This window comes from Amblyomma mixtum, chromosome 7 (genome assembly GCF_055824585.1).
Source record: "Amblyomma mixtum isolate Tamu chromosome 7, ASM5582458v1, whole genome shotgun sequence".
NCBI lineage: Eukaryota > Metazoa > Arthropoda > Arachnida > Ixodida > Ixodidae > Amblyomma > Amblyomma mixtum.
The window spans coordinates 24,538,630-24,681,756 of record NC_143018.1 but is presented as its reverse complement, the minus strand read 5'-3'; the positions used below and the strand labels follow the sequence as shown (position 1 = coordinate 24,681,756).

At 47.4% G+C, this 143,127-nt stretch overlaps 7 protein-coding genes across 11 annotated transcripts; 2 read left to right on the top strand and 5 right to left on the bottom strand.

Moving 5' to 3' along the window:
* The first annotated feature begins 30,213 nt into the window (after positions 1-30,213).
* LOC149335341 (uncharacterized) lies at positions 30,214-62,191 on the top strand. 2 transcript variants are annotated; one of them, XM_089552025.1, is made up of 7 exons: positions 30,214-30,413; positions 33,870-34,026; positions 35,142-35,248; positions 37,727-37,865; positions 46,146-46,313; positions 54,865-54,987; positions 61,902-62,191. In XM_089552025.1, exons 1-7 carry the CDS (start codon positions 30,214-30,216, stop codon positions 62,088-62,090), a joined length of 1,083 nt encoding a protein of 360 aa, XP_089408151.1. In that variant the 3' UTR covers positions 62,091-62,191. The 2 variants fall into 2 exon arrangements, 1 of the variants encoding a protein (XP_089408151.1); XR_016284056.1 differs by lacking the exons at positions 30,214-30,413; positions 33,870-34,026; positions 35,142-35,248; ... (1 more) ...; positions 46,146-46,313; positions 54,865-54,987 and adding an exon at positions 61,248-61,317 and having other exon boundaries at positions 61,902-62,038.
* Positions 62,192-81,646: 19,455 nt separating this feature from the next.
* On the top strand, positions 81,647-83,307 carry LOC149335340 (sentrin-specific protease 1-like). Its single transcript, XM_089552024.1, has one exon. It carries the CDS (start codon positions 81,773-81,775, stop codon positions 83,150-83,152), a length of 1,380 nt encoding a protein of 459 aa, XP_089408150.1. The 5' UTR covers positions 81,647-81,772; the 3' UTR covers positions 83,153-83,307.
* Positions 83,308-86,332: 3,025 nt separating this feature from the next.
* Positions 86,333-126,410, bottom strand: LOC149335337 (uncharacterized). Of its 4 annotated transcripts, none has more exons than XR_016284053.1 (4): positions 126,182-126,410; positions 97,651-97,871; positions 88,768-88,914; positions 86,333-86,581 (listed from the first exon to the last, which is right to left on the bottom strand). XR_016284053.1 is itself a non-coding variant. In XM_089552021.1 (2 exons), exon 2 carries the CDS (start codon positions 123,054-123,056, stop codon positions 121,581-121,583), a length of 1,476 nt encoding a protein of 491 aa, XP_089408147.1. In that variant the 5' UTR covers positions 123,057-123,376; positions 126,182-126,410; the 3' UTR covers positions 121,487-121,580. The 4 variants fall into 4 exon arrangements, 1 of the variants encoding a protein (XP_089408147.1); XR_016284054.1 differs by lacking the exon at positions 126,182-126,410 and adding an exon at positions 105,892-107,445; XR_016284055.1 differs by lacking the exons at positions 97,651-97,871; positions 126,182-126,410 and adding an exon at positions 105,892-107,445.
* On the bottom strand, positions 107,470-114,477 carry LOC149335339 (uncharacterized). Its single transcript, XM_089552023.1, has 2 exons — positions 111,417-114,477; positions 107,470-110,259 (listed from the first exon to the last, which is right to left on the bottom strand). Exon 2 carries the CDS (start codon positions 109,957-109,959, stop codon positions 108,493-108,495), a length of 1,467 nt encoding a protein of 488 aa, XP_089408149.1. The 5' UTR covers positions 109,960-110,259; positions 111,417-114,477; the 3' UTR covers positions 107,470-108,492.
* LOC149335338 (uncharacterized) lies at positions 114,944-121,001 on the bottom strand. The gene is made up of 2 exons (XM_089552022.1): positions 117,968-121,001; positions 114,944-116,813 (listed from the first exon to the last, which is right to left on the bottom strand). The coding sequence occupies exon 2, from the start codon at positions 116,516-116,518 to the stop codon at positions 115,049-115,051; it is 1,470 nt and encodes a 489-aa protein (XP_089408148.1). The 5' UTR covers positions 116,519-116,813; positions 117,968-121,001; the 3' UTR covers positions 114,944-115,048.
* A 2,391-nt stretch (positions 126,411-128,801) lies between the features above and the next one.
* On the bottom strand, positions 128,802-134,172 carry LOC149335336 (uncharacterized). The gene is made up of 2 exons (XM_089552020.1): positions 133,908-134,172; positions 128,802-131,576 (listed from the first exon to the last, which is right to left on the bottom strand). The coding sequence occupies exon 2, from the start codon at positions 131,503-131,505 to the stop codon at positions 130,036-130,038; it is 1,470 nt and encodes a 489-aa protein (XP_089408146.1). The 5' UTR covers positions 131,506-131,576; positions 133,908-134,172; the 3' UTR covers positions 128,802-130,035.
* Positions 134,173-135,850: 1,678 nt separating this feature from the next.
* LOC149335335 (uncharacterized) lies at positions 135,851-140,404 on the bottom strand. Its single transcript, XM_089553787.1, has 2 exons — positions 140,243-140,404; positions 135,851-138,060 (listed from the first exon to the last, which is right to left on the bottom strand). The coding sequence occupies exon 2, from the start codon at positions 137,735-137,737 to the stop codon at positions 136,232-136,234; it is 1,506 nt and encodes a 501-aa protein (XP_089409913.1). The 5' UTR covers positions 137,738-138,060; positions 140,243-140,404; the 3' UTR covers positions 135,851-136,231.
* Positions 140,405-143,127: the final 2,723 nt, after the last annotated feature.

Sequence of the window (143,127 nt, the reverse complement as noted above, 5' to 3'; positions counted from 1 at the left end):
ACGCAAAAAAAAATTCTCTGTTATGGAGGAATTCATGCATGCTCGCCACCACGTTTCTCGCTCTTCATCTTCACACCCTCTCTCCACTCGGCTGCAGCTGGCGCGAGCCCTTCTCCCATTGGCTGCAGCTGGCGCGACGCTCCTTCGAGTTTACCCGAGTTGCTCAGAGGCTTCATCATGATTACTCATGGCCTTTTTCGCTAGTGACCCATCTACTCCTATAGCTCACTAAACTGGCAGCAGCCATTCGGTGCGCACTGTGATAAGCTGGAAGCGAGGCTTCAAGTCCGATATGCCGGGTTCCAGAAAGAAGATTACATTTTGCAAGTGATTTTGGCAAACTAAAGCAAAACCGTAAAACGCGCCTCTCAAAATCAACATAGATAATGATGATGATGATGATGAGGTCCTCAGGTTTACAGTTTGAACCTTGTATCTAGGACAACAGCTTTATCGTCTTCTCTTTTCGCTGCCGCATTCAGTTCGGAGATCTTGAATTTTCGGAGACACATTTCACTTAAAGCAGTATATTTTAGGCGTTTCAAGCAAGCTGCACGAAAAAAAGCTGACCATTTTTAAATGACGTCTTGCTCCCCTCATTTTGCAATACATATTGCAGTGAAATGCTCACCAGGAAAGAGCGACCATTAGCGGAGTCGCGATAACCATCAATCTCAGTGCTTGCTAGTTGCGCGGTTCTTCCTGGTTCCGGTAAGCGCCTGTTTTGACCCTTGCATCGCCTTCCACGGAGCAGCAGCGGTGATGGGTAAGCAAGATTTCGCTGCTTTCTTGCAGAGAGTGCTTAGAGTTGTCAGGTGGCCAGACCAGGCACCGCGCATTGACTGTCATCTAAAGGCAACGCATGCGCGGAAGTAGCGCCACACAGACGTGCAATCAAAGTGGGCACATGCACTTTGCCTGGAAACCGTGGGCTGCTCTCTAATTTCAGTTTTAGTGCGTTAGCAGTAAGACACCCACGCAGCGATTTCGCCTCTGTCTATCTGACGACGCGGGTTGCTCTTCCCGAGTAACCCGGGTCTCATCGCTTAACCGCTGCACCACTGCGCCAGGAGTGACATGAGGACTCCCAGGAATCTACGAATGTAAAGTAGAGAATGTTCACTTCTGCACATGTGGACATTAACCCATTAACATTGTCGCGCCATAAATTAAAGGCGGAGTTGAGGTATTCCCTCCAGTTCCGTGCGTTAGCACAAAGGCCTTTACTCACCGATTTCCCCGATCTTAGTTAAAGCCTCCTTGCCGTTGCAACCAGAGCCTCCAATCAAAACCGAAGTGAAAACTGATGTGCTAATGCCTGTAATTAGCATTTGGCCTAAGCACGCTAATTCGTCATTTTTTTAGCGCAGTACACAACAGTGACGCATTCTGTACATTCTTCACCTTGGAAACTTCGCGTGCTTGGTCACAGCGGCTTAGGAGGGCACTGACTCGACTGGCCTCGTTTAACGTTGAACTGTGTAGTCATATTGACGCTACCGCTACTGCTACTAAAGACGACGACGTGAGGACATTAAGCGAAAAGGACGAAGTTTGCCACCGTCGGACTCGGCCCCGGACGTTCTTGGGAGCCTTCCAAACCGCCTAGAGCGTTAGCGCGTCTTTGCACCGACGTGACAATATCACATCGGGGCGGTCCTTGGCGCAGAAACAACCGTTAAAGGCTTACTAGGGATTCTCACTACCCAACAGCCAATGCGGTTAAGCTGCACCTCATGCTTGAATGGATATCATTCCATGCTTGAGCGTCTCCACAGTGTACGCGTTTGGTTTTTTTGCGAAGGCAGAGACGAAGCTCGTGTGCCACCTGAAGTAGTCCATAGCAAATGTGGTGCCTGGATTGGCCATACCTTCTAGAGAGCTCTGATTCATCGGGGTTAACTCGGTCTTAATACCTCTTCCGTTCAGAGAAGCGGGAACGCCTGCTAGCGCCACGTGGAACTTGTATCTGAAGCAGCTGTGTTAACACCTGACACAGGACTGTTATCCAAGAATAGAACGTTGAATACTGCGAATCTAAAGATGTCCATCCCATTCAACCCCAGTTCTACTGTACTACTGTTCGGTGGGTCAGAGCACGAACTGGACACGGGGCTGTCTACATAACGACACTCCAGTGGGCCAGTGCCTAAGACACGGGCGGCTAAAGCCCCAGCATTTATCTGCGCTTGCTGGTAATAGTGGGTCAGCCTTCACGACTTTCGGGCCTTTTGCGTACATTCTTAAATCCGGGGAAAAAAACTAACGTGTCCTCACTCTAAGATTTAGAGAGAGCTGCTGCCGCTATATCATAATCCAATCGTAGTTCAATCTATACGCTGAATACCGTGTTTAGTTGTCGCACTTCTGCGACGAAGTATTGTGAATTCTTATTACTGATGTCTTGCACCTTTTTTCCTCTAGCGGAAGATCTTGAAGATGACGAAGGTAAGAGATCCTTGATTTGGTCAGAGCGGTCACAGTTGGATCCAGTCGTCTAACGCTATCCTGAAAAAAGAGAAGGACTTTCAGCACAGTCTTTTGGGCTGAATCATAGCTTGGCCTAGTTCCTAATGTTTACAAAGACTAGGCCAAGTGTGGTGGCAGCAGTGCTGTGACGGAGCCTCCCTACTTTTTATTTACATTTAGGGTTACATAAAATGGGCACCCCTTGAAACCAAAAACTATTGTATCAGAGCAATGCTCACAAGCAGTGTTCGATGGCAAAAAAGAAGTGCTCAAAGATTTAAAAACATTGCATGGACGTCAGTTGAAGGGGTCGTTCTTAGAGGCTTGCATTGACAGGCTAGAATAGAAATAAGGATTGAAATAAATTGAAGTTGAGAGCTAGAAAACTTATCAAAGCGTTACAGGCGATAAGACAGATAACTGAAGAAGCTATTATTTACACTGAGCGCTAAACGATGTTAGTGCGGAACTGTTGGTAATCGGTCTCCCTGCAAGAGCACTTAAAATGTGCTTTTGTTTGAACATCTCTCCTCAAACGGCCGTGTTTATCTATAAATTGCGACACGCTGGCATTACTTCTAGATGAACCGAAAACGTTGCACTTACTGTAGTTTGCCTCATTCTGTTCATCTATCTGTACACATCATCGTCGCTTCCCTCCGTTGTCTTCGGGGCATGGCTACTCTTCGAGTTATAATAAATGGTCGACTGAGAGCTACTTCCCAACATGCACAGTGCGTCACCTAATGCAAGGTGACTTACGAAAAACGCGAATTTCTTTCACAAAGGTGACATCTAGGATGCATTCCTTAAACTTACCTTGTGCCGCTTAATTTGTTTTAATTGTACTGCTTTTTAACTATTTTACACCTTTTTTCTTTAATTACTTCCATAGAACACCCGCCCGCTGTATTAAAAGTCATGGTCGGAATTGCTTTTTTTTTTGTACTGGCTTCACCTTTTTTCTGTAATTGCTTCCATCAAACACTCTCCCACATCTAGAAGCCATGGTCCGACTTGCTTTTTTTTTTTTTGTAGCGGGTCCATCAGGCCTAAGGCGTCTTTTCACGGATGAGCTTATTTGTGAAACCGACTTGGTTAACATATAAAGAGTGCTGTCAGCTGCATTACTTATCCAAACAGCTTGGATCTTTTGTTGAGAGTTACCACTGCTGGTTCAGAGTTTGCCCCGAATTGCTGGATACGAGTTGCGTATTGCATCCTCGCATCCTTGTGAGGCTGACTAGGCCTACACCTTTGCCCCGGTAAATACCTGTACTTTCTCCTCCATGCAGATTACGAAGAGCCTTCCAGTACAGGTAAGATTTTATCTGCTTCCTCAATAGTAAATGTTACTTCTCTGCGGCAGAAATGAAAAACAAAACATTTTTTATTTTTTTGCAGAAGCTTCGGGAGCCGAGTAAGTTAAGTACCACAGAACTGTATGTAGGCTCTGTGTGCAAAAATAAGAAACAACGCAGGAAATAGAGTTCATGGATGTTCCTAAGAATTCGCTGAGTATTATTAGCATGCGAAAAACTGATAAACACAAACAAATTCCTCAGGTTTATTTATTTTGTTACACAAACGAAGTTCGTGGACGTTTTTATTTATTCGCTTCGTACTGTTCGCTTCCGAAATACAGCTAAACAAACATCAAAAATTCGTCAGGTTGATTTATTCTGTCCCAGACGATTTTCAGTTCTAAGCAAATTTTAGAGCCTCCACATGTGCGGACACTAAGCCTGGTACATGAGGAATCTGAGCATGTTCAGGTCGTGTACGCAGCGTCTGAAGGCGATATAGGCATGCACAGGATGGCAAGAACGATTCGAGCCAAATAAGAAAAAGTGCAAATAAATTTTCTGACGTTACAACTTCTCGGAGATAACGGATGCCTGCTATCAGGGAGGCGTCAGAGATAAATAGAGCACGCCAATAAGCCACGGTGATTCTGAATGACTGCTGCTAACGTTGTCCAATCACCGTCGAGTTCCGCCGATTTATTTGCGTTCGCTTTTGAGTGCGGCCCGGAGCCTGCTAGCCAGGTTGACGTCACCAATGTCGCCCTACCGTGCCCACCACGCAGGACGGCGTCCGCCTCGGGGATGGGCTCGGCCCTGCCGATGGCGGGAGCGGCTCTCGTCGGCGTCGCAATCATCGGGGCCGTCTTACTGCTCGCGTTACCCGGTAAGCGTCTTCTCGGTAGCCGCCGCAGTGGCTCAGTGGTTATGGTGCTCGGCTGCTGACCCGAAAGACGCGGGTTCGATCCCGGCCGCGGCGGTTGAATTTCTTTTGAGGAGAAATTCTAGAGGCCCGTGTACTGTGCGATGTCAGTGCACGTTAAAGAAGCCCAGGTGGTCGAAATTTCCGGAGCCCCCCACTACGGCGTCTCTCATAGCCTTAGTCATAGCCCTCCACTACGGCGTCTCTCATAGCCTTAGTCATAGCCATAGTGGAGCTGAAACGGTTGATCCAGCTCAACGTTCTCAGAACCCGCATAAGAGTACGCCGGCCCGCGGGAGTCCTGGGTGGTGCACAAGTACTGGTCCCGGAGCTTGTGTGCCAATTGATTTGTGTTGCCCTGAAAGCTGTGTATTGCTCTTTGAAGGTGTTTTTGAGTTTCCGTGCGTGTTTGCGTTGGGTCAATTAGGGCGCGAAAGAGTCGCCACGTGTTCCGGCTGGAACACGCGGCGACACGGTAGGGCACGGTAGGGCCGCGGCGGTCGAATTTCGATGGAGGCGAAATTCTAGAGGCCCGTGTACTGCGCGATGTCAGTGCACGTTAAAGAACCCCAGGTGGTAGAAATTTCCGGAGCCCTCCACTACGGCGTCTCTCATAGCCTTAGTCGCTTTGGGACGTTAAGCCCCATAAACCAACCAACCAGATCTCGTCCGGCCAGTTCCCAATATATGTCGAAACTCCAGTAAACTAAAAAAGATTGAAATATTATTTCATCTAAAATGTTTCCGCGATAACGTGAGTGGTCTCGTTCAGCGTAAAACCCGGCGTCGTGGTCGTCGGCGGCGGCGACGGTGGCGTGAGCGAAACGTCCCCAGAGAAATCCCTAGACGAGTTCTTGTGACGTCACCCCAACCTGCTTACCGGATTTTGCGCAAACTGCCTATTGTGGCATGTGGCAGTGGTCCGAGAGGATGCTGGGGAGAAGTAACTTGGCTGTCACAAGGTAGAGAGAGGGTGTGGTAGGTGGTCCTTGGCGATCACAAAATGAACAAGGGAGGGGAAAACCTCAGGTTGCTTGAGCCAACGTTTCGACAAGAGGACTTGTCTTCGTCTGAACGCTTTGCCCAGACGAAGACAAGTCCCCTTGTCGAAACGTTGGCTCAAGCAACCTGAGGTTTTCCCCTCCCTTGTTCATTTTGGCTGTCACAAGTCGCTCCGGCGGCTGTGTTTGCAACCGCCAAATGCCGGGCAGTGTTAACCGCTACACCACTGTACCAGGAATAGTATTAAGTCTCCCAGCGATATACCAATATAAAGAATGAGGCTAATTCCGCATATAGGGGCATTAACCCAATAAAGCTATCTTGTAAGACCCTTAACGTGGAGATTAAGTAGCCCTCCAGGTTTTGATTTAACAGTTCAGAATGATCTTTTTTGCTATGAAAATATGTTTTTGAACACCAAATTTTGAGCATTCCTACTTTGTAGGACACTAGCACAATGCATGGCTTATTGCACGTCCTAATGCTTTAAATATTTGTCGTCTAAAGTCACAGTTCTCATTGCACGTGGTGGTTTCTTCACAACGATTTGCAAATATTTTTTGCTTTTCTTGCGCAATCACTGTGGTCGATGCGGTGAAAGATGCTCACTGCTTCCCGAAAAAACTGATGTGTTTGTTTGAAAGAACGCTACGCGATGCTTGCACAGAAAAAGATGATGAGCTTTATGAACCTACGCATCTGGCTCAAGCTTTTATAGAGAGAATTACCGAACAGTTTGCACAAAAAATGGTGACCTATGTCAGTGCACGTTAAAGAACCCCAGGTGGTCGAAATTTCCGGAGCCCTTCACTACGGCGTCGCTCATAGCCTGAGTCACTTTGGGACGTTAAACCCCACAAAAACCAAAAACCAAACATCTAGAGTACTACGCATGTATCGGTTATAAGCAAGTGGTTGTAAACATTTCCCATTTGTAGAACTAACCTTCGGTTAGCACCTTTCAGGGGATGTGTAGTGCAGCGAACAAAGAAAAAGAAAAAAAAACAAATGTGCACAGAGAAAAATTTCATCCCAGCGGGGAATCTAATCGCATCAATCCTGGTTGAGATAGGGACGCGTTACCTTTCGTCTACAGCTGAACTAGGCCTATGATGACAGCAATAACGCTGTATCTCCCAACTGCGGCGCTGTGCACCTGGGCGTAGTGCACTCCGAGCAGTGGTGTGTAGCAGTTCCCTTCCTTGAGTTACCTGCAAAGGTGGACCTCCTGCGTGCTGTGCATGTGCTGGGTATTCGGAACACTTTTTGAAGATACTAAAGGGACAGCCGATGTTTTCAAATGCGCCTAGTAATCTTAAGTATCCAACAAAGTGGAGCGAGTGGTGACGTTCCGAATCCATCGCAACACAGGGTGAAAACAGCGAGGGTCTGTAGCACCATGAGAAAGACGCCGTCGCTTGAACGGTTGCAATCGCAAGGCTACTGTTACCTAGTGTTCCGGGGTAGTGGAAAGGCAGCAGGTCTGGCTACCCACCAGAAGCTCGGCGGTTAACGCTTTGACCCGCAAATGCTACGAATCTCAGACGCATTCAAACAGAACCGCATAAGCAAATACAACTATTTCGGCTTACAGGGCTTAATCAATAATCCACGTAGAAACGCGTCTCGGACAGCGTGACTGGCAGTGGGCTAATTGTTAATGCCATCTTTTTCGTCTCGCATTGCAGGTTCCTCCAAGTCCGCCGAAAGGTTAAAGGCTGATGAGGGTGGCGGCGACGGCGGAGGAGGAGCTGCTCCAGAGGAAACCACGACAGCAGCGACCCCTGTCGCGCTACCCCTACCAATGACAGGTGAGCCTTGTAGGGGTTACAGCGTGCGGCTACAAGTAGCGGCTGCGTCTCTGGTGGCCAGTCATACTTCCGGTAAGGGGACGCTGGGGACAAACATCATCATCATCGTCATCAGCCTGACTACGCCCCCTGCAGAGTAAAGGCCTCTCCCATGTCTCTCCAATTAACCCTCTCCTTTGCCAGTTGTGGCCACCGTATCCCCGCAAACTTCTTGATCTCATCCGCCCACCTAATTTTCTGCCGCCCCCTGCTACGCTTGCCTTCTCTTGGAACCCACTCCGTTACCCTTAAGGACCAACGGTTATCTGCCTTCGTATTACATATGCCCTGCCCAAGCCCATTTCTTCCTCTCGATTTCGACTAGGATGTCATCAACCCGCGTTTGTTCCCTCCCCCACTCTGTCCTCTTCCAATCTCTTAGCGTTCGCCAATCATTTTGCTTTCCATAGCTCGCCGCGTTGTCCTTAACTTAAGCTGAGCCCTTTTCGTTAGCCTCCACGTTTCTGTCCCGTAGGTGAATACCGGCAAGATACACCTATTATATACTTTTCTCTTGACAAACATAAGTTCACTAAAATCGATACGTGCCAATTCCTAAGGACGGAGGGGCTACTTTCATAACAAAAAAACGCAGCTTTACTAGGTAAGAAAAATAGATGACCACTATCACGCGCCCTCGAAAGTAATATGTGCCACTAGTTCTTAACCAATCACCTAAACAAGTGTTTTTTCTTCACACTACAAATAAACTGAAATCGTTCCTTGATAATTAAGCTACGCTGTTGATCTTAGCGTTCTGTTTGATAGCCTGCATTTTTTCTTTTCGTTTTTCACGGAGTAACTTCTTTTTTTTTTCTTGAACATTTCTGTTGCGATGTATGTTTTTAATAAGGGAGTAATTACTCATTGGCATCCACCCAAGCGCAGCCAAACGGCTACAAAGGAAAGCTATACAGCTTTCTCAGAAACTTCGTAGTTAAAGAAAAATTTGTCCTGGTCCGGGGTTCGAACCCGGGACCACCGCTTCACCGGAGCAGTCGCTCTACCAACTGAGCTAACCGGGACGGCAAGCTTACGGCAGGGCGAGAGCGAATTGATCAATAACTCGAACTGGGAACAGTGTTGGTCAAATGCCATTTGACCAACACTGTTCCCACTTGGAGTAGCCCACTTTGTAGCCGTTTGGCTGCGCTTGGGTGGATGCCAATGAGTAATTACTCCCTTATTAAAAATTTACTCCACCTTGGGGGAGTCCCCTAAACATATGACTAATGTCTGTTTTTGTGGCAGTATATGCTCTACCGGACGCTGCCACTCAAGGTTTCTGAGGCTTCGGCAGGCGCGTATTTGTATTTCTGTACGGGAAACGAACAATACTGTTAATATTACCGGGCTGTGCTCACAAACAGACAACGGACGACATGAACAGTGTGTTATCTCGCCTATGTTTGCGTGTGTGTATCTGTGTGTGCCTGTGCACCAGTAGGCGCACCATACAAGTACGTATGACACTTTCGCACCGCAGCTTTTTACTTTTGCTCCTCCATGTCCAGCATTTTCGGACAGAAGTCAGAATATATTGTAGGCTACTGTTATCGAAATATTGAAGGTAATGGCCTTTTTTGCGACGCGTAGAAAAATCTTTCTTTCAAGTTAATCCTTTGTAGAACAATGGGACACATGCGTCCCACATTCTTTTCCTTACTAAAGGGCTCATAAGAGGCAGTGGGACGCAGGAGTCCCACTTATGCTGTACTGCCACCTATCTTAAGGTCTCAATGCTTAGTTTAAAAATGGTTTCAGCCGCCTCCACTAAATGAGGTAGCGAGTCGAGACCTTGAAACTTTGCTCTTTTTTCTGCGAGCGAGTTGCAAGCTACCGGCTATACTCGATCTGGAAAAAAACAAAATCAAATTTCCCGGTAAGTGATTCTTTTTTTTTTTTTTTGCATAGAAAGGAAAAACTCTAGATCACAACTTGTACTTGTTCTGAAGATTTGAGATGACAAGTAATGAGAGAAAAGAAGTTTTTTTTTACCATGGTGAAAGCAGCCGAATGTCTGTATTTTGAGTCCTTTTCGATGTAGACTTCACAATTTTGAACGGAGTGGCGGGAAAAAAAGTTTGATTTTTAAAACTGATTTTCGTCAGCAGTTATTTGCTTTGGGACGAATAGGCACATCAACCGAGCCTGAAGGAGTTACTTAAATCGATTTTTTATTGACCACAAAAGTTGTATGAGGTTTTGCTTAGTTTTCACCGGAACAGCGCGCACTAAGACACGGACAAGAAGGGAGACACGACACACACGAGCGCTGACTTTCAACTGGTGTTTATTGTTTGGAACGAGGCATATATACACAGTTCCAACAACACAAGGAAAACAACCATCCATTCATAGATTCATAGTCAATTCATGCATGTCACACTGAACAAGGACGATAACAACATTATCATTTTCCCTTCACTAAAAATGCCAATTCTTTTGGGCTGATCGATAAAGAGGGGCTACTGACGCATGCGTCTTTAGACCAGGCGATGTGCGCTGCTTCGATTATTTCGCGTGTTAATTGGTCACTGTGTTTACTTAAAATTCGTGTGCTAGTGAAGTCAGGGTGGCAAGTTTTGTTTTCACAGTCTCTACAATGAATCCCGAGATGCCCTTTTACTGTGTTATGCACGTTATTATTGTGCTCCTTCAGGCGTTCATTGAGGCATCTCCCCGTCTGACCCACATACAGCTTGCCGCATGACAAGGGAATGGCATACACTACACCTTCTTCACATGACACGAATCGATTTTCATGCTTGATGTTGCAATCTCTGGGAACGAAATCAGTATTAACCTTTTTGCACATCTTCCCAAGCTTATCTGGAGCCGAAAATATAACCTTAACTCGTGCTCTATTAGCTATCTTTTTTAGTCTGTGGGAGAAATGATGAATGTAAGGTACAACAGTAAATTTTTCTTTTTCCTTCCGCGTCTCTGAATCTGCCTGCTTCCCTTTTCCATTTTTGCTCAAGCTACTGAGAATAGATTCGGACACTGATACTAGTAGCTGCTTGGGATAACCAGCCTTAACGAGCCGATCGGTTTGGAGAAGGAAACTATCTTGCATGGAGTGCATGCAGGATTTGTTAAGCGCGTTGTGATAGCATGACTTCACCACGGCACGTTTCACCAGCTTAGAATGAGATGACGTAAAAGAGAGCAATGGCTTTCTGCTTCGTGGCTGCTTAGCATCCACTTGAGGGTGGCCGTATTCGGTAGCCAAGATGTCTTTTTCAGGTTTTCCTGTTCCGTGCGCTTGCGAAAACCCTGTTCTGTCGTGTTCGGCAAGAAAACTGTCCTCTGTATCCTCTTGTCCTTCACGACGAAACAGACTCCTCTTTGAATGCAATCACAAACCAAAACTTTTTTTTCCTTCCCGTTTTCAGCTCCTCCGCTTCCTGCAAACAGTAAGTATAAAAGGAAGCACGTTTTCAGATTAGATTGGCGAAGATTTTAAGTGCATGCTGCTCCCTAAGATACCAAAAAAAAGGAGAGTCCTATCGATGCGAATTGTATGGACTAGTACAAATAATTAATAGAGCTGAAATTATATTGTGGAAAAGGGCAGCGATGACCAGGGCCTAGCGGCTCTGACTCAACTGTCACAGCTGGTTCAAACGCGGCCTGTTCCACCTTGTGGAAAGAAATGCAGAAGCTAAACATGTCGCTTGTGCAGCGGAGTTATGTATTTATTACCAGTGGGACAACTAAAAAGAAAGATATGACATCAAAAAACATCTATTGCTTGTGTGTGCGCGCGCATGTGTGGGAGTTCAGAATCATTATAGGTACATCGTCCTGACGTCTGTCGAATAAACCAACAACCTCATAATGCATAAAGCTGGGAATATCTTGTGCTGGTATAATAAATCCTGGAACACAACTCCGACAAGGATGTTACAGAAGTACCCATCAGCAGATGGGCCTGTGTACCGGGGAGAAATAACTGCTTCCGCCATTTTGTCTTCTTCGCCTGGCTAGCGGAGTGATAGTTATAGAGTTTGGCCACTCCTTCTTGGGTGCAACTACCTCAAGGCCAGCATCGGTCGAAGCCATTTATTCAGTTAGTTAGGCAAACCTATTCTTAAGAGCACCCTCTCCTTGCACCGTGTGCATAACATATTTTTATCGGTCGACTGTCGAACGCAAGAAGTTGTTGCGATGTCGATGCCAAAGCTAACGGCTATATAGCGATGTCCTCAACGCCGGAAAAATGTCCAATTCATTGAATTCAGTTTTTTGTTTGTTTGTTTGTGTTTGTTTGTTTGTTTGTTTGTTTGTTTGTTTGTTTGTTTGTTTGTTTGTTTGTTTGTTTGTTTGTTTGTTTGTTTGTTTGTTTGTTTGTTTGTTTGTTTGTTTGTTTGTTTGTTTGTTTGTTTGTTTGTTTGTCCTAGACGGCTACAGCATTCAGGAATGGTTACCTGTCTAAAACTCTGTTTACCTGCAGCATTACTTACCCCAGGCACTCTTGTTGCAGCACCAGTCTGCACGCGCAGTTTCGATAGCACAAAATAAAAGAAGCTCGTCAGCCTTGAAGCTCGCCCTGTCTGCCCACTGACGTCATCGGGGTAGGGAACGCGCGGTGTGGTGTGTCGCCCTAATCGGTTGCGAGCCACTGCGAGCAGAGATTTTTAAAAATGATTTCTAAATTTTTGGGACTGTCCAAAATATTTCAGGGTCTCTTTAAGTGCATTCCCGCCTACTGCCCATAGAAACATATGCATTCTGTTATTCTGTTGAGGATATCTTCATTTTTTCAAGTACGTCTTCTTCTTCTTGACATTGGTTGCTTAAGTAACCCATTGCCCTACTTACGTAGACTTATATGAATTGTACTCTATATCGTGGCCATGCATTCTGCATGTGCTTTTAAACACATGGCTACTGCGTATTGTCATCCAGGTTAGTTTGTACCTGGATGATTCATTCAGGTCAGCCTTGGCAGTACGGACGCAAGAACATTGCCGCGAATGGGGAGGACATAGAGGTGATGAAAATGTTGCATCCAAGACAAGAGATAACTAAATTGCTTTTCTGATGCTATTTCAGCCCAACGGCAAACAAAAAAGAAAGGTAAGGACATAGCACATCCCTGCACACGAACCAGAAGCCAACTTATTTCGCCTTTGCTAAAAAGTAGCTACGTAGCAGGGTTTACTTGTCTGCAGTATATTGGGGCCCTTTTAGAGCACGTAAAGACCAAGAGGTGTCTAATGGAGAAGGAAAGGGTTCTTCCTGCCTTAAAAAGATTAAGGTCTTAAGGGGCACCATACGTTTTCCCCGGCATGGCTAAGAAACGACCCCTGTTTCGTGGTTACACCTGGCAGATGCGCTACTTTGTCGTTTTGATCAAAAAGTGGACACGGCTTGAGGATTGGTCTTATAGTTGAGTGAGAATATTTAGAAGTGGGTAAAATATGTCCAGATACAGAGGTTTCCAAAATATTTTCAATGGCTAACTTTTAGCTTCATACTACTTTGTTGGATATTCCGCCCCGACGGACGCTAACAATAGGAACGTATTGGGAAACTGGTTCGATATAACTGTAATGCGCAGCGGCGACAGGGCCAAAATAAGTACCAACGCGACGCATATATTTTCACTTCTGTTGCACTGTCTCCGGTGCGGTGCACTCAACAGTCGCGGAGCAAGTTAATAACGCGGCCAATCTAAGAGGCCAGTTTTCTTAACACATCAGTTACATCTTCGTAATAGTATGTTTTCTCATTCGCTTACATAATGGCTCATTCCTTCACTCCTTCACTTATTCACATCTTGAGACGAAACGTCCGAACCCGAGCTAACACTACCGTAGCTGATATCAGGAAGAAGTAACGGCCAAAGCCAGAGCATGAAATGCAAAGAGCATATAAACGATGGTGGCTCACGGTTGTGGAGTCGATTCCAACGTAAGGCAAACGTAGCATCTGGTCGGCCTGTAATCAAATGGGCGCAGGAGTCCCGGAATTCTCCGGGGTTAGAGTGGCCGTGGCTTGAGCAGGACGGTTTTGATTAAAAATCATATTGAGAAAAGCTGAAATTTGGGCGAGTAAGTATGCACTGATTGTAGGGGAAGAGCGCAACCGCAACGGGACACGTATATACAAGGCAAGAGCTACAATGCTAGAGACAAATAGGAGAAAGGTCCTCGTTCTGCAGTGAGCGCAGATTGGATCGATGATAATGAAGTCTGATCGATTATCTCGACACGGGGTGAGTCCGCGGCATGAGGAAACGTGCGAAAGGCCGTATCTACCACGGATATGCTGTGTTAGTTTTCTCATGCAGATTATAGCAAACGGAAGCTAGGCTCGGGATTTTATGTGCTTTAGTCTATCAAATAAAAGATAACAAGGGAGTAATTACTCATTCACATCCATCCAAGCGCAGCCTTACGGCTGAGCCGTAAGGAATGATGCTATTGGCACAACGTAAAGAATATTCTATAAGCACTGATCGTTCCCTGCAGCCCTTAGCCCTGTGCTTAAATTGTTTAGCTTTCCGAGTGATAGACGCGTCGGCCTTCGCCCTTCATTAAACGTAATCTTGCTGATCATGACAATGACCAAACGAATTTTATATTTTACGAAATCTAGGGAAGGGAACTTAAACCTCGCGTGCCCAGTTCCTGATAACTTTAGAGACAGATTGTGGACCAGCGCAAAACGGACAAAGGACCAAAGAAAGAGAAGAAGCGCCCGTGTCGTCTTCTCTTTCCTTGGTCCTTTGTCCGTTTTGCGCTGGTCCACAATCTGAATTACTTCCAACTTGCCCAGCAAAACATATTGTTAAACTTTAGAGAGCCGCCCTTCTTCGTTTCATGAGACGCGGCATTAGAGAAAAGCTATTCAGCTAGCGGCACAGCTCCTGCATTTAGTCTGATGGTGTCAGAAGCACGCAGAGTGACCAAATAATGCGCCCAAGCTGTTCTTTGGCGCAAAACTGAAGCTCTTTGTTGGGGCTCCTGGGAACACACAGTAACCACCTAGTTTCTTGTGTATTCCTTAGCTAGATTTCTTCTTACCTAATGCTCTCTTCAAAGCTAGATTTATGTACCTCACTTTTTCAGACACCAGGAAAAAGACCACGACATCAAGTGAGTTTTTCTGCACGCCATCCTAGCCTGTCTGCTTTTTGCTGCTTGCTTTTGGCTGGAAGCTCTAATTAGCATGGGTCAGTTAGAGCTTCCAGCAACCTTGGAACTGAGGTAGCGCCCTCTATATAGCAAGAAAATAAGGGAGTAGCAGGAAAAAGCGGCATGATTTGAGCGTCTGAAATGGACGAACAAAATATGAACTTACAGTCTTCTGCAAGATCACGAGCTGATGGGACCGTTATTTCAGTGCGGTAGACGCCGTTAAGAACGTTATGGCAGTAACGTAAAGTCGTGTATGATGTGGTACAGTTGAGGAGTACGGCCGCGAAGTTCCTTAAACCGTGCGGGGCAAGCCAGATGCGCATACTGTGGACGTGTCACCAGGGGTGTCCAGCGTTCATTTCGTGGTTAAACTCAACAACTTCTGTTCGCAATCAAGTCCATAGTTAGTCCTGCGTATTAAAACGGTTTCATGCGGTTATTTATATCAAGGTCCATTTTTTCGTCGGAGTTGGTATTCTTTGGATTTATTCTCTGCCACAGCTCTCAAAAGTTCTCGACAGGTGCCGTCGCAAGTTGCCTGTCGCCCTTGCGGTCGATGCCAGCTCCGACCGCGATGAGCGTGGCAGCTTCAACTGTGATTTTTTTTTTGCGTGCGTAGACGCCACAATTTCATTGAACATCGGCCCACCCTCCTCCCTCTTCCCAAAAAGAGTAAAACGCTCCAATATTTATTTCTCCTCTCCTCTTTGCTATAAAATTGACAAAAAGAACAGCTAGCTGGTATCGCTTGAAGATTACGTGTGTTAGCAGCACTGCAAAGTTACTCAGTACGGCAGCATATAACTACGTTTCCACATCTCCTTAACACTCTCTACCCGTCCAGTAATGCCTTCGCTGGCTAGCAGCAAGCAGCATTTCGTGTTCACTTTTATCACGACTCCACCCTGGGCTGGAAGTCGCCACAGAATTAATCGTTAATGTTCTCACATTAAAAAAGAAGAGGCAACCAACCCATTACAATGATCACTTTGTGCCAGGACGGAAGAGTTTGTTTTCAGGCTCAAATTGGCATGTTCAACTAGTCATGACGCAGTGGCGAAATTTGGGTTTACGTAGTGTTATTGTACTTGCCGGCGGTATCGTAACGCTGAGGCGTAAATGGGAGTGAAATTGCAGGGGTAGGTTTTATTAAATCTCTAATATACTGCTATAAAATCTCTTACTCTTACCTTCTAATCCCAGGCGGAGGAAAGCGATAACAACAGTTGCAGCGTACCAGTCTGTTATTAACTATAAGTGCTCCTTGCCTGCTTGGACCATGTGAGCGTCGACAAAACGTTCTTCGGATCTCCAGCTTGCGGTTCTCCCTACGCATCTGCCTTATTCATATTAGTATTAATATGTTTGGTTAGGAAAACGACGCTTATGTTTCCTGTTACGACATGCGACTTCGACGCAAGATTCCATTACGCACGATCCCATCAGCAGCGGGAATACATGCTAATTTTGAGTTAAGCACGCAGAACAAGCTCAACAACGATCGCGAAGATTAAACACAACGGGACCTTGACCCTGGGCATCATCTCTATGGGAACGCAAGTAACTGAAGAGATCTTTCTTCTACTTCAGCTGAGGAACCTACAACTGAAGCGGAAACTAGCGAGGAAGGTAAAAATTCTTTTCTTTTCTCGGTTTGCCTGCCAATTACAAAAAAAGAAAAAGAAAAACTGCGACGAGAATTTCCCTTTTCTTAGGATGTAGATCAAGGTTTTGTTGAGAAGAAAATGGGGAAAAGTTTACAGGGCGCCGAATTCATTCATCGCATTCGAGGACATTAAGGATAAAATAGGCGGCCAGTGACATTAGTTCGCTGGCTAGCGAAAGAGGCGGCAAAGCCCGATTAATGATGTCTTGAAGTTGTCACAAGCTGTGGCTGCAATGCCGGTATTCTAATTCAAGTTTAAAACTCCAGAACCGCATTCCAATTTTATTCGCGCTCTTAACGGGCTGGAAAGGCTTTCGCCTTAAAAAATCGCGCACTTTATACTTCTAATAGGTTCAGGGTTGTAGGCAGTTGTCCTGAGCGGGTCGAGAGATTCGTCTTGGCCAGGTTGGAGTTTTATAATTAAAAAGATAAATTAGAAGAAGGAAGGGAAGCTAAGCAAGTTGGCAGCAGTTTATGGTGGATGGAAGAACGTGACAAAAGAACGCTGCCTCCGTCCCTTTTCTTTTGTCTCGTTTCGCGCTGTTTCATCCGAAATGGGACGAATTAGCTGAACTATTGTGATTATTTTTCGCGGGGAATTTTGCATGTAAAACTCGTGGAGGTTGTTGTGAAATGTACATTAAAGGTTTGGATTTATTTTGCATGCTAACTTTAGTATAGCTCCATTTTTAATCTTTGAGCTCGCAGTAAAGTCGCGAAGTTTCAAAGCTGTGTCGCCCGTTCGTGCTAGCGCATCCCGAATAGTCCTTTCAAACGCATCCCGACTGAAGAAGGTGGGTTACAAAACCGCAACATACTACCGTTCACAAGAATGCGGTTCTGTGATGAGCGCTGGCTCGCGTTCTTAGAATCGTGATGCTGCAACAGGAACGCGACCACGCCTCTGTCTTCTACCGCAAAGGGCACCCAACTTCTTGCATTGCAACATGGTCATGCCTGTGCTAGCCCAACTGACAGCTACGATCCCCTGGTGCCACAGCTAACGATGTAGATCCTAAATAACGTCTGAGTAGGACATCAATACCATGCGACAATATCTGAGCATAATAGGTCCACATTGACTCGTATGTGCGCTTCTTTCAGCGAAAACAACTGTGCCGACGACAGTGAATCAGCTGGGTAAGACTGCTTCAGTTTCATCTTGAGTTTTCATACGCGCGGTTAAAGAGAAAAATGGCAGCAGCGGGCATTCACCACATCAAGAGTGACCCTGAAGTTATTCATGCTGAATGAAAGGAACTTGAGATGTGGGAAAAAGCCTTTGAGACACTAAGTTCGTTAACCGGATGAGCGCCGCCGCAGTGGCTCAGCGGTTATGGCGCTCAGCTGCTGACCCGAAAGACGCGGGTTCAATCCCGGCCGTGGCGGCCGAATTTCGATGGAGGCGAAATTCTAGAGGCCCCGTGTACTGCGCGATGTCAGGGCACGTTAAAGAACCCCAGGTGGTTGAAATTTCCGGAGCCCTTCACTACGGCGTCCCTCATAGCCCGAGTCGCTTTGGAACGTTAAACCCCCGTAAGCCATAAACCAATTGTTAACCGCAACAAACTAAATAGGAAGGCTGGACACTGGCCAAGATGAGGAAAGTGCTTAAGAGACGCTAGCGAGATAATGAATGAATGAATGAATGAATGAATGAATGAATGAATGAATGAATGAATGAATGAATGAATGAATGAATGAATGAATGAATGAATGAATGAATGAATGAATGAATGAATGAATGAATGAAAAAATTTATTGGGAGATTTGTGAGGGGAATGTGTTGGTGAGGTCCCTAGTCGGGGACTCTAGCAGCTGCCGCTGCTGTCCATGCTCGTGCTACGAAGACCCTTTGGGGCCTCGAGTGCAGAGGTAGACAAGGGAGCCTCCCACTCCATGAATAAGACTGAAAGCTTCTACGGTATTCTTGTATCTTGACGATGAGCAACCGCTTTGTGGTACACGTAAAAGCGGAACACCTTGTGCGCTTTGCTCAACGCTGGATTCATGGCCTTTTCACAACGGCGCTGTCAAACATGACACCTATGTTCGACGTTATTTACAGAGGGCTTTGTTCAGACGCACGACCTACTACTATACCAACAGCAAGCGAAATGAAACATGATTTACTGAATATGATTACTGAGCTCGGAGAGATTAGTAGAAGTTTTTCCGTGTTAGTACTGCTGTTGTTGTATGCTCTTCCAGGGGAGAAATATCACTGTTCTAACTAGCTTGTATTGTTTATGTGATTCGAAGGTTTGTAAGAAAATATATTCTACCGCGTTGATTTTTTGTTATATTCCCGGGCTGCAACTCGCCCTTTGGAGGAGCTCTTATTCCTCAATGTTTCCAGCTAGTCCTCTTACGCCGGCTACTATAGACCGATAACATACAGCATCAACTGTAATTGTTAGCGCGTTTCAAACCCTCAGAACCCGCTTTTACCACTATCTGAAGTGTAGGACCCTGCGAGGGTGTGTGAAGGACCTCATGAAATTTCTCCGTATAGTGTAAGAAGCACAAATATACACTTCACTGCGATGAAAGCACGCAATATCAGAGGCGTTAAAAGCATGCTATTGACGCTGCAAGCGAAAGTACTTTGCCTCAAAATTTTCACTACGCCACGCGTATGAGCAGAATTTTAAAACTTGGAATTGAAGTGAAAGGTTTTACTGAGGCCTGTCAGTTTGCATGAAACATCAAAACCTTCTTAGCAGTGTCCACGTCAGGGCAAGCAAGCACCCACTCTCCTGTCCATTTTCGCCCTCCTTCAGAGTGCATAAGCGACGGCTGTAGCTTCGCCATCCCCCCCCCCCCCCCCCCCCCCCCCCCCCCGACCCTTCCCTCTTCCTTATTGCGTTATTGAGCACTGGTTTCGTAACTAGGTACCTTTGCTGACCGCACATAGTGGATAGAGGCCAGTTCGGGGTCGGGGCGGTCGGGGTTGACCGAGGCATTTGAGCCTAGTTCCCGCCTGCGATCTTTAAATTTTTTTTCCGTCTCGCGGGGGTTGAGTTGAGAGAAAAAGATAAAGGGATAGTTTTTAATCGCCGGTACCTGTCGTGCTACTTCAGCTAGATCAAAACGGTTTGCGGGAGCATGACGGCTGAGTAATTATCTACCAGTATTTCGCTTTTCATGCCCTCGGTGCAAACCGCGTCAGGGGAGATTTAACGATGAAGGAAACGCCTATACACGCGGAAACAAGAGTAAATACAAAAAACCCATGGACTCCTAATTGTATGCGTCATGCGCCATGAAATATTAATTTTTGTCAACGGTTAGACTGCCACTTTCTGAGGGCTCTTCTTACTGAACTGCAAATGTCCCACTAGCATCGAAGTTATATCGGTCAATTTCGATTCTCGACGTTTCTAATAAGGCAGTGAAGAAACATCTCGATTAAACATTCCCTGCCTTAGTTCAGGCAGTAAAGACATATGCATTCTTACGAGAGAGATTAAAGAAACTGCGCTCTTTGTGTTTTCAGAAACGACTACAACAAGACCAAGTAAGTCTTTATGGATGATATTATCAAAAGGGTTGCTCTGCGCTATTCGACGTCCACAACCTCGTCTGTTTAAGGCTTAAGATGGCTCCGTTATTTTGACGCACCGTCAAGCTGCAGGGAAGTTTCCATAAATTCAAGCCTCTAGCTTTGTCTAGCACGGTACATGTAGAAGCGTACACGTTTGTTGTGTGCGTTATATTGTAACGTAACGTTCTAGATACTCGATGAGCGGCGCCAGCTCCTGGTCCTTGCGTTGAAGGTCAGCCATATGAGATTGAGTAATGGCCCCAATGAAGGGAAAATCGTCGGCGTTTTCCACTGCAGCGGAGTCTAAGGGCGCGCGTGATAAGCAATCTGCGTCTTGGTGTTTAAGTCCCGACTTATAAACAACGGTAACATCATACTCTTGAAGACGAAGGCTCCATCGAGCCAAGCGTCCAGACGGGTCTTTGAGGCTGGCCAGCCAGCACAGCGAATGATGGTCGCTGACAATACGGAAGGGTCGTCCATACAGGTATGGTCGAAACTTGCTTATGGCCCAGATTACCGCAAGACACTCCTTCTCGGTCGTTGAATAGTTAGCCTCCGATCGGGATAGTGTTCGACTCGCGTAAGCTATAACTCGTCGTGCTTAGTGTACTTAGATGATGTCGTCGTTTTCTCGCCTACTTTCGAGCAACACCTGGACCGGTTGCGCATTGTGCTTCAAGCACTCAAAGGCGCACAATTAACGATCAAGCCGGAGAAATGCCATTTCGCTTTCAAAGAACTTCGCTTTCTCGGCCATGTTGTCAGTGCACAGGGCGTTCTCCCTGATCCGGACAAGACTACCGCAGTGTCAAGTTTTCCACGTCCCAGCGATAAAAAGGCACTTCGGCGATTTCTGGGCCTTTGCTCTTACTACCGACGCTTCGTCCAAGATTTCTCCAAGATAGCTGAACCATTGACAGCACTAACCAGAGAAGACATACCCTTCCTGTGGGGAGGCGATCAAGAACAAGCTTTCCAGGAGCTCCGAAGCCGCCTCCACAGGCCCCCCATACTCGCCCATTTCGATGAAAACGCAGCAACTGACGTCCACACTGATGCCAGCAACGTTGGCCTTGGGGCTGTACTTATCCAGTGGCAAGATGGCGTAGAACGAGTTATAGCTTACGCGAGTCGAACACTATCCCGATCGGAGGCGAACTATTCAACGACCGAGAAGGAGTGTCTTGCGGTAATCTTGGCCATAAGCAAGTTTCGACCATACCTGTATGGACGACCCTTCCGTATTGTCAGCGACCATCATTCGCTGTGCTGGCTGGCCAGCCTCAAAGACCCGTCTGGACGCTTGGCTCGATGGAGACTTCGTCTTCAAGAGTATGATGTTACCGTTGTTTATAAGTCGGGACTTAAACACCAAGACGCAGATTGCTTATCACGCGCGCCCTTAGACTCCGCTGCAGTGGAAAACGACGACATCATCTAAGTACACTAAGCACGACTGCCACTTCAGACCTGATAAAACCGTGTCCATCATACGTTGGAACGTGGCCGGCGCAGAGCAAAGACCAAACGGAAGCACCTTAAACTCGTATAGGCCGTCGGGCGTCACAAATGCAGTCTTCTCTCGGTCTCTCTGATCCACCTCGATTTGCCAGTATCCGCTTTTGAGGTCTAATGAGGAGAAGTACCTGGCATCGCGTAGACGGTCGAGGGCATCATCAATCCTGGGGAGCGGATAGACGTCCTTTTTGGTCACGTTGTTTAGTTTCCGGTAATCGACACAGAATCTCAGGGTGCCATCTTTCTTCTTGACGAGGACTACTGGCGACGCCCATGGGCTTGTCGAAGGCTGGATTACGTCGTCCGCAAGCATCTCATTCACTTGCGTTTGAATGGCTTCACGTTCCTTAGGAGAAACCCGGTACGGGCGTTGGCATACCGGTAACGTGGCCTCATCGGTTATGATGCGGTGCTTGGCGACAGGAGTACGACCGACCTTGGAGCCAGTGGCGAAGCAGTCTGCGAAATCAGTCAGAAGAGCCGAAAGAAGATTCCTTTGATCGGGCGTCAAGTCCGGGCTAATTTTAACGGTTTGAAGGAGACGGCAAGATGTAGCCTCCTCTTGAGGGTTGGCCCCGGCGGTGCATAAACGAGGCGAGGCAGTAACGTCGTGAAGGAAGGCAACAGCCGTTTCCTTGGCGAGGTGCCGCATCTCCTTAGCAAAATTCGTCAGGAGGACAGTAGCACAACCGTTATGGAGTTGAACGAGTCCTCGAGCAACGGCTATCTCCTTCTCGAGAAGTAGCGGGAGGTGCCCATCCGCGATGCCCTCGTAGTCGTGAAACAAGTCATGACGCACAAGAACAAGCACACTAGACCGTGCTGGCACCCTCATGTCATCGTGGACAATACGCAGAACGCTGAGTTCCGGATCCTCGATTTCAATGCGCTCCACGGCCCGTTTCGTCGAGAACGTCACACGCGCTTCTTTCAGGTCAGTGACAGCGCCGTTAGTCTGCAGGAAGTCTAGGCCAAGGATCAAGTCTTTGGAACACTCGCGAAGTACGACGAATTCTCCGACATACACAAAACCCCGGATGCCGACACGCGCTGTGCACTTGCCTACAGGGGTAATCAAGTGACTTCCCGCCGTGCGAATTTTCGGGCCGGACCAGTGCGTCAAAACTTTCTTCAATTCGCGGGCGAGACCGTGGCTCATTACCGAGTAATCTGCACCGGTGTCTAGTAACGCCGTTACATCGGCTCCATCAATCTTTACGCGCAAATCGGAGGTAGTGTGTCGGATGCTGTCGTCACCTGTCCCAAGCGGAATGTCGTCGCATCGGTCGAAGGTAGCCCGTCGGATGCTGTTGCTACCTGACCCCAGCGAAATCTCGTCGAGTCGGCGTGACGAGGACGGAGGATCTTCACATTTCGCGACATCAGCGACCCTGCCTCCGAAGGCCGCTGACATTAGTTTTCCCGGCGAGGGCTGGGAGAGCGTCGGCGTCGGGGATAGCTCGGACTTGAGGAACGGTAACTTGTTGGGGACGTAGACCGACGTTCTTGGTAGCCGGACGTAACAGGATGCTGTTGCGCAGCAAGGTGGCTTTCGATTTCAGTAGGCCGCTCGCCATTTTGAGGGCAGGGGTCGTCCGGTGCGAAACCGCGCAGGCCGACGCGGCGGTACGGGCACGCCCGGTAGAGGTGACCTGCTTCACCGCAATGGAAGCAGAGGGGCCGACGGTCGCGGGCACGCCATACTTGACTCTTACGGGGTCGCTGATAGGTTGGCGCAGGGGTGTAGCGAGGAGGACCCTGCGGCTCCATTGCTGGAGCTGCGGTATTGATACTGTTGTCTTGCGTGGGAGCCCTACGTAGGACGGACGCGTAGGTGGGTCTCGCGTCGAGCTGGTAGGAAACGTCAGGAACTCGCTCAGCTGCCATACGCACCTCGTCCCGGACGACTTCAGCTAGTGATGGAAAGGATGGCGTGTTGCAAGGCATCCGGAGTGCTTGCAGTTCTTCTCGCACGACAGCACGGACGAGGTTGCGTAGTGCATCCATATCGCTTCCGCCCTGCATAGGTAGTGCGTCGGACCCAATGATGTTCACGTCGCGATTGTATTGACGAGCCCGGTGTTGCAGCGTCGTCTCCATGGTGGTAGCCTCACTGAGGAACTCCGCAACAGTGCGCGGTGGGCTGCGCACTAGTCCTGCGAAAAGTTCTTGCTTCACGCCTCGCATCAGGTGGCGCAGCTTCTTGTCTTCTGGCATCTGTGGGTCTGCGCGCTTGAAAAGACGCGTCATGTCTTCATAAAACATGCGCACGCTCTCGTTTTGGCGCTGGTTCCGCGAGTGCAGCGCAGGTTCTGCTCGCTCCCGGCGGTCGGCGCTTGGAAAAGTGGTCTTCAAGTCACGACAGAAGGCTTCCCAGGATGGAAAGGAAGCCTCATGGTTTTCAAACCATGTCCGCGCCGACTCTTCAAGAGCAAAGTAGACGTTGTGGAGCTTACGCTCATCGGCCCACCCGTTATAACGTGCCACACGCTCGAAGGCCTCAAGCCAGTCCTCGGCGTCCTCGAACACGTCTCCATGAAAAGACGGTGGTGTTCGCGGCTGATGGCAGAGGATGTTTGCGGGAAGCCTACTCTCAGATGTCATTTCCGCAGGTGTTACAGGGGCCCGAGGCTGCGTCGACCTGGTAGCGGCCGGAAGTGGTCCAAATTCCGGGGGCTCTCCACGTAGGCGGCGGCCGAGGCGCTGATGTACCGGAGTAAGCTCCGTAGTGAGAGGTAGATTATGCGCTGGAAGCGTACCCCGCACCTCCACCAGATTTGTAACGTAACGTTACAAAGAAGTCTCCTGCGCCGAGGAACACCGGCAGCCAGTCAGGTCAGCACGAGACGGAGCAGAGTCACTTCGTCTTTCTCCAATGGCCCGTTGCGTTCTTCCTCATCTTCTAAGGAAGGCATGTGTCAATATCATATTAAAGCGCACACGGCAGCGCGGGGGGGGGGGGGGGGGGTACATGATTTTGTAGAAAAGTTCGAAAGGGTCTCTTTCCCCATGCCCTTACAGCACCTGCGTCAAAAAAAAAAATTACCGACGATTACGTTACTTCCTAATGCGAAATTTGAGCGCAGCAAATAAGCTGTTTCACCTTTTCGATAGATTGAGGCAAAGAAATCGAGCAACACATGTATGCGCTATCACAGAATTTTTTTTTATTTTTTCACACGTATTCGCAATTTCGGCTCGGGCGGTGCACATATACAGATCCGCCGCCACCGATCTGGCTCTCTGATTGCCACCGCACAGGGGTTGCATTGGAGGAGGAGCGAAGAAAGGAATTAAGTTCGAGCCGGCGCTTTGACAACCGGAGACTCGCAGGAAGAGGGGGGAGGGGGGCGGCGTGTACACCCAGCGGCAAACGATGGGGGCAGAATCGCGCGCAGCAAGCGAACACGATAAAGGGAGGAGGGAAGAGATAGCAGCGACTGACTGATGCCGCTGACGCCGATAGCGCTGGGGGGATGAAAGGGGGGCGGAGCTGGTTACGAGGCCGACGACGACGCGAAACCCAGGAACGGACGCCAGTAGAGCTGCGCTCTAAAAAATCATCTGCCCTTTAGCAGGCTGCCCCTGCCTCATCAGGAAACACCTCTTGAGTCTGCACTGGTTGTAACAAGGTTTTCATGAAAACCGCCTCATGCTTACTGTTATCGCTGCAAGCTGAGGCTGTTTAATCAGCAACAAATACGCCTAAATCAGGGTAGATAACTGGGAACACTGAATCTATATTTCATTGCTCAATACCCAGGTTTTTCAAAAAATAACTCAAGTAAATTGAGGACAACGCAACGAGCTTTGGAAAGGAAAATAGGTGTAAGGCTAAGAGATAGGATGAGGGCAGTACGGGCCAGGGAACAAACACTGTTTAGTGATATCATAGGTGAAATCAAGAAGAAAAATTGGCGTGGGCAGGGCAGTTAATGAGAAGGCAAGATAATCGAAATCAAGAAGAAAAAATTGGCTTGGGCAGGTGAATTAATGGGAAGGCAAGAAAATCGATGGTCGTTAAGAGTAATGAACTGGTTGTACCCAGTATACCCAGAAGGCTATATACCCAGATGGCTGACGTAGCAGAGGAACGTTAGGTGGGCGGATGAGATAAGGAAGTTAACGGATACGGTGGCCGCATCTCGCACAGGGCAGTATTAATGAAGAGACATGGGAGAGCCCTTTTTCCTTCCCTGGCTGATGCTGCTGATGCTGATGCCGATGCTGTTGATGATGACGGGGACGACCCAAGTTTTCCATTTGACACTGAAAGAAAAAGGCAGCGGCGTATAAAGGTAGACGAATTTATGCAGCGTTGATTTTAGCATCAATGTGTGCGTGATCCCATCTGTGTAAGAAAGCAACAAAGGCAGCAGAAATAAAATGTTCCGTCAAACAAAACTAACGCGCATGCATGAATCTACCTGTAGCTGGAAGCTGCTTTCGATGTCGCCCATACGTCGTTCGACAGCTTTCCCTGAACTGAGCTCCCCACCTCCCTGGCATTAACGGTGTATCCTAGAAGCAGAGCAGAATGAGTCTGGGAAAAAATGCAAGGTAATGATACCCCAGTCGAAATCAAGAATAAATTAATATGGGCAGGCATGTAATGCGAACGAGAGATAACAGATGGTTTTATGTTTAACGGAGGGAATTTCAAGAGAAAAGCGTGGCAGGGGACGTCAGAGGATCAGGTGAGCGGATGAGATGAGGAAGTTCCGGGGGATAAGGTGGCCGCGAATTGCACAGTACAGAGGTTAAAGGACTTTGCGAGAGGCTTTTGCCCTGCAGCGGGCGTAGTTATGGTGATGATGAAGATTACAATTTCATAAAGTTCTTCCGTATGCACGCAATTGTTTGCCGCGGATACAGATGCAGGTGTTGTTTATTTTTGTTCTTCAGATCATGGGGTGATGGCATGAAAAGCTGCGTAACTCGTGAGCCTACTTTCTTGTGCGCGTACATCTGTGTCGAAAGCACACGAAATGTCATGCGCGCTCGAATAAGTTACGGCTGGTAGCAACTGGTGATTAACCATTAAAAGTGGAAATGAAAATAGATTCCGAGGAAAGGAAACACGTAGGAACTGTCACTTCTCGGTGGACACCGGAACCGCACCTTGATAAAATTAGTTGATAAAGCGGCGAAAGGAGGAAAAGGAAAGGTTGTGCGGTAACGGAAGGCTCCCCCGTAATTTAGGCCATCGCATAAAACGAGTGCTTCTTTGCCGTTTAACGCGAGAGGTTTAAAGAGCACGTGTCGCAGAATAGCCGGCGTCGTTGACCATGATAAAAAAATCTACAAAAAATCCCAAAGGAAGCAGCGTAGGTGACCCACTTAAATCACGTGACCTGTCATCCCAACCTGCCTACCGAATGGTCGGGTTGTGACTACAATCCCCGCCGTGGTAGGTGGCAGTTAAATTACTGGTTGGCCGCGAGAGGTCGTTCGGGAAGAGCAATATGGGTCTCACAAGCCCCACCGGTGGCAGCACCTGCCATCGCAGCTGCAGTGGCGCATCGTTTAACCACTCCACCGTTTCCCCAAGAGTGGTATGTGGACTCCTGGGGATTTATGAATGTAAAATACAGAATGACCAATTCCGCGTGTAAGAGCTGAACCCATTAATATTGTTACGCGGCGGCCAGCCGTAGAATGAGACGTGGTGAACCATGGCTATGAGATGATTTAATGGCCGCTGGCCTAGCGCGGGCACTCCGTCCCGCGCCACTGCCAGCTTCGTCTTCGTCACACTACCCGGGGCCTCCGAGCGATCGTCCCGATCGGTGACGAACAGACGACGAAATGGCGATGGTCTTGAGTGAAGGATCGAACAATATGTAGAAGATGGTGCAGTGCTGGCCGCCACGATGAGAAAGATGAGAGAATGAGTCCCGGTCCACGAAGCATCCGGGCCGTAGGGTGCCAGGAGCTGACGGCCGAGGTCTCTGGACGCACCGAACGGTAGAGGCAGGGGGACGGTGTCTTCACGTTTGGGTCAGTGGGGTCTTGGGTCGGTGGGGTCTTGGGTCCGTCGGCTCTTGGGTCCATCGGGTCTTGGGTCGTCGTGTAGTGTGGTCCGGGCGGGGGACGGGGCTGGGGTGAGCGTCGAGGTCGGTTCAGGTCGAGCGGGCTGGGGCACGGCCGTGCGGCGCTAACCAGGTACTCACGGCCGACGTCCACGGCAGGCCCAGGACGCCGAAGCTCCGTGACCAGGATGGCGATGAAGGGATCCCAGCACCTCACACCAAATGTTACGCGGCGGCCAGCCGAAGAATGAGACGTGGTGAACCATGGCTATGAGATGATTTAATGGCCGCTGGCCTAGCGCGGGCGCTCCGTCCCGCGCCACTGCCAGCTTCGTCTTCGTCACAATATTATCGCCTCGTACCCATAAGGCGGAGTTTAAGTGTCCTCTCCATTTTATTGCCTGCATCGAAACGGGGCCGACGCGGCCAGCAGGCGCACCGAACCACCTACTTACCTTATAGTTGAGTCCAAACCCTTTATTTAGGTTCGCTCCTAAGAAGCTGGCTATCGCTGTAGCTTCTCCACAGGCGAACTAGTTTCTAGTGCGAAAGGACTACTAAAGTGGTCCCAATCAAGAGTCTTGTGTGAAGCCTCGGAGTAACTCGGGTAAGCTCGGGTTGGTTCGGAGGAGCGCCGCGCAAGCTGCAGCCAATAGAAGGAAGCTCAGGTAAGTTCGGTGCACCGTCGCGCCAGCTGTAGCCAATGGGAGGGTGTTTTTTTTTTTCTTTTCTCGTGTATACTTCACAGCTGCAGGCGAAGACACATTTTACAGCGACATCTGTTATGCGCCCGTTCCCGTGTTTCGAGTCGTCATCGTAGTAGTAATAGTATGTCGTGGTAGTCGGCGTAAACGGCGGGTGCGTTGCCATGGGAACAACTTGGAGGGTGTGTACCGTGGAAGTTGCAGGGTAAACCTTGAGCGGAGGAATGCGTAACCGACGGTTGGTTTCCCATGGAAGCATCTGGAGGGTGGTTACAGAAAGCAATCGCGAGAGTGGAGGAATCCCCAACCGTTAGAGTGGTTAGCGTGGAAGGAGAAGGTGGGACCGTAAGAAGTAGCAGCCGAAGAATGGTTGCCAGGAGACCACGAGGACGGTATAGTTACGTTGGAAGGGAAGGAGGGTTACCGTGGAAAGAAAATGGTATGGCTAAAGAGTAAAAACGCAACCGGAGAGCGGTTCGGGCAGTAACGGTCCAGAAGGTGGTTACTGCAAAAGGAGAAGGATGGGCCAGAGGAGAAGATTCGCCATCCGGAGCATAGTTGCCCAGGAAGGGGGAGGGGTATGGCGAGATCGTAGCAAGGTCCATCTACGGCAGCTGCTGCTAAACGCGCGCGCGCCTTATCCTTACAAAAGGAGTTTTAGACAGTGTATAGAGTGTCTATAGACTTCTGTCTATAAAGTCTATGGACTGTCTATAAACAAATCCTAGAGAACAGTCTATAGGCAATACAAATGCACTTGACACTCTATAGACAATCTATAGATTTATGGCCATACACTTCTAGTAGACTTTTGTATATAGAGAGTCTATAGACTATGAATAGACAAAAAACAATATCTATAGGAAGTCAATAGAGTCTATAAGAAGTCTATAGGCTGTCTATAGACCATTTTTATAAGGATTGAGCGGCGGATTGGAGATGACAGCTAGTCGAAAAACGAGCATGTATGGAAAACTAAAAGCGCTCTAGAACTACGTAAGTATAAAGTCGATCTCATATTCTCTAAGCCAACATATCGTAAAATATGACTACCTTAACAGCTGTCGCGGAATCTCGCGTTGCACGCTGCTATCGTCCTGTGATTTTCTTTCAATACCTCAACATTACGAACGCAGCTTCTCCAAGTGACATGGTTAATGTGGCACAGAGAACTGTAGTCGGTTTCCAGTGATGCACTCAGCGCTGAAGGAACGGTGTGCTTGGAAGCTGAAGTAACATTGTTATACTAACGTGAAGCACTATGAAAAATTATGTTTTTCTTGCCATGTATAATATGCACTCTACGCAAGGAATGCACTTGAGAAATTTCAACCAGAGCGCAGAGAATGACGACACAGCGAGAGAGCTGGACAGTATGAATGGTAGCACTGCTTATCATCTCACTCGGGGCCGTCGTGGCGCTCAAAGAGCCCTTTTATGCCAGCGCGAACCAAAGATCCAACGACAACATCTGCTGTGATCAAATTACTGCGTCGAAAAGTTAATCTTTACGTCAGATCCCACATTTCACAGTGCGTCTTCAGTGTCTTCTTCTCCCTCTTTTATTTTCTTTTTTTTTCGTATTTTTAGCTTTGCTATTTTTCCTTGTTATTTCTACTAGACTTTCCGACTAGCCGGAAACCGTCATAACTCATCTCGCTGCTTCTGGTCCCTAATTTTCCCGAGCCTCACGTAATTTCACATCCTCTCGTTGTCAAGTGGGCGCGTTTTCGAGCCGCTCTGTCGATCCTCTTCGATCCTGTTTATATTTCTGCTACACTCTGTCATGACGTGATTATTTGAATTTACTTCTGTCTTTTTTTCGTCTTGTTCTACTTTTTTTATCTATTCTATATTTTATATTTTCTATATTTTTCTGTATTTCCATATTCCTTCTATATTTATATATTCATGTATGACTGTTGAACACCCCTGTACCACCTCCCCCCCCTTATGTAATGTCCCTAACGGGACCCTTAAGGGTTAATAAATGATGATGATGATAATGATCCTCCTCCTGTGCAGAGCCTCCCACGCCGAAATGGATGATATGCGTCTTCGGGAACGAGATGGACCCCGGGTTCATCTTTCCCGAGGACGGCCTCTGCGACTACCACTTCTTCCAGGCGAAAGAAGACGAGGGTGCGTTCCTCGAGGGGAAGGGCGCAGGTCCTTCGTTCGACGCCTTCTTGACTGCGGCCGCCAATTACTCAAAGACGGAGCACGGCGTCAGCCTGGACTACATGTGAGTTCCGCGTGCTGGCTGAACGAGCATTGCAGTTCACCCAAGTTTACAGCTCCCCAATTTTTAAGATTTTCGGCTCATGAGTGGCGTGGACAGGGCGTGTCGCGTTTTCACCAATCCGTAGCCAATCCACAATCCAATCCATAGCCATCCAACAAGGCAATTCATAATCCAAATAGACACGAATTGTCAATGATGAAAAATAAGAAAACTTGGGTCCAGGCGGGAGTGGAACACGTACATACATACATACATACATACATACATACATACATACATACATACATACATACATACATACATACATACATACATACATGCATACATACATACATACATACATACATACATACATACATACATACATACATACATACATACATACATACATACATACATACATACATACATACATACATACATACATGCATGCATGCATGCATACATGCATACATGCATACATACATACATACATACATACATACATACATACATACATACATACATACATACATACATACATACATACATACATACATACATACATACATACATACATACATACATACATACATACATACATACATACATACATACATACGAGGGGGTGCCCAAAAGAAACCGGACTTATTTTTGTTTGAACTTATTTGTTCACATTTTAAGCACAGACCTTCAATCTCCTTCAAAGTATTCCTCACTTGCAATGATACGCTTGTCGAATCTTTCATTTCATTTTTCAAAACATTGTTTAAATTCATCTTTTGCGATGCTTGACAGTGCCTCCGTCGTTTTTTTCTGCACCTCAGCAACATCAGCGAAACGCTTTTCATTCACCTATTTTTTCATTCTAGGAAACAAATAAAGTAGCACGGGGCAAGGTCGGGAGAGTATGAGGGTTGAGGAATAGGGGTCATGCCATTTTTGGTCCAAAATTGTCGTAGAGACAGGGCTGTGTGAGCAGGGCCATGATGTGAGCCATGATGGAAAAACCAGTCACCCGACCGCCACAAATCAGGCCGCTTCCACAGCACACTGTTGCCCAATCTTTTCAAAACATCCAAGTAGAAAGCCTGGCTAACTGTCTGACCCTGCGGAACAAATTCTCAATGGATGACTCCTCTCACGTCGAAAAAACAAATCAGCATTGTTTTGAGGTTTGGTTTCACCTGAAGAGCTTTCTTGAGGCGAGGTGAATTTGAAGTTCTCCATTGGTATGATTGTTGCTTTGATTCAGGATTCGATTCAGGAACACTTCAGTTGTCCCCATAGCATCGTCCTTGTACGTCTTTCTTAATATTTCAAGAGTTTCCATTCAACTTTTTCCGAGCAAAAATCAGAATTTCACCGGCGCACGCTGTTCCCGAAAATCAGTCATTGCAAAAACGACATTCACACAAAACAGTCGTCACTCTAAAACTCTTCCTAAACTAGTGTGACCTCCTTCAACGACGGCACTCGGCTTACTGACTCTGGAATGTTCGTTCTATGCGCTCCTAGTGGCAAAACGCGGTACCACAGAAGCTTTGCCGACCAAAAAATTTAGTCCGGTTTCTTTTGGGTACCCCCTCGTACATACACGCATACATACATGCATGCATACACACATACATACATACATGCATACATACATACACGCATACATGCATACATGCATACATGCATGCATACACACACACGCGCGCACGCACGTATACACACATTACGCGCGCGCCTGGAGGGACGTGCCTGGAGGGACGTGACCTCACCAGCGGGGCACTGCCCATTGCCTGGAAGAATCTGACGTCTCCGGGTCGGAAGTGACGTCATCATACCATGTTAGTCTTTGTGAAGCCTGCCTACCTAGGCAGACGGCAGGTGCTGCTGACTAATACCCCTGTCAAGCGCGCAAGTTAAGTGCACTTACGGGGAGTGCGCTTCGGCATCCCGAGTGACTTTGGGCTACGCGGTGCTAAACGGGAAAGCAAAGTGCACTCGTAGTAAAAAAAAAATGGCGTCAGAAAATGAATGGAATTTATGAAGAGGTCGATGGAAAAGAAAAAGGTGTCATAATAATTGATTGCTTAACGTGATAGCACAAATAAAACAAGGTTCGACCGTTTTTAACAAAGGAAAAAAAATTGAAATAGAAGAAAAGTCAAGACCAGTCAAGACTATCCAGAATTGCGGCAACAAACAAGATGGCGGCGGGCAGCGTTGTTGCATCGGACCTCGTACCTTTGTTTTGCTGCTTTGCCTGTAGCTACAACGAACGAATTTTTTCTAAAAACAGTATTATAGCATGTAAAATAAAGTTGTAAGTACTTTTTATGCACTATACGTATGTGTCTTTGAAGTCGCTGCTGGCGAGGCTACGCACTCAGCGCTCAAAGTGCGTTCTGTGAACGCACTCCGACATGAGAGCGCACTTTGTCAAGTGCACTTATGTTACGACGTTTAGCTGTGCTAGAGTGCACTTTCAGCAAGTGACACTCTTCGTAAGTGCACTTTATTTTGCGCGCTTGACAGGGGTATAACGTCTACGAACAGAAACGGGAGGGGACGCTTAAGCTACTACGCCTTAAGGATATCACGCAGCAGCGTCAATGAGTGAATGCCCATATGTTCAGAACTGATCATTCTCAACTTTACGTTCATATGTCCCTGGGAATCCTCATACCACTACTGGCGCAATGGTGGAGCGATTAAGGGATGCGCCACTGCCCTGCGGTGGCAGACGCTGCCACCGGTGCGACCCAAGTTGCTATTTCGGGGCAATCTCTCGCGATCAACCTTTAATTTAACTGCCACCCGCCAGTGTGGTTATTTTTCTCACAATCCGGTGGGTAGGGCGTGATGGCCCCACAGGGTCACGTGACCAAGGTTGCTTCTCCGGGGCTGGCTTCCTGGGCCACCCTGCGCCGCACTTTTTATCGCTCACAACGCCGACAACGCCGACGCTGGATTTTCTGCTTAACGAGGCCTCCAACGCTATCGCGTTGACAGCCTCCTGTAGATACCTGTGCAAAAAAGGAGGCTTGCGGGAGGTGTTCCTTCTCAATGTTGGACTGGAAGGCAACATGGGTCTCAAAAGCCCCACCAGTCAGTTCCGGTATAATAATCAACTGCTCAAAATTCGATCGCATCGCCGGCGCATAATGTAATTAGGTGTCCCTGTAAATTTTTTTAACTTAAATGAGCTATGAACTCACCGATATCGCGCACTTTTCTCAGTTTTAGGCAAACACTTGAGCCCTTGAAAAGGCTGTTTAGATCAGACAGTTCTTGAACACAGTCACACAACTGCGCAGGGCGTTTGCCTTCGGTGCTAAAGTACAAATTTCTGTACGAAACTTTGCAAGACAGTGAAAATTCTGTTAATAGTCCACCCAAGTCAAGTAAAATAAAAAGCTGATGGAGTTCGCTCTTTATTCCTACCGTTGCAGTCGTGCAAGACGTGGTATACAAATTTCTTTGCAGCCATTACCCCGAAACGATGGAAATCTTAACAACACCTTCGGCCACTTCAAGGCTTGAAGACCTTTTACGGAAGAAGATATACCACTGGGGATACTTGAACGTTCTGCATTTCGGCGTCCATAAAGAAAACTTCACCGACTTGTTCACCATCCTTCGTGTACGTTTAAGTTATGCCATAGTGGCTTTTCTTTCGCTGCTGCCACTGCACCTAACACTAACAAGGCGGAGCGGGTGTACTGTACGTTCCTGTACTGAACGGATGAAATTTGATGTTGCTGCGTGCAAGACAGAAACTATAAGACGTTGCTATCCAATGCAACTCCCTCCTGCCTTCAGTGCACGAGGCTGAAATACGAGGTACAGTACAGTCCATTGTTAAAGGGAACGTGCGATCGCGAGACCTCCGCGCTTCACGAAGCCCTGCTGCCTAGATGCGGCGGGAAGAGGCGGCATGAGGCACATGCGTGGAAAGACCAGCCGCCATGCTTACTGCTGGCGACCGCTTGTTCCCTTTAACAGTGGACCGTACTGTACACTGCTGTTTAAGAGCAGGCAGGGGCCGCTCAGTTTAGAAAAAAAAAATGCAAGCAAGTAAGAGGCCAAGCGAGGGCGAGAATGTAGTTTATAAAGGAGAAGAATAAAACTAGCATTCAATCCGAATAAACTGCTGAGCGAGTTAACCCCCCCCCCCACCCCTATACAGAAGGGTGCAACTAATTATCTGTCTAGAACGTTCACTGAATGCTTACCGATATTACTTCAACAAACCCGCAGTTATTGTTCCTGAAAAAATGATTGACGGCCTATTTTCGCTCGCCGGCCTCACAGTAATATGACGAAAAGAGCCAATCCTCACGTCGCGCTCCTTACAAAACTGATGGCAACGCAAAGCGCATACTGTACGTAAAGCACGTAGGTAACCTATGTGTACAAAAAAAGTGTGAAGCAGCGTAATGCCGCACATTATGATTGATAGGCTTTGAAATCGCCCATCAGTACAGTGTACTAGTGTTTTTACTTTACTCGTTGCCGATTCCATGTCTTCATAGAAGCTTTCGACGATCTGCTTCAACGAAGACGTGGTATCATGAAGACGTGGCATCGGCTGTCGAGTCACCCGGTGTCAATGATCGCATTGTGCGTTGTCCTTGCTCGACTTTAAAGGCAAACAAGAAACTCTGATGCCGTGTTTGGTAGCTCACCATCTGGCCTGGTATGAGTATGGCTAGCTGGCGCAGCATATCCTATTTGTTAATTCTTTTGATTTCGCAGGACGTGAAAGGAATACTCAACCGAGTGGCGAAGCCTGCCCGGCCGCTCCACTTTTTTATCCGTAGCGCCTTCGCAAAATACCTGGACCACATGATGACAATTCTATGGTGAGCTATCATCGTGAGTGCTAAACGATGACCTTTAGTAGGTATGTGTTCACGTTTCCTTCACTGCATGTGTGTGCTCTCGGAATTTAAATGTTCGTTTATGCCCGCAGCGGTGGCAAAGTGGTTGAGCATCCGCCTCACATGCGGGGGGGTGCGGTGTTCGATCCCCGGTGCCGCCGGGTACCCACCGGGGATACAGTGGGTATACAAGCTTTCCCCTGGCCAGGTGCTGGGCTTCTTTAGGGGGAAATGCTTGGGAAATGTGTCTCAGACCCCACTATGAGCAAACGAAAATACCTTGTGTCATGGCGTTCTTTAGCCACAGTTTCCCTTGCGCCATAAAAATTCACCTTGTTTGCTTAATTGCTTAGCGAGGGCCTCGATTCTGGCAGCCTTGACACCATAGGAAGCATAAGAGGGTACTCACACAGCTTCCACCCTCGTTGTTAGATGACGTTCTACGTCACACCGGCGGTACCTCAGGACGTGCTACGTGCGCCGCTTACGAATGCGGGTGGCGCTGATGAACACTCTCAAGTTAGGTTATTTGTAAACATAAATACTCCTGAAAGCGGAAGATTTGACAGCCGTCGCCGTAGCTCAGAGGTAGAGCACCGGACGCGTAATTCGGAGGTCGTGGGTTCGGATCCCACCGGTGGCATGTGGTTGTTTTTTTCTTCTGCTTTTCTTATCAATTAGCTTTAAGCGATAACATATCCAGTAATATTCTAAATTGAGCAACACCACAAAATAAATAAATAAATAAATAAATAAAAAAAAACCCTGTGTCCCTTGGTTTCTGTGGCTGTTGGCTTCTATCTCACTATCATCAATGTTAGTTTATGCGGAAGGCAGTTTTGCCTATAGCGCGGATGAGGCCTGTTAAATATGCGTGGAAGTGTAAGGTGGCCGTCTAGACCGTGGAACAGTTAGCGCCCGTTTCGAGAGTTGTTTGCCTAGCTTATTACAGCGCTCACTTCCGGGAATAGCTAACGGACCGACTTTCATAAGCCTATCGCAATGTCGTGTATATAGGAAGAGAGAAAAGGTTCAGTCAATCGCGTTGTAGTAAGGCCGAGGAAGCTGTACAGGTAGTTCCGGCGAGCAGTCAGTCTATTAGAGCAACCTTAGAATTAGTATATTTGCGTCACTTGTGGACACTATAACGAAAAGTAAAAAACTAGAGAGGGAGAGTTTTAGGGCCACTTTTCCTCGCGCTGCTCACTAGGCAACCATGATAAGGAAGGCGACCCAGTTTTACCTTGTAGAGATCCCAGCCACGTTTTCATTGCCGGGAGTATACTGTCACAATTGATGACGATAATAACAGACAGGCATATCCAGAAGAGAGCTTCAGAAGTAAACCGTTCACTGGGACAACTGGTGCGCTCAAAATAAACTTAGTGGCAGTGAGAGCGGCAAGCGCACTCGACTCTCGTATACGAAGCTGAATTCCCGTCGGTCTCTGCAGCATTTCATTGAAAATAACGGGGAATTTTCCAGATAGCACGCCTACAACACCGCGAACACTCCCGAAAATACCTGACGCTGTCTCCTACAGCATAAATTTTACAGCAGAACATATCTGTTTTGTAGCGAAAGCTACACTACTATACCTCGGACACATACACATTTCGCCGTGAAACTCCAAATGACCTTGAAACAACCTATAGACAAGTCATGACTAGCGTTGCTATGCACATATATCTAACCACTGGACCACCTTTAACCTCAGGGCCACCGCTGAGGCTCAGTGGTTATGGTGCTCGGCTGCTGACCCGAAAGACGCGGGTTCGATCCCGGCCGCGGTGGTTGAATTTCTTTGGAGGAGAAATTCTAGAGGCCTGTGTACTGTGCGATGTCAGTGCACGTTAAAGAACCTCAGGTGGTCGAAATTTCCGGAGCCCTCCACTAAGGCATCTCTCATAGCCTTAGTCGCTTTGGGACGTTAAACCCCATAAACTAAACTAAACTAAACCTTTAACCTCAAGCTTTGACCTTCAGCTTTGCCCGTCTCCTCTGACCTTGACCTTTGACCTTGAACTTTAAGCTTCAACTTTGACATTGAATTTTGACCTTGCAAGCTGTCGGGAGAGGCAGTAAGAAAGCCACGTGGTAATCACGTTTTGTGATTCAGTTCTGAGTTGTGACGTCAGGTATTTGGTAAATATAACCAGAGCTGTGCGCTTGGCAGACGCTATGGAGGAAGGAGAGCGCGCTAAGGAGCGCACGTATAGCGAACTAATCTTCGAACGTTGCGGCAAGCCGCTTTCGCTGCTTTTTTTTTTTGTTTTTCATGTCCAGGTTTACGCAATGCATCTCTATTATGTTCATTCTAAAAAAAGAAAACTCTTGTGGGGTTGCATGTCAGACTACCCGTGGCACGCGTACTATTTTCGCACCTAAGAGTATACGCTTTGCCCATGCACAGTCGGCAGATTGCTGGACAGCGCTTGCCATTTCTTTTGTACTCGTCAGGGACACATTCTGGATGGACGGCTTTCTGATTTTGACTCACGAAATTAACGACGACCGACCCTGGGCTGAAGGACGGTTAATGCCGCCAACTTTTTGGATTCAGCTCAACATGCCTGAGAAGTCATACAAAATTAACCTGGTGAGTGACCTCATTTCATGGTACTTTTATAGCGAAAGCTATACTATAGCTGGGACGCATTTCGCCCTAACCCTCCGAATGACCTTGAAACGACCTTGAGGTAAGTCATGGCTAGTGCTGCTATGCGCATATACCTAACCATGTGTGGTCGACTTAGTGAACTATGGTTGACTTTCGACTTGACCTTGACTAAGAACTTTGATCTTGATCTTTGACATTGAATTTTCATATTGCAATTTGTCGGCAGAGGCAGTAAAGAAACCACTTGGTAATCACGTTGTGTCACGTGATTTAATTCACAGTTGTGACGTCACGTAGGGGTATATATAGCCAGACCTGTGCGCTACTGAGCGTCGATTAGTCTTTGTCTCCATCAGGCCAATCAGTGAAGACAGATAAGCGGCTGTGAACTGGTGGGGGGAACTAAGAAACAATAAAAGATGTACCAAAGTTAAACCACGTTTATTAACGTGATAATCGGTTCGGCTGAGCTGAACCGATGACTAACTTTTTTATCTCCAGGTCGGTGCGTGAAAAATTATATAAAGTGTTCCACCTATTACTGTCAGCAATCTTCAAAACTAAGCTTTTTGAGTTAAGAAAGAAGCGTGTCTTCTCTGGCGTAGCATTGGAATAGAGCTTAGACGTGCTAACAAGCAGGCAGCTCAAGTAATGCTGAATAGTTTATTGTTTAACTATTACTGCTAGGCACCTTATCCACACCAGTTTTAAAATTTTCGAAAATGGCATGCATTCCCGTCACCGCGGCAGCGCAAGCAATTTTTTGTCCTGCACAGCCAATATCGAAACCACGTGACCAGGATGAGCGCTAGACACGCCTACGAGCGCACGAGAAAACACGTGACAGGCGCGCCAATGTGTGACGCGCGCTGGGAGGCGTGGCTAGCGCTCTTCTTGGTCTGGTCACGTGGTTTCGATATCGGCCCTCCGGAGTCGGGTAAGGAAGCCCTTAAAGGGGCTGCGAAGCACTGCTCGGGGGAATACCGGCTGTACTTCAGGTGGATTCTTTATGTGACACAGATGCTGACTTAAAAAGAATTACAGGAATCGATGCACAGGAACGGGTGTTATTCAGTGAATAAATTTCAAAATACAAGCAAACAAAACGCTACCCTCAACTCGATTTTGGCGGGGCTTCCCACTCCTATTTCGCTCTCCCAATGACGGCACCTGGCACAACCAATCAAAACAGCCTGCCAGAGCACGTCGAGGAAGTTTGCACTCCATGGTTGCCTGCTCTCTGTAACTCGTTCTTGCTGAGACTGGCAGCGTCGTTTACATGCCAGAGCCCCTGGTGGTGTATTTTTATTTTACTTGCTTTGCAGGGCCTTTATCTTAGACAAACAAGTAGTTTTTGTTGATCTGATATAAAACACCGACAGGTGACAAAATGTGTCTCTATTTATTCACACAATTTGTAGTATGTTTATTGTTTGTCCAATCATCAAGCTCGCGCCAGGTGATGTCATATCCGCTGCTAAAACTCGCCACTGTGTGTCGACACCATCAGAGCCATGAATTTGTTTTTGGGAAGACATTAAAATAATAAAAAACGGAATATACGCGGTATTACCGACGCTAATAGCACCACTGTAACTCATTGTATGCGATCAACAGGCAAAACAGTCAACTAAGATTGCGTTTCTGGGCCCCTTTAAAGGACTTCGTGAGGCACTACTAAATACACAGTAAATTGGCAAAACTTGGCGCTGGGCTAGTTGCTTAGACGTTCTTGAAATTATTAGCGCCAAAAAAGACGAGCACAAGGCGAGAGAACGACGACAGGACACATAAGAGCGCTTTTTTTCATATTTAGTTTATAGCACGGCAAGTAATTGAAAAAACACCAATAAAGAACACGATGAATCAGTGAAAAGGATAAGGAAGGAAAACGATCAGGACGAATAAAAACGTGCTCAGTACTTTCTCTAGAAATTCTCGCTCCGCAGAGTATATATCGAAGCACCGCTTAAACACTGTTCTCGTTTGTTTTTGTTTTTTATTTATGCCAAAGGCCTCCAGCAAAACTCTGGATCTTCTACTTGCACAGCTGCTGCCTAGAACCTTAGCTTCTTTCAACCGTGGCACACATTTGCACTCTAAAACATGCGGAACTAAATTCGCAAGCTTGTCTTGCACCCTGAAGTTTTTTGCACGATCGTTAAGGCAACGCCCCGTCTGCCCGATATAGCACCTTCCGCAGGAAAGGGGCATCAAATACACCACTCCTAACGCACATCCGACAGGCTACTTCATGTCGCGTTTTGCAACCGCGCTCATGATCACCGCCGATGCAGGAGCACAGCTTCGCCAGCTTATTTGGCGCCGAGAACACACGTTGTGCCTGCTGGCCACTTTTTTGAGGTTATGCGACACCTTATGTAAATCAGGCATCACTTCAGGCATTGTCTTCGAGCGTTCCGTACAAGCCATTTTTTGTCGGGGACCAAACTTCTTTAGGAGGGTTTCAGCAATAGCCATTAAAGTCGATCAAGGGAAGACTGCAGCCAAAAGGCGGTTGGCCTGACTAGCAAAGCTAGCATGCATTTGGTGTGGGCATGACTTGCGAAGCGCAGATTCCAGAAAGAGCGAAGCAATAGCTCTTTTTACACTCTTTTTACAGTACGGGCTCTTCTGTGTCGTGTCGTTGTTCTTTCGTCTTGTGTTCGTCTTTTTTCGAGCTGACATGTCACAGTAAATTGGTCGACGTATATTGACTACAGCAAAAAGACGCGAGCATAAGAAATGAGGAGAGACATGTACCGGCCCCTCTGTTGTGCTAAGTGCTCTTGACACTCTCCTTTCTTGCTACCACGCAACCGCGGCGGCCTCTTTCTCTCTTTCTTCTTTCACTCCTACCTTCCTCCCTTCCCTTACGGCGCGGTTGAGGTGTCCGCCGAGATATGTGAGACAGATACTGCGCCATTTCCTTCCCTCAAAAACCAAAAAACCGCAGCCGGCAACATTCTCTTCATTCACTTTTTTTTCTTTTTCTTTAAAGTAAACCACTACCACCACCGCCCACATAGGCATAGGGTGCTCATCTTCCACTTGGCAGTCTCTATAGCTTTTCGCTTAAGTTAAAGGTGCACCGAACAGGAATCTGAATTTGCCTTTTTACCGCGGGAACTCGATCTACCCGTTCCCAGCATTCTTAGAAACTTCGATTTATGGCCCTGTGCGGCCGATTTCCTTAATTAAATCGGATTAACGTCCTGCTCTCGTCTTTTCTTTTTTTTTTTTATTCTCCGCATACGGCGGGAGGAGTCGACCAACTCATGGAGTGCCTTTCAGGCAGTCGCGTGGCGACTTTGCTTTCGCTTTTATTTTGTGATTTAGGTTTCCGTGAATAAATAGGTCTAGTCAGAGACTACATAGCTGCAAATTAGGCCCACGGAAATAAAAATACGCGTGGACTCTTTGCTTTCGCCGATCACTACGTATCACTCCGCCGATGGCAGAGCGGCAAGCCGCCACTGGACTGGGTGAAAAGTTGGTCGACTCCTCCCACCGCTTGCGGGGAATTAAAAAAAAAAAGGCGAGAGCCCCGACGTTAATCCGATTTAAATTAGGGAAATCGGCCGCACAGGGCAATAATTCGAAGTTTCGAAGAACGCTCGGAACGTCTAGATCGAGTTCCAGCGGTAAAAATACGAGTTCAGATTCCTCTTCAGTGCACCTTTAAGGACAACGCAGCTAGCTACGGAAAGAAAATGATAGCTGTAACGTTGAGAGATCGGAAACGGGCGGAGTGGGTGAGGGAACAAACGCGGGCCAGCGGAGAAAGTGCACTCTGGGGAAACATGGCGGAAGTAGGATAGACGCTGAGGGGTAGGAAGCATAGAGTTTCTTACTATTACCTAGAGGGAAAGCTGGCAAGCCGTCTATGGGAGTTTGCATGGGGACCCCACGTGACCACCTCAGCCACCATGGGCGCTCAAAGCATCATGGGGCGGTGAGCTACTTGTTGCGGAACTGTACCTTTTGGCCAAAAAATAATAAAAAAATAAAGCTGTTTGATAGCTACAAACGTCCTAACATTCAATATCTTGTCTAATGATTGCAACAAACGAGCAGAAAAGCATTTAAGTGCAAAGTTTGCCTAAAATAAGACATGACTAGCTTTCCTATTGGCCAAGTGATGAACACTAAAAAAACTAATATTTCGTAATTAACAGGCGCACTTTTAAAAGTAAATATGTTTAAAAAAAAAATGTTGTTGTTTAGATACTTTAAGAGGTTTTTTAATGGCATTTCGGAAGAGTAAAACCTTTTATTGGCGTCGTGTGTCGTCGCGTCTTCACTACTATGGCTTTTGCACACTGCGTTCGCGCGAAAGTCGTCTGCGCACACACGAACTACGTTTTCGGAATGAAACGCCTTAGTACTGCCACTCTGTGTTCCCGAAAAACTACGACTGTGCCGCAACAAGTAGCTCACCGCCCCATGATGCTTTGAGCGTCCATGTTGGCTGAAGTGCAGCGCCGCCAGCTTTCCCTCTAGGTAGTAGTAAGAAACTCTATGGTAGGAAGAGTTCGGGTCTGGAGTCGCCTCCAGAGGATTTGTTGGGAGTGGGATAGGCGGAGGTGGGGAGGGGGATAGAGTCGACGGGCAAGGCGTGCTTGTTGAGTCAGTTCTGAGAACGTGTGTGCCCGCTCCCTCGAGAAATCCCGGCTGGGGTCGCCATTTGCCCGGCAAATAAGTCCTCGGGCTATGTTATCGGCGGCCTCATTTCCAGGATTGCCAGAGTGAGCCGGCACCCACACGAGCTCAATACGCCTATCGGAATTTAGGGTGCACATTCTCAATATCTGCCACGCGCGGGGATGGACGCGTCCGCGGGCGAAGTTAAGAATGGCTGTTTTGGAGTCGCTAACTATATAAGCCGCATTGGTTTCGGCAATGGCTATTGCTATAGCTGCTTCCTCTGTTTCTTCAGGGGTACAAGGGGGGTCTATGAAATTGGTAAGTGTGGGGGCTGCTGGATGGTAAGCCACAACTACTGAACGGTCTGGACCACACGCGGTGTCCACCCAGCGCACATCCTCCGAAGTGCCATATTCTTTATGGAGAGCTTTGGCTCGCGCGACTCGGCGGGATTTATGGTATTCAGGGTGGACATTCTTTGGAAGGGGTTTGACGATAAGCGCGTTGTGTATGGCGCGAGGGAGAGAGATTAAGTCTTTAGTGTGTGCGAGTATGCGAATTCCCAGAGAATCCAGTATATATCGTCCGCTTTTCGTGCCAGCCAGACGAGGTACTGTGTGTAGCGATGTGCATCTATAAGTTCTTATATAGTGTTGTGCATTCCTAATTTTAAGAGCCTGTCCATGCTAGTGCTCTTTGGTAGGTTTAGCGCTGCTTTGGTAGCCATACGGATTAGAGCATAATCAAGAGGAAGAAATGGGATTGGGCAGGGCATGTAATGCGAGGGCAAGATAACCGCTGGTCCTTAAGGGTAACGGAGTGGATTCCAAGAGAAGGCAAGCGTAGCCGGGGACGGCAGAAAGTTAGGTGGGCGGAGGATATGTTGTTGTTGTTGAAAACTTTTATTGTCCAACAGATAAGGACCACACCGCCTGGGCCGCTCTGTCTCACCCCCGTTTACGGGGGAGGGGACTTAAGAGCGGCCCAGCCGCACGGTATGGTCGCAGTCGATGCTGGCCGGGTTGGTTTCGCCGGCGGCCTCTTCTGCCAGTTGGACGGCGGTGAGTTGGAGCTCGGGGTCCGAGCTCCACGCAACAAGGTTTCCCAGGCTTCCCTACTGCTAATGTTTTGCGCCCTGCCTGGGGAGTAAGGGCACTCCCAAATTATAGGGTCGAGGGTTCCTCTCGCCCCACACTTTTTACATTTATCGTCCTCGTAGTCCGATCGGATATGTTTATTTAATACTGGGTTTGGGTATACTCCAGTCTGCAGGCGTCTCCACGCCGTCGCCTGACTCCTATTTAACGCCGTGTTTGGTGGGGGAAAACACCTCCGGCATTGCCTGTAGTGTTCGGTAATCTCTCGATACGAGATTAATCGCCCTTCTCTATCATGTTCGGCCTGAGCCACCCCTCCCTGTACAGCTCGGAGGTAGACATCTCGAGCTGCACTGTGGGCCGCCTCGTTACCGCTGACAGATTCGTGCGCCGGGGTCCAGATGATGTTGATCGTCCTATCAATCGCTCCTTGTGTTAAAATTTTGGTGGTAAGGGGGTTTACCCTCCCTCTACTGAAATTTTGGATTGCAGTTTTACTGTCGCTAACAATGTATCTAACTTTGGTGTCAGCGCAAGCGATCACTATCGCGGCTTCCTCCGCTATCTCGGTTTCTTTCCCTTGCATGGTGGCCGCCGTTTTGAGAGTGCCCCCCCCCCCCATCTAAGAAGTTTGCGGGGATACGATGGCCGCAGCTGGCAAAGAACAGGGTTAATTTTAGAGACATGGGAGAGGGCTTTGCCATGCAGTGGACGTGGTCAGGCTGATGATGATGATAGCTTTTTACTTCTGAAGCATCGACGGTCAAGTCATTTCTTGCAGCAAATCTCATCGTTTCCTAGGGATCCTTATCGACCGCAATTTATCATGGAGCCCGCATTGCACTCTACTGAAAAAGAAAGCTAACATCTATCGCTCATTTACTCCGATTTCTGGGTGGAAAATCATGGGGCTCGTCGGTCCAGTCAATGCTGGAGTTGTACAGAGCTCTATTTGTGGGATGCTTGCGGTACAGTACACCTGTACTCTCAAACACGTGCAAAACTAACATGCGTGCCCTCCAGTCAGTGCAGGGTCAGGCCCTTCGCACATGCCTAGGTCTGCCTCGGAGCGCATCAACACTGGGTAGCATTGCACTCGCCAAAGACCACCCAATCTCTACTTATATTGTCCTAGACTGCTTGCGAATGCACATACGTCATATCTCAAGGATTCCACAGCATCACCTTGCGCCTCTGCCACTGCAGAGACCTCATTCTGCATTTGCAAAGGTGATAACGACGCAACAGTCGTCGATCCCACAACAGTTCACCCCGGCAGCACTACCTCCCTCTCCTCCGTGGTGTATGCGGCTCCCATGTGTGCGCCTTGCTATTCCGGGGATAGCGAAGAACTCAAATTTATCGACGCCAGCCATTAAGCAACTGACACTGTCCATGCTCCACTTCGAATATTGGGACCGTACTCACGTCTATACGGATGGATCAGTAACCTCTACTAGTTCTGCTTGCGCTGTGGTCGTTCCTGCGCGACAGACTCAAATTCACCAACAAATTTCGCATCGGACTACCTCTACTGGAGCAGAGTTGGCCGCACTTCTTGCGGCGGTACAGTATACCTCACAACAATCACCTCAAAAATGGGCTGTTTTCTGTGATTCAAAAGCTGCCCTACAATGTCTTCAATCTGCCTTGAGACATAGCGACCATGAGCAACTTATAGCGGAGATACGATATCTGCACCACCAGGCAATCGAACAAGATCATGAAATCATCTTCCAGTGGGTACCAGGCCATAGCGGCATTGTTGGTAACGCCTTAGCTGACGATGCTGCTCGATCGGCTCACGATACAACCAACACTGTCCGCATACCACTGACAAGAGCTGACGCAGCAAGGCACCTTCAACTGCTCGCCCGAAACCTGACTGTAACGTCGCGGTCTGCCCCTGGAGGTTGGACACCCCGCTCGCATCACTTCAACCTCTTGCTCCAACATCATATACCATTCGGCCTCCCCCGCGGTGATACTACGCTGTTGTGCCGCCTGTGGCTGGGTGTGGCGTTCACAAACGCCCATTCCCATCTCATCGCAATGGCTTACTCTCCTGCGTGTGACCAGTGTGGTTGTGACGAAACGATCAGCCACCTCCTCTGTGACTGCCCTCGTTTTGAGCGAGAGCGCGGTTTCCTAATTGCTTCTCTGCTCCGAGTGGACTCGCGTCCTTTAACAGAGTCTAACGTTCTGGGGCCTTGGACACAACCTTCCTAACAACGGAAAGCGGTGAAAGCGCTCCTGAATTTCTTAAGGGATTCGGGGTTGCATTCCCGCCTATAATCTTTAGTTTTCAGTGCGCGCCCTCTGTCCCTGTGCCATAGTGGTCGCTGGACACTTAGAAAACTCATTTCCTTGCTGATCTTTTTCCTTTTTTCCCCTTTGTTCCCCTCCCCAAGTGTAGGGTAGCCTACTGGGCATCGCCTGGTTAACCTCCCTGCCTTTCCGTCCATTTCTCTCTCTCTTTCTCTACTTCTGAATTGCTCGCGGTCTTCTCTCGCAGGCGACTGGGCACAAAGCTCTGGACGAGTTATCAAGGGAAGCGAGGAACGGCACCGAACTGTACCTGACTGTGAGCGTGGGTGCCAGGCGCTACATACCTGACGAGACAAGCGCCTATCGCTCCGAGGTCGAGGGGAGCAACGAGACCCTCATCGTCAGTATTGCCGACGTAAGCTATCAACTTATGCAATTGGTTCTCGCAGATCAGCGTAAAGAAGAGAGGGGGGAACTACCGAAAGAAGAAGGTACCAGTCTTATTTAAGCCAATACCCGCAACGCCAACCACTCCATTACAGGTAATGGGGGGTAACAGGCAATAAAAGAAGAGTAATTCAGATGGACTGGAATTTCAAGATGTTCAGACAAGAACAACATTAAATGATAAGCAGCTACGAGTTTAGTACGGCAATATTTCGCAAAACACAGCTTTTATTGAAAATGAGAAAGGAAACGCGTTGTAGGGGCCCAAGTACCGCAAAAGAAAAAAGAAATCGACGGCTCTACAAAACAAGAGAGGGGGAGCTTCAGGCTGCTTAGATATTGGATTGTGGATTGCTAGGTCTTGACGTCCCGAGGCGACTCAAGCTATGAGAGACGCCGTAGTGAAGGGCTCCAGATTAACTTAGATTACCAAGGGCCGTCTAACGCGCTCTTACATACCCCAGCACACGGGGGTTGTAGTATTTCACCTTCGTCGATATACGGCCGCCGCGGCCGGGATCGAACTCGCGAACTTGGGATCGCTTTCTGAACGCCAAAGGTACACCCGGCCAATTCCTCAACTGGATCGGGTGTGGCATCGCTAAATGCACCTTGTAAAAGGTTCTTTTCGGCTACACTGCTAGCATATTCATGCTGTAATTTGACGTGTGAGGTGGCATTTGGAGGTCTTTTCTTTTACATGATATGTGAGTGCAGTACTTGCTTGCTTAGATAAAATTATTACAAATGTGAATCGTCCGCATCTACGAAGAGCCAAAACAAGCGGCATACGCAGCAATGGTTCTGGTCCATATGGCCTCCTCCTCTGGGTAAACTACCGCTCCTTTCATGGCGGACAAGTCGTTTACCCAGAGTAAAGGCAAATGCGCCACCAGAACCATTGCTGCGTATTCCGCTTGGTTCGGCTCTTCGTAGTGCCAGACGATGAATATTTCTGATAACTTTGATATAAACACGCAAGTACTGCACTCAAACATTATAAGAACAAAGAAGGAATCACTAAATGAAATCTCACGCGTCAAATTACAGTATGAATATGCCAGTGGTTCAGCCGAAAAAGACATTTTACAAGGTGCATTTAGCGATGCAACACACGAGCCAGTTAAAGATTTGGCCGGGTGTACACAGCCACCAAAGCAGGGATTGAATATTTTGATGCCTATCTTTTATTTATTTATTTATTTATTTATTTATTTATTTATTTGTTTACCAACAGCGCCAAGCGGCATTACAGTGGGGGAGGGTATACACACAAAAAAAAACATAAGGAGTGTCAGCCACGGAAACAAGTCCAAATTGCATTAAAACAAAGAAAAACAAAAATCGATACAAATTTCACAGAACCACGAAACTGAAATGATTATTATAAGGTAGAAAAGAAAACATCATTAGACATAACACAAGCAGTGTCTGAAGACAATTTGTTCCAATCGCGTATTGTTCTGGGAAAAAAAGACAATCGAAATACAGCAGGCACTGCGACATTACTTCCCTCCAGCCAATTGTAGTTATCCAGACTGGTGGCGCCACTTCCTCCAGCCAATGAGAACGGTCCTGTCTAGTGACTCCTCTGCCCTCCAGCCAATCAGCGAATTTTGCCCACCAGCCACCAATGTCAAGCGATCATGTGACGTCATCACAAACTTCCCATCGTGGCAGGTGGCAGTGTCGTGCCGGCGCCCACATTTCGCTGGCGGGCCTGTCTAAACAAGCGCTGCGCGCTCGCCGACGCTCAAAACAGGCCCAGACTTTCTCGGACAAGTCGCGACATGCAGCGTGACTCATCCCGCCGCCGCGGCGCCGACACGGACCCTTCCTCCTCTCCTCCTCTCCGTCGGTGCGAACTCCTCAGACGCTCGCCGGCTCTCGACCATTGGTCTAATTTGAACGGTGGCCAGTGATTGGAGGATTTGAACGGCTGGCTGCCGTAACCGTTACCAGCGGCTATAAAAACGGAGCCGCGCTGAACCCGAGCAGCAGACGGGCAGCAGAAGAGCCATCACGCCGGAGCTACGCCCGCCGCCGGGGCCGCCCTTCTTCTGTGTGCCTGCCCGTGGTGCTCTTGACCCTTGTAGCATGTAAAAGCCCTTGTACATACTGTACATAAAGTTCATTTGACTCACCGTCGCCTCGACCGTTTCCTGGCTCGGACTCCCAGTCCCAACAGTGGTGACAACGGTGGGATGCCAAAGTCCCAACAGTGGTGACAGCAGTGGGATGCCCCAGACCCAACAGTGGATGGCAGCTGCGGGATCGACCGGCGTCAGCTACCTCGGCGCGGTGAGTGCCTGATGTTTTCCCCTCAATTCGCCAGACTGCTCTAGCACACGTGATTGTAGTCTAGAGTAGGGCTGTGTGTGTAGAACTGTAGAGAGCTTTGCTGTTTCGAGCCAAGTCGGAGCGCTTTGAAACGAAAGCTGGTGCAGAGGGAGTAAACAAGGCGTTTTGGAAAGAATTACTTGCGCGTGTCATACTAGTAGCGCTATAGTAGTGAACGGCAAGGGAATTCTAAGAAAAGGGCAAACTACAAGAGGCTATTGTGTGCGATGGAGAACTTCAAAGTGAAGGAACTCATCGAAATTTGTGAAGAGTTGGGCATTGATTTGGGCCCCGCAAAACGAAAGCATGCGACTCTTGAGATCATGCGAAAGGAGAATGCAACGGCTGAGGAAGCCAATGAGGCCTGGGAAGAGATCACAGAACGCCGTGAGCGCGAGGAGGCCGAAAGACGCCGTGAGCACGAAGAGGCTGAAAAACAGAAGCAGCTTGAGCGCGAACAGGCAGAACGTGAGCGCGAGGAGGCAGAAAAACAGAAACAGCTTGAGCGCGAAGAGGCAGAAAAACGGAGGCAGCTTGAGATAAAACGGCATGCCCGCGCTAAGAAACTGATGGACCTGGAGCTTGAAGCACACGAGATCTTTTATGAAAGAGATAGAACATTGTCCGCTCTCCATGAGACCAACGGTCAGCAGCTGAGAGACAGGCCGCAGCCCTTCGTGATCGCCGAAGATATGGCGAAATATTTGGTGGAATTCGAGCGCGTCTGCGAGAGAAAGCGCGTCGAGCTGAATGGTTGGGCACAGAAGTTGGTAGCCCTGCTTTCCAGCGAAGCGTATGACGTTGTCAAGCGCCTGTTGGACGACGGCTTGGCGGATTACGATGAGCTGAAAAGCTTCTTACTGGCGAGATATAACGTGTCACCGCTGGACCTTCGCCAAAGGTACCTGCGAGAGAATAGCACCCCATCGTTTAACGATTTTTCGTACCAGTTTAAAGCCGACATTTTAGAGTGGCTCGAAAATGCTGAAGGGTCGGAAGATCGTGACGCAGAGGTAGAGTGCGTAGCTGTAGAGCAGAGCTGCCAGTGCGGCACAGAGGAAGGTAGTCCGTACGTGGCAGATGTAACTGCTGCTGTAACATTGGGAATTGCCCCGCATTCGCCAACTGAGAAAACCTCTACACCATCGGATAAGGTAGTCACAGCATCGGACGATGCACTAACAGAGGTCTCGCCCATTGAGATTGTGGCGGAGTTACCGGAAAGCGAATCTCCTAGCGTGTCGAAAGCAGGAGAAGTTGCCGAACAGGGCAGAGAGGACGTCCGTCTGGACATTAGTGAAAACACTTGCGCCGACGCAAGCGAAGTAGATGAGGACGGCACACCGTGTTGTTCAGCGCGTTCGGCAGAGATGCAGAAACCCGAAACTTACGATCAACGGAAGCAGGCGCATGGAGAGTTTGCGGACGCTGAGTTGTGCGTTAGTGTCTCTGGCGAGGAATGCAAAACGAGTCCCGTGCTTTCGCTCTGCTCTGAGCTTTGCGACTTTCCAGAAAGCAGCTGCAGTAGCGGGAACACCGCGACTGAGTGCAGAGCCGACCCTCATCCGCTATTAGCTGAAACGCGCCAGGAGCACGACGCGAGCTGCGTGTCAACACTAATGGCAGGAGGAAACACTGGTTCGTCTGCGCCTGAAGAAGCTAAGGCGCTGGGCGACAGTGGAGAACAGAACGTTCCAGACGACATAGGGGCGGTAGACGCCAACCCGTCCGAAAAAGATGAGGACGAATGCGCACTCAAAGACGCTGAGCAGGAAGAGCGCAGCTTTGAGGAACTTAGTGAAGGCGCCAAAGACAGGTCTGATCTAGGTAGCGCACGTGAATCGGCTGAGAATCATAGTGACATTGTCAGAGAACAGGAACCTAGGCGACGAAAGCAGCATGTGCTTCCTCAGGAGAAAATGATAGGAAAGCACGAGAAAGAAAGCTGCAACCAGAAGGAAAGTAACAGCCAGTTCCGAAAAGTGAGCTATCACCACAAGGTGACCGACAAACAGTGCTGCCGCCGAAAGGTCAGTAAAGGCAAGCTCAAGAGAGAGAGCTGTCACCGAAAGACGATGAAAGGTAGGCAAAAGAAAGAGTGGTGCCGCCGAAAGATGAAAGGCAGGCAGAAGAAAGACGGGCGCCGCCGAAAAGAGAGAAAGGGCAAACGCGCGAAAACGGGTTTCCACCATCGGAAGCGCCAGCGTCGCCGGCAAAATGACTTCAGTAAAGTCAGTCACGTTGTCAGCCCTGAAACTAGCGTCAGAACCAGAGCTAAAGAAATGTGCGAGGCATTACTATCGCGCAAAGCGAAGCGCATAAGTGTGTCGGGGCACATAGGTCTGGGCAGTAGAATAAACTGCAAAAAGAAATCGTGCAAACATTCGCGCGGAAAAGTGCACCACGGCACCAAACCGAGATTCAAAAGAGCGCTGCCCGGGAGGCGAAAAATTAAGGAGCGGGACAAGTGTGAATCTTGCCGCCAGCACAGAGAGAGCGAGACGCGCAAAGGCACGTGCTCTCATGCGGGCTCTCGCTTTCCGCTGCATTCACGGGAGAAACCGCGCTCCCACAGAGAGCGGCACGCGCGCGGAAGGAAAGCGCGTGTACGGCTCAAAGAACGAAAGATTGTACGAGGCCGCAGTGACAGGGGCAAGAAAATTGCCAAGAAGAAACCGTCTAAGCGCTCAGCCAAGCACAGTTATCGCGATAGAAAGCCGCGATTCGAAATGACGCCACTTAGTAGGCGTAAAATCAAAAGGCCGTGTAGAGGCGAACTACACACCGAGCGGAAAGGCAAACGGATGCGCGAGAAAGTCAAGACTCGTGCAAGGTCTGACTTGCCCCCACGAACAGAGAGAAAGAAAGAACGGTCCCATCGGAAGCGTTGCGCACTCGCTATGGTACGTCGCGACTGGCGCGCGAAGCGCAAAGAAAGGGACAAGTTGCCAGTCTATGAAAGCGAATCGCTCTCGTACTGTAGCTCCCGTAGAAACTGGAAAGACAAGTACAGAGAGAAAGAAAAGCGCGTATACCGCGAAAGAGGCAGAGACATTAGCTACCGCGGTAGTAGAGAGAGAGAAAGAAAAGCGCGTCTACCGCGAAAGAGGCAGAGACGTTAGCTACCACGGTAGTAGAGAGAGAGAGAAAAAAGCGCAGCACAGCGAAAGAGGCAGAGTCACTAGTTTCCGCTGTAGCGGGTGTCGTTTACCGTCCGTTAGAAGCGAGGAAAACGCGAACGTAGACGCACTAAGCCGTGTGTTCTAAGCAAGGCTGGCTTCGCCTCCTCGTGACCTACATTTTGTCTCTTCGCGAACAGCTGTTTTAAGTTCGCTCGTAGATCGGGGAACAATTTATGTCCTCATTTGTGGCCTCAGCTGTGTGTTCTGGCCGAGTGATCTCAAGAGAGCGAATTTATTTTGCATTCATTTCATTCCGATTGTTTCATGTGTTTGACACTTTGTTTGAGTTAATTACTTTCAAGTTCTTGTATCCCACATGTGTCTCTTGTAGAAGAGGGAACAAAAAGGGGACAGAAATATAGCCAGCAGAGTTTTTTTGACTTGAAGTCTGGTGTTTTGACGGGTGACGGAGGGCACTTGCTCGTGTTGGGTGTTGCCTGTTGTCGGTCGGTTCTTCGCAACCTGCAGAACGATCAACGACCGATGCTGTGAAGCAAGCTCTTCCGAAGGACTGAGCGAAGCTGATCCAGTCACCTGGGCGACAAAGCTGCGGAGCAGTGATCCTGTCCTGACGAGCCGGACCCGTTCTCGGAAAGGAGCCTGGAGCTACCTGCGGCTGAACATCGGACGAGAACTTGGAGGAGCCTGGCGTACGAGCGCGCCCCGCATCCGAGCCACGCGGAAGTAGCTCGTCTTCGTGGCGCATTGTCTGGCGGCGGTGGTGCTGTCGTGCCGGCGCCCACATTTCGCTGGCGGGCCTGTCTAAACAAGCGCTGCGCGCTCGCCGACGCTCGAAACAGGCCCAGACTTTCTCGGACAAGTCGCGACATGCAGCGTGACTCATCCCGCCGCCGCGGCGCCGACACGGACCCTTCCTCCTCTCCTCCTCTCCGTCGGTGCGAACTCCTCAGACGCTCGCCGGCTCTCGACCATTGGTCTAATTTGAACGGTGGCCAGTGATTGGAGGATTTGAACGGCTGGCTGCCGTAACCGTTACCAGCGGCTATAAAAACGGAGCCGCGCTGAACCCGAGCAGCAGACGGGCAGCAGAAGAGCCATCACGCCGGAGCTACGCCCGCCGCCGGGGCCGCCCTTCTTCTGTGTGCCTGCCCGTGGTGCTCTTGACCCTTGTAGCATGTAAAAGCCCTTGTACATACTGTACATAAAGTTCATTTGACTCACCGTCGCCTCGACCGTTTCCTGGCTCGGACACCCAGACCCAACAGCAGTCAAGGCAGTGGCGCATCGCCCAAAACAGCTGCACCACTGCGCGAGGAGTGGTACGAGGACTCCCAGCAATCTATGAATGCAAAGCGCACAACGATCGATTCCGCATAAGGGGCACGTAGGCAGAGCTTACGCGACAGAGCAGTACTTGCACGGGAGTGATCCTTAAAGGTGCAGTGAAGAGGAATCTGAACTCGTCTTTTTGCCGCGGGAGCTCGATCTACACGTTCCGACCATTCTTAGAAACTTCGACTGATTGCTTTGTGTGGCCGATTTCCCTAATTAAATCGGATTAACGTCCGGATCCCGCCTTTCTTTTTAATTCTCCCTCGTACGGTGGGCGGAGTCGACCAACGCGCGGAGTGCCTTTCAGCCAGCTCCGTGGAGGCTTCGCTTTCGCTTTATTTTGTTTTTTATGTTTGCGTGAATAAATAATTTCGTTCGCAGATAACATAGCCGCAAAACAAGCTCGCAGAAATAAAAATACGCGCGGTCTATTTCCTTTCGCGTATTACTACGTAGTACTCCGCCGATGGCAGAGCGGCAAGCCTCCACGGAGCTGGCTGAAAGGCACTCCACACGTTGGTCGACACCGCACACCATGCGGGGAGAATTCAAAAAAAAAAGCAGGAGCTGGACGTTAATCCGATTTAATTAGGGAAATCGGCCACACAGGGCAATAAGTCGAAGTTACTAAGAATGTTCGGAACATGTAGATCGAGTTCCCGCGGCAGAAAGACGAGTTCAGATTCCTCTTCACTGCACCTTTAATACGCCTGTTCCACGGGCAGTTTCAGTGCCAGTTGAGTCAATGGACATCCAACTCAGTGGAGGTCGGCGAGTGCCCCACGGTGGTTTTCAATGACCATTGAACTCGATGGACATCGACTCAATGGAGGTTCGCGATCAACCATTGGAATCTCAAGGGCCATTGAGAACTACCTCGTACTCACCATACGTTGAAAAAGAACAACACACAAAAACTGGAAATAAATAAAAATATATTTTTGGTTTAATAGCCGAATTTTAGACTACATCAACGCGTTCATAAGCTAATTTTATTCGGTAGTCAAAATGGCAGCTCTGTGGAATGTGTGGCCATCCGGCGGTCGCATGCAAACAAACCGACGCTGTTCTTGTTGTACGACGTCGCGGCGTATCAGTGTCTGCGAATGAGAGGAAAATAGCACCCCAGTCCGCTTAATGGACCCGTTAATGCTATTGCGTCATAACCTGAGGTGTCCCGTCATTTTTTTTAACTGCTGGCGCTGACATCGAAGTAACTTTAATACTATAAAGGAACACTGGGAACTCCATTCAGACTTCGTTCTCAGCAAAATTTGAATCCTTGGCTTTGCTTTCGTTACATTACAATATTAATGTTCGTTCGACAGCAGAAGACGCGCTTACTGCCGTGAAATTTGGTGTTGAAGGTGGAATATTTTTTTCCCGCCGGCAGACTCAAACTCGTAGAATGGCGGTGTGGCATAGGCTCAGGGACCTGAGTGATAAAAATGCTGACGTCATCGCACTTTGATTGTTTTAAACGGCCGGGTATGGCGATATCTTTAGTTTAGTTTTCGGGTTTTTCTAGCAGGCAAACGCTGTGTTTTCAGCGAGAGTAGTCTCGCCATTAGAGAGTAGCAATGAATCCGCGCAGGCCAGCTCTCATTTTTCCTCATTGTCGTCTGAAACGCGAGCTCACTGTAAAGAAGTCGTGATGCATATGCCTATTCACCTACTGTATTTCACCCTTTCCTAATGATCCAGTATTGCAAGAATAAGGACTACAACTTCGGTTTCTCAGAGGCTAACCCGGTCGCGCCGTTCTACTATAGCGATAAGGAAGAAAGGTTCATCGCCTTCGACGACGAACGCTCGCTGGGAATTAAGGTAAGCGGCAAATCATTGCCTGTCCTTTCAAGGCGGAAGCCTTTAATGCCTCATCGTTGTAAGCAGGAGTTGTCGACAGAAATTATAATTTATAACGCACTATTTTTGTCGACACTTAACTACTGCCATTTAGTCTGGTCAACTACAACGAAAGAAAACATACAGAAACTTAAAATCTGCCAGAAACGTGCCTTGCGTGCTATTGCTAATGTCCCTTGTCATCCACACACTTCCGATTACTTCTTGCGCTATAAGCTTCTTCCCACGGAATGCATTTATCCTTACCGTCTATCTTGTACATATCGCTCATCCGTATCGGCGTGCAATCACAGCATCCTGAATTTGTTAAACCTTCGCCCCCGCACTTACATTTACAATACAAGTCATAGTGACGCATGGGTGGTGCCTCACTGTCGTACAGAGTACGGTCGCCAGTCCATTTCGTATCATGCTGCTATTCTTCTAAATAGCCTTGCGCTCATAGATACCTTCCCGGAAAAATTGTCATTACGAGCGCTACATGCACATTTCCTTGCAGCCAACATCACATGATTCTCTTGTATGATTGCGTTTTGTGTTTTTCTTGGTGCCTTTTATTTTTTATTGGTGCTTTTTTGCTGTAAAATGTCTTACTTTTCTGCTACCACTAAAGGTAACGTCTTTTCCAGAATTTTAAAAAATTGAAAATTATTGAACTGAACGTGTTTTTAATCTGAGTGTGTTTGAAATTTTTATCTTTAAAACCTGATGTGTTCTAGAATGTGTGTTTCGAATGTATTTAAAACTGCATGTGCTTTCATTTGGAGTGATTTTGTTCTGTAGGGTGCAAAAAAAAAAAAAATTTTAGGTCTGAGAGGAAGTGTGAAATTTAATTTCTGTATGTGCACGAGCAATACTGCCGAACTGTACATAGAGGGGGCCGGGCTTTGTCAAGCCGCAGTCATGCGGCTTTTACCCGTCACCCCCTTTTATCCTTGAGAGAGAAATAAAGACGATTTGATTTGATTTGAAATGCCACGCTTTTCAATTGGTCGAAGTGGTCGTGACGTCACAGTGCGCGAATTTCAAACGGGGCCAAATGTACTGCAATCAATTAAAGGGATCGTATAGTGATGCTCCAAGTAAGTGGGACTGAGTTTAGTTAATTACTTAATTGACCAATTAGCCTAATTAACCTTTCTAGTCAGACCAGATAAAGAAATAAATCAGATTAGGAAATTGGTCGAGTTGGGGAACCGAACCAGGGTCTCCGGAGTGCGAGACGAGCACGCTAACCACTCCGCCATGCCAGATCGATGGTTTGGAATGAACAAAGGCGCGTCTAGTGAATACGGTGTGTTCATTCACTCCCATCTTCCTCCCTTCCCGTTACGGTGAGGTTCAGGTGTCCACCGAGATATGCGAGAGAGATACATTTCCTTTCCTCAAAAACCAATTTACCAACGAGCAAGGCGCAAGGCGCAGAGCCGAACGGGCGATGGCGTTCTGTGGACTCCCTGGCAGCAACACCGCGCTTAAGGCTTTCGCCTCATCGCATTTTAGGTCAACAAAGCGCCCCCCTGAATTTTTGTATGTCTTTTGGTGGCCCTTATAAGTGGCGCACAATCTTTGTTAAATGTTCTGTATGGCGATTCCAATAATCCGTATTTTTTTCCGTGTAGCTCATATCGAAGAGATATGAACATACGGAGTCTATGCGGATATTACGGACAACGCGTACGTCAAATTCAAAACTGATATTTTTTGGATTGGAAAACGTTTATTGTCAGCACTGAGCCCTAGTGGGCATTATACTAGGTGGCTTCGAGCCCATGGCTCTTGGCGACCTTGTGAGCCCACTCAGTGGCCCGGACTTGCGTCAACGGGTCTGAGCTGGCCAGTATAGCCTCCCACCGCTCTAGAGAAGGGACTGGTAGTAGGTCCGCCGGTGGCGGCGCCTTTTTGCAGCTCCATAAAATGTGGTCATATCCGGCTATCTCGCCGCATTGTTTGCAAGTAGCGTTGTATTGTGTTGGATACATGTGTGCTAGTCTCGACGGGCTAAAGAAGGCTCGCGTCTGGAGCCGACGCCACGTTACCTCCTGGCTTTTGTCGAGTTTTTTGTCTGGTGGCGGATAGATCCTCCTTTCCAGTTTAAACTGATTGGTGTATTCGTGAAATGATATGAATGCATCTCTCGTGAAATTTGGGGACTCGACCCGGCTCACTGCTCGGCTGACATAACCTCGAGCTATACTGTGAGCCAACTCGTTTCCCCTGTTCCCCGAGTGTGCCGGCACCCATATTAGTTCCACCTCTCTTTGGTCCCAGTCTTTATGTCTTAATATTCGTTCTGCCTCCTGGGAGATCATACCCCGCGCAAAATTGTTGATAGCCACCTTGGAGTCGCTAATTATGGTGACTGCTTTGGTGCTGGCCATTGCCATGGCGATAGCCGCCTCCTCCGCTGTCCCTGAGTTTTTTGTTTTGACCTAATGTTTCACCTGAGTCGTTCACGGCCACGACCACAAAGGAGTCGCCTCCTTCGTATTCCGCCGCGTCTACATAGGTTGTGTGTTCCGAGCCTTCGAGCTTGGCTTCAAGGGCCTTTGCTCTGGCTCTCCTCCTGCCTTCGTGAAAAGCAGGGTGCATGTTTTTTGGAAGTGGTTTAATAGTGAGTAATTTTCTAACTTTGGTCTGTAATTTTGCCTGCGCGTTTCTGTCCGGAATTTTATCATGTAATCCTAGGTTGCTCAGGATCTTTCTCCCCAGGGGTGAGGTCGCAAGCCTCCTTAATTGCGCAAATATATGTGCCTCGCATAGTTCCGTGGTGGTGTTGTAGATCCCCAGTTTAAGAAGTCTTTCCGTAGGAGTGCAGTGGGGCAGCCCCAATGCTGCTTTATATGCCTGCCTTATGATCCCATCTATTTTGTTCTGTTCCGCCAGCCCTAGCTTGAGGTAGGGAACGGCGTAAACTATTCTGCTTATCACGAAAGCCTGAACCATTCGGCAGAGATCTTTCTCTTTGACGCCCCGTCTTTTGTTAGCTATTCGCCTTATGAGCCTGGTTGTCATGTTAATTGTGGACTTAAGCCTGTTTATTGTCTCTGTGTTCTTTCTATTGTCCTGTATTATAAGTCCTAGGACCCTGATTTTGTCAACTCTGGCTACCGGAGTCTCATTTACCAGTACGTGAATGTCTCCTGCGTTGGTATCGCGTTTGCTAGCCCCCCGGATCACCAGAAGTTCGGATTTGCTTGACGAGCATTTTAGTCCTGCCCATTCCGCGTATTCCTGGACAATATCGATCGCGTGTTGGAGATTTTGTTCTATTTCCCCATCGTTTCCTGTATGCGTCCATATTGTTATGTCATCCGCATATAGCGTATGGTTTATACCTTCGACAGTCTTCAATAGCGGCGGTAGGTTCTTCAACGCCAGGTTGAATAAGAAAGGAGAGAGCACTGAGCCCTGCGGAGTTCCCTTATCTCCCAGCTTAATAGTTTCTGACTGGATGTCTCCTAGATTTATTTCTGCGGTTCTGCCGGTTAGAAAGTCCCTTACGTAATCGTAGGTCCGCTTTCCAGGGGCAATCTCCGCCAGATTAGTTAGTATGACCTCGTGTTTGACGTTATCGAAGGCTTTATGTAGGTCTAGGCCCAGTATAGTTTTGGCGCCCCCTTTGTTGGGCGGGTCTATGATGTCTGCATTGAGCTGGAGCATGACGTCCTGCGTGGACAACTTGCTCCTGAAGCCTAGCATCGTTTCAGGAAATACCTCCCTTTCCTCTGCGTATTCCTGGAGTCTGTTTAATATGACATGTTCCATCAGCTTCCCCAGGCAAGACGTTAGCGATATCGGCCTGAGGTTGCCCACTTCAAGTTTCTTCCCGGGTTTTGGAATAAAGATTACTTTGGCATGTTTCCATTGTGAAGGTAGACTACCTCGTTTCCATATCTCATTTAGGTAGTCTGTGACTGCCGTGACCGAGACTAGATCTAGGTTCCTTAGCATTTTGTTGGTTACCCCATCTGCCCCCGCTGCCGACGTGGTTCTTAGTTGACTCATTGCTCTCCATACCTCCGCTATCGAGATGTCCTCATCTAGCTGTGTGTTCTCTGCTCCTTGGTAAGCTGGAGATGAACCCCCTTTGTCTGTGTTAAGGTACCTGCTCTTCAGTTCCTCTAATAGGTCCGCGGCTGTTCCCTGGTATTTGTGAATCAATCGTTTAAGCTGCCCTTGTGCCGCCGACTTTGTTTGTCCTGGGTCTAGTAAGTGGCGAAGAAGATGCCACGTGTTCTTGCACCCTAGCTTTCCATTCATTTCATCGCAAATTTGTCCCCAGTGTTGACGCTGAAGCTCGTTTGTGTAGTCTTCTATCTGTTTTTCGAGTGTCGATATTCTCTTCTTTAGCCTTCTATTGTGTTTCTGTTTTTTCCACCTCTTCAAGAGGCTCTCGTGGGCTTCCCACATGTGGGCCAGCCTCGAGTCTGTGATGTCATGTTCGGTGGTTGGGGTCTCGAACACATCATACGCGAATCAAATTGAAACTATAAGTGGAGAGCATGAAAAACAAAAAATTTATGAAAAGGGTACTAATTCCAGAATTTGGTAGGGAGCAACGCCCTACTAAACCGTTCCGTGTTGGCTGCGTAGGCGGAATAATTGAAACAGAGAGTCCGTGTGATGTGAAAAACATGGAAATACGTAAGCTTTCCAGGTGTTTTTATTTTTCGTTCCTACATATCTTTTCGGCACGGTTTGCGTATGAATATCATAAGGTATGAGTGAAGTCATATGGAGTGCGCGTGTATGCCAGCCTTTCCGCATGTGCTTACCATCTAGTTCATATACACTCCGTATGTTGCATACGCTGTTCACATACAGGCCATAGGGAAAGACTGTGGAATTGCGGGAATTTCAATAGGAACATTTCAATGCAAGGCTTCGGCTACAAGCAAAGTTCGTATTTCGGCTAAACATTTTATGCGCACAGTCATGTGATCCCCGTTGCTGAGAAGCACTTTCTACTTGGCTTTGAGTTCATCTCATTTTCAAGTGCTTCTTGGTTCGATAAGCCGTTTCCTCAATAGACGTCATCAATTATCATGAGTGCGGCTTGAATGCGTGCTGCTCGTCGTCTTGTTAAATAGTATTGGTACACGGCGTCTCCTTGACTACAATTCTGCATTACTGACCTCAGCGACAGCACGACTTGCGTTTTGTAGCGTGAGCTACATTGCCGACAGTGTCGCCGTTTCGCGTGCTTTCTTGCACGACCACACTGCGCATGCGCGAGGAGCAAGTGACGTCACTACGCACAGCTGGCGTGCCTCGCCGCGCGCGCGCTCGTCTTCCTTTCCTTAAAATGATCGGAGTGTAAAACGTTGACAACGCCAACGAACACAATGAACGCCGACGGCCTATGGCTTCAGCGCCGCATGAAATGCTTTTAGCTCCCGTTGTTGGCAGTGTGGTGACGTCACGCCGAGACCGACAGCCAACATCCGGGCACTGAATTCCACTCATCCGGGCACTGAAACGAGAGCATCTGGGCACCGTACGAGATTTAACGAGACTCTCTAAGCGTCGAGTTCGAAGGGCAAGGCATCGCGCCGAGCGGGTGGTGGCGTTCCGTGGACTGCCTGGCAGCGCTACAACACGCTGTCGCGTTCCACTCCTAAGTAATTAGTCACTAATTAGTAATTTGTCATTGCTTCGTCATCAAGTATGCGTGACGTAATTCAGTGGTGACGTCACCAGTGTCACATAGGCAAAGTGGTGCGGAAAACGCTTTCTCCTCTACGCACTTTAGACAGTTTCGAACGCGCTGCATAAACATTCTTGTCAGGCCTGCGTCTCGTCGTGTCCGCGTACGCTTCTGCATCGTCCTGCATTTCATGCTTACTGTACTTTCGGTTACGGGGGAGGCAGAGATTTTTTTTTTCCTTAACCTCTTTTTTTTTTTTGTGCACTACAGGGGCGTATAACTTCGACAGCGAGCCGACCGAACGCGATACCTTCAAAGTAGGGTAAAACCTAACCTCGTGACGTGATGCTCGTGCCCGCCTCTGGGCGATGAAGCATGTATCTGCTGCCAACGCTGATATTCGCGCTGTGAGGACAGGGGCCAAGTGCTGGCTGGTGGCATTGCATTTCAGAAGCGCGTCAGGAGTCTTGGAATGCCGATAAAGTAGTTAATGAGTAACTACACTTGGTTCTGCAATGGTTGTTTGCTGAGGGACAACAGAACAAAACTAAGACGACAACGTCGATATGCTCGGCCTGTAAATTTTGGCCGAATAAACGTCTTCTACTACTACTACTACAACGTATCATAAATGTGAATGAGTGAGTGAACTTTATTTAGGGTTTTGCGCACAAAATATAATCTCAAGCGGGGAGCCATAAGAGGAAGCTGATTTAGCCATGCTGACAGGCCATCTGGTCCCCTATGATTCGTAAACCTAGGGCAGAATTGCTGGCCAGTGGATTATAAAGCGACGTCAGTTAGTTCATCAAGCATCAGCATAACGAGGTAGTTTAAAGACTGTAAACTGACACTAAGTAGCGCAATATTTTGTGTCGCCGAAAATGAAGACTTGTTCGCAAAACATTCTCTCAATAGGACTGGGCCTGAGTTGAGGAAGGGGCTGGGGATACAGCTATGCTCTGTCGCACGCACACAACATATTGCACAGGCAGAAGCCTGGGCAAACTTTAGCTTACGGCCACCGAGCACAATTCGGGACCACTGCTGAAATCGAGGCCACTGATAACACGAACTACGATAACACCTTTGACGGAGCAGCGGGGAAAGCATCAACAGCAACGAAGCAGGTTTACTAAATAGGGTGGTTTCTCTCGGTGGCGAAAGTATTCACTAATATTGTCACTTTACCATAGTTCACCTCATTTTGTCTTTCCTGTATCAGCTCTGCAAAGGAAAAAAAGACCGCACGGCAATCGACTACGGCATCGCCGTTTTCGACACTGAAATGGATGACTGGGCCGACAAGTGCGGCAAAGGTGCCTACAAGAGGCTGAAGTTCGTCAGGAGGCTTGTGGACTACTTCAACAACAATTTCACATCGGCCAGAGACTTCGAAAATTGCGGAAAATGAGCTGGCTGAGCCTGTGGCTAAATGACTGGCGCTGAAAAGTAGCAGGTGTGAAGGGAGGGGTCATGGGATGAGTGAAGAGTGATAATTTTGTTCGTGTAAAAGTGCTCAGTGACATGTTACAAAAAAAAAAAACGCTGTGTTGCGTTTTGTTCGCGATGCCCCATCTATTGTGCTGTAGCTGTGGTAATCTCAGCCGAAATTGCCAAACAACTTCATTTTTGTTCAAAAATAGTTTCGGAGGGCACTAAGGCTACCTACGTGTTGTGAAGGCGAAATCATAGATTTCTTTTTAATCCACTCACAAATTCATTCTAATTCACCCCTTAATGCTCCCTAATCCGTTTAATCCAACTTAGTCCACCAGATTCAACCCTTAATCCCAACCAATCCAACCTAATGCGACTTAATTCGTCGTAATCCATTCTTAATCCTCCCCAGCCCACCAGAATCCACCCGTAATCCACGACAATCAACCGTAGTCCAACTTAATCCTAAGTAATCCATTCGGACCGTCTGGCGTGGACAACGCCCTCTTTATACCACCTCCCCGCACTACTGACGCCGCCTGCTTCTCTTCATGGGGCTAGTAAGGCTTCCACCTTAAAAGCTACTTAGTTTACTTAGTTGAATTAGTTTACTGCTTACGATGTGAAATGCGAAATGTACTGCATGTAATAAACGGCAGGTCCTAAGCAAGAAAAATCACCATAACATGGAGTGCTTCATGCCACGAAGTTTGGTTTGGAGATCTCCAGCTAATTTTGACCGCCGACCCTTGGCAGTGCCTGCATCATCATTCTGCGCCATCATGTGCAGAGCACTGTGCACCGGGACTCCAGGTGGCGACACATTGCAATCACGCTATGAATGGGCCTCGCGCTGGATTCGCAGTCACATGGGCACGGCAGCATCGGAAGCATGCGGAACACTGGCCTGTTCATCAACCTTGTGCAGTTATATATATAATCATTCATTTTTCCTCTGTGATTTAATGCTTTAGCATTCTCACACGTAAGAATCTAAAGAGTGTCTCTGCCGAACTTTCTTTTTGTACCGCCGTGTCTGTTCATGCTTAAAGGTACGGTCGTCCGAGAACCATCCCAGAACGGATCGGTGTTGTAATTTTTCTGCTTCATGCGCGAAGTAACGCTTCGGGTGTGCGCAGCTCAGCAAGACCACTCAAGCTCAAGCAAGCTCAGCAAGACCACTATAGTAGAATACAACTTAAAAAAACAGAGTTGCTAACACTGGGCTGGGGTCCGCGGCATCCTGTATTACTCCGCTGGCCAACCGCAACAGTAAACGATATCACCTTTTTAATGTTTGACTATACCACACAAACCACGTATCAAAATTCTAGAGCTTATAATTTTGTCCTCGTGATAAGCTCCTAGTTTAGGTAACAAGAAACGCTTAAGCAGCGGACTACTTTTTCGTCGTGGAGGAATTCTGTGCGCGGAGGCTGAATGTGGGCGGAGCTTCACTGCAGACTTAAGAGGGCTCACCAGCTACAAGGCAACTCAGATTTGAACTTTTTCTGTCGATAGATGGCAGCACCTGAGTACCCCAAAAAGGAGGGATGTTCTATTCCCCCTCCAGGTGTGTAAACTACACCGCGACACGAAAGTATTCGTTCTTCCGCGTACAAAAAGTACAGCCCAGAACTTTCTTTAGGTATGCGGCCAAGGTTTCGGGGACCGAAGCAAAAAAAAGTTAACCCCTCTCAAGCCATAGAGCGAAGAACTATGTGGGGTTCAGACAATGGACCATTTCCCAGTAACCCACCAATTTAGCGTTTAAGATTCTTTTACAATGGTAGGGTGGGGTTACTGGTTTCGCCTGAGCAGACAGGTGCGGTCGGTTAAAATGGCGAAAGAGAGGCTTGGTGCATCCGCAGGACATTACCCGGAAAAGGTTCCATTGTGTTGAACACCTATGTAGTCAGTGTCCAAATAAAAGGAAAGAAAGGAGCTCCTAGCACAAGGCCTTATAACTGGTTTTCTTCCCTTTCCCGCGCAGCCTTCTTTACATAGCTACAGAAGCATGTCCTCGATTGTAGTGATAGCCTGTAGCTTACATCTGCCTAGTCTCGTACGAACCTTCCCAGCGCCGAACACCCATCTTCCGCTTCTCAACACCAACAAGGCACCAAGCAAATCAAATTGGATAGTGTGGTTTGCAAAAGCACCGGGAGCGTCCTGTAGCTGTGCATGGTGACGGAAAGCAAAACTTTGGCAAGCATAAGCGAGTTCTTGCTTAGCTCTGTTTACATGAACCAATAACGTCAGGTCGAGTCAGGTTGAGCGGAAACTTGGGCTAGTTGGAAAGCGTTTGGAATCATACTTGCTAGCGCTTAGTGAACACACGGGACCAGAACACAAATACACAGGACAGACTGCCGTTTATTGGGAAAACAATCAATATAAGACATCTCAACTCACACACGCGCAGTAGCAACGCCACGCTCCAGGAGCAACATTTCTTTTTGTGATAGATTAACAGACAGGGTGCTGACGCATTTCGAACCTTCATTATCAATGCACTTAGCTTCCAAAATTTCAAGTACCGATTGGGTTTTCATTGTACCTAGAATGATTGTTTCTGGAAAGATTTGTGTGCAAATAACTAAGCGCTAGCAAATATGATTCCAGTAGCATCCAAGATTCAGGCACACCACCGCTGCTTCGGAGGTGCGACGGCGCAAGTGAAAAAGAAGTTTGCACTTATCCTCTCCCTTCCGTTTTTTCGGCTCGACAGCGTTTACAAGAAGTGCAAGATGCCGGGCTAGTTGGTATCGCATAATGAAATAAAACAGCGCAAGGAACGGGACGAAACACGAGACTACACTGTTTCGGTGATTGCAGGATCGCCTTGGACACACACCCCTCTTTGTACCTTACATATGTGTCCTGCATCGAAATAACATCTCACTTGTTAGTCAGCGCCCGCCTGTGTCTGTGTTTTGCTCCTTCGTGTTTCGTCCCGTTCCTTGCGCTGTTTTATTTCATTAAGCGTTTACAAGCACATTCGGGCAGGGTAGAGTTGAGTCAACCTACCCCTTGCGGCGGAGTTTACTCGTCCCGACTTCTTGACTACTGACTCGACTCGGCGCGTTTACATGAACCCAGAACCGGTTTTTGACCCGGTAACTCCACTCACGTATTTTTTGGTGCGAACAATGCCTTACTGTGTGTGCTGCGGGGGCGGGGGGTGGCGCTTTTGGGTGCGGCCTTGCATCCGCTTCCTTTTCGCACCATAAGCTCGAGAAAAAAAGAAAAGCAGAAATCCTTTCGAAATACAGCCCAAGCAAGAAAAAAAGGAAAGAAAGAAATCAAGTTCGTCCAGGTTCTAAGAAAAAAGTGTGCGCACGAACACAGACAAGCAAGAAGTTGGTGGTAGAGTGTAGTAGCCACAAAATAATTTGTCGCCAGGTGGAGCCACGTCGCACTAGTAAAATTTTAGCACGAAATTCAAATTCCCGCAGAACATACATACACAACATACAACGAACCTCTGCCGCCGCTGCGGAGAAAATCACTCGCCTCCACCTGAGGGAGAACAGCCAACCTGCCAACCCGTCTGCATCGTCTGCAACGGGGGCCACAACACAGGCAGCCGGAACTGCAAATTCCGGCTGATCACCAAGAACAAACAAGGAACGCCCCATGGCAACCAGGCACCCAAGCAAGGGGACAACGACTCATCACTCCACGGACACCAATCTAGGCCCAGGAAGAAGGAACAGGGTGCTACCGGAAAAGGAGGCAGCCACAGCCGGAACAACTCCAGCTCCTTCCCGCCCCTGGGGAACCCTGCAGGGAACGACAAGAGAAGCTCGAGCCGCGGACGCAGCGATAGCCGCTCCAATAAAAAGGTGAGCTGGCCAGCAGAGGCCTCCCAATCTATTGACGCTCGAGAGAAGGAGTTTCAGATCCAACTACAATCCCGAGACAGAGAAATTGCCAGCCTTAAAAAAGAGTTGGCTGACATTAAACGCCTGTTACAAGCGCATCAGGTACAGAATGCCACTGCGGCTAGAACGCCACCCACCGCGTCCCAGGCTTCGACCAATAATGCGATGGAAACGGACGCCATTTGCCACACTCCCTCCACCGCGTCCCAGTCTTCGGCCCATAACGCGACGGACACAGACGCCAGAATAGCAACTAAAAGACCGCTTCCTACAAAAGAAGGCGAGGAATCCAAAAGAAAGGCCGAGGCTTCGGAAGCCGACACCCCGCAGCCGTCGAAAGCGCCTACCAAACTCAGGGCAGACATCAATACTCTGTCAGAGAGAACTAGCGCTATATCAACAGAACAAGCAACCTTCCAAGGCCTCGTTACTACCAAATTTGCTGAGATAGATATTCGCTTTGCAACACTAGAGGGACAGGTATCCCAAATAGCCACCTGCATGCAGCAAATAATGGATAGGCTTACAACTATCGAGGCCCGCCTACCCCCCATCTTGGATCTGTCCACGACGCCACAACCATCTATAACCCAACATGGCACCACGCCAAAAATTTGAAATTTGGCAGTGGAACTGCAGAGGCTTCCGCCGCAAGCGGGCCCACTTGCAGCTCCACATCCAACAAGCACCGTCTGTTCCAACCCCAGACGTGATTGCATTGCAAGAAGCTAGCGGCAGGGCTACACTGCCAGGCTATAAAGCATATCTGCCACCTCATTATGATACTAGTTACGCAGCCGGCTCCTTCACAGCCACTCTGGTGCATAGAAATATCACCGCAATTCAACATTTTATAACTGATTCGGAAGAAGATTACACCCTACTTGAAATAGTACCAAGGCAAAAAGGAGACTCAAATCTCTTCATCCTTAATGTATACAACCCGCCCAGAAACAAAGGCAATGGACTCCCACACTTGTTGATAAACACAGTAAAGCTGGCTGCTAGGGCTCAACTAATAATTGTGGGAGACTTCAACGCTCAACACCCAGCATGGGGATATACCAAAGCAACTCCGAAAGGGAACCTGCTCTGGCAAATCATACAGTCACTAGGGCTCACAACGCTAAACAACCCGAGCGACCACACACGCATGGGTAACAGTGTATGTGTAGACACATCTCCAGACTTATCCCTCTCTAAAAACGTCAAGGACGCAAAGTGGGTCAACACCGGGCAAAACCTTGGTAGTGATCACTTCATCCTTAGCATCACCTTCCCCACGACAAAACTTAAAAACAAAGCAAAAGAAATACGAACCACGGATTGGGACAAGTTCAGGCAACTTCGCGACAAAACAGCTCCAAAGGAGATCTCTAACCTTAGCGCCTGGGTTATCTCCCTGAATGAGGATGTCAGCTCCACTAGCGTTGTGGTGCCAGTTGAGAAGGAGGAGCAGATTGCAGACTCAAAACTGTTACACCTGTGGCAGGCACAAAAAGGCCTCCAAAAACGCTGTAAGAAGCAAAAACACAACAAGCGACTACGCAAAAAGATCGCTGAAATCGAGAGGCGAATCGAGGAACATACACTTACTCTCCAAAAACAACAATGGAACCAAATATGTGAAAGCGTCAATGGGCAGCTCGGAAATAAGAAGACATGGCATCTTCTAAGACACCTGCTCGACCCAGAACAAACACGTCCCGTGCAACAAAGTCAACTGTACAGACTCATACATAAATATGAGGGTACAACTGAAGACCTAATCAAAGAGCTAGCAGAACGTTATCTAAACACGGATGATGGTACCACTCAACCAGACTACCGGGGGACTCCAAATCCAAATTTAGACGCAGACATCACAGACGCAGAGGTCTGGTACGCAATTGGAAAACTGCGGACAACATCTGCGGCGGGACCAGACAAAGTAACAAATAAGACTCTCAGGAACTTAGACGCAACGTCGATCGCGGCGGTTACAGACCTTATGAACAAATACTGGCATGCCGGCAACATACCACCAGAGTGGAAACACGCGAAAATCACTTTTATTCCTAAAGCGGGTAAGAAACTCAGCACTGAGAATCTACGCCCAATTTCATTAACATCATGCCTAGGCAAACTCATGGAGCATGTCATCCTCAATAGGCTCCAAAACTATGCGGAGGACATGAACCTCCTACCTGAAACAATGTTAGGATTCAGGGCCCAACTATCTACCCAGGACATACTCTTGCAGCTTAACAAGGACATAATTGAAGCTGACGAGGGAACAGGAACGAAAGCAATATTGGGTTTAGACCTTGTTAAAGCTTTCGACAACGTCACCCACAAAGCCATTTTGACAAACTTGTCAGAAATCAACCCCGGAGAAAGGACGTACAACTACATCCGATCCTTCCTCACTAACAGAACAGCAGTGATAACGGTCGGAACAATAGAGTCTGCCCCAATCACACTAGGAAGTAAAGGAACGCCACAGGGCTCCGTCCTGTCCCCTTTCCTTTTTAACCTCTCCCTCATCAAAATTCCCCCCAAACTGGCACAAATACCAGACCTACATCACACGTTCTATGCAGATGACATCACACTTTGGGTAACCAAAGGATGCGAAGGCTACATAGAAGACACACTCCAAGCAGCAGTGGACATCATTGAGGCATGCGCATGGGAATCCGGCCTCACTTGTTCTGAGCAAAAATCTGAACTCTTCGTGATCCGTCGTAAACAAAGAGCTAGGCGTACCACGACATCCCCCCCGCAAATAAACGTCTATGTTAATGGACGATCTGTCAAAGAGGTACAGACCATGAGAATACTGGGGTTGTATTTACAAACGAATGGAAAGAATACTGACACACTCACTAAGCTAAAACGCACGGTAGAAGCGACGGCACGATTAATCCGCCGCATAGCTAACCGCAGACAAGGGGTGAGGGAAAGAGATTTATGCCGACTAGTGCAGGCCTTTGCGCTAAGCAGGATACTCTATGCCACCCCTTATCTCAAATTTTCGAAAGCAGAAAAGGACAAATTGGATAGTATGATACGGCAGGCCTATAAGGCTGCGTTAGGACTCCCACTAAATGCCTCAACCGAAAGGCTTATGAGGTTAGGAATACATAACACCTACAACGAACTGAAAGAAGCCCATTTAATGGCTCAAACAGCGCGATTGGCCAATTCCAGAACTGGCAGGAGTATTCTTACCAGGCTCGGAATTAACTTTCAACCTACGAATAACGATGCTAAAGTAGACTTACCCCGCGACTATAGGACGGCCCTACTAATCAAACCACTCCCCAAAAACATGCACCCCGTTCACCATGAGGGTAGAAGACAAACAAGAGCCAAAGCCTTACATAACAAATACAGACAGTGCGCTGGAACACTTTATGTAGATGCGGCAGAATACAAAAATACCAATGCCTTTGCAATTGTGGTTGTGAACGAGAATGGTGACCACATCGTCTCGGCGACAATCAAAACGAAATCCTCTGAAACGGCAGAAGAGGCGGCTATAGCCCTCGCCCTAGCGCATACCCAAGGGAGCATAATCTTCAGCGATTCCAAAATGGGTATCAATAATTTCGCTAAAGGGCGAATTACAAACATCTCCCTTAGAATCCTTAACGTAACCAAATTCTCACCAAATTATTCCCAATTGATATGGGTCCCAGCCCATTCGGGGAATCCGGGGAACGAGGCAGCCCACAATAAAGCCCGAGGTTTCGTCGACCGGGCAGTGGATGAGTCTGGCTCCCTGAATTTCACGAAGGACTCCATGATCACATATCATGATCTCACCAATCATTTTAAACTAGAGAGGAGAATTTTCCCCCCTCCAGACAAAAGACTTACTAAAGAACAAGAGGTTACGTGGCGTCGTCTACAGACGAGATCGATACGCACCCCATCACTCCTCGCGCACATTTATCCAGATCTTTACAACCCAAACTGCAAACACTGTGGCCAACGTGCTACCTACGATCACATCCTGTGGGACTGCAAAATAGAGCCACCTCCGGGTGATCTAGTTACAGCTCCTTCTCTCGAGCGGTGGGAGACCGTGCTGGCTAGCTCTGACCCCAGAACGCAAGTTTTGGCGGTGGAGTGGGCTGACAAAGTCGTCGAGGGCTATGTACTCTCGACCACTTAACGCGACCTCTTGCCAAGCTCTTCCCGGCGAATAAAATGTTTTACAATCAACAACATTCAGAGCCTGTAAAACGCAAACAATAGGTTAGATATGGATAAAAATTGCGGCTTAACAATCAAGAAAGAAAAAGGGAGGAAATGTTGCGGACGAAATTTTGATATTTGGCGTAGTTTTTTCCCGAGATGACAGGAAAGTTCGACATATCTAAAAGCACCATTTTTCTGGAACTTTGCGTGCAATTGGTTAAAAAATGAAACTTAAACAATAAAATCTGCCCGCAACATTTCCTCTATTCACTAAAGAAGAAAACGCTGCCACAAACCTCATGAAAATCGAGCGATGTTTAGACACGGTATAGCTTCTGAAAGTTCCCATGTATTTCCTATGGACACTGCCACTGGTGAACCTATAGGCTAACGTCGCAGCCAACACATTTCGTGTTTAACGTGCCCTGACATCGCACAGTACACGGGCATTTCCCGTGTACTGTGCGATGTCAGTGCACGTTAAAGAACCCCAGGTGGTCGAAATTTCCGGAGACCTTCACCACGGCGTCCCTCATAGCCTAAGTTGCTTCGGGACGTTAAACCCCAATAAACCAAACCAATCGTGTTAAACTGCACCACATTCTCGCGCTGTGCATTGAAAGCGCGCCTTCATCAACTTCCATCTGTTCGGTCCCGCGGCGCTGCCTGCTCACCGTCGTCTTCTACGTATACAGCACAAATCCGTGCTTCCGCTCCGATTCGAATGTAGTAAAAATACTGTAGGTTTTTTTTTCAATGCGTTCACTGGTGATAAATGGGGCACCGGTCTCTCGTTTCGGCTCACCACGCCTAAAGAAAACGTATAAGTGGTAAATTTGTTTTATTTTATTTTTTTTATTTAGAGTGATGATTCTCCCGCTTCTAGTCTTCAGTTAAGAGGAGAGTCCATTGATCTCCACTAGGGGGCTGGATGGCGCATCGGGCCATGGAGGAAATGCATCGGGCGCCCGAAAGTGAAGCCACCGAAAGTAAGCGGCCTTGTCCCGGAAGTCAGCCTTTGGTAGTGCACGAAATTAATCCATGGAGGAAGGACCGACGAAATCGAACCTCAGCACGGTTTTTCAGTTTCAGTTTTGGTTATATACTTAGCATTTTGTCTTTTCGCCGTTCACGTCTTTTTCCATGACAATGCCTACCTGTTACGCCATCAACTGAGCGAGGAGACCAGGGCCCGTATTACGGAACTTTGTCAAAAACCTGTCAAAAGTTATTGACAGTGACGTCAAAATGACGAAACGATGTGACGTCGACGCCTGACGCAAAATTGACGCAACGAGGAATCAGCCAATTACAACAGAGCGGCGCCCCGGAAGCGTTTGCCTGCACGACGAGGGACCGTCTGCTAAATTTTTGCTAAAAGAGTAAAGAAATGCGCAGCGATAAAAATAATTATTATTTTATTTTGCCAAATGATGTTTAAAGCTAAAAAATAGTAAGAAAAGCAAGAAGCGCAAGAAGTTAGGCTATTAAATTTCCTGGTGGGTAACTTTTGCTGCCGCGGGGGTGTGCAGACGGCGGCAAAACGTCAACAAGCCGCTTTGCGCGTGAACAGCTGTTCTACGCCTTGATACTGTTTTCTTACGTGGCGACGAAAATCAAGGTACTGTGCGGTTGTTCTAAGTGCGGAAAAATCGACGAAGCCAACTTGTTAAGGTCTGTGTTGTTCGGCTCTTACGATCGATGAAAAAAGTGTCAAAGCGTGAAGCGTTGTATGTGATGTGTGGTCGTCTGTTTCTTTTTCCTCGACCGGTAAACAGAAGACGGCCACGAAGTGCGATTTGCAGGTGAAAATAAAGTTCTTTGCCAGCATAAGCATGTTTTATTTGTATGTAGCTGTGGCACAGAGGTGTCGTCGGCTGCCGAAGCTTGCATGAAAGCCGCCGGTCGCAAATAACCGCTGTGCACACAGCACCCGCCGCTGCACCGACAGCGCATTCGCACGCAAACCTCCAAATTCATCGGCGAGTTCGTCGCATAGCCACACCGCAGTCTGCCTCTCCAGTCGAAAAAGGCGTCGGAACAGCTCGTCCGGCAAGTCAAACGCGTCTTCGTGCGCCCTCCTTCGCCGTTGCTCGCGTCGCCGCAGCCGCCTCAGCCACATACGACGCCGCTGCTGCCGCCGCCATTTTCTGTCAAAAACGGAACGGTCCAATTTTGACCGCCTCGAAGCCGTCAAAACAAATCGTCAAAATGCGCCTGCATAATTAGGTGTGCAACGTCACCACTTCTGTCATGTCCGTGACGTAAACGACAGCCACCCATGACGCAAGAAAGCAACATGGCCGCCGGCCACGGCCGACCAATAGGAGCGCGGCTACGGCGGGGCTTTTTGACGAGTTTTTGACGCGTTTTTGACAAGTTTTTGATTTGACAGTTCCGTAATACCGCCCCAGCAAAGTCTTCGGGAAAGACGTTTCAAATGTTTGGTCAAATGTTTGGTCATTGTTGGTCAAATGGTCAAATGTCCCCTAAACATTTGTAGCCGTAAGGCTACGCTCGGGTGGATGTCAATGAGTATTTACTCCCTTATTACAAAATCTACTCCACCTTGGGGGTTCCCCTAAACATTTGACCAGCTTCATTTTTAGCATTATTTCTTGGCCAAAAGTTGTAGTTCTGCAGTCGGTAGCTCACCGGCCTATGATGCTTTGAGCGCCCATGGTGGCTGAGGTGTTCTTGAGGGGGCTCCACGCAAACTGCCATAGACGGGGTGCCAGCTTTCCCTCTAGGTAATAGCAAGAAACTCTATGCTACACACAGCAAGTATGGAGCCTCGTCTGCTCAACTCTGTGTCGTCCCGTTGCGCTATAGCGTCGCCAACTCTGCTCTTTACTGCGATGCACGTTCCCGCGCTCAAGCCCAAATTATTCTATCAGTGGGGATAAATTTAAGAAAGAATAGGTGGACACCTACACCAGGCAGCCGACTTTGCAGTGACCATTTTACCGAATTATATTTACACCGAACCGGAGCGAGGGCGAGTATATTATCTGATGAGTTGCCGGCGGTGTTCGGTTGGTTCATTAGCACCTCCAAAAGGTATGGTACTGCTTTTTCGACAGAGTGTGTCATGTACTATTTCGTACTGTAGCAAGCTATGCCTGAAAGGGCTTTTATTCGTGATGTAGAGTTGTCATGTGTTTTGGTAATAATTGTTATCTAATTACTCTAATGGCTTTACAAAATATGTAATTCCTGATGTTTCGCGCATGTACTGTGTCTGCCCTTGTCCATATGTAACAGGGGGTGCGAGCTTGTCAAGCTGCCCGTAAGGCAGCTTTTTTCTCTCGACCCCTCCTGTCATTTCAGTACATGAAATAAATGAAATGAAATGAAATGAAATGTTTGGTGCAGTTGACTTCTAACAGCGCTTCTCACGCGCGCTGCAGCGTTAGTTTTTCTCGTCAGCCGTTTCTCTCGCGCTGTGCAGCTGAAACGTGGCTGTGCTTTGGAGTTAGGTTAAAAGCACGTCTGGAAGGTAAATGACACCCTAAAGCGATAAGCACCCCCTGCCATCGAAGAGAAGAGTCATCGTCCGCCCCCGACTCGAAACTGAAACTGTGGCAGCTGCATAACGATTAGCTCATCGAGTGCAAGGATATCCGCGCTATCGTTCGCCTTTTCTTTGCTACACGAAAATTCAGTTTTAGGACGACCAAGCCTCATTGTCATTCCACCTTTTCTCCTTTACGCTCGGAAGACAAGAACCAGATAAGAAGATAGTGTTTAATGCACGTGCCCCTTTGTCGCGGCAGGGTGAAACCTGCATTCCGGTTTTTTTCGGTGTCTCTGAAATTACAGAGTTCTGCACACAATGATCATATTTATCGCGTTCAACTTGCTTGTTCCTTTCATACAATCATGCATACAATAGACGATATGCGAAATTGCTTGGCGGTCTGGCAACGCCGCGCCCACAACATCCGGTATATATAGGACACGAAAACAGGACATCAAAAAAGAGCGATTATTCGATAATTCGCGGGGCAGTTCACTGCTTTTTGAGGCTAGGACAGGGACTCTGAGAACAAAAACGTATAGGTCCAAATTTGAAGAAGTGGATATTTTGTGCTCTGCTTGTAAAACGGAAACGGAGACCATAGAGCACTTGGTTCTGAGGTGCGCAGAACTCCGCCCAGCCCTCCCAGAGGGGTCAGCAACGGCCACAGAGATAGCGCTGGGATTTACTGGGGAGGACGGGCGAGTGGATGGGAAAAGCGTGACATTGACGAAGGGGAGGTTGGAGGATTGGTGGCGGAAATCAAGGGAGTCGTGAATTTCGAGGGGAAAAGGATAGACAGATTAGATATTGTAAGAGCGAAAGGGAAAGAAAGGGAAAAAAAATTAAATTAACAATGGGGGAAGTATAGGCTAGGTGGCGAAGGCTACCGTCCGGTACAAAGGGTAAAGCCATTATCATCCATCCGGTTTCCATCTTAGGTCGGTCGAGCTCGTCGAGCTGGTGCATCGTTTTCTATGCGCGCTTTCTTCTTGCAAGTGGAATTTCAACAGGCAAGCTTCAGCTGCTGCGTTGTTTTCACAGCTGATCTTTGACCAAATGTAGGTGCTTTCAATAAGCGCCAGCTTACTCCTACCGCGTCCTCAGCTTCGCTTGAAGTCTGGCGCTGATGATCGCAATGATCGGCACTCGAAAGTGGGCTGGAAAGCCGAACCGTGACTGTGTGCTGTTGTCGTTTTGATGCTCGCATTAAAGCGCCAGTTCAAGCATCACGCATTATCATGGCTATTTTATTCCCAGGTGGACACGAATTCATCTGGTAGGGTAGCGAGCGGTTATTTTGCGGTGAGTGCGCACGTGTATTGACAAACTTCTGTGACACTGCGAACTTTCGTTCGCCGACGCCAGGAGCTTCGTGCATTGCAGTATAATCACACAAGACCCTCGACCAGCTGCGTAATTAAGGCCGATTCACACGACGGACCGTTCGCCCGCGGCCCGCGCACTACGTGTGCATACGTCAGCACATTGAGGGGCGCGCTTTCGGCCGCCATCCATCCATGCATCCAGCGCGCCTCTCAAAGTGCTGACGTATGCACACGTGCGCGGGCCGCGGGCGAACGGTCCGTCGTGTGAATCGGCCTTAAAATGTGCAATGCGCATCCGCTGTTTTCAACGTCACCGTTTCAGAGCCCGGCGTCGGTTGATTTTCGCCACAATTCGTTGAAACCGCGTCCTGCTTAAGACAGCCAGTCAGTCAGTCGACGTTAACAAGAGGAAAGTAGGCATGCACCTATAATTCAAAATATTGTAAGCAAAGACGCAGCTTTTTTTTTTTTTTCAGATAAGCACTGAGCCACCGCGGCGGCTTGATTAGAGAAAGATGCTACAGCTGTAGGTGCATGCACGAACTCGATACGCTGGTCAAGCTGTGTGTGCAGGGGCGAAATTAGCATGTTCGGTTGCTTCCGAAACTTAATTAGCTTACTCCCAAACTTAGAAAAATGGCTTTGTTGTGAAGCAAGCTGTTGGAGCTTACCAAAACGATAATAAAATCTGATGGCCTGAAGAACACTGTTGCACGTACTTTCTAGCTTTAGAAATGCGTCCCTCCTTCATAATAAAGTAGCTACATTATTCGCTTCTTTTTTTTTAAGATTTTCGTCGCCGCAGATATCGAAGGTATAGGAATCCTCAAGAAATAAAGCATTCGCACCTCAGTTTTTATACGTAGGGTGTATTGCTTCACAAAGACTACTTAACGCGCGTAATATATGTGTATGGTCGAGAGAGTTTGCTCGCCCTTCTAAAAGGAATTGAACACGGGAAAAACTTAACTGAACACGTAGCAAACTAAGCAGTAATCGGCATATGGTTCTTCGAGTGAACTTATTTCGCCACGGCACGAGCGATTGACCCGCTCAAAAAAATTACCTTCTGTATTACGTTGTTCAAGTATGCGTCTATATATATTCACGCCCGACCGAAGAGTTGATAAATCCACGAAATCGGCTTCTAATTTTGCTCAGAGACAACAAAGGCTGTGGTCCCTATCTTAATTTAAACGCAAATCACCTCGAGAGATTTGTCAAAAATCAGCGCAGAAAGCGAAAGCTGTGCACTGATCCGCGTGCTAACACATGATACCTCGCATGGCGTTTTGTGTTACTAAAACGTTGGGACGGAGTAAAAAAAAATAGAAAAGCGAAAAGCTGGAACGCACCTAGTTCTGGCACGCATCGTAGTGTCTTTTCACAGTGGAGAGAGTAGCGCAACACTGCATCGGCATTTTACTTTTCAAACGAAGCGCAACCGTTTTAACCCAACGCTGGGCAGCGGTTTCGTTTTCTGTACCGTATCAACATGGAGGACTTAGTTCTCGGAGCGCCGAGAGATGGCGCTGCGCATTTCGCATATCGTCTATAGCAGATATTACACGAGAGCAACGCAAAAGACTGAAAACGAAAAGGCGAAAGACGCAACTTGTTGCATTGAAATACACAGCAGACACCCGACTTCCGGTACAAGCCATCCAACTTCCGGTGGCTTCACTCGCGCTCGTCTCGGAAAGCGGGAATGCGGCATCCAGCTAATCCAGCTAGTATTCTAGTACACTGTAATCCAGCGAGCTATTGGAGATCAACGTAACGTTGGTGGAGATCAGTGCGGGACATGAATGAGGGAGTCGGTTTGTTGACAGTTATGGTTCTCGTCATGACAACCAGATGGCACCACCAGGCCAAGTTGATTGTTGTTTCTGCAGCGCCGCTGCCCCGCCAGGGCGTCAACAGATGAAAACAGGTCCCAGTTCGCTCGCCGGATTTTTTAACGTGAACGCGCCGTTATTGGACAGACGTGGGAGAGGCTTTTGCCCTGCAGTGGGCGTAGTTAAAGCCCCTGAACTAGGGTCCCTAGAACTTTAGGCATATGATGATGGTGATGATGATCGCGAGTGGCAAGGTTAACTCGTTTCAAAATTTCGGCATGAAAAACAAACGCAAATGGCTATTCTTTTTCTTCCTTCAGCTTATCAGATTTGTCATTTCAGCTTATCATTGCATTTGTCTATGTAATGTCGCTCGGACGTTGCTCAGCCATTCCTCAAGACTATGTCAGGAACGGCCGAAATGAAAAAAATAACGTTTCAAGGACCAGTGCCTCAAGTGCACTGTGTTCTGGATAGTTCTGGGCACTAAACCCCAAATACGCAGTCTTTTTTTTTCTTTAAAATTACCTTTCCTTTTTTTTTTGCCGGATTTACCACTGATCTCCACTAGGGGAGCTGGATGCCGCATCGGGCGCCCGAAAGTGAAGCCACCGGAAGTAAGCGGCCTTGTCCCGGAAGTCAGCCTTTGGCAGTGCATGAAATCGGAGCTCAGCACGGTTTTTCAGTTCCAGTTTTGTTTTCCCACTTAGCATTTCGTCTTTTCGCCGTTCTCGTCTTTTCCCATGACAATGCCTACCTTTTGCGCCGCCAACTGAGCGAGGAGACCAGCGCAGTCTTCGGGAAGGACGTTTCAAAAATAAGGGCCCATTGCATTTCAATGGGGCGACACCGGCGACACTAGCAGACGACAGGACGCCGCTACGCACAGCAAGTATGGAGCCTCGTCTACTCGGCTCGGTGTCGTCTCGTTTGCCTAGCTTCGCCAACTGTGCTCTTTACTGCGATGCTTGTTCCCACGCTCAAGCCCAAGTTATGCTATCAATGGGGGATAAATATAAGAGAATAGGTTGAAACATTCACCAGGCAGCTTACTTTGCAGCGACCATTTTACCGAATTAAGTTTAGACCGAACCGGAGCGAGGGCTAGGCTACTATCTTGTGAGGTGTCGACGGTGTTCGGTTGGTTCACATTAGCGCCTCCAAAAGGTATGGTACTGCTTTTTCGACGGAGCGTGTCATGTACTGTTTCGTGTTGTAGCAAGTTAAGCCTGAATGGTCTTTAATTCGTGGTGCTTGGTGCAGTTGACTTCTAACAGCGCTTCTCACGCGCACTGCACCATTCGCCTTTCTTGTCAGTCGTTCCTCTCGCGCTGTGCCTTTTCTTTACTGCACGAAAATTCGGTTTTAAGAAGACCTGGGGTGGTATTCTGCCGGTGTCGCCTTTTGCGACATGTCGCATATGGGCGGGGCCTAAAAAAGTGCTTACAGATGCTCGAAGAAACGGAAAAAGCCGCCGGCACTTTCGTCTGCGGTGCATTCATTCACTCCGAGAAGCGACAATTTACCACTGCTGATCCACTAGCAGCAGTAGTTTCGTATCTTTGATAGCAAGAATATTTGCCATCACATGACGTCTAATGTTCAAAAAAACATTTGCAGATTTAATATAAACTCGCTTTACTTCATTTAAGTCTATAAAACACCGCGAAAAAGCTCCAAATCTATTTTTCTTTCGTTCCGGACGGTTGTGCTAGGTTTCGGCTGCGTTTCGGGCAGTTGCAGACGGTAGCAGTGTAGCTGGAGGTCCCATTAGGCTTGCGCGCTCCAGAATCGAGAGCGTATCTAAAAAACTAGGCTGAATTGCAGCTTAAACTTTATCGTCGAAGCAAGGTAAGTCATAGCGAAAAGTAACAACACCGGTAGTTGCCGGTAAACATGCCGACCGGAATCGCAAGGACTGCTGAATTGGCTGAAGCGGGCGGCTCTCGCTTGAAAGGGCGTCGCCATGTTTTCACGCATGGAGGAAGAAAAACTAGGAGGGACCATGACGTCACAATCTTGAAGCCTAGTCATAAAAAATATAATGGAAAGCATCATGGGAAATAGGCCCTCACGTGACAAGGCAGTGGTAGCCCTTAGCTGGATTTCGGTTTCGGTTTCGCTCTCTCGCTGTACGAGCAACTACGTGACCATCTGCTTGCATAGAGTTTCTTACTACTACCTAGAGGGAAAGCTGGCGGCGCTGCACTTCAGCCACCATGGACGCTCAAAGCATCATGGGGCGGTGAGCTACTTGTTGCGGCACAGTCGTAGTTTTTCGGGAACACAGAGTAGCAGTACTAAGGCGTTTCATTCCGAAAACGTAGTTCGTGTGTGCGCAGACGACTTTCGCGCGAACGCAGTGTGCAAAAGCCATAGTAGTGAAAACGCGACGACACACGACGCCAATAAAAGGTTTTACTCTTCCGAAATGCCATTAAAAAACCTCTTAAAGTATCTAAACAACAACATTTTTTTTTAAAACATATTTACTTTTAAAAGTGCGCCTGTTAATTACGAAATATTAGTTTTTTTAATGTTCATCACTTGGCCAATAGGAAAGCTAGTCATGTCTTATTTTAGGCAAACTTTGCACTTAAATGCTTTTCTGCTCGTTTGTTGTAATCATTAGACAAGATATTGAATGTTAGGACGTTTGTAGTTATCAAACAGTTTTATTTTTTTATTATTTTTTTGGCCAAAAGTTGCAGTTCCGCAACAAGTAGCTCACCGCCCCATGATGCTTTGAGCGCCCATGGTGGCTGAGGTGGTCACGTGGGGTCTCCATGCAAACTCCCATAGACGGCTTGCCAGCTTTCCCTCTAGGTAATAGTAAGAAACTCTATGTCTGCTTGCGTTCGCTCCGTGGTGAGCGCAAACTGCTCGCTCGCCGCAGCGGCCACCATCCCCGAGCGACGCGTGCGCTGACTGCGGCGCAGTGGAGACACTTGGAGCACATGCTCCTTCGCTGTGCCGCTTCTGCAGTGCCGCGTCGCGAGATTCTCGCGGCCTGCAGGGCGCTGGGAATCATCCCGGACAGTCTCGAAGCGCTCCTGTGGCCGCGCGGCACTGCGCGCACCCGTGATATTCTAGCCTCTATACCCGTGACAGAACAGTGGTGAGCCTCTTATCGAACAGGCGGGCTTGACTTCCCGCTCGCTCTTCGCCAGGTAGTGCACGCGTGACACGAACGCTCCGTGGGTGCTACCTCCGACGCGGCCGGGCGCCCCACCCCGGCCGCTAGTGCAGTATGCCGCGCGCGCGATTAGTCCGAGACAGGACGCTACGAGCGCGCGGCTATGTATACATACAGTTTACTTCTTTTTGTAAGTGATTGTGCGCAGTTGCCGGGAGACCCCGCGCAGGGGCAGACGTAAAGCCGCCGGCACTCTCTCTCGACAGCGAGAGAGAGAGAAATACTTCACTGCTGAATTTCACGTCGGAACCGCCTATGTGCGCGCGCGTATTCGGCACGACTTGTGCCTTGAGAATAGCGGAGAACGGAGGGCCCATGGGCGGGCCGAAGTCCGCCTGCCCGAGAAATAGAATCTTGCGCAGCGCGCCGGAGCGCTCGTTCAACACGTCCGTCCGCCGTGAGCGCTCTGGAAGCCGCTGCGCCCTTTTTTAGAGGCTCGTTTCTTCGCCTACTCTCGAGTTCTCCGCTCATAGCATGCGCTGAAATAAACGCTCCGTATGTGTGTATAACGACGAAAGGAATTCCTCTCCATTCTCTTTATGAACCACAGTTGAACAGTGACGAGGTCGCGGCCGCACCCTTTGATGAAAAGTTTACCCGCAGTTTTCTACAGTGCACCCAAAAACTCAAGAGTGTAATCAACAGAGACGCGGAGCCTTCAGACAACCTCGAGCTCGGTACGCATTCCGCTAAAGCGCTGCGCTGCGCTACTTCGGAGCACGGATGTTCACTAAAAAGCACCGCTGGCTGGCAGTCTGGTAACTGTGGAGGAGGGCCTATTTCCCATGAGTCAGTGCGCAAAAGGGCCCTCGGCAGCGGCGTCAGAGGAGGATGGCTTGCAGAGGCTGAGCGCACTCCCTCCTAGTTTTTTTACCTCCATGTTTTCACGCCAAGGGCGCAAAAGCCGCAACTGCCGATTGCGTTCGTACGCTAACGGTAGCCCGTCGCCCGCGCGAATCGCTTCAGCGCATTCCGTTGTTCGACTAAGCGTAGTAAATTGGGGCGACGTCACGATGACGTAGCAGGAAGGCGGGTCCGTGTCGTCACGCCGCCGTCCCCGCGGCTCGAGCCAATCAGCGAAGAGCGAATGCGACATGTCGCAAAAGGCGACACCGGGAGAATACCACCCCTAGCCTCATCATCATTCCACAACTTCTCCTTGACGCTCGGAAGACAGGAACCAGGCAAGAACATAGTGTTCAATGCACGTACCCCTTTGCCGAGGAAGGGTGAGACCTGCATGCCTGTTTTCTTCGGTTTCTCTAGAATTACAGGGCTCTGCACACAATGCTCACATTTCTCGCGTTCAGCTTGCTTGTTCCTTTCATATAACAGCAGACATTACACGAGAACAACGCAAAAAACTTAGAACGAAAGGGCTAAAGACGCGACTTTTTGCATTGAAATACACAGCAGACACCCGACTTCCGGGACAAGCGGTCCAACTTCCGGTGGCTTCACTCGCGCTCGTCTCGGAAAGCGGGAATGCGGCATCCAGCCACCTAGTGGAGATCAGTGGATTTACCATTCGATTTCATCATCGCATCGTCATCGTCACCGCCGCCTTCCATCTCACGTGCTTTTTTATGTGGTAGCCTGTGGCGTCTAAATTTGACTTATTCTGTTGAACGATATTATCTGTAGCACAGTTTTCACATTTCCTGTGGTTTATCGCCAGTGATGCGGTCACCTTTTCACTATGGTGCCGCTTTTGGACGCAGTGGACGAAGGTCTGGACACATCGCATGAGATGGCAGATTGGCGCGAGCTCACTCGGTGCTCGAGCGCGAACGAGGCTGCCAGTTGTGCTCCCACTCGCCGGCATCCGAAGTGCATCCAGACCATGCGGTCGGACTGGGCATTGTGGGTGTCTAGCGTGACAGTTCGTAACCGCACGGAACCCTTCTACAAAGGTCGTCGTCGACGTGCAACCGGTGGGAACTTAAGCGGCTCTGTAAGAAACGTGTTTCGGGGCTTCGCTCCGCGCTGTATTCCACGGAATGCGAAAGCATTGATGACCAAGTCAGCGATGGCGCCCATCGAGGAGCTTCTTTGCTTCAAGTTTATGCTGGGAGACAGCGCCGCAAGCGCATTTCAACTCGACGAGGTAACTCCGAGCCTCGGCGGCCGACAACCTTCGATCACCCAGACCCTTTTGTGCAAGGATGACATGAAGCCCCTCACAGCTCAGCCGTGGGACCGTCTGCCTCCCTGCAAAGACAAAGACATAGCGTACCCTTCAGCGAAGTGCGGAAAACAGGTGGGAACTCCAGACTCGCTCTCCGTGGATTCTGCTGATTGGTACGTTTACCTCAAAAATGAAGTCATGAACGTCGTGTACGCTTGCGCCGAGAAGCACGAGCAGCTGGAGACGCTAAACAGCGTTCCTGTGAATTTCATACCTCTAGAGCTCTCGCCGGAAATGGAAGCAGAGGTGAATGCGGTGTTGGCGCCGTACCCGCCGGAAGAAGTGCTGGCGAAAGGCTTCCACCTTGACATCAGACGTGCAGACTTGTCCACGCTCAACGAGAAACAATGGCTCAATGACACAATCATAAATTTTTACATGAACATGCTAATGGAACGCTCCTTGAAAGACGGATACCCTCGCATCTACGTGTTCAATACATTCTTTTTCACCAAGCTGTGTCGGAGCGGCCACGCTGGTTTGAAGCGGTGGACACGCAGGATTGACTTGTTTAGTTATGATATGGTGCTAATCCCGATACACATGGAGATGCATTGGTTCTTGGCAGTCATAGATTTTAGGCAGCCTTGTATTGCCATCTACGACAGCCTTGGTGCCGCGAAAGTGGATTCCAGCTGCATCGATCTGCTCAAGAGCTACCTCGAGGAGGAAAGTCTACATAAGCGCAGTAGAGGCATTGACTGGGATTGTTGGAAGCTGGTCGTGATGGAAGATCTTCCGCTTCAGGACAATTTCAACGACTGCGGCATGTTCACCTGTCAGTATGCTGAGTGCATCTCTCGGGACGCAAAAACCTCCTTTGGACCGCAGCACATGCCATACTTCCGCAAGCGCGTTGCGTATGAAATTGTGCACAAAGAACTTCTCTGAAGAACTCGTTGGGGGTCCAGCTTTTTTCTTTTTGCTGCGATTGCACAAGGTTGAACGGTGACTAATTTTTTTTTTGACATTGCTGGTAGAATCAGGTTCTACTGCATTCCGTTTTTCATTAAATGTGTGCTACAAGGTGGTGATTTACAAGTGTTGATATTGTAACCGTGGTTGAAATAGATGCCTGGATAATTGGGCAGTGTCACGCATGTAAACATCTCAGTGTAGTTTGTCATGCTGGTACTAAAGGACACCTGACTGTGAAGGAAAGGTGCAATAGCTGTTTCACTTCTCGGTGAATGCCTCAACGATCAAAGCTGCGATGGAGGCGAAATGCAAATGGAACTTGTGTGCTGTGCAGTATCAGTGCATGTTAAAAATCCCCTGGAGGTCGAAATTATTCCGGAGCCCTCCACTAAGGCACTTGCTTCTTTCACTCCCACCTTCCTCCGTTCCCTCATGGTGCGGTTAAGGTTTCCACTAAGAAATAAGAGTTACTATGCAGTTTCCTTTCCTCAAAAAATGCGGAGGGCACTTAAGATAGCTTACATGCTGTGAAGGCGCAAAGCATGAATGTCTCGTCAGTTTATACATCATCGGAATCCCTATCACGAGCTAGCCTCCTACTCGATTGCAACGAGAAATCATATGACACCACCCGGATTCCTGTATGATGAACGGTTGCGTCACAGTTGATACACATGTCAGGGAAGGCATACAATTGGAGAAATAGGGTGATCCATTCTTAGTGTGAACATGGGAAATTGTGGCCGCACTCTTCAGCAAGTCCATGCGTCTGTCCAGGCAAGGAATCAAAGCAAAGAGATGGTGAAGCGAAGCGCCACCTCTAGACCCTTCTGTGCCTGCACCACTTTGCTTTGATGCACGATCGTGCCGAATTCACAGGTGTTCGAGTGTGCGGCCATAAACTCGCATGTTCAAACTAAGAATAAACCACCCTGTACATCGTGAGCTAATATGTAGGCGGTTGCAACCCTTGTCACAAGCTAGCCTCAGACTTGACTAGCAGATGTACGCTATGTACAACAAGAAATCTTATATTGCCCAGAATGCTGTTCGACGACCAGTTGCATCGCAATTCTGACACAAAATGGGAAAACTAGCATCACATGGCAGTCCACCAATTATGCCATACGAGCAAATGGCGCGTCCTAGGAGATGGGGGGGGTGGCTGCGTCTGGTATCTATTGTGCATGTTGTCGCCGCTTCATTGGCTAGACAGCTGTCGCAATGCCCTGTTTTTGGGACCATCTCTCAGCCTCAACAATGACGGTCACCGATGGAATTTCATCTAATAGGGCTGTAAGGCTCGTGCCTTAAAACCACTAATTACTGTGAAGTGAGACTGCTGTCATTTCTGAGGTGTGCACCAAGAGGTGAGACAGCTGTCTCGCTTTGCAGTGCTCACCACGGTGGCTCAGCGGATAGGGCGCTTGGCTGCTGACCCAGAGTACCAGGTCTCGAACCCGCCCGCAGAAGCTGCGTTTCGATGGAGGCGAAACGCAAAGGCACCGATGTGTTGTGCCATGGCAGTGCACGTTAAAGATCCCAGGTGGCCAAAATTATTCAGGATCCCTACACTACTGCACCTCTTTCTCTCTTCCTTCTTTCACTCCCAGCTTTCTCCCTTCCCTCACGGTGCGGTTGAGGCGTCCACCGAGAAGTGAGACAGTTACTTTGTCATTTCCTTTGCTAAAAACTAATTTTCACCTAAGGATCTTTAACATGCACTGACCTAGAGCAGCACACGGGTGAAACACGGCCTCCGCCGCCGGATTTAACCACTGTTCTCTTGCTCAGTAGCGGAACTTGCTTACCACTGAGAAAAAAAGAAAGATAGGTTATCAGTAAATGAAAGGCGCAGTAACTGCCTCACTTCTGGGTGGACACCTCAATCGCTGTGAGGGAAGGGAGGAAGGCAGGAGTGAAAGAAGAGAGAAAGAGGCACCCTAGTGGAGGGCTCCGGAATAATTTCGTCCACCTGGGGATATTCAACATGCACTGAAATTGAAAAGCACAAAGTGGCTTCTGCTTTTCGCTTCCATCGAAACACGGCCGCTGCAGCCAGGTTCGAACCCAGGTACAACGTCTTCCGGGTGTAACTTTTTCAGCAAGCTGTTTTTCAAGATGATCTACAACATCAAAACTGACACTTTTTTCTTGAATCCATTATTTAAAAATTTAGCTAATTTGTCTTTACCAACAACAAAACTTATGAAAAAGACAAAATACTCCAGAATAGGCCACGCAACTCTCGACAGCCCTTAGTTGGTTTCATTGGGGATAGGACACTTCAGTATATTTTAAAAGTTTGGTTAAAATTAGCTACAACACACAGCACAAAATGAATCCAGTTTTGCTTTATATTACACACTCATATCATCCAATTGGAAGGAGGCTGTGTTCTTCGTTCAGGTACAAAACATACTCTCAGTGGTAAATGTGTTGTTTTAGTACCTTGTAACTTGCACTTGAATGCAAGAATGAACAGGTCTCTGTACAAAGCTGCAAAAGCCACAAAATTTGTGCGCACACAGATCCTGTTTTTGAGGCTAGGTTGCCAAGGCATGTGTTACATATTGGGTATTAAGTATCCACAGGGTCAAGCGTGGTAAAAGTCATTAAAGTTTAAAAGATCTGGCAATCATGCTAGCATTATACTGACAGCATATGTAGCACACGGCCAGCTAGCAGTGATACTATTCCTATTACTATTACATGCTAATAACCATCTGAGGCAGTGCAGTAAAATCAAAGACAAATTACAGGATGACACTTGTGTCTCACCAAGCACGATGTTCTTATGGCCAGATTATCCAGTTGTAGATATTATCACATAGCTCTCGTAGCTTCTTACATATAGCTTGCACTGAATAAAACAACTTCCTTTTGCATAGAATGTCCACAAAAACCAAAGGTGTCTTCTGTGCAATATACTTCGTTCGTTGTCTGAACTACATACACAAAGTGGTAAAGAAGGAAACGTAGGTATCTGACGAAATATAGAAAAGACTAATTCTAATCCTTTAATGTATCATCATCATCATTAACCTGACTATGCCCACTGTATCAAGATGACACACTGAAAGTAAGCTAGTAGCTTGTAGATGTTTAGTGGTTTGCAAGGCTATATCTAATAATTATTTCATTAAAATGAAATCGTGTCAAAAACTTTAATTAGGAAGACAAAAATGATACAAGATTATGCAAGATATCAAGAGAATTAAAGGTATAAAAGCAAATATATTTGTATAAGTTGCTGTATAAAATGAAACTAAATCTCAGCTGCGCATTCTTGATGCTTTATCTTGAACTCCTTAAAATGGTGAAGTGCGTTGCACACTTTTGGGTCCACTGACAGGATGTTCACGGACAAATGCTCGTTCCCTCCAGGTTGATGCCCACCAGCTGCATGAAAAGAAAAGTGATATATTTAGATGCTACATCATTCCTCTGTTGTAATAAGAGCTAATATTCACATCATTTACATGATGGTTACACCAAATTTTCACGTAAAACAAAGTGCCTCAAAGCCTTAGCATGCACAGCAACACTCATTGTGGTGGTGTGAAAGCTACCGCGTCTCCCATAGCCAGCCAGATGTAAGCTGCTCCGTACACTGCAATAACTCGCTGCATTGTGATGTTGGAATGTTTCACATGGCCAATTTATCACCAGAAATCTGCGCGCCACATAAGCCCCAATTCTGTCATTGCAGCATCACAAAAATGCTTGCAAGCTCGAGCAAAATGTTGTAAACTAAGTCATAGCCACATAAACACTAGCTCACAGGACTCGGCTTGCATTTATAGCACATCAAACAGCAACTTATGCCATACGGTTGACTGAGGAACCATTACAATATGAAAATAATTTTTATTCATCACTTGCCACCTAGCTGGGTTTGACTAGTCCTCCATAATTACATGAACCACTTCCCCAAAGTCTAACAGCTAGCAAAATTGCAAAAGGGAAAGCAACATTAAACAGTTAACACCACCATATTACTGCTCTCGTCACAACTGTGCTATGAAAAGTACACTCAGCATCAGTCAGTTGTAATTTTTACTACAGTAAGCCCTCAGATACTGAAGGGGATGTGCTTTTGTGAAAACAAAAACCCTGTCTGTCTTATATGAACTCATTTCTTGCCTGTGTAATGTGGTTCAACTATTAGCTAAATCTTCCAATGTAGGGATTGCAAAGACCACCAGTGTACGTCCTATCTTGAAGAAACTGCTGTCCTAGAACCCGTGACCATATTGCGCACAAACTTAAAGAGGAACTATTCATTAGAAAAAAAGGGTATCGACTGCGTCAGCGATGCACTGATCTTGCTGCATAAGAGCAGGTTGATTTTTGGAACGTTTTTGCAAATGGCGATTACATGTGGGTGGATGGCTGCCAGCACACCTCTGAACAGTTAATTCCATACAGTCACCTCTGAAGCCTTTAACCAGTTTCAGGTTTTATATCGGGCCTTTTAATTACATATATATTTCACAGCCCTACTTTCAGGCTCTCATCCCATGAAATATGCCCTATGGTTCTATACATTACGTGTCATTTTACTTTTCATTACCTTTAAAAATTATTCTTTGCTTCTAGCGCTTTTAGCTTCTCAGCGAGTCAGAACAGGTTCTTTTCTTTACCTCTTGTGACCACTTTTATGGCCTTTAACACATTGCTGACGTTTACTGCGGGTAACAGTGTTGTGACTGCCAATATAAACTGTGTTTTTCAACACAGAATCAGTTGTGAATAGAACGTTGTACTGTGTCCCTTCCTCGTAAACATTTCCTTGTTAGTTAAGACAATACACAACGAACTAGCTCAGCAGGAAGTCTAATGACTAATTCCTTTCACTAATCCTATCTCCTCCTGGCGATTCTGAGCAGTTTTTATGGTGTATGCGAGTGACATTGTGTATTTAGTTCTTTTCCTCATGGAATTTCACGAGCACTAAATTATAAGACATTGAAGACATCTTGAAGGCCTAACAAGGAAAAAAAAACAGTATATCTAATGAGTTTATCTAATGATAAATAAGATTCAAGTGCTCGTGCGGAAGTGGTGAAACAAAACATGCGAACTGAATGCACGCCATCCAGAAGGTGTGATGAAACCTAGTGTCACTCTACAGAGAGGAATTCAGGTAATGAGACGCGCAAAGGTCAGCCCATCACACGGGACAACCTGATGTCAGTTGGAGCGAATAAGATTCACTACGTCAGATGTTGATCGTGGATCACAGGTGACAGCAATTTTCTGCAGGCAGTTGTGTTGGGTGAATATGCACAGTTGGTACACCAAACCAATCTGAGAGCATAATGCTTGAAAGTGTAATGCAGTGTTACTGACATAAGTGAGTGGCTGTTTTAAATTTATTTAAAAGTGATAATTTATTTGCACAGCTTGAGATGCCAGGCAAGTGCAGCTTAGAGGCAGTTAGAACTAAACTGGCGTGATTCGTTTAGGTCTTACTCCAATACTAATTAGCATATAAGGCTACTGCAATAGACATGAAACAATATATGTGGTAAAAACAAGTTGTCTGCATTGTTAATTCACAAGTGAAAAATTTTAGTAATTACCTCTGCATGAGCTCCAATGTGGCTTCACCTCCACCCTGCATCTCGTTTTCAATCAGAAGTATGCAGCATACATGACCTCCATGGTAGCCAAAAAGCTGAGCCCTTCAAAGCAGCTTTTTCCGTCCAGTATCACAATCAATGATGCTCCTGCATGGAAAGATCTCTTTACCATCAAGAGCATGTTCAATCAAAAACTGAGCTATGATTAGATGTGCTCTGATGAAGAAAGCTGGTGCTCAGAATAATATTTTTCGCATGCCAGTTAAAGCATGAGGCATTCTGAACCTTCTCACATAGAAAGCCATGTCACCATAGCTCACAAAAATGCAGCACTACCATGTACCAAGTGGATGGTAAATGCTCAAAAAGCAATGGAACAAGAGCAGATTCAGATATGGCACAGCATGAGTTATTTAAAAGGCAGTTCTGAAGTTGACATTAGAGACCATAGACAAGAATTTTACAGCCTAACCAACAGGGCATAAGTGGTGCAATACGATGCAATGCACCACCACTCAGCAAGGACTGCAACATGCGCTGTGAAAAGAAGTGTGTGATAGAATGAGCTAACTGAGTGCCTCAGGTCATTCTTGAAGATGTACTAAGCTTCGCTTTGGCCAATTCTAAGCCAATCTGGCACATACTGTGCACATCATATCAGGAGGTGTATATTGGATGATTTTTTTTACTGTCTCCAGGTTGTTATTATAGAACTGTGATAGAATTGTGAGCGCATATGGCAGGTTATCTCAGATCATGAATGGCAGTTTACCAATATCCCTAAAGAGAAAAGTATACAACAGGTGTATCTTACCGGTACTCACCTATGGGGCAGAAACGTGGAGGCTAACAAAGAGGGTTCAGCTTAAGTTAAGGACAACGCAGCGAGCTATGGAAAGAAAAATGATATGTGTAACGTTAAGAGATTTGAAGCGGGCGGAGTGGGTGAGAGAACAAACGCGCATTAATGATATTCTAGTTGAAATCAAGAGGAAGAAGTGGGCTTGGGGCAGGGCATGCGAAGGCAAGATAACCGCTGGTCCTTAAGGGTAACGGAGTGGATTCCAAGAGAAGGCAAATGTAGCAGGGGGCGGCAGAAAATTAGGTGGGCGGATGAGATTAAGAAATTTGCGGGAATATGGTGGCTGCGGCTGGCGCAGGACAGGGTTAATTGGAGAGACATGGGAGAGGCCTTTGCCCTGCAGTGGGCGTAGTCAGGCTGATGATGATGATGAATGTTGAGCTCTATTATGTACATAACGTATGCCTTCTATATAGCTCACATGCACAAAATACACCCATGTATCTCTTAGTATTAAAATAAAAATCTAAACTAGTGACCTTATTCTTCTGATTGGAAGTCTGGTTTACTTTGCTTCTTTTGTTCTCCCTTTGGTGATCCAAGTTGATGCTGCCTGGAACTGTGCAGGTCAGCATTTCACCGAAAACGGCTTCAAATAAACCTAGTTGTAAGCATTGCATGTTCACCAGGTAGGGCACTCGGCTACTGAGTCAGGCGACTTGAGTGCAATCCCGACCCTGTTTGATGGAGACAAAAGACAAAGGTGCCATGTGCTCCGCTATGTCAGTGCATGCTAAAAATCTCCAGGTGGTAGAAATGTATTCTCAAGCCCTCCATCTTTTGCTTCCTGCTTTCATTCCCTTCCTTCACAGTGCGGTTGAGGTGGAGTCCCAAGTAATGTTCAACAGCTCCTTGCGAGACTGTTGAACATTACTTGGGTTTTCTGCATGTTAATTTTAAGACCTACCGTTCTGCTCTGCCTGTCTAACTCATTGATCATGCGTTGCAGCTCATCTCCTGAGGGACTTAGCAAGGCAATGTCATCAGCGATCACAAATTACTTAGGTATTCTCCATTAACTCTTATCCCCAACTGTTCCCAATCAAGGCCTCTGAATACCTCGTGTTAACTGGTGATCAATAGCAACGACAAGATCATGTCTCCCTGCATGACAACCATCCTTATTCTCCATTAACTCTTATCTTCAACCGTTCCCAATCAAGGCCTCTGAATACCTCGTGTTAACTGGTGATCAATAGCAACGACAAGATCATGTCTTCCTGCATGACAACCATCCTTACTGAAATTTTATTGTGGACTTTATGAACGACTATGGTAGCTGTAGAGCTGTAATAGATATCTTTCAGTATTTTTACATAAGGTTCCTCTACACCCTGGTTCCACCTGCCTGCATGACTTCTGAGGTTCCGACTGAGTCAAATGCCTTGTTATCATCTGTGAAGACTATATGAAGAGGTTCATTATATTCTGCACATTTTTCTATCGCCTGATTGATAGTGTGAATATGGTGTATTGTCGAGTATCATTTACGAAACCTTGACTTATCATTCGATCAGTCATCTAGTATTGAAATGGATGATAATCTCACAAATATCATAAAGACTGTGCGCAAAAGCAGGAGGTAAGGTAGCTAGGCATGATTCCGGTAAGCTCTCTCAACTGACGAAAGACTTGATTAAGAAGTGCAAAGCATCAAAGCCTTTAAATCTACAGATGAAACTGGCAAAGCTATTAAGGGTAATAAAAGAGCACAAGATCAGTGGCAGAAAAAGCTTCTGAACGGGCTTTAAAGGTGCACTGAAGAGGATTCTGAACTTGTCTTTTTGCCGCGGGAACTCGATCTACACGTTCCAAGCATTCTTAGAAACTGCAACTTATTGCCCTGAATGGCCGATTTCCCTAATTAAATCGAATTAACGTCCGGCTCCCGCCCTTTTTTTTGAATTCTGCCTCGTACGATGGGCGGAGTCGACCAACGCGTGAAGTTCCTTTCAGCCAGCTCCGTGGAGGCTTTGCTTTTGCTTTATTTTGTTTTTTAGGTTTCCATGAATAAATAGTTTCATTCGCAGATAATATAGCCGCAAAATAACCCCGCAGAAATAAAAATACGCGCGGACTATTTGCTGCTACGGACTACTACGTATTACTCCGCCGATGGCAGAGCGGCTAGCCGCCACGGGACTGGGTGAAAGGCACTCCACGCGTTGGTCGACTCCGCCCACCGTAGGAGGCAGAATTAAAAAAAAAGGGCGGGAGCCGGCCGTTAATTCGATTTAATTTGGGAAATCGGCCATACAGGGCAATAAGTCGCAGTCTCTAAGAATGCTAGGAACGTGTAGATGGAGTTCCCGCGGCAAAAAGACAAGTTCAGATTCCTCTTCAATGCACCTTTAAGGAGAGAATGCAGCCTAAAAATAGTTGAGAGCAAATTAGACTGTGGAAAAATCATATCTACATCTTAAGAGATAAGGAGGGCAATGCCATTACTGATATGAAAAGAGCAACAGCTAGCTAACTATAGACACTCCACAAAGGATGAAAAAAAGTGCAAAAAAAAACAGAAAAGAGATATAAAGCAAGGAACATCTCAGTACAGCAGATGAGTATTATGAAAGGTTTGAACACCTGAGAACTATGCCATAAGAAATCTTACTTCATGAAGCTCTACCTCTCCAATGTACACAAATGCAATGGGTTTCATCTCTTGTTTGTGAAATCTTCCCTAAAGGCAACCTGCAACTACCATGTGCACCTATGGCGTTAGAACACTGCTTAGAAACTTGTTAGAAACTGCTTAGAAACTGTTAGAAACTGGCGTTAGAACAATGCTTAGGAAACCATATCTCTTTGTATTGGTGTTCACAGCTGCTGCAGAGGACTTGAAATTTCGCTTGAGTGCCCATTGATGTTAGCTACCACAATGGAAGAAAAAAAGATGGTTTGGTTTGGTTTGGTTTGGTTTGGTTTGGTTTGGTTTATGGGGTTTAACGTCCCAAAGCGACTAAGGCTATGAGAGACGCCGGAAGAAAAAAAGAAGCCGCTGTGCTGTGTCCACTAACTTCAAGCAAACTAAAGTGGGCAGAAAGAACTTCAAGTGTGGCCTCCTGGTGTGGCCCACACAAGCAGAATTCTGGCCTGTCAGAGTACATTCGAGAACAATTTATGAAGTTTTTATCATACTAGCACAGACAGAAAGCTAGATAGCATGTTGCATTTCTTTCAGTAGCTGCTTAAAGGCAGTTCTTTTCCCAAAGAATTAGTTTTGCAGGAAGAATAAAAAGCAACAACAACCATATTAATCACAATGTGACATATAACCTTAACAATGTTCAAACCGATTATGCCTTATAAAGCACAATGGGTTTGAGCATTGTAAAAAGGAATTTACTGCAATTCATTACCCATTCACTTGCGACATGAGAAAAATTATTCATGAAAAAGATTGCCTTTTCGGTACTGGCTGTGTATTCTCAGCTGAAATTTTTTTTTTTGCTTCATGGTTACAAATTTGTGCTCATGAGCTAGTTTGATTTCCAAAGACCAGCTTATTTGAAACAGCGTAAAGGAAACATTACCAGTTATTCCAATTTCAGTACCACACACAAGTAGGTGAAGTGCAAAAGATGGATCACTGATTCCCTACATTTACCATAATTATTATCAGCCAAATACACTTTTCGAAAAAAAGCTATTATGCCACTGTTGGAAAAAAGGCTTCTCTAAATGATCTCGAAGTAAGTTATTCTTATATTCCACATACATGCACAAAAACATTCAGAAAACTGCAGTAGTTATATATTTATTTATTTATTTATTTATTCATTTTTTTAGGCAATACAAGTATTGCCCACGAGGCAAGACAAAAGGAGACTATTGGTCTCCTGACTAGGTCTTGGCCTCGCCGGGCGCAGCAGAGGCAGTAGTACATAGCATATCGCCATAATCATACATCCTAATCACGATCAGATCAGATGATTATATAATTCTACATGCAATATACATATGCACAAGCTGCGAGAAATAAATGGCACTTTGCTTAATAGCGACATGAAGAAACATAGGAATATTTAACAAAAACAAAACAAAGACAAACCAGAACATCAATGACACAATAAGGCACGTGCTCTTTGCCTAAACTGATGTACAGATGTAACATTTTTTGCAGTAGCTATTATATCTGGATAGGAATTGCATAACTTTGAAATTTGATGTTCGATAGTTTGAGTACCATAATTTGTTCTTGGCCTTTCTGTCAGTAAGGTAGTATGGCGCAATGAATAACCGGTATCTCTATCAAGGTACTGACTACAAAACGACGCAGAATTTGTTGTCATCTCTTTATATATATACAGACTCAGTTTCAGGTGATATGAATACATGAAAGACGGTAGATTGTGGCGGATCATAAGCTCAGAAGCACTAGCTTGTCCATTTGCTGGCTGAAATAAACGTGCAGCTTTCCGAATGAGCACACATAGTCTTTCGCGATCAGTTTTTGTGGTAGTTCCCCATACCAACAGACAATAATTTATATGAGATTGAACAAGAGAAAAATACAGTCTCTTCTTGAGCCAAACGGGCAACAGATTACGAAGCCTGTATAGAATGCCAACTGATTTTGCAACCTTGATGCGGACATTATTAACATGATATGACCAACTAAGCTTCCTGTCAAAAGTAACTCCTAAAAACGAAAGATTTTCAACCTGTTCAATCTCAGAAGTTCGAAACGACAGTCGCATAACATGGGATATGGGCTTATTTTTTGCACAAAACAACATAAACTTCGTTTTATTTGTATTTAACTCAAGTTCATTTAGGAAAAGCCATGCGCTAAGTTCCAGTAGCCAAGTATTAGAAATAATTTCAAGTTGTTTAAGATTTTCACCATGAAAGAAAACGTTAGTATCATCGGCATATAAAATTATATCATTGGTTAAAGGAATGTTTACTATATCATTAATGTAAATAATGAAAAGTAAAGGCCCTAGTATAGATCCCTGTGGAACTCCATATTTTATAACACTCATTGCGGATGAAACACCGTGCACTGATGTATACTGCAGTCTCGACTGTAGATAACTATGCATTAGTTGGTGTGCAATACCTCTTATTCCATATAACTCAAGTTTTCGTAATAAAATGTTGTGTTTAATAGAATCAAATGCTTTTCGAAAGTCTAAAAAAATTCCTACAGTAAAAAGCTTGCTCTCTATATTGCTAAGAATTCTATTTTTAACTCGTAGTAATGCGGATTCAGTCGACTTGGCTTTTTGGAACCCATATTGACAGTTCGTAATTACATGCAGTGACGAAAGAAAGCTAGTCAAACGGACATATATAACACGTTCTGCGACTTTCGAAAAAAGCGGAAGAACCGAAATAGGCCTATAATTACTTAGATCATTATATGGTCCTTTTTTGTGAATTACAGCAACCCGAGCGATTTTCATTTTTTCTGGAAAACAACCAGTCTCGAACATACGATTGCAGATGTGTGTTAAAGGTCCTGCTATAAATTCAGCAACTGCTTTGATTGGTGTCACTCTTATTTCATCTTCGCCAGCTGCCGAACTGTTGTTTAAGGAATTAATAATAGAAATAATCTCATCCTCTGACGTGGGTTGGAAGAATAAAGAGTCGCTGATTGTTTGCTTAATATACCGTTCACAGCTGAGTTGTGAAGAAACATGAAAAGTGGAAGTCGATGCCCCCGCGTCTAAGAAGTGGTTATTAAATGCGTCCGCAAGCGCTGCACCTTTATAAGCCTTTCCATTAAGAATCAATTCAGCTGGTAGGCCAGTCGCGTTGCTGGCGGTTAGTTCGCGATATGTTTTCCATATTTTACTGCAGTCATTTTTGCAAGCTTCAAATTTACGAGCATAGAATTCTGATCTCGCCTTCTTTAGGTCACTGCTCAGTTTGTTTCTGATTTGTTTAAATTCCTGTAGTAGTACTGCATCACGTGTACGCAAAAACAAGTTAAATAATCTGTCCTTGTGTTTAATACGCTTGTAAAGTTCGCCAGTCACCCATTCTTTTCGAGCCTTTTTGTGCTTAATCAGAGGTTTATAAGGAAATGCATCATTATAGCATTTTTTCAGTCTAGTAATAAATACATCGTAGGCTTTAGAAGGATCCATAATATCGTATATATCTTCCCACTTCTCCTTCTCAACCATAGACATAAAGGCTTCAACCTTCTGCGTGTTTATGAACCGTATATGAACAGTTTCATGTACAACACTCTGTCGTATTGGAAAAGCCGCAAATATTGGTAAGTGGTCACTAATGCCAGAGCTTAAAACACCAGATCTAGTGGCATTCGTTGAAAAGGTACTAAAACATAGATCAATTAGTGTACTAGAACTTAGGGTTACTCTTGTGGGCGCATCAATTACATTCTCACAACCATTTGCTAGCATACATTCTAATAACTGGGTCTTCGCTGGTGAATTTGAAAGCAAGTCAATATTAAAGTCCCCCACAATTACCACGTGCCCTTTTGAATTATTTACAAATTCAAAAAGAGAGTCTAAAAAATTAAACAACGCTTGAGGAGCGCCTTGGGGTGGTCGGTAAATGGCAATGACAACAACATTGTACATCGTGATTGCTACCGATTCAAAGTCTTCACAGATATACGTGTAGTTTGAGAGTACATCAAAACGGTGTTGGTTTCGCACATATATGGAAACGCCCCCACCTCTTTTGTTTTCACGATATACAGAGATGTGCCTATAACTCTGAAAGCAGATGGCATCAGAATCATCAACAAACCATGTTTCGGAAAAGGCCATAAGATCAAATGGGTACTGGAGCACAGATAGATATGCCTCGACATCATTTTGTTTGTTTCTTAAGCTCCTGGCATTTAAATGAAATAACGAAAGACATTGCGCTTTGAAGTGGTTGTCTGCGCGCATTAAATTATTGAATGAAGTGGTAGTATGATAAGCCATCTTATCATTAAAAAAATAAACAAAAAAAGTCCCATCAAAAGATTATGCTATCTTGTCAAGGTCATCTTCGGCTGAGATCCTTAAGGCGCGTGTGCCGGTTTGCTTCCGCGCAAATATCTTGCCCTCGGTCACCCAAACAAACTGATAGCTCTGTTCTTTCGCCTTGTTTTTCGTCAGCCAGTGCAGTCGCCGATTTGTCGCGGTAAGGTTCTCCAGAAACCAAATTCCCAATACTGCGTCTTTCACGTCTTTCCGTTTTCCGAACCATTTGGATCTCATGTTTTTTGTTGCAAACCTGACCAGGACTGCCGGAATTTTCCCTTCTTTATGCGGCAAGCGATGCAGTACCTCAATGTCATCGTCGGATAGCTGTGGCAGGTCGAGTTTGGTAGCAATCTTATTAAGCTCATCCATCAGGTTTTCGTTGTCGGAAGGTTTCAGTCCATGGATTTCAATGTTGTGTTGACGCATACGCTGCTCTAAATCATTCATTTCTTGTTTCATTGCGCGAATTTCTGCTGTATCCGATGACTGCTCAAGTGTTTCCACCCGTTGGCGCAAGTCGTTGATGTCTTTATCCTGCTTTTCGAGCTTGACGTTCAGATTATCGTATGTATCAGACAGATGCTGAACCGATGTCTCAATACTCTTTACAGTGTCCTGTAAGCTGAGCAGTTGGTTGAGCTTAGACTCCAGCACCTGTATTTGGGACAGCTTTCTGTTTATCTGTGTTAACTGGTCTGTCAGATCACTGGGCTGTTTGGATAAATCACTACTTGTCGCAGTGTCTTTGCAGCTTGCACATTTTAGGGCTTTCTGCGTCACTTTCTTCATCTGCTTAAAAGATTTTGCACTTACACCGCAGCACTTTCCAAAGTGAAATTTTTCACAACACTCTGCGCAGGTCATAAATTCATCACCAATCTGGAGGCTGCATGATGCGCAGGCAATCTCGTCATCTGAAGACATCACAAAACAGTACTAATACAATGCACTAGCAGAACGGAATTACAGCATTTAAGCTACAAGTGGGAGCATAGCAGTGGCGGTGACAATAAGGGACAGAAGCGTGCATAACGCAAAGGTGCTGTAACCAACCTGAAACGATCGAAGAAACGTTCAGGATACGCCCTGTTGTCTTGCCGCCGCCACTGCTGCAACCCGAATGTGACGGCGATGATCGGTGGTGGTCCTTTTGTAGCTGCCTTGATGATAACCGGGCCACGTGACAAACAGGATAGCCAGGTCAGCAGCAGGCTTTACGTTGGTCGTCCTGGTGTCGGCTTTAGCGGGCAAGAATTTTCCACGGTGAAGCGGCTCTGAAACGATCGAAGAAACGTTCAGGATACGCCCTGTTGTCTTGCCGCCGCCACTGCTGCAACCCGAATATAAGCATAATACTGCTCTTATCTTTAAAAAATTGCCAGAGGAAAAAATATGTCTTTGGCAGTAAGAAAAACATAACATGCCAATGGAAAATTAGCATCCCCATTAGGAAAGGCCATGAGCACATACGAAAACCACAAGACACGTACTTCACTGAAGGCAATGTGCCATGCAGATTTAAAGGAGGAGGTGGGAGTTGTCCCATATATCCCTAAGCAAGAAATTTTCCACTAAAGAATCATACTCCATTCACCCGCATTTCACTAAGAATAAAGCTACATAAAGCACAGTGCAAACACTGACACGTGATGACAAACACTGCACCCTCATAGTCTGCACTATAGACCTTTTTCAGTTTTAGCCTCGCTCCCAGCGCGCCGAACACCGCCATGTTGCTTTCCTCCTCTCTGGCTGGTTCGGAAAGGCGGTGTCCGTGCGTCCCGTGCGTTCTCTGCGGTTCTCCGTGTTTACTGTATGCGTTTGCCTAGCTGTATTAGCCCGATTTAGGTGTATGTGCGATTAAAGCTGCAACGAGGTCTTCGGGAAACCACTGCGCAGTCGTCTGCTGTTCAAACAACTACATTAAGCGAAGGCGGCTTGAAGCGGAGCAGTGTGAAGAACACAGAGAGCCACGGCGGCAGTGCGGTTGCGGGCTTTTTCAGCTACACATACCTTACACGCGAGCACCTACTGCTGATGTCGCTAAGATATGTGTTGTCTGTGACCCTTGCAAAATCAAAACATAAGTAATAACTTGGGTAAATGATGCAGCAGCACGGCGGGTTACGTGAAACATTTCTGTTATAACTGCCGATACTGGCGACTGATTACATAAAGACAACGGCACTGTAAACATAGCTATTTGACAGTACTTGAAAGCCATGATGCATTGCGCAAATGCCACAGCTGTTTGCTTGCAGTAAATATCCGATAAACCAGCAGGACTTAAAAAACTGAAGGCCGCAGCTTTCGCGTGTCCACCTTGCATCGTGACACCTCATGCTTCGACCAAAATCTTTTTTCAACTGACGCCGTAATGCAAAGTCCCGATTGTTTAAAAAAAAATGTGTCTATTAGGGACGTGCAATCAGCAGGCACGCAGTGCCCACCCGACCACACGCACGCGCTTTCTCGCTCTTTCGGCATTAATCAGCGGCCGCACCCGAGACTGGCCAAACAGATATGCTCCTCAATAACTGTCACAGCAGGTGCACCAGTTTCAAGTGTATAAATTACATCGCGTTCAAAGGCCACGACTCTCTACTACTTCTTTTTCTGAGTTTAGCGAAATGTCAGACGACGCGAAGCTCCAAATCCAGTTTCCTCTGTTCCTGCGACACTTTGCTTCGACGCACGCCGCCGACGGATGCCCTGGTGCTCCGAAGAGCGCTGCCACACACTCGCATGTCCACGCTAAGAGTGGACCACCCTACATGTGCACGCTTCACCAGTTATTTTACCGTTAGTACAAAGTAATCAAGGAATTTATGCAAAGCCAAAAAGCCGGAACAGAATTCTGTGCGCTTGTGCGCTCCAGCGCTGCCTTCTCCATGTAGCACTACAGAAAGTACCGTTTTTTAGGACAGTGCGGAGGGAAAATGTAGTGAAAGAGGCGGTCGAGCGCAGTTTCAATCAGTTCGTGTCACCGGCGCAACGCAGATCAGACCGCTTGAGCGCTTGACAGCAACACTGCTGTTAGCTCGGAAGGGAGCGGTTTTTCTTTTATAATTATAACTACAACATAGAAGCGCTCAGCAAGCTCCGTGCTCGCATTAATAAATGTCTCCATTATAGATACCAGAAAGCCGTTAAAGAAATTGCGCACACTTGCGTAGAAGCGCACCTCCAATGCCGATTTTCGGCACAACTTGCAGGGAAACATCCGCGTCGCCGCTCGCCGAAAAACGGGCCATTTTGTTCACAGTTGCTCAGTGCATACAGTGCAACACTTTGCAGGCCAAAATCATGCAAAAATCAACACTCGGATAAGGCTGAACAGCGCGGCGAGTACTCGCTGCCTGTATCGCAGCGGCGGCCGCCCAAGCCAACATGGCGGAGAAATCGGCCAGACGCAAGACGGCGCTGCTGTCGAAAGATGGTCGCGCGCATCTGAAAAAGGTCTATAGGTAGGCTGTAGAAAATGTATCATTCGTGGATGAATTTTCAGTGGAGATCGCCCACTGCTCAGTGGCACATCAGTAACTGGGTGCGCCATCGACATGGCTATGAGACATTCCTGAAGTCTCAATGATTAATGAAACCAGATCCATCACAAGCATGGATATCTCTTGCTCTTTTGATAAATAGTTGCAGTTTCTGAGCGAAACACAAGTGCTACTGCTTCTGAATGACCAAAGGATTGATTTTATTCTCTTTTCTTTGCTCAGTGACGCCTTCTGCAGATGCTTGCCATCCATTAAATTATCGCCATTGATTTATTTTCCCCCAATGGATTCTCTTCAGCACCGTCATAAGTACTTCTTAAAGGCATTACTAGGCACATGCATTCTTTTTCCTTAGTTGGAAGGCTCTCTGACAGAGCTCACTGGCAAGGTTGCACTGCATTTGTCTGCTCGCTACATTAAGCCATGTTTCTGCATTGTTTTCAATTGTCTCTTATCAGCTACGTCAACTGATACTAATAGACTGACGAGCAAGTGCTACACTATCCACCAACAAAAAGATAGAGCAGAAAAATATGGGAACATAAAATGAAATGAATAGGTGTACAGCACATGCTACGTTTGAAACAAGGATTGCATACAAGGCGATAACACAAAAATGTTGTCCTCATACTACTGCTGCTAGATTATTGAAAGAATAAATGTCACCGCAACTGCAAAGCAAACCTTTTGGCATTAAAGGTATAGCTTAAACAATTCTGTCTAATTCATGTTTTTGCAGTGATTCCACTACCCAAACCAATGTAATGGCAGTAACCAATTGGAATTACGGTGACAATGACTTTGATGAGGCCTGTTGACATACTGCAATAAAAACAGCTTCGCTCTAGCAGCCCCAAAACTGAAAGGAGCACAAAAAAACAAGCTCCTGCTAAAAGCAATGTAAAAATGTACCATTAGAAGCAATACGAAAAGCCATCAGCCATGGTCAGAGATGTTAATATACACAGTAGAGCCCCTGCAAAAGATGTCTGCACAGAAACTGTAAAGCATTTTCAGCAGCTTAAAGAGCTTAACACCAAGCTTTTGGTTTCATGGTTGTTCCCTTGCAATGATGCATAATATATTAGTGCACATGGATGACTGCATGGTATCATCCTGAGGCTGAAAAATATTTTATAATTAATGTTTTTTTGTTAATGATGTTTCGTTTCAGCACCTCTTTAGTATATGTCACGAGGTACCAAAATAAACAGCAACAATTGCCGCCTCATTTCATTCAGTAAGACACAAATGCAGCCTCCATCAAGAGCCAGAATGAATGAAGACGTAGCAATTATATACTGCTGTTTTTTTTTTTTTATGCCTCAAGTTACCTACGCTAAACTTTGACATTACAGCAATCGTTCAGCTGTTTAAAAGCAAAAACAAATGAGAGAAAAATCTACAACTATAATTTATTTAGCAGTTGTGGGTGAATACCACAGAGTTAATTGGAGAGGACAGGGTTAACTGGAGATGCACGGGAGAGGCCTTTGCCCTGCAGTGAGCATAGTCAGGCTGGTGATGTTGATGACCACATGGTGATCCATGTACACTAATGCTTCACTTAAAGGTGAAAACATGCAACAGAATTCTGGCATCAATGCTCATTTAATATTATATGCACCCCTCTATCTGTTCTCAGGCAGACATTTCTTCAAGCTAATAGTTCCAAATTTAAATGACACCTCACATCAAGATGATCAAATATTAAACTATGAATATTAACATGTACAGGTGCCTTCAAAAGTAAATGGAAGGCAATATTAACGAAAAAATTTAATCATTGACCGCTCAATTCATGCATCCTTGAATACATATGTGCAGACTAATTGTGATTGTGCGAATTGCACTGTGCACCAACAAACGTGAACCGTTATGCTTTAGATTTAAAGAAATTAAATTTTTTTGGCAAGGTCGCCTTCCATTTACTTTTGACGGCGACTGTACAGCCATACATCACCTCTCATTGCTGATCACAATGAGCAACAGAGCAAAGGCTAAGGCACCCGAAAAAAAAAACGAAATCATAAAAAGAAATCTGCCTCTGAATGTTCAGGTGAAAATCAAACACACATCATATATTTAAACTCACCTACAAAGCAACACACTACTATAAGAATTTAACACACTAAAAAAAAGTGACAGAAAAAGTATTTCAATTACTCTGTTTTTGTGTCATTACCTGCAGTCAGATTAGAAACTCAAAGGTCGTGACTGGAAATTTTGGTTCAAAATGTCTCTCCCCTCTATGAACACTCAGATATGACAGAAAACTGGCATTAAAAACACCTTCCACATTGTCCACAACCTATCACAAAATTACAGGCACAAGATATACGCACTTTGATGAGTATCAGTGGCCCTGCAAACATGCATGTACAAGCTTAGTCAAACATTTTTTGTTCTGGCAACACTTTAGCCTCGGCCAACAATTTAGCCTCAGAACACTTCCTGTTTGCAGGGGGCGCATTTTTCGAACAAGCATCTCAAACAAGCACCCCAGGGAAAAAAGAAGCATCGAAAGCTGGCGCATCACCTGCACGAGCACCTTACCAAGCATGCCGCACTGTCTGATCAAAACCAGCACAACAAAAGTCTCTGTTGTGTCTGCTGGACAGGCCTCGCAGTTCCCCAGTTGGTGCAGCCTGTTAAATCTGCTACTCCGTTCGCCTCGGCAAAAATTCTGCGCACTGACGACTGCAGTTATTCGCTGATTCTGGACAGTCCAGGCATGTTCTAATGTTAAATTACTTGTCAAAGAACACAGACTATCATAAGCTACCTTGTGGTCGGTGGTTGAGCCCAGATAGGCCAGTAGTTTGAGCAGGAGAATTTTTTACAACCTGCACAATCACAAGGAACACGCTGTGCGAAAATCTTTCCCAGCCCAACAGTTTATGGAACAATTTACAGTTGGTTCCAGTTGAAACCAATTGGGTTCCAGTTGGTTCCAACTGGGACCAACTAGAAATTGTTCCATAAACCAGTTGGGCTGGGAAAGATTTTCGCCAGCTAGTCGGGCGGTACGTGTCTTATAATATTCTTAATGTTTAAGTAATTGGAAGATGGCAGGACGTTTGCTGCCCAAAAGCACGAAGCATGGCCAACGTCAAACCGTCGTCTGTAACCCGCGGCAGCAATCGTTGCGAGGTCATGGTGGTGGACATGCTCATTATAGCGGGTCGCCACTGCCTCCTGGCGCGGCGGAGCCAAAAAGAAAAAAACTATGAAGTTAAAAGTCGCTGCACAAAACGTTCAATGCGACCACTTCGTTCACTGTTGGGTGCTGACTACTCCCACTAATGAACACACTATCTGTGAGTTTCCATATTGCAGAGCCCCTACCAGCACCAGTACTCTAGGCGCCGCATGGAGGAAGGAAAATTAAATTTTCGTTCCTCTATGAGGCGCCGCTTGGTGTTATCAACCACAAGTACCGCTTTATTTACTTTATGTCGCCGAAACCCAGAACAGCCGGGAGAGCCAGTGCCTCCGAGCTGACCGAGCCGGTCGTGCACCGAGATCGGAGCACGCGTCCAGAAACATGGAGGGGAAGGAGAGCTCTGGGGCGCTGACAGAGCTACAGAACAGCCGGATCGGTTTCAGGGCTAATCGACGTGCGGAGGACAATCTCTTCACCCTGGGCATATAATTGAGCTGGCGTAGTAGTCGAAAAGGCGTGTGACAGTGTCCCACATTAACCGATGTCGGCCTTGAACATTTGAACATAGCCTTGAATATGCCGCCACTACGGGTAACCATTCTTCGCCGGTTGCACAAAGACTATACACTGGTTGCCTGCCTATAGGTGATGCCCACTCACTGCCTACCGGTGCGCCGGGGCCTAAAGCAGGATATACCTCTTCCCGTTGTTGTACATACATGTTGTACGTTTCGGGGTTGGAGCGAAGCTTGATTGACTCGAGGCTCCGGTCTCTAAGTGAAGGACTGGCTTAAAGTTGGGTGCTGCTCGGACTGGCATTTGCCGACGATATGGTGCTTCTGGCGGAAACCTCCAGCGGCTCGTCACCCTGAGCGCCACCCACCTCGCAACCCTCGGCCTCTCCTCCAACCCAGATAAATTTGCCGTTCTGCAGTTCTCTGGCAGGCCAGAAGCGAGCACGGTGTTGCTGCAGGACAACTAAGCCATCCAGTGGGCCACCGAGTACCGCTATCTCGGTGTTGCCCTTATATATCATCGCCGGATCTCCTGGGGGCACACGAAGAACACCAGATTGGATATGGCAGAACCAGTTTGCATCCGCCTGCTTAAGTAGAGGATTGGAGGAGAGTTACATCTTGGCGTTGTCCTTGACATCCTCATGTCACAAACGGTTGTTGGTTCAAACGTGTTCGAGGGGCACCAAGCGAACGCGTTGTGGCGTGTATGGCAGTAAAGTGTGTTGGGATGTGTACTGATGTTAAAGTAATAAAAAAATTAAAGAAAGAAGGAAAAGGCGCTTTTGTCTCAACTCTCAAGGCAAAGCTTAAGTGTCCTCCTAATTTTTCGTTTTACCGTTGCTTCGGCGATCGCCAATCACCTTCAGCAAAGTGTTTTATGCGAAGATGCTACAGTGTATGGTGTTCAAACTTTTCGGGAAGGGGAACAGCTTGAACACAATGAGTTGTTCTGTGAATGCTCTAGCGTTTCAGGTAAGTGTCAATGCCAGCCAGTTTACTCATGCAATGCTGTTATCTACTATCCTGCAGCTTTCGCCTAATTGAATTTCGCGCGCGCAGCTAGCGAGGGGCGCAGAGTTTAGCGATGGATGGATGAATGGATAGGAGCGCCCCCTTTGAAACGGGGTGGTGGCAATTGCCACCATGCTCAGCTTTTCTTTCTTTATTATTTTTTTTTGTTTACTGTGTTGGCAATTCTCATTAAGATTCGTCATCACCTTTACCTACGGTTTCCTACAATTCTAACCTTATGCCACATCTCTGCTTTTCAGCCACCAATCCTCCAATCGCTTTTTGCTCACTTCCACTGCAGATTTATTTACATGACCATTGTTATCTTTAAACCCTAGGGCCTCAGAAAGAGTGACTGTGCCTGCATCGACATCCGGATGGATACCATCACATTTGATTATGAGGTGTCCAATTGTTTCCACAGATCTATCACACACTGCACATGTGTCATCTTCTTCGCTAAATTTCTTTTTGTAGCTGCGCGTTCTAAGACACCCTGATCTAGCTTCAAAAAGTAGGGCACTGCCTCTTGAGTTATCATAGAAAAATTCTTTCCTGATCTGCCTTTTCCAGTATCGATACAGTTCTACAGTTCAAAGTCACAGCGCAGAGTCCACAGCAGCGCCAAGTGAAATATAGCGGCGGCCTGACGCGCAACTGATGCCGCTCGATCGGGCAAATAGAAGTACTAGCTCTTCGACGGTGCGCATATCGAGGACGGCGCCTCGATCACAGCGAAGAAACGCAGCGGTACACAGGTGGGAACACTGTCGTGGTTCAACTCTCGCTGCAAAGACTAATAAAGCAGATCTTAAAACAACGTCAGCGCAACGAAAGCGTTAGGATAACACGCGTTGCTGCAAAGGCAGACGGCGCACTTTAGAACGCGTCGAGCCGTGCTTCACATACTATGGTTGACTCATCTATCTGAAGGAATAAAGCCCAGTTCTAGTCCAGTAGTAAATGCGTGCAGTAGGTTCCACACATATTCCACACATTCCCTACTACAGCTTTTCTTCGCTTGCCCGAGGCGATAACGCAGCTCACTAGGACGACTCCAGCTCGCTTCGAAATGAGAAAACTCCAAGCTCACCATGTCAACGAGATAGCCATGGGATCAATCAGACTATTGTCGTTAAGCGCGTTGTGGAAGGTGGGCGAAACGGTGCCGATAAAGTAACAAGCCGATGTTCAGCCCCGCGTGAGGGGCGTACTCTGAAGGTAAACCTCAGAGCAGTGGCACTAAACGCAGCAAAGCACTGAAGAATTTGACTCGTCAGCTTACCGCTATATGAAAAGTCGCGCTTGCATCGTGTGAGACAAAAAAAAAAAGTTACATTGAATTACCAGCCACCTTGGTCGAATTCTTAGTGCGCTATCCTATCGCGTGGTAATTTATTTCGCTACAGGCATGCATTTATGTGTCAATTTCATTTCGCACGCTAGCCTAATATAGAAAATAAATTGCGTTATATGTATTGCTTATACAAGCAAACCGACCATTAAAACAGTCATTCTAGAGTTTATTTTCCCTTTGCCTGCCATCGTCCGAAGGCACGCTACCGGCAAAACTTGGGGCGTATTTTTCTGCGGCTCAGTGCGAGATGATAAAGATGGCTGCTGTCGCATTGTGTAACAATACATCCGGAATTCGTCACACTAGCTGAGGCGAGATAAGGAGCGAACATTGCCTGAACACTTTGTTCTACACTTCGTCACAGGGCCACTCATGGATATTACAGGAGTTGCAGTGTGCTCCTTACAGTTATGATTAATGTATTACTAGAACACTGTTATCGGTGCGCTTCTGATATCGGCTGCATTTATCACTGTGGTGACATCGAGCAAGCTAGAATGGTCGCGGCTACGCTCCGAGAACAGGAAAGGAGCAGGTTATTGAATCATATAGACTCGTAGGCTGACTGCCTCTTTTATGTGGGAAAATTACTAATTATTTGAAAAGAGTCCGGACGACTGTGGAGTTTAGATAAACCAACGAGCGCCTTGGATTTTGAGGTGGTTTTCTAACCATACACCACGCCATCATTCATTTCGAATAGTGCGAACCTTCCCCCAATGAATAATACTCCGCAAATTGGCGCGCACATGCGAAATGCTGCAAGCATGGACTGCATTCTTTCTGCATTCCTTTAGTGACGAGTTGCCGCTTTTGCGAAGTAACATGATTGTCATACAACCTCGGCACCGCTTCCCAGTATGTTTACATTTACTTCATCTACACCTCAATCACTCAGTGTTTGGAAGACTTCCAAACACTTCACTCCGTGGACTAGTACAACATAAACATTCCCGTGTTTTAGAGTTTCGCACACCTAAGGTCAAGACGCAATGTAGGAAGTACAGTTCGGTTGTTGTAATTCCTGGTGCATAATTTTTTTAACTCTAGCAAGTCCGCAGCAAGCTGTGAAAAAACAAAATTAAAAAAGCTTTCATACCTGAAGCGTATTCTGGCTGTTTCCTTCGTATTAGTTCATTCTGCCTTTTTCAGTTTTTTTTCTTAAATCTAGCGGGCTGTAGAGTTGTCGATGCAAATTGTATTTTCCTCTTCTACTTCGATTGACGATAATTTGCTTTTAAAAGTTTTGTGATGTCTGCAGTGACATGAATAATGCAATGGGAGAAAATGACAGTGGAAACTTGTAGCTGATGACTGGTTCGGTGTAATACACGTACATGCAGTGTAGGACAGATCACTCCCGGGAACTTTTCGCATTGCCGCACAAATAAGATGGGTGCCAAATTTTGCGCTTCCTTACTTCATACCATGTGGCCCGTAGTCTTAGATGAGCCTATAGGGCAACCTGCAGGGAACCAATACAATTAGGTCGTCTGGGGAGGCGCCGATCTGAACTGCCTGAGCTTCACCACTGTTTCAGAAGACGAGGTTTGGAAGCCGAACACAATGGCGCAGAATGGCTGCCAGGAAGTTATGCAAGCGACCGCAATATATGCAAGAGGTGACAACGCCCTTTTCCTTCTGCACGCGCCATTGCTGCATTCGCATTGATCAACCTTTCCATTCTTCTAATGTGTGCTGAGAAACAGAGGGCGCCACAAAGCACAAGTTTTCGACTTTTGTGAAAAACAAGCAACACTCAAGGCAATAGAGGGAATCTAGGAATCTTTTCCGGCCAGACTCCGGTTTTCGGACGACTTCCGGAAAATTACATCGCTAAGGGGCACCGAAAACAACTCCATCGATCTACTGTTTCTCCCAGTGAAATTTGACTATCTGTCTGTTTTTTTTTCTCCGCATGTTGACATTTGTTCGGCATAAAAAGACGCATGTATGTCCGAGAAAATTGCATTTAAATATTTCCCCTGCTCTCAATTCAAGCCTGTGACATCTATATCGAGGAGGAGTCTGTGATCAGCGTTTTAAAGTGAATGGCAGTGTAGACTGGCCTCTGTGATTCGCATTACAAGTCGATGCAGACGCACGCAGTTTATTTACGAAATCGTCCAGTGATGGCGACACGTGTATTTCGTTTTCTTTCGTCTTTTTTAACTAATAAAAGATAAGAGTCAACGCAAAGATTATTACAGCGGTCTTTTACTGTTTAGAAAGCAGTGTATTACGAATGAATGCCTTCTTTTATTTACCGAGTACAGAACTGCATTACGTTGAACCACCATGTCATGGCCCTTTTCTCTTCATAGCACTTCAAGCTCTTCATACAGACAGCCTAGCAAGAGCTGCCTCCAAATCACAAAGCACAGCTTCGGCTGTCTTCCCGGTGACCTCTTCCAGCCTGTTCACCAAACTAGCACTGGACCGCAATTTGTTGGCCGCATCTGCGGCTTCGGTGTCGTTTCGGTCGCCAGTCACGAACTTGACAGCCAGGTCCAGAAGACGAGCGTTCCTTTTCAACAGCTCTTCTATCTCGTCCATGCCTTCTTCAACATCGCTATTCCCATCCCAGGAAACCATGATGCCTGTTAGAGTGTAGTTCCTTCTCAGCCCCCCGAGGATGGTTTCAACTTCCTCTGGTAGGATCCCCCAGTATTCACAGACCTCCACGTCTCTCAGAGCGTCATTCACAGCTAGCAGTTCGGACAGAGACGCTGCTATTTCAGGCGTAAGCAGTTCCGCATACGTGGTAAAGTTCGTCACGGAACGGTTTACTTTAAGAGCGTCGAGCATCCGGATCAGTTGTTGCTCGCTCCCCATTGCAACATACATGAGGTTTCGAATTTGCTTCAGCGTCGTCGTCCGCCTAATGACGGAAGCGATACCATCTGCAAGTTCGTCGAAGCAATTGTCGCTCGGATAGAAGTGAAGCAAGCGCAAAGTTGTGTTTGAAGCCACGGCGTCGAAGAATTCCCGCAGAAGATCCTTGTCCACCGACGAGGTGACGCTGACGGAAACTTCAGAACAGTGACTATCTTCACGAAGAAGCCGTGTGAGCGGCAGCATTTCCTGAGTACAAAGGATGTACAGCCTCTTAAGGATCTCCGTAGGCGTGTCCTGCAGCAGCGACATCTGCTCCTTTTCTATGGAAATTGTGTCGAAAAGATCCACAAGCTCCAGCGTCGAGTTCACCGTCAGAGTCCTCACGAAAGCCACTAAAGTCTTAGAGGTCAGTTTCTCCCCCACTACTTTGAACCTCTTCAACGTGTCGTTCATTGTCAGTGCATCGGCGATCGCCGAGGCGCCTTCGTCGCCACCGCAGGACTCCCAGAGACTCAGCTCCCGTAGGGACTTGTTCTCTCTGAGATAGTCTGCAATTTTCTGAGCGAAGGCACCACGGATGTTTTCACACCGCAGGTCAAGGGCTCGGAGCTTTCTGAAAGCCCCAGACAGGTCTACGTCGAAATCTTCACCATTACAGTCGACGAACAGGAGTTCCAGTACTTCCAGAGAACCCCAGTCTTCCAGTTTATCGAAGGCGGCCCTCACCGCACTGAGTGAGATTCCGGTTAAGCTGAGCTTCTTCACGGACTCCTTAGAGCGTAGCATGCGCGGAAGTATCCGAGCTTCTTCCAATGACAGCGCGTGTGGGTATTCTAGCATGACGCCTCCTCCGTAGCTCATATCAACGTCAGGATTGAATTCCTTCATGGCACTGAGCCCTTTTTTGAACAACTTCTCGACGTCCTCATCGTGCGGCCTACAATCTCTGCTCAGTTCTTCGGACATGTTTAAAAACCTTAGTGTACTTGAGGGGATGCTTCCCTTTGCTCCGTGACACCACTACGGAGGACAGTTTGGATAGGCGTGTTCTTGATCCAAGCGGTGCTATAGCAACGGATCCGTGCAATATGAAGCTTATCTCCTTCGCCCTTCCTTCTCCACGAACGTTTCGCCACAGGAGGATGTATAAAGAGCTTGATTGTGAAATTGTTATCGTTAGTGCTACTGGACGGCTCGAAATCACACGACGCGAGAACATTCATTGCCTGAAAAGGCGTATCGGCTGTAACAGCGGCTGGATGCAACCTGCAAGTAAAGAAATAAACGCAAACACGAATACTTAAAAAAAAAAACGTCGGAGTTATTAAACACTACGCGTTGCGTAGGACACATGGAAGCTGCATATCGGCTGTGGAAAAAAGCAAGCACTCGAAGGTACCGAGAACAAGATGCCCGCTTTGTACCACTTTTTTTCCCAAATTTACAAAGTCGCGAAAGTCCTCCATGTCCACTTCACGATTGTCACATGAACCAGACAGTCACGTTAAAACATATAGTTCAAACTACGGTGAGCAGGGCGGAGTCCCTGCTGAAAACTAAATGTCTATAATAACGAGTAGCGTTTACTGATAATTAATTAAGGTAGTAATAGATTAAAAACATGCATTCAAAGCGCTGGGAGACGTTTGTTATTGCCTCTTCTGCAAGTCACGTGTTTCTGTTAATGAAATCGTACCTGTTTTGTATATTTTTTTTCAAAATCATGCAGTACATGCAAGTGCAAATTTATGCGCCAAACGAACACTTCTGGTTAGAAGACCCAACCCAGGAAAGGACCTCATATTAATTGGTGTTCTTTAAACGAGCTGTGTGTTATATGAGACAAAAAATAAAGTCAGAACAAGGGTGAGGTAGTCTTCCTAAAAAATTCTTCCAGGAACACGACTGTGTGCCCAGCAAAAGCTAACGCTCAATATTCCGACTACGCACTAATTCCTGCAAGTAGCTTTAACAACTTTAATTTTGGCGCGTGAAAGGAGTGAGCACTATGGCAGCGCCACATGTTACCGTAGCGGTGGAGTTTTGCGCTGAAATCTACAGATCTCGAACGGTCGAACACCAGCACTAAACGTGAAGTAGACGTAACGCAAGATGTGGGCAACGCCTAAAGTAACACGGAGAAATGCGGGAGCATATACGTGATGAAAAAAAAAAAGGCATTCCTCCGCCAGAAATCAGGCTCCACACAATCTTCTATTATTGATGAAACGCATGTCAATAAAAGCTGTCACAAAAAAAAAAGAAAGGCAATGAACGAAAGGCCAAAGCGTGCGCTATACGAGCAGACGACGCAGAAGGAATCGCGTCGTTCGGCACGCATACTTTGCTCACCTAGGTGAAAGGATGAAACAATCTGTTTACAAGCTACTACAAGCATGCAGTAAGCCTGAGGTACTACTTACGCGACTTCTTGTTCGCCAAGTGGTTTCGACGCCGACTGAAGCGAGTTCAGTTCACTTCGAAGTTTGCAGCCGTAGAATGCGCCCACCTCAACGGCACTGAATGCTAGCGGCCAATTCGGCCAACCGATCAACCTATCGGGACCACCCACACGCTCAGATTGCTCGCCAGCGGTGAAAGGCGGCGAAATCGGAGCCGATAAAACTGCCGAACGCCGCCGACAACCAACGTTTTAAAAACGTTGCCGACAACGCCAAGCTTAGGCGTACTTATGAGCTAGTAGTAGAGTCAGACACACTTCAATTTACGTCGTAGTGTGTCGCCACAACACTCGCGGCGCTAGCGTCGCTTCCGATGCAAAATTATTTACGGGTTTTTACGCAGTTTTTGATGAGCGTCCACGGAGGTATTCTATTTGTGCAAACGCTGCAATCCTGCACGTTTCTTCCATTTTTACAGGTTGCAGCGTGTTTGAAAGAAACAAATGGTTTTGCAACTGCTCATTTAACGAAATTGCTGAGCACTGATAATGAAGCACGAAACACGATCCATATACATTTAACACTAATACTTGCAGACGAGGGCTCCGTGAAGCATAGGATGTCACTGAGCGCCCATAGCTTCCAACGTTTCCCAAGGTTAACGAATGTAAGAATTATTTTAACACAGCAGTAAAAGCAATTTGTCTAATTTGCGGACGACACAGAGCTTTTCAGCCGGCATTTACAGATTTAATAGGAGTAGTGAAAACTTTTTTATTCAAACAGATAAGTCTGGGCCCCCGCGCGGCCCCACTACACTCAAACGTCCAGGTTCACGTCTTCCATGACGTCGGTAGCGGTCCTCTACCGGATGGGGTCCTCACAGCGGTGCAGGGTCACCAGTCCTCCCAAGTGGTGGGGTACTCCAGGCCCCCATCAGCAAATGTAAACGAATCATTTAGCACATTCTCTTGGCACGACAACCACGTGCGAAGTGACACAGAATAGATCTAGAATACTAACTATTAATAGTACAAACTCTATTCAGAGAAAAGTGCTGCCGTGGTGGCTCAGTGGTTATGGTGGTCGGCTGCTGACTCGAAAGACGCGTGTTCGGTCCCGGCTGCGGTAGTCGGATTCGACGAAGGCGAAATGCTTGAGCCCCGTGTACTGTGCAATGTCAGTGCACGTTAAAGAAAGTAACGTGGTTGCAATTCCCGGAGTCTTCCAATACGGCATCCGTCATAGCCCGAGTCGCTTTGGGACGTTAAGCCCCGTAAACCCATTCACTCAGGGGAAAAATTGACTTTATTAAAAATGGACGCATATGTTTTACGCGGTTTGCCAGTTACGATTATGCGAAATTTCGTTGACACGTTTCAATCATTGCCCAGATAACTTCACAACGAGCTTAAAACTACAGGAAGTCATCATCATGTTCTTTCCCAAAAAAGCCACTGCCTATATATACTGCCGTATACTGCCGTTCGTATACTGCCCATATGTCAAGTAATCTACGCCAGTTAATTACGCTTATTCATGTCTTTAAATCGCGTGAATGGGCACCGGCATGAAATTGTACTCGAAGCGACACCTTAATAAGAAAATAGTATCGAGCATAAGTAATTGTTTATGCAGAGAGCTTAGCCAGCGCTGCTTCAGCGGTGGAAACCACAGCTACTGGCTATACTCCGGAGGCGAAACGCACAAAGCGCCCGTGTGCTGTGCGATGTCAGTGACCGTTAAAGATCCCCAGGTGGTCGAAATTATACCGGAGCCCTCCACTACATCACCAATTTCTTTCTTTCTTCTCTCACTCTGTGCTTCATCCCTTCCCTTACGGCGCGGTTCAGGTGTCCACAGAGATGTGAGACAGATGCTGAAAAAAAAAGGCAGGTACTGCGCCATTTTTCTTCCCTCAAAATCCAATCTTCTCGCTGTATTCCAAGCGCGTCAATCTATCCTATGCACTAAACTGACACTAAATCGCGAATTCTACGCGGCATCAGCGGCTTTATAACTGGCACAGCCTCCAATTCTTGATAAATTATGCTTATCGTAATCTGCTCTATCTATCGTCGTGTGACTTGCTGTCGTCTGAGTTCCCACAAGCCAAGATACATTGCAGCTGCTTACCAGTTCCGCTATAGGACATTTAATATGTATCGCCAGTGATCTGCCGATGTTCGCAAATGGTTTAGGTTTATGCGGGTTTAACGTCCCAAAGCTACTCAGGTTATAAGGGACGCCGTAGCGGAATGAAGGCGCGCTTCACAACACCACTCACAGCCATTAACTCGTATAAGGAAAAGTTTTTAACGAACGCCGACGGAGATCGTAACGCAGTCTTTTTTAATAGGCGCATAACACCGATGTCAATGGCTTCTCGCCCACATTTCTCAACATACTGGGTCACGCCGGCACTTCCCGCTTATTGTACGCACGCCTTGCGATGTAAGAAATCGTGGATTTGAAGTCAGTATCGTCAAAATCAAACACGATGGCCATTTGTATTCGCTAAAACTTGTGAATATGCTCACCACAATTCTCGAAATCGCGCACTTCAATCTTGCGGACTCGTTAGGCCTCCTCGTCGCGGAAAGGAATAGTTAATCGCTCGTGAGTGTTAAATTGGTAACGCATGAAATCTAGCGTCTCGTTTCGCTTTCTTTTTTTCTTCCATTATGGGTGTGTTAGAGCCAAGCGCAGTTATTGAGATCGTTGTCTCATCGCGCATGAACATCGCCGCGGTGGCTCAGTGGTCACGGCGCTTGGCTGCTGACCCGAAAGACGCGGGTTCGATCCGACCGCGGCGGCTGAATTTCGATGGAAGCGAAATTCTAGAGGCCCGTGTGCTGTGCGATGTCAGTGCACGTTAAAGAACCCCAGGCGGTCAAAATTTCCGGAGCCCTTCACTACGGCGTCTCTCATAGCCTGAGTCGCTTTGGGACGTTAAACCCCAATAAACAAAACCAATCATCGCGCATGAAATATTAGCTCGACCCCCGATCTGCCAGATAGATCGGGCGACCGTCCGAAGACAGATTTCGTCGATGTCGCTGGTCTGAAAACCTGTGACATAATGCGGATTCTACGCGGTCTTGAGGAAAAACACAGCGCACTCCTAAGACACGGTGCGCTGCGTTTTTCCTCAAGATGAACTACCAACTAGCCCGCTCTTCCACCCTTGCATTCTACGCGGTCGTTGGCGGTGCTGGCGACGCCCGTCTAGTGCGACAGACCAGGGCGTCAGCAACGGAATCGGGTTACCAGCCCATCGACCTTCGGCGTCGCATCTACCTCGTGTCACCACCTCTAAGCAAACGTACTTTACTGTTATCACTTTTGAGCAGCAGCATGTTCTTACGAGACTGCATGTGACAGGACAGGAGGTTCACCGCGTAGTGCGAATTGCAGACGACGGCGCATACTGTGCGCCCTCGTGACGCCACGCCTGCATTTCATTACCGCGGTCGTTGTCGGTGGGAGGATTTTCCCGGTCAAAATTTCCCTCGCGTTTTTTGAGATAAACAGCACGTTCAATGCACTAAAGATTGGAAACGTAATCCCGTCCTCTTTATTTATTTACTGGACCACAGGACTGCATTATGTTTAATCACCTTGTAATGGCCCCTTTTAACAGAAACAGCTCTTCATACAGACAGCCTAGCAAGAGCTGCCTCCAAGTCACAAAGCACAGCTTCCGCTGTCTTCCCGGTGATCTCTTTCAGCCTGTTCACCAAACTAGCACTGGACCGCAGTTTGTTGGCCGCATCTGCGGCTTCGGCGTCGTTGCAGTCGCCAGTCACGAACTTGACAGCCTGGTCCAGAAGACGAGCGTTCCTTTTCAACAGCTTTTTCATCTCGTCCATACCTTCTTCAACATCGCTATTCCCATCCCAGGAAACCATGATGCCTGTTAGAGTGTAGTTCCTTCTCAGCCCTCCGAGGATGGCTTCAACTTGCTCTGGTAGGATCCCCCAGTATTCACAGACCGCCACGTCTCTCAGAGCATCATTCACAGCAAGCAGTTCGGACAGAGACGTTGTTATTTCAGGCGTCAGCAATTCCACATACGTGGTAAAGTTCGCCACGGAACGGTTTACTTTAAGAGCGTCGAGCATCCGGACCAGTTGTTGCTCGCTCCCCATTGGAACATGCATGAGGTTTTGAATTTCCTTCAGCGTCGCCGTCCGCTTAATGACGGAAGCGATACCATCTGCAAGTTCGTCGAAGCAATTGTCGCTCGGATAGAAGTGAAGCAAGCGCAAAGTTGTGTTTGAAGCCACGGCGTCGAAGAATTCCCGCAGAAGATCCTTGTCCACCGACGGGGTGACGCTGACGGAAACTTCAGAACAGTGACTATCTTCACGAAGAAGCCGCGTGACCAGCGGCAGCAGTTCCTGAGTCCAAAGGATGTACAGCCTCTTAAGGACCCCCGCAGGCGTGTCCTGCAGTAGCGACACTTGCTCCTTTCCTATGGAAATTGTGTCGAAAAGATCCACAAGCTCCAGCGTCGAGTTCACTGTCAGTGTCTTCACAAAAGCCACCAAAGTCTTAGAGGTCAGCTCCTCCCCCACTACTTTGAACCTCTTCAACGTGTCGTTCATTGTCAGTGCATCGGCGATCGCTGAGGCGCCTTCGTCGCCACCGCAGGACTCCCAGAGACTCAGCTCCCGTAGGGACTTGTTCTCTCTGAGATAGTCTGCAATTTTCTGAGCGAAGGCACCGCGGATGTTTTCACACCGCAGGTCAAGGGCTCGGAGCTTTCTGAAAGCCCCAGACAGGTCTACGTCGAAATCTTCACCATTACAGTCGACGAACAGGAGTTCCAGCACTTCCAGAGAACCCCAGTCTTCCAGCTTATCGAAGGCGGCCCTCACAGCGTTCAGAGAGATTCCGGTTAAGCTGAGCTTCTTCACGGACTCCTTAGAGCGTAGCATGCGCGGAAGTATCCGAGCTCCTTCCAATGACAGCGCGTCTGGGTATTCTAGCATGACGCCTCCTCCGTAGCTCATATCAACGTCAGGATTGAATTCCTTCATGGCACTGAGCCCTTTTTTGAACAACTTCTCGACGTCCTCATCGTGCGGCGTACAATCTCTGCTCAGTTCTTCGCACATGTTTAAAAACCTTAGTGTACTTGAGGGGATGCTTCCCTTTGCTCCGTGACACCAGTACGAAGGACAGTTTGGAAAGGCGTGTTCTTGATCCAAGCGGTGCTATAGCAACGGATCCGTGCAATATGAAGCTTATCTCCTTCGCCCTTCCTTCTCCACAAACGTTTCGCCACAGGATGATGTATAAAGAGTTTGATTGTGAAATTATCGTTGGTGTTACTGGACGGCTCGAAATCACAGGACGAGAACACTCATTGCCTGAAAAGGCGTATCGGCTGTAACAGCGACTGGATGCAACCTGCAAGTAAAGAAATAAACGCAAACACGAATACTTAAAAATAAACGTTGGAGTTATTAAACACTATACGCGTTGCATAGGGCACATGGAAGCTGCATATCGGCTGTGGAAAAAAGCAAGCACTCGAAGATATCGAGAACAAGATGCCCGCTTTGTACCACTTTTTCCCAAATTTACAAAGTCACGAAAGTCCTCCATGTCCACTTCACGATTGTCACGTGAACCAGAAAGTCACGTTAAAACACATAGTTCAAACTACGGTGAACAGGGCGGAGGCCCTGCTGAAATGTCTATAATAACGAGCAGCGTTTACTGATAATTAATTAAGGTAGTAATAGATTAAAAACATGCATTCAAAGCGCTGGGAGACGTTTGTTATTGCCTCTTCTGCAAGTCACGTGTTTCTGTTAATGAAATCGTACCTGTTTTGTATATTTTTTTTCCAAATCATGCAGTACATGTAAGTGCAAATTTATGCGCCAAACGAACACTTCTGGTTACAAGACCCAACCCAGGAAAGAACCTCATATTAATTGGTGTTCTTTAAACGAGCTGTGTGTTATATGATACAAAAAAATAAAGTCAGACCAAGGGTGAGGTAGTCTTCCTAAAAAGCTCTTCCAGGAACACGACAGTGTGCCCAGCAAAAGCTAACGCTGAATATTCCGACTTCGCACTAATTCGTGCCAGTAGCTTTCACAACTTTAATTTTGGCGCGTGAAAGGAGGGAGCACTATGGCAGCGCCACATGTTACCGTAGCGGTGGAGTTTTGCGCTGAAATCTACAGACCTCGAACGGTCGAACAGCAGCACTAGAAGTGAAGTAGAGATTACGCAAGAGGAGGGCAACGCCTAAAGTAACACGCAGAAATGCGGGAGCATATATACGTGATGAAGAAAAAAACATTTATCTGCCAGAAACCAGGCTCCACACTCTCCTCTCTTCTATTATTGATGAAACACATGTCAACAAAAGCTGTCAAAAAGGAAAAATAAAAGTAACGAACGAAAGGCGAAAGCATGTGCTATACGAGCAGACGACGGAGAAGGAATCGCGTCATTCGGCACGCATACCTTGCTCACCTAGGTGAAAGGATGAAACAATCTGTTTACAAGCTACTACAAGCATGCTGTAAGCCTGAGGTACTACTTACGCGACTTCTTGATCGTCCAAGTGGTTTCGACGCCGACTGAAGTGACAGTTCGCTTCGAAGTTTGCAGCCGTAGAATGCGCCCTCCTCAACGGCACTGAATGCTAGCGGCCAACTCGGCCAACCGATCAACCTATCGGGACCACCCACACGCTCAGATTGCTCGCCAGCGGTGAAAGGCGTCGAAATCGGAGCCGATAAAACTGCCGAACGCCGCCGATAACGCCCAGCTTAGGCATACTTATGAGCAAGTAGTAGAGTCAGACACACTTCAATTTACGTCGTAGTGTGTCGCCACCACACTCGCGGCGCTCGCGTCGTTTCCGATGCAAAATTATCACGGGTTTTTACGCAGTTTTTGATGAGCGTCCACGGAGGTATTCTATTTGTGCAAACGCTGCAATCCAGCACGCTTCTTCTATTTTTACAGGTGGCAGCGTGTTTGAAAGAAACAAATTGCTTTGCAGCTGCTCATTTAACGAAATTGCTGAGCACTGATAGTGAAGCACGAAACTCGATCCATATAGATTTAACACTAATCCTTGCAAATGAGAACTCCGTAAAGCATAGGATGTCACTGAGCGCCCATAGCTTCCAGCGTTTCCCAAGGTTAACGAATGTAAGAATTATTTTAGCACAGTAGTAAAAGCAGTTTGACTAATTTGCGGATGACACTGAGCTTTTCAGCCGACATTTACAGATTTAATAGGAGTAGTAAAAACTTTTTTATTCAAACAGAGAAATCTGGGCCCCCGCACGGACCCACTACACTCAAACGTCCAGGTTCATGTCATCCATGACGTCGGTAGCGGTCCTCTACCGGACGGGGTCCTCACAGCGTAGCAGGGTCACCAGTCCTCCCAAGTGGTGGGGTACTCCAGGCCCCCATCAGCAAATGTAAACGATTCATTTGCCACATTCTCTTGGCACGACAACCACGTGCGCAGTGACACAAAAGAATAGATCTAGAATACTAACTATTAGTAGTACAAACTCAATTTAGAGAGAAGTGCTGCCGTGGTGGCTCAGTGGTTACGGCGCTCGGCTGCTGACCGAAAGACGCGTGTTCGTTCCCGGCTGCGGTAGTCGTATTCGACGAAGGCGAAATGCTTGAGCCCCGTGTTCTGTGCGATGTCAGTGCACGTTAAAGAAAGTGACGTGGTTGAAATTCCCGGAGTCTTCCAATACGGCATCTGTCATAGCCTGAGTCGCTTTGGGACGTTAAGCCCCGTAAACCCATTCACTCAGAGGAAAAATTGACTTTATTAAAAATGGACGCATATGTTTTACGCGGTTTGCTAGTTACGATTATGCGAAACTTCGTTGACACGTTTCAATCATTGCCCAGATAACTTCACAACGAGCTTAAAACTACAGGAAGTCATCATCATGCTCTTTCCCAAAAAAGCCACTGCCTATATAGGTAATACTGCCGTATACTGCCGTTCGTATACTGCCCATATGTGAAGTAATCTACGCCAGTTAATTACGCTTATTCATGTCTTTAAATCGCGTGAAAGGGCATCGGCATGAAATTGTACTCGAAGCGACACCTTAATAAGAAAATAGTATCGAGCATAAGTAATTGTTTATGCAGAGAGCTTAGCCAGCGCTGCTTCAGCGCTGGAAACCACAGCTACTGGCTATATTCCGGAGGCGAAACGCACAAAGCGCCCGTGTGCTGTGCGATGTCAGTGCCCGTTAAAGATCCCCAGGTGGTCGAAATTATTCCGGAGCCCTCCACTACAGCACCAATTTCTTTCTTTCTTCTCTCACTCTGTGCTTCATCCCTTCCCTTACGGCGCGGTTTAGCTGTCCACAGAGATGTGAGACAGATGCTGAAAAAAAAAGGCAGGTACTGCGCCATTTTTCTTCCCTCAAAAACCAATCTTCTCGCTGTATTCCAAGCGCGTCAATCTATCCTATGCACTAAACTGGCACTAAATCGCGAATTCTACGCGGCATCAGCGGCTTTATAACTGGCACAGCCTCCAATTCTTGATAAATTATGCTTATCGTCATCTGCTCTATCTATCGTCGTGTGACTTGCTGTCGTCTGAGTTCCCACAAGCCAAGATACATTGCAGCTCCAGTTCCCCTATAGGACATTTAAAAAGTATCGCCAGTGATCTGCCGATGTTCGCAAATGGTTTAGGTTTATGCGGGTTTAACGTCCCAAAGCTACTCAGGTTATGAGGGACGCCGTAGCGGAATGAAGGCGCGCTTCACAACACCACTCACAGCCATTAACTCGTATAAGGAAAAGGTTTTAACGAACGCCGACGGAGATCGTAACGCAGACTTTTTTAATAGGCGCATAACACCGATGTCAATGGCTTCTCGCCCACATTTCTCAACATACTGGGTCACACCGGCACTTCCCGCTTATTGTACGCACGCCTTGCGATGTAAGAAATCGTGGATTTGAAGTCAGTATCATCAAAATCAAACACGATGGCCATTTGTATTCGCTAAAACGTGTGAATATGCTCACCACAATTCTCGAAATCGTGCACTTCAATCTTGCGGACTGGTTAGGCCTCCTCGTCGCGGAAAGGAATAGTTAATCGCTCGTGAGTGTTAAAGTGGTAACGCATGAAATCTAGCGTCTCGTTTCGCTTTCTTTTTTTCTTCTAATATGGGTGTGTTAGAGCCAAGCGCAGTTATTGAGATCGTTGTCTCATCGCGCATGAACATCGCCGCGGTGGCTCAGTGGTCACGCCGCTTGGCTGCTGACCCGAAAGACGCGGGTTCGATCCCGACCGCGGCGGCTGAATTTCGATGGAAGCGAAATTCTAGAGGCCCGTGTGCTGTGCGATGTCAGTGCACGTTAAAGAACCCCAGGCGGTCAAAATTTCCGGAGCCCTTCACTACGGCGTCTCTCATAGCCTGAGTCGCTTTGGGACGTTAAACCCCAATAAACAAAACCAATCATCGCGATTGAAATATTAGCTCGACCCCCGATCTGCCAGATAGATCGGGCGACCGTCCGAAGACAGATTTCGTCGATGTCGCTGGTCTGAAAACCTATAACATAATGCGGATTCTACGCGGTCTTGAGGAAAAACACAGCGCACTCCTAAGACACGGTGCGCTGTGTTTTTCCTCAAGATGAACTACCAACTAGCCCGCTCTTCCACCCTTGCATTCTACGCGGTCGTTGGCGGTGCTGGCGACGCCCGTCTAGTGCGACAGACCAGGGCGTCAGCAACGGAATCGGGTTACCAGCCCATCGACCTTCGGCGTCGCATCTACCTCGTGTCACCACCTCTAAGAAAACGTGCTTTACTGTTATCACTTTTGAGCAGCAGCATGTTCTTAATAAGTCACGGGATTGCATGTGACAGTACAGGAGGTTCACCGCGTAGTGCGAATTGCAGACGACGGCGCATACTGTGTGCCCTCGTGAAGTCACGCCTGCATTTCATTACCGCGGTCGTTGTCGGTGGGAGGATTTTCCCGGTCAAAATTTCCCTCGCGTTTTTTGAGATAAACAGCACGTTCAATGCACTAAAGATTGGAAACGTAATCCCGTCCTCTTTATTTATTTACTGGACCACAGGACTGCATTACGTTTAATCACCTTGTAATGGCCCCTTTTAACAGAAACAGCTCTTCATACAGACAGCCTAGCAAGAGCTGCCTCCAAGTCACAAAGCACAGCTTCCGCTGTCTTCCCGGTGATCTCTTTCAGCCTGTTGACCAAACTAGCACTGGACCGCAGTTTGTTGGCCGCATCTGCGGCTTCGGCGTCGTTGCAGTCGCCAGTCACGAACTTGACAGCCTGGTCCAGAAGACGAGCGTTCCTTTTCAACAGCTTTTCTATCTCGTCCATGCCTTCTTCAACATCGCTATTCCCATCCCAGGAAACCATGATGCCTGTTAGAGTGTAGTTCCTTCTCAGCCCTCCGAGGATGGCTTCAACTTGCTCTGGTAGGATCCCCCAGTATTCACAGACCGCCACGTCTCTCAGAGCATCATTCACAGCAAGCAGTTCGGACAGAGACGTTGTTATTTCAGGCGTCAGCAATTCCACATACGTGGTAAAGTTCGCCACGGAACGGTTTACTTTAAGAGCGTCGAGCATCCGGACCAGTTGTTGCTCGCTCCCCATTGGAACATGCATGAGGTTTTGAATTTCCTTCAGCGTCGCCGTCCGCTTAATGACGGAAGCGATACCATCTGCAAGTTCGTCGAAGCAATTGTCGCTCGGATAGAAGTGAAGCAAGCGCAAAGTTGTGTTTGAAGCCACGGCGTCGAAGAATTCCCGCAGAAGATCCTTGTCCACCGACGAGGTCACGCTGACGGAAAGTTCAGAACAGTGCCTGTCTTCCCTGATAAGCCTTATCAGCTCCGGCAGAACTTCTTGCTTCCACAAGATCCGGATCCTCTTGAACACGTCGGCGTAGAGTTCTTCCTCGAACAAGAACGGCACCTGCTCCTTGTCTACGGGACATGTATCGAAGAGATCCACCATTTCTAACGTCGTGTTGACTACAAGTGCTTTCGCGAAGGCGATCAAGGTCTGTGACGTCAGCGTCTGTTGGGCCAGTGTGAATTTCTTGAGCGTGTTGTTTACCTTCAAAGCTTCTGCCATCACTGCGGCTCCTTCGTCCCCACCACAGGAGTACCACAGACTAAACTCCTCGAGGGAGTTGCTCTCGCGCAGGTAGTTTGCGATGTTGAGAGCGAAGCTACTGCTCATCTTTTCGCACCGCAAGTCCACGATTCTCAGCTTCTTGAATGCTCCGGAGAGGTCAATGTCAAAGTCTTCGACATCGCAGTCGATGTTAAGAATTTGTAGTTCTTCCAGAGACCCGAAGTCCTGCAGTTTGTCAAAGGCAGCCCTGAGAGCGCTCAGTGACATCTCCCATATGCAAATCTTCTTCACGGACGCCTCTTTGCTGAGGATGAGTGGGAGTAAGCCAGCCTCTTCCAATGAGATCTTTCGTTGGTATTCTAGGGCAACGCCTCCTCGGTAACTCGGATCAGCGTCAGGATTGTATTTCTTCATAGAGTGAAGCCCCTCGTTGAATAACTGCTCAACAGGCACTTCTTGTAGCTTACAATCTTTGCTCGGTTCTTCGGACATGCTTGCAGCAGCACTGGGCTCAAAGACGCAGTAAAGTTCCTGTCGTGATACTCAGTATAATGTGCCACAGGGCGTTGGTGCAACCTGTGCTGCCTCGAATTCGTTGAAAATGTTGCTTTGACTTCTCTTCCTGGCGAAGGTTCAACCTCAAGACCGGGTTTACCGGACTCGACTCGTGAAGTTGTTACGCTCAGTGTTTACTGGAGCCCTCGAAATGGGGCTCCGATACCTCTTGACAGACCCTCCTATTTAAGCAAGCCGATGCTGTTCTCGATCCGTTGAAGTTGTGTGTGCGTGCTAAATCAGCGGCTCTAATCTCCCTGCGAATAAAAGAAATAAAGGTATACACCATTATGCAAAACAAAACAGTGCAGTCATTTAACACTGTGCTCACGTATTACGGAGCACAGGGAGGTATCATAACTTTCTGTCGTTATTTCGTAACAGGTTTTCTCTTGTACACGCATACTCTTAGATGCACCATCTCCTTACATATTTTTCCGCTCACTGGGTAGTTAAAGGCTCATTTGTTTCCGTAAATAAACCGTAGCTAAATACCCTTGCATCTCCCACCCGCTGAGATGTCACGCCAGCAGGTCTCGGGGGATTAAGCAGGACGTCGTGAAAATCGGTCGACGCCATTGGCTGAAAGTCCTTTCTTGACAGGCATCTTCCGCTTAGTTCTTGAGTTGTATCCGACTATGAAGCAGACCCGGAAGCGGACATCGCGAAATCATGGCAGCTTGTCATTTAGAGCTATGGCGCTTCAAAAGGGGATTTTGTGATAGAACACACAACGATCCATATGCTTCGAAAGAAAAGTTTTAGGAAAATGGTGGTCAGAATCGGGTTTCACTGCAGTGTTCAATTTGTTCGTTCGTTCGGCTAATGGCGGTTTGACGTCCCAAAGCGACTCAGGCTATCAGGGACGCCATAGTGACGCGCTCCAGAAATTTTGGACCGCCTGGGGTTCTTTAACGTGCACTGACATCGCACAGTACAAGGGCCTCTAGAGTTTGGCCATCATCGAAATTCGCCCAGTGCAGCCGGAATCGAACCCGCGTCCTTCGGGTCAGCAGCCGAGCGTCATAACCACTGAGCCACCGCAGCGGCCCCTCCCTGCACAGAGGGGAAGCGCCTAATCGCAAGTCAACAACTGACGCAATCAATCAAAAGAGCTAAAGAAGCATTAGCATGAACAGCGCGTATGACATGTCGTGCTTAAGTAAAACATCACAAAGGCAGCGATGCCATCGTAAGGCGTCATTCTTAAGGTAGACACATGCCATCTTTATTTACATAGCCATTTGCCCAACACGAGTGCATCAGCGGCTTACTTCACAGCGCTTGTCGCCACGCACGACGACAAGAAAGAACTGCTGCATGCGTAATTGCGGAGTTCTCTCGCACTGAAACAATTTGGTTACGCAATGACATGTTTATTCACACTGCCGGTTGCCCCGGCAGGCTCTATCTTCTCTCACTTTTGTTATACAGTCGGGCAGTCTGATAACTTTTGACCAACTCCATATATATGTACACATATATAGTTACACAGAGTTTACATCATACACAAATAGACACACGTGTGGTGTATGTCCCCGGGTCACATCAGGGGTGTCACAGGGTTCAGTCCTGAGGCCGATGCTACTCACCACTTATGTTAAAGATATACTACATGCCATGAACAAATATGTTAGCTAAAGCTTTTCGCAGACGACCGCGGTCCTTACATATCGAAAAAATCTGCAGAGGGCCAAATTAAGCTCAAGAAAAAGCCCGCAGAAATTTCGGGTTGCTGCAAGAAATGCAGCATGTCCTTTGAACGTAGATATGTGCTTGGTCTTCCGTATACGACGGAACAAAACATTATGCTGTAGATTGCATAGTACTCGAGAAAGGTCTGGCTGTAGATTGTCTCGGAGTTACTGTTCGATTTTCGTCTTCACCGAGAACCATAAATAAAAGGGGAAACAATTAACGAAAGTTCCAGTGTTCCTAATTTGTAGGAAATCCGCGTAAGAAATAAGTTTTGTGTTTCGTTTTTATTGTACCTGTTGATGTCTTGATATAATGCCTTTGGCCACCGCGTTGGCTCAGTGGTTATGGTGCTCAGCTGCTGACCTCAAAGACGCGGGTTCGATCCCGGCCGCGGCAGTTTAGTTTCGATGGAGTCGAAATTCTAGAGGCCCGTGTACTGTGCGGTGTCAGTGCACGTTAAAGAGCCCAAGGAGGTCTAAATTTCCGGAGCCCTTCATTGCGGCGTCTTGCATAGCCTGAGTCGCTTTGGGACGTTAAACCCCATAAACCAACCAAGCAACCATATAATGCCTTTACTGTTCTTTGTGCTCACCCCTGCTTGGAATCCTGCCAATATTCATTTAGCCCTGTCGAACGTCAGAAGCAGCCCACTTATCCGAAAAAATTTCTTTAGCCTTCGTTGGCATCACTGTTCACTAAACTAGTCTTTCTGCTGCTAGCGTGCACATATTTCATTTCCTTTTTCTCTATTTCGCAGGTAATAGCCCGTCGGCTAATAAGGGAAGGTTCAACCCGTAACGTGACGCCACAACCTTTGAGATAAGCGCCAATTCTTCTGGCAATGAAACAGTTCTCTGAACGCAGATGTTTTTACACGAATGCTGAGCACTTGCACTGCGGCGTGCATTCAACAAGCGGCTTATACAGCGTTGAACTTGGCGCGCACAGCTCGGCGGCGGTTGGGATCACCTTCTACGACAGCGCCGTATGAAACGCCGCGGTCGGGTGAGGCGTAAAGCAACGCGGCTGGATCGAGCGGGCGGAGAGCTGCACTAAACGCTGCGCAGCCACAAGTAGAAGGCAGCGTCAGAACCACCACGGAGAAATGTGGGAATACACACTTCGAGTAATAGGTGTGTGTCCACCATCAAACAGACCCAACGTTGCCTCCTAGTACTAATGAAATAGGTGTTATAGCAAGCAACGTCAGAAACTGCGATGAACGAATGAACGCGCAACGTACACCGCTATAGGGGCAGACGACGCGGAAGAAATCGTGTCTTGCGCAGCCGAACTCCACCCATCGAGCTGCGCGAATGAAATAATGTCATAAAAGCGAGCAGTAAGTCGAGCGTGCTACTTACGGCACTTCACGTTCGCTAGAAGTCGTTATGATGCTGCTGAAACAACTTGATTTCGCATCGAAGTCACGAGCCGTACAGCAGACCCGCCTCCACGGCACTGACGGCTCGGGTGCAATCGAAAGAGCTATCAGTACCGCCCACGACTGCCGATTGCTCGCGAGAGGTGTAAGGCGCCGGAAACGTAGCCGATAAAGTTCCAAGCTGCTGACCACATGCGCCGACAACATGAACGTGAAATGTTTACTCTGTATATGAAGACAATTTACAGTTAAAAAGCAGAGGTACCTTAAAAGACATCTCAATTTACGCCGCAGTATTCCGCATTACAAAACCCTGGCGCAAGAGTCGGCAGCGATGCACAATTATTTGCGTTTTTAGAAATTCCTTTCGCGCGCAACCATAGAGATATTAATCTCGCGAAAGCAATTTAATTTTGCCTCATATTTTTTTAAGCCCTACCTTTACATTCTATTTAAAACACTCAGGTCCCATTGAAATATATATGTGTACATATATAGATACACGGAGTTTACATCATACACAAATAGACACACGTGTGGTGTATGTCCCCGGGTCACATCAGGGGTGTCACAGGGTTCAGTCCTGGGGCCGATGCTACTCACCACTTATGTTAAAGATATACTACATGCCATGAACAAATATGTTAGCTAAAGCTTTTCGCAGACGACCGCGGTCCTTACATATCGAAAAAATCTGCAGAGGACCAAATTAAGCTCAAGAATTTTCTTTCAGTGCTTTATTTTGTATATTCATTTTGCACTGTATTGCCCCTCCTGCTAGGGCCCAGAAGGGCCTGCAGTATTCTGTAAATAAATAAAATAAATAAAAACAGTTGCGAGAACAAATTATGTCATAATATTATGAACGACTGGTCTTTTACTAAATATTGATCAGCCTTTATTCGAAAAGATGGGAACCTTGCGAAAAATAGGTTTTTATGGAGGTCACATAGTTACGAAATTTTATATGGCTATGGCTAGCGAATGAAGAAATAATAATAAAATGACTTGGGTTCAGTGTGTGTGTGTGTGTGTGTGTGTGTGTGTGTGTGTGTGTGTGTGTGTGTGCGTGCGTGCGTGCGTGCGTGCGTGCGTGCGTGCGTGCTGGTCATGCTATGCAGTTCTAATAAATTTACAATAACGGATCTTAGTACACATAGGGTGCCCGCTCCCGTCTTTGTCCCCGCAGGATGGTTTCAACATTATCGACCAGTTTGGGTCTCTTTCTTAAGGTTCCATTTGCCTGCCATAAAATAGCAAGTCCTGGGCAATGAATCCACGTTAAAAGTACTTTAGCAAAAATGAGGAATGAGGCAGATGCAGCGCTACGCACAGCCATCTGCTATCTGGGTGTTTCCTGCAAACTACCTCAGCATCTCCTCACCTGGCCTGTTAATCCGTGCTCCAGATGTGTCCGGGGCTGTCTTTAAACCCGTGCTCTTAATTGTTGTCTCGACCATTCAGCGGTCGTTCTCAACTCCATGAAATTGCTGCACAGCGGTGGACGCGACGACAGCCCCTAGCGTGCGGCGCGAAAAGTGTAGAAGATCTCTGGTGCAGTACAAGTTCTGCCTCCGAGACTCCTGGTGTATTGGCACACTCCTTACGAACAGGTGTTTAAAGAAAGAAAACAAGGATTATGGGGTCCCCTAAGCCACCTTAAGAGTGAAATGCGATAGCGCAGTGTGTATTGTCCAAAGCAGCTATGCCTTCGAATCAGGGCTTGCTCGTGCAAGTGCCCACGTTCCTGATTCTGGAGTGACTTGTGCACGGTAGGAAGTTGAAGACGTCGGCATCCAAAGAACAACGCGAGAAACTGGCAGTTCAACAAACGGGACGTTCTGCTGAGGCACTGGCAAAATACAGTGGCCAGCGAAGCTGAACTGTTCGCGCCACCGCTGATTCGAATTCCGCTCACGGCCATGAATTGTGTCGTTTTTTTACTACGTCATCCGGACACCTGACACTGTAGCGATGTTCACATGAACGCTACAGAGCCGTGTAAAATCGAGTTGTCGCGTTGAAAACAGGTCACTGGATTCATGCAAACGCTGCCGAGTCGGGTCGGGGAGTCGACTGGACTCGTCGAGTTGGGCCAACACCTCTGATTGGTTGGGCTGCCCTTGCTCATTTCGGTCCCCTGACACGGCCCACCGCTGTCAGCTTCATGTAGACAAGGCTTGTGATGCCCCCCGCTGCTCTTGCCTTCTTCGGTAGCGATGATACTCTCGCAGCCTCCCAGCATTTTCAACTATGGCGGCGCGCTGTGATTGGCCCTTTGTGGTCACGTGACAACTGCGATGTCATCACGGCCTCGACCAATGAAAACATTTCGCCTGGGACGTACGTCGGCGAGGTTTTGGTGCAACGACAACCCTAATGATGTCGCATTAAAAAAATTCATGACATTGTTGCCTTGTTTTTGTAGTTTACAAACCTATCCTAAATAACATGCGTCAGTGTTGTTGGAAATGTTCTTGATGAAGTTATTTTACCCGCAGTGGAGATGCATATTGCGATGTGGGAAGCACCCCGAAGCAAATTTCATTGCTTCAAGAGGCGAGCTTTCAACTTTGACGAAGGAAACCAGCACCATTGGAAACCAGGGCGGTGCACAGAAATGCTATATTTTTTTTATTCATGGGTGTCTGCAAAGCACGGGATGCCTAGGAACACGCACACACAAGTTCTGACACTTGCCGTAAAATAACGAATACAGGAGCTCTACGCAGCTTTGTCAGCCCGACTGTAAGTTGCAGTCAATCGTTTTGTACAATGAATCTTCGACAGTTGTACAATTATCGCTCGTTCCATACTTGACAGATAAATAAATAAATAAACAACAACAATGACGCCGCTGTAATCTCTTCAAAGACAGATGATTTTATAATAAGTTAACAAGTTAACAACGACATTAGTGGTGCCGGAGATGACCTTTCCGACCTCATCCTACAGTCCATGTCTTGCCCTGTAGTCAGCTGGCTAAAAATAGACATCCTTTCTAAAAGGCTTGCGATTCAACGGACCAGCTTGAAGGCCAGCCATAATCGTTAGTAAACAAATCAATACTCGTTGATTTCAAAAACAAGTACTGCTTATTCTTCTTAAGTAAGGTCATTTCTGCGGTACTCTGATAGAAATTGAAATATCTTACTGCGAAATCGGCTAGTTGGTTTAAGCTGGATGCGGTACAGAAGCAGCGAAATCAGCAACACTCATTCGTGATCGGCCAGCGCAAAACTAAGATGCGCCGCCAGAGAGACCGGCGAAGGCTTTTATACGAAACCGGTTCCAGTGCCGGGCATGTGGACACATGCCCTGCACTGGAACCGGCGTTGGAACCGGAACGCATGCCCATGCGTCCGATATGTTTTTTTTTTCTTTCAGAAGCGCGGCATGATGTAAAACTGCACTCGTGTCGCATAATTCTCTCTTCAAACGCGCCGAATTTTGTTGGGCCTTCGACCATCACTGAAAGAGACCCAGGCGATGTAAAAATACCAGCGGATATCAACATACCCCTGCTTTTGAATAGTTGCGCGCTACGTCGTCGACGTAGGTGGCTCGCTACAACCATTTATATGTGCTTCTGAAAACACTGTTAATAAATAGAACTTCTACAGTGGACACGCTTTGCCCTCGCTGCTACTGCGGCTGTTACGAGTATTTGAAGTGTTTCAACTGCAATGCGTCAAGGTAAAAAGCATAACTACACCTTCCAACAGCGCCACAGCAGTCATGCAAACACACGCAAAGGGTCATTTGGAGGTGCCTCAAACCACGCTGAAATTGAGCAAACCTGGCGCATCTAGCACAAAGAGTTGATGCAGACACTCAACCTAGCGCCGACTCTATGTCGGAAAGCACAGCCTCCGTCGTCTTCCCCGTGAGCTCTTTCAGCCTGTGCAGCAAACTAGGAGTGGATCGTAGTTTCTTTGCGGCATCTAGAGCTTCTTTATCTTTGCATTCACCCCTCACAAACTTGACAGCCTGGTCCAGGAGGCGAGTGTTCCTCTTCAGCAGCTGTTCCATCTCAGCGATACCTTCGACATCGTCGTCAGGGTCCCAAGAAACCATTATACCTGTCAAAGTGTGGTTTTTCCTCAGTCCCCCGAGTATGGTTTCCACAATCTCATCAGTAATTCCATAATATTCGCAGATGGCCAAATCCCTGAGTGCGTTATTGGTAGCCAGGAGCTCAGACAAAGACTCTGCTATCTCAGGCGTCAGCAATTCGACGTACATGGTAAAGTTCGTCACTGAGTTGTTCTCTTTCAGAGCGTCGAGCACCCTGACCAACTGTTCTTCGGCGCCCTTCTTTACATGCATGAGGTTCTGCACTTCCTTTAGCGTAGTGGTTCCCTTGACGACAGAAGCGATGCCATCCGCGAGTTCGTCGAAGCACTTGTCGCTCGGGTAGAAGTGAAGCATACGCAGCGTCGTGTTTGAAGCCACGGCGTCGAAGAACTCCTGCAGGAGGTCTTTATCCGCGGAGGCCGTGATGTCGACGGAGAGCTCGGAGCAATGCCTGTCCTCTCGAAGATGCTTTATGAGCTCCGGCAGAAAATCTTGCTTCCACAAAATCCGAATCCTCTTGAACACGTCGGCGTAGATGTCTTGCTCGAACAAGGAAGACACCTGCTCCTTCTCCATGGAGCAGCTGTCGAAAAGGTCCACAAGCTCCAGGGTCGAGTTGGTCGTCAGGGTCTTCGCAAAGGCAACCAGGGTCTTTTCAGTCAGTGCCTGTATCCCCGGTGAGAGTGTGAGCTTCTTCAGCGTGTCGTTCGCCGTCAACGCGTCAGCGATGGCCGACGCGCCTTCGTCACCGCCGCACGACTCCCAAAGACTGAGCTCCTGCAGAGACTTGTTGTCCCTCAGGTAGTTTGCGATGTTCAGAGCGAAAATGCCGCTGATCTTCTCACACCGCAAGTCCAGGATTCGCAGCTTTTTGAATGCTCCCGAGAGGTCGATGTCAAACTCTTCTTCGTCCTCGCAGTCAATGTGCAGGATCTGCAGTTCTTCCAGAGATCCCCACTCCTGCAGTTTGTCAAAGGCGACCCTGAGAGCGTCCAACGAGATGTCCCATATGCTGAGCTTCTTCACGGATGTCTTCGTGCTGAGCATACACGGAAGTATGCGAGCTTCTTCCAATGACAGCTTCTTTGTGTATTCGAGCATGACGCCCCCTCGGTAGCTCGGATCAGCGTCAGGATTGAATTCCTTGATGGCGTTAAACCCTTGGTTAAAGAACTGTTCAATGTCCGCTTCCTGCGGCTGAAAATCTTTGCCCGTTTCTTCAGACATGCTTGCAACAGCAAGGCGGTGTGTTTCCTCGTCACTTGATGATGCGTCTGTGCTGCGAGCCTGAATTCAACCTGCGAACCGAAGAAAAAGAAACATATCAAAAGTTGAGAAACCAGTAAGCTCCTTCACAGAAAATAGCGCACCTTGCATTGAGCAGATGAGTGCATACCATCAACCTCCTCTGTGAACCAAGCATGAAAAGCTTACCCCTGAAAACACTAGCAAATACACTGTCCGTGAGCATTCATTACCTCCCAGTGATGTTTAGCCTAGTGATCAAATTTGGAGCTCATTCGTGACGCCACTTCAGCTTTACCTTTGAAGGAGCTCTTATATACTACAGACTTATTGACGCTGTTGAAAGTATTATTAGTACTAGTGATAGTAACGGTCCATTTGTTCTCTTAGCCCAATCCTGGCGCACACTCTGGCCGCGTTCTTTGTTCAGTCAGTCGCTACAACTAAACAATAGAGCCACTTGATTTAGCTGTGCGAAATTCAATTAATTGTTTTAGTTCTGCGAAACTAGCATACGAAACACAAGTACGTGCCAAAAATTAGTTATTTAAGTCGTGTGAAACTAGCACATGAAATATACATTCGCGCCAAACTATAGACTACGCCTCAGCTATATGGAACCCTCACTAGGCCCACTTGATTGACTCACTTGAAGTCATCCAGAACTTGTCATCTGTCGGCCTCAGATCATTAGCGCATCGCCGGAAAGTTACAACTTTTTGCCTCTTTCACAAATTATACTTTAACTTTTCAGCACTTCGGGACAACCTTCTACGCGTTCTGGTACGATCATCTCGATGATTATTTATTTCCCTTGGCGTACAACGTTTGCACGGCTCCTCCAATGCATTTAGCAAATAATTTTTTCCTGGTGCAAAAAGGACTAGAAAAAACCTCCCCGAACACATTAATTGTTATTGAGACTAATCCTTCCAGATTCAGGCAGCTACTAACCGCTCATTTCAACGAACAATAGCTATTTTTCTCTGTATCCTGCCCCAGCTACCATGTGTACAGTCCTATCAGCTTGCTTCAATGTAGTCCTTGCACTGTTGTATGTTTTTGCCGCATTATGTCCTTGACTACTGCAATTTGGTTTTCTTTTTCAGTCTTGTTTATTTTACTTTTTACTCTCCTATCATATTTACCCGTTCATATGTATGTATGGCTGCTGAATCCTAGAGCACCCCTTCCCCCCTCATGTCGCAATATCCCTAAAGGGACACTTAGGGATTAATAAATTGAGGAACCTGCAATGTGCATGGTAGGGCAGATTTGCAACGAATACCTGTTTACCGTGCAATTCATATGCCACTCTCTCGCACGCGCGGGCGCGCACACACACACGCATGTTTATATACACTCAACAGATATTTCAGTGCACAGTATTAACCATAATTAAAGATAAGGTTTTGAAGTAAAAGCGATGAAATACCCGGTCAAAGCACCGAGTAGTATTACCTGTAAACCTACACTTCGACACAACGTTGTAAATGGCACTTCGGAACTGGTCGTTAACAATATTAAGATTATTGCTCTTAAACAACTGAATCCACCACGCAACGTTGTAAGTCATTCTTGTTCTTTAGGTGTTTTAAACAAGCACAAAGCGGCGGAATAGAGCGCAGAGCCTAAATAAAGAGTACATGTCACTCAACTGCGTGCATGTTACCTGCTCCTTTTGTGCACTACCTAGGGTGGATTGGCGGGAAGCGGCCCGGAGTTTGCTGCTGCATCGTTACGCAGCCAATCAGCTGATTAGCAGAGCGGCACGGATGATGCCAGTTAGTTTGGGATCTTTTGCCTTCGGGGTGTCGCGATACCGAAAACCAGGCCGCAGCTCGCCGCTCCGTGGTTTTGACCTAACCCATTTCAGGCAGAAATTAACGCGAAGTACTCTAAACGCACAATGGTCCTAGCTTAGAGCTTGCGCGAAATTGAATTGGCGCGCGCGGATGCAGCACGCGATGAGACCTATGGTAGCGCTACCCAAAACGCGGCGGTAAGCTGACGCGAGAAAAAAATTCACCTCGACCGGGCGGAGAGCGCTACTATATCTGCTAGGGTCGACACACCTACGCACACGAGATGAGGACAGCGCCTAAACCCCCACGGAGAAACGCGGGAGCACTTTCGAGGAGGAGGCGTCGTCTCACTACCCGAAATAAGGCTCAACACACTCCTATTATTAGTACAACAAGCGCCAACACACGCAGGCACAGAAACAGCGATGAACGGAAATGCAAACGGAAAAGCGCATCGCTACAGGAGCAGACGACGCGAAGGAAAACGTGTCGTGCGGCGCCTGCTCACACTGCAGTCATTGAGCGGGTGTGTTAAAGTAACCCGAAAATTGCGCGCAGTAACTTGAACACGTTACTTACGCCACTTCTCGGGTGCCCAAGGTGGTAATGACGATCCCCGAAAAGTCTTCACCTCGCTCCGAAGTGGAAAACTGTTCGATGAGCTCGCCTGAAGGCAAGCGACGCTGTCAAGAAATCTATCGAGTTATCGGTATTCCGCACGAGTGCAGAGTTCGCTAGCCGTGAAAGGCGGGCGGGAGAGGGCCGATAACGTTACAATTTGGCATGCTCTGTAGATACAACTAAGCAGAGTGATGTTGAACGGTTGTTCGGCCAGCCGATTCGGCTAGCGCCGCAGCATGCCGCTGCAGCATTATAAGCGCTGTAGTCGTATCCGATGTGAAATTTGTTATTTGCTGAGGAGGTGCGAAAGAGTTTCTCTCGCAGTGAACGTGCAAGGATGCGACAGTGCAGTTTACCCTTAAGTGAAAAGTACTACGTTTCGTATATACGATGGGGTATTGAGGTAGCTGCGGTATGCAGTCGTTGAAGTGTTCGCAAATGTAATTCAAAACACAGCATGCACACACAATAATGGGCACGTTCTTGATGTCACATGCTATGCGCTTCATGAGAAACCTGAAACACGCTTTCAACCTTCCAAAGGCGTTCTCAACAACCCTTCTTGATTCCGAAAGCTCGTAACCGAAGGTCTTCTCTGCTTGGGTGTTTGGGTTAGCAATGAGCTTTACGAAGTTTGGCGTCAAGGGAAACGCTTGGTCGCGCAGGACCAGTGGCGGCACATCAATACCACCGACTGTAAGGCTTGGCTGCCTAAATTTAGATCCCGCAATGATTTTCGGCAGGTGTGAGCTCTGAAACAAGTGCAAGTCATGACAGCTTCCTGGGGAGCCTACGTTGGTCGCCCGAAACTTTTATTTATGGTCCACTAAAGCAAGCAAGACCGCACTGTACCTGCCAGCAAAATTGGCAACATAGTCAATTAGCAGCCGAACAAGCCTTGTGCTTTAATAATGACACCATGCACTTCCAAACACAGGGAGTAACACTGGGTCATTTGACAATTTTTTGCCGGGGAATACAAACTCCAACGGCAGGTGATGGGCTACAAATCAGGTATAAATTTTTGTGTGAGAAAAAATATTTTGTTTCCCATAATTACATGCAAAAGAAAGTTCCTGCGGGTTAGAATGCCGGTTAATGCCCTGGGAAATAATATCCTGGGAAATACAAGGCAGTATGTTCTGCAAGGTAATACTTTCTTTGAAAATGAAGCGTTTTTAGGAAGAAAAGTTTTCAGCCTCATATTTGACCGTCACCAAATTCCTGATTATAGATTCATGGTTTAAAACCTGGCCAGATAGTATTTGTCTTCTAAGCGTAGGGGCACGAGATGTCCATAATCAATATGCGCAAAGTGAATACGCAGGGACAAAACGTCAATATTAAACACTACGGAATAAACACGTTTTTCTCTCAGTGGAAGGCTTCCGATTTCCAATTAAGCTGATCTCAACGGTTGGGCACCGATTCTTGCTAATGTTATCGGAAGGCAAAAGCTTTGTCACCTTTTCCGACCAACGAAGCTGTTGTACTAGGAATCTGTGACATCCGAGCAACATTTGTAAATATGAAACAGGTCCTTTCTCGCATCCACTTAATGTCTCGATGTAGCCGACTAGCTCAAACGAAAGTGTTGTTGTAATGTAGGGCCTCTCATGAGATCAGAGACGAGTGTAGGCAACGTGGTGACGGCAAAGGATGAGCTCAGAAGGCTGAAATAACGTCATCTGTTTTCTTCAGTCGGCTGCTGCTCCAAAAGAGGCTATGTGAAAAGTATTGGCGATGCGGTCCATTCCGTAGACCAATGAGCACGGCAATAAGCGAAAGTCGACTTTGTTGAACCGGAAGGATTTTCAGTATGAGATTGCTGTCCTTGTTAAAGGGGTGCGCGAGACATACGGCGTTGCCAGACAAGCAAGAAACCACAAGCAGCTTCCAAAACACCGTTTATACAGAGTCAGCAGAACAACACTGAGGCAGAAAATGCAGCAAAAGTACTAGCACTATCATTAAAACAGTACAGCACTCACATTAACGCGGTATTGTACCCAGGCCTGAGCTCCTGAAAGCAACACTGCAGGAGGTATCACGGCTCTTCCAGCGCAGTGCTATAGGCTATACTCTCAGCTAGCCATGGTACACATGACGTCAGGTATCACTTTTGATATCACTGCAATAATTCCCTTATTAAAGTTACTCATCGATGTCATTTACACTCACCGACTTGCCATTGGCTTGGATATGCTCTTTTTTTTTCTTATGTGCCCATAATTATGCACCAGTAACGGAATACACAAGCTGCAGTTTACATTCGGCGTTCTTTAGCCTGTAGACAGTGCAGCCTCTATGTCGTGAAGCACAGCCTCGGTGGACTTCCCGGTAAGAACTTGAAGCGCGTCCACCAAAGCAACACTAGCTCGTAGCTTCTTTAGGGCATCAGCGGCTTCAGGTTCCGTGCAGTCACCAGTCACAAACTTGACAGCTTGGTCCAACAGACGACCATTCCTTTTCACTAGCTTCCTCATTTCGGCGACACTTTGTTCATCCTCGAACGGGTTCACAGTGAGCGTGAGTCTTGTCAAAGTGTAATTCTGTCTAAGCCCCTCCAATATAATTCCGTACATATCACCAATTTCCGACGTATCTAAGATGGCCACTTCGCTTAGAGTGTCATTCACAGCAAGCAGCTCGGACAGCGACATCGCAGTCTCAGGTTTACTCAGTGAAGCTTGCATGATGAATGTCGTCACGCAGCGGTTCTCTTTCAGGGCGTCGAGGATCCGGACCAGCTGCTGCTCGCGGCCATATCCTTCCTCTGTACAGTTTAGGGGGTCTTTCAGTATATGGACCTCCTTTAGAGCAGTAGTTCGCTTGAAGAGGCCGATGACATCATCCGCGTGTTCGTCGAAGCATCCAGAGCTATCGTAGAAGTGAAGCGCTCGCAGTGTCGTGCTCGAACCAACGGCTTCGAAGAATTCCTTCAGAATGTCTTTATCCACAGAGGTGGTGATGGAGACGGATACCTGTGAGTAGTGTATGTCCTCGCGAACGAGCTTTGTAAGCTGCGGTAGAAATTCTTGCTTCCACGGGATCAGAATCCTCTTGAACACGTCTGAGTAGATGTCTTGCTCGAACAAGAGAGACACCTGCTCCTCTTCCATGGAACATCCTTGGGAAAGATCCACTAGTTCCAGGGTCGAGTTGATAGTAAGCGTTTTCGCAAAGGCCACTAGAGTATTTGCAGTCAGCGGCACTTCATCCGGCATCAGTGTGAGCCATTTCAGCGTGTCGTTCACCGCCAACACTTCAGCGATCGCTGTTGCTGCCTCGTCGCCGTTACAGGAGTACCTCAGAGTCAGTTTATGGAGGGACTTGTTCTCCTTGAGGTAGTTTACAATCGCCTTAGCGAAGGTACTGGGCATGGTTTCAGACTCCAAATGTAGGGTTTTTAGATTCTTCAACACAGAGAGGTCTAAGTTAAAATCTTCGCCTTCGCAGTCGATGTCCAGAATTTTCAGTTCTTCCAGACACTCCCAGCCTTCCGCATTATCAAAGGCAGCCCTGAGCGCACTTAGTGAGATGGAACTTATTGTTATCGCTTTCACGGGTGCCTTGGCGCACAGTATGTGCCGCAGCATGCATGCCTCTTCCGTGCTCACGTCTTTATTATATTCGAGCACAGTGCCCTCCCGGCAGATGGGGTCAGCGACACGTCCATCGGCCTGGCAATAGAGACAGACCTCTCGACTGTCGAGCTTGAGGCCTTCGTTGAAGAGCTTTTCAATCTCGACTTCTCGGAGAACGCAATCTATGTTTTCTTCGGACATGATAATACAGTAGCGTCGTCCGTGTTGTGACAATCAGTATGAACCCTTCGAACGCTGAATCTCAGATGTCCCTGGAAGCAAACGATGGTACCTTGAATTCCTGTTGAACTTAACTTATTTACTTCAGCATCCTTTAGCGAGACCAAACGCTTCACCTTGGGTAGTAGGTTGGTAAAACTGTACTTGGGAATATTTTGTGGCTACTGCAGGGCTCGATGCGATGAGGAAAATATTTCACGTTCGCTGTGATCTGAGCGACGCGGTGGGTTCACTCAACCATTGAGGATGCCTGTGTGCGTGCTCTAGCAATGTCCCAATCCAACCTGAGAAAAAAAAGGAAGACTCGTAAAAATCAACAATCAACACAAAAGTCAGGGTGATTAGATTCTTTATCACGCATCCAGGTCGCAGCAATCCCTTAAATTCTCTCGTAACGCTTTCGGGAATATATTTCAGTTTCTCTGGTCTTGGAGAGTAGACGAAGGCATTAAATGCTTTACAGTATACTGGCGTAGAACTGTCTCAGATGGGTTACAGATGCTGCTAACCACATTATCGAAATGTGCCTCGTGAATATCGTGCCACGCTCCACCTCCCAAGAAAGCAGTTCTGTGGCCGGCTTCCCTGAAGGGCAGGACGAGCCAGATACGCACGCGCTTACCACCAAGCGCTCATAAGTAAACGACATAGGCCTGTAAGACTTACTGTCACCGCCATCATCAAACTAACTGCGTACGCTACATTACAAAGGCCTCTCTCATATCCCTTCATTTAACCATGTCCTGTGAAAGCTGCGGCCACCTTATCCCCGCAAACTTCCTAATCTCATCCGTCCACGTGACTTCCTGTGACCACCTGCTACACTTGCCTTCTCCTGGAATTCACTCCGCTATCCTTAACGGCCATCGGATACCTTGCCTTCGCATTACATGACCTTTACATGCCCGTTTCTTCTTGATCTCGACTGGGATGCCTTTAACTCGCTTTTGTTCTCAGACCCACTCTGCTGTCTTCAGGTCTCTTAGCGTTAGACCTATCATTTTCTTTTCCATAGCTCACTGTGTACCCAGTAAAACTGAGCCTTGTTTCTAGGTGTCGTTTCTGCCAAACAAAGCATTAGCACCCGCTGCAACGGAACGCCCCCTTTCCGCTGCCCTCACTTTTCGTTTGCATAGCCGCTCCACGTCTGTTCCTTGTTCTGCCCCAAGCTGAGGCACACCTTGAACTTCGAGTCCCTTCCTCGCCGGGCTGGCGTTGCGAACTCCGAACGATGAGGGGATGGAATCGTAACACGCACATAGTACTATCTGCATAGTACGCACATAGTACTATCGATCTTTGCCCTGGTTTCGCGCTTCCGCTTCCGGTGCTGCGGTTGCTGCCGCGAGCACCAAGCTCATAACCTTTTGGACGGAAAGTTTCGGAACGTTTGCTCTGTGTTCGCTCTAGGTTTCGCCTCTGTACCCAGACAATGCTGCTCGCCTGAGTTTGCCGATAACGGGAGCTAAAATTGGTTCCTCAGCAAGTTACATGCTAACTTCATTCAGAAACTCCATAAAGAGGTTTTGTTTTGTTCCGATGTAAACATGAAAAGCAACAACATGCAGGTTTTGTGGTAGAGCGAGTATCTGTGACATATGTCGCTGTGTTGCTGCGTCACAAGACAAAGCAACAATAGAGTAAGCTTTCACCAGCCGCTTTGCCTCTGTGCGACAATTCAACCTGCACTCATACGAAGTTACGAATTAATGATTCGCCGCCGCGGTGGCTCAGTGGTTATAGTGCTCGGCTGCTGACCCGAAAGACGCGGGTTCGATCCCGGCCGCGGCGGTAGAATTTCTTTGGAGGAGAAATTCTAGAGGCCCATGTACTGTGCGATGTCAGTGCACGTTAATGAACCCCAGGTGGTCGAAATTTCCGGAGCCCTCCACTACGGCGTCTCTCATAGCCTTAGTCGCTTTGGGACGTTAAACCCCATAAACCAAACCAAACCAATTAATGATTCGATGTTTATAGGAGAATATTTTAATGCAGAGCCGATATCTGCTAAGGAAGTGATTATTCATAGCATGCACATGAGCGCATCGATACAGTTACAAAGAATGCTATGCAACTTTCTCACAAAATTCGGAGTGAAAGAAAAAATCATCCTGGTATGGTCTTAGAACCCGCGACCACCGCCTGTCTGGGGATGCTAGCCAAGACAACTACCAGTTTGCAGGGCAAGGCCGGATGGGTGTGCGACTTCAAGCGGAAGAGCTGTTAGTCCAATGTATTTATGAGAGTACCGCGATGTGGACAAGGTTTCTGTTAAGGGAAAAACTATAATCACTGGCATCCGTCAGCGATGAACGAAGAGGTAAAAAGATGGGGCACCTGCTACAACACACGACGCGGAAGAAAAAAAAACGCATCAGATGTGGCTATATCGTAATACAGTCATCTAGTCGCAGGAATGAAGCTTTCTTCTAGAAGCGTACTAAAAGCGTAAGACCGTGTACTTACTCAAGGTATCGTTAGCTCAGGGCGGTGACCAGGCCCGCTGAAACTCCGGCCCGGTTCGAAGTTGCGAACCGTCCCAATGCCTTCTCTATTCTCTGAGAGACAGCCGTCTCAACAGCGCGGTGAATCCGACGGATACGGCGGATCCGGCCGATAAGGACCTCTTCTATCGTATTTCCTCCCCTCCCCCACGTCGGCTAGCCTTCGCGCCTGTCCGCGGCTCCGCCGAGCAGTGGGCATGCAGAGTACTGTTTGGCTGGCGCTCTGCAACAGACAGCGGAAGTGCACTTTATGTTCTCTTTTCCTTTGTAAGGCGACGCTCTGCATGTTTTCCTCATATTCTTCATGCTGCCTGCCAGAAACGCCAGTCAGGTGCCCAGCAAGTCATGCCTCGGCGACACAGTGGGCTTCTTCGATTATCCGCCTCTGGCAGCCCGCGGGTTGCTTGCGGGCTGCCCGAGCGCGCTCGATTTTCTCGGGTTGCTCCGCCCACTTCCGGTGGCTGCCCGGAACGTGTTCGTTTTTCTCTGGCTGGGCGGTTTCGGGCTGCCAGCCGGCGGCCAGACTCGCCAGGACGATTTTGTGCTGGCAGCTCTCGGGCAGCTAGCAGACGACAGAGAGGTGTATGGTCGCGGGAAGCTCGCGCGGCCATTTTTATAAGGACTAGAAGGACCGCGGTTCTTCATGCGATGTTTTGCGCGATGCAGGCGCTTGTTTCGACTAGGCCACGGTGCATATCGACTGTGTCGCCTGCAATGATACCTTTTGCGGTAGTTCTCGCTGTTTATTGATACGTTTTGCGTGCGTATGCGCGATCACGGCGCTTGTGTCTCGTCTCTTGTACTTTGTGGTCGTGTGTGTTTGCGCCCTTTTAAAGTTTTCAAATATGAACCAACTTGCCCAAAAAGAAGTGTTAATGCGCGATCACATTTCGATCGTCTCACCACCTCGAAAGCACAAATGCTCGCTTCATATTACGATCGCATACTTCTGATTCACAAAATATTTCGGCTGTTAATTTCGTGCGCCCGGCGGATATTGCGATGGTGTTCGAGGCCTTTCACGAGAGCAGCCGGATTCCAGTTCCTTCCGAGTACGCGTTCAGACGCGCGCATATGTGCTGACCGTGTTTTACGAAGTGTTGGTTGAGCGCGGTACGGGAGCGTATGGTCTTCATTGCGTTTGGCGCAGTGCAAAAGTGGATATGCTTTGAAAAACGCTTGACTGAAACATGTCCTTTATTAAAAGCCCTCACGAGCACATTGCTCGAGACATCTCTGCGGGCATATATATATGTGGCCACACAGAACTGTCGCGCCGACCAAGTGCTGATTCTGTCGTCACGGCCAAGTGTTGTACAGCTTCATGGTCGGGCCTTCTGCTACATATGCTCAAAATATCTGAGAAGTACCGCAGGCATGCACCTCCTCGCGTTTGGCTCATTTAAAAAAAGAAAATAGATAAAAATGAGCTCTAGCGCTGATCGTCATGCAAACACACGCGGAACGTGAGGCGCCGACACGCAGGGCTTTATTGTAGCGCCTTTCATTTCAGTGCCAGTTCTCTGCTATAAAGCTGTATTATTACAGAAACGATACGCAGCTAAATTTATGCAGCGCACCCGCTTGTTCTAGGTGGGCGTTCAACAAGCTGATATGCGCAAATTTGGCCGAGATTATGCGTTCCTTGCCCGCAGCAAAAGCCGGCGGCCGACAGACTACAGTTGAACGAACGTATCCCGATTCTTTTCTGCTTACAGCTTACAGGAAGCAGGTTACGAGCGTAGAAATCGCAACGACCACAGCAGAGTCCACCAGGGTCCACCAGGGTCGATCGTCGGCGGTCATACCTGTCATATATACTTACTGCGTAGTAAGCAAACACGCAATAATCCGAGAGTACGGCTTGTCGTACGTTTTATAAACAACGCACGGGCAGTTTTTCCGTCCTATGTGGTGTCGACTGAAACACGTTAGATTGCGATTGCTCATCGCATGCTTTTGAGGATTTCTTGAAGCTTACACAGCGCACCGAAGGCACACGCTCGCGTTGTCGTTGCCGATTTGCGAGCTTGATCAGCTGCATGTTCTGCAGTCTGCGGCACGCAGCCCTCAATAACTGCTAGTCGTTGTTTTCGATACCAAGTAGCCTATTTCTACCGTACGCGTGCGTAGCAATGAGACGCAGAACGCGAAGCTAGAGAGAGCATCTGCCCTCCGTGATCCGCGACTTGCTTGCCGCCGTGATTGCCGACCGGGTGGTTCCGGTGGCCGCCAGCCCACGTGACCATGATGCGTTTTCCTGTCAGAGACGAACTTGCGGGTCGCCAGCGGGCTGCCCGAGCGCTGTTAATCGAAGAAGCCCAGTGTTTGTCTTTCGGCACTAAACACACGGCATTCACAGTGCGGATGTTATATTATCTGTCCACAGCCGCATGCATTACAAGGAGACTGTCGGCCATGTCATGCGAAGTGACTACCGGTTTAGCAACACCCAGCCGTAGAGAGCAAAGCAAGATTTCTTCACAACGGGGTAGATAAGGCGGTAGGCGAAGGTGTAGTCCGCCCGATCTGCCCAGAAAGATGATCTTCAAATGACTATTCCTATCTCAAGGGCTGACGCAGCGAATGGACTGCGCAGGCTTCCGCGGCAGCTCGTACCGGCCGGAAGGAAACTCGGGTTCATTTTTTATCCCGTGCCTGAATGCACTGGAACCAAGTTAGGAGCATGCGAATTCTTAAATGCAGGGTGGTTACAACTATTGGCGCGGTTTTACGGGCTAAGCACGCAGCTGAACTTACGCGTGAGCCCTAAATTAAGCGTAAGCACAGTAGTGTGTAGGAGACAGTAGGACACGCCCGCGAGCTCCCGGTAAGTACAAAAGCGTT

Excerpts from the sequence above, each read along its gene's own strand:
- LOC149335339 (XM_089552023.1), bottom strand. The coding sequence starts at position 109,959 with ATGTCCGAAGAACTGAGCAGAGATTGTAGGCCGCACGATGAGGACGTC.
- LOC149335340 (XM_089552024.1), top strand. The coding sequence starts at position 81,773 with ATGGTGCCGCTTTTGGACGCAGTGGACGAAGGTCTGGACACATCGCAT.
- LOC149335336 (XM_089552020.1), bottom strand. The coding sequence starts at position 131,505 with ATGTCTGAAGAAACGGGCAAAGATTTTCAGCCGCAGGAAGCGGACATT.
- LOC149335341 (XM_089552025.1), top strand. The coding sequence starts at position 30,214 with ATGATATGCGTCTTCGGGAACGAGATGGACCCCGGGTTCATCTTTCCC. Across the intron at positions 34,027-35,141 it reads ACTTGTTCACCATCCTTCGT|GACGTGAAAGGAATACTCAA; the intron begins GTACGTTTAAGT and ends TTGATTTCGCAG. Across the intron at positions 46,314-54,864 it reads TCATCGTCAGTATTGCCGAC|TATTGCAAGAATAAGGACTA; the intron begins GTAAGCTATCAA and ends CTAATGATCCAG.
- LOC149335337 (XM_089552021.1), bottom strand. The coding sequence starts at position 123,056 with ATGTCCGAAGAACCGAGCAAAGATTGTAAGCTACAAGAAGTGCCTGTT.
- LOC149335335 (XM_089553787.1), bottom strand. The coding sequence starts at position 137,737 with ATGTCCGAAGAAAACATAGATTGCGTTCTCCGAGAAGTCGAGATTGAA.
- LOC149335338 (XM_089552022.1), bottom strand. The coding sequence starts at position 116,518 with ATGTGCGAAGAACTGAGCAGAGATTGTACGCCGCACGATGAGGACGTC.